The 144,179-nt window shown below is 43.2% G+C and overlaps 5 protein-coding genes across 8 annotated transcripts; 2 read left to right on the forward strand and 3 right to left on the reverse strand.

Annotated features, from left to right (window-relative positions):
• Positions 1–1,725: 1,725 nt before the first annotated feature.
• On the forward strand, positions 1,726–13,699 carry LOC139394938 (protein cornichon homolog 4). Its single transcript, XM_071142835.1, has 5 exons — positions 1,726–1,827; positions 2,333–2,401; positions 8,677–8,789; positions 12,319–12,459; positions 12,652–13,699. The coding sequence occupies exons 1-5, from the start codon at positions 1,759–1,761 to the stop codon at positions 12,677–12,679; spliced, it is 420 nt and encodes a 139-aa protein (XP_070998936.1). The 5' UTR covers positions 1,726–1,758; the 3' UTR covers positions 12,680–13,699.
• A 154-nt stretch (positions 13,700–13,853) lies between these two features.
• On the reverse strand, positions 13,854–28,015 carry LOC139394902 (WD repeat-containing protein 26-like). 3 transcript variants are annotated; one of them, XM_071142833.1, is made up of 14 exons: positions 27,346–28,015; positions 25,121–25,220; positions 24,868–24,924; positions 23,834–23,970; positions 23,370–23,467; positions 22,278–22,434; positions 21,738–21,876; positions 21,435–21,575; positions 21,064–21,183; positions 20,806–20,951; positions 20,625–20,703; positions 20,401–20,530; positions 19,892–20,086; positions 13,854–17,385 (listed from the first exon to the last, which is right to left on the reverse strand). In XM_071142833.1, the coding sequence occupies exons 1-14, from the start codon at positions 27,636–27,638 to the stop codon at positions 17,363–17,365; spliced, it is 1,815 nt and encodes a 604-aa protein (XP_070998934.1). In that variant the 5' UTR covers positions 27,639–28,015; the 3' UTR covers positions 13,854–17,362. The 3 variants fall into 3 exon arrangements, with proteins under 3 accessions (XP_070998934.1, XP_070998933.1, XP_070998935.1); XM_071142832.1 differs by having other exon boundaries at positions 17,065–17,375; positions 27,346–27,981; XM_071142834.1 differs by having other exon boundaries at positions 17,065–17,375; positions 27,748–27,877.
• A 730-nt stretch (positions 28,016–28,745) lies between these two features.
• LOC139394954 (adenylate cyclase type 3-like) lies at positions 28,746–59,389 on the reverse strand. The gene is made up of 20 exons (XM_071142836.1): positions 57,132–59,389; positions 55,781–55,930; positions 45,689–45,831; positions 45,427–45,538; positions 45,075–45,202; positions 44,468–44,626; positions 43,940–44,105; positions 43,436–43,555; positions 42,789–42,931; positions 42,319–42,480; positions 42,148–42,235; positions 39,004–39,120; positions 38,426–38,694; positions 38,105–38,186; positions 37,788–37,946; positions 33,230–33,376; positions 32,923–33,036; positions 32,493–32,619; positions 32,257–32,381; positions 28,746–31,797 (listed from the first exon to the last, which is right to left on the reverse strand). The coding sequence occupies exons 1-20, from the start codon at positions 57,804–57,806 to the stop codon at positions 31,615–31,617; spliced, it is 3,369 nt and encodes a 1,122-aa protein (XP_070998937.1). The 5' UTR covers positions 57,807–59,389; the 3' UTR covers positions 28,746–31,614.
• Positions 59,390–62,021: 2,632 nt separating this feature from the next.
• LOC139394970 (guanine nucleotide-exchange factor SEC12-like) lies at positions 62,022–71,778 on the forward strand. Of its 2 annotated transcripts, none has more exons than XM_071142837.1 (10): positions 62,022–62,248; positions 63,255–63,431; positions 63,647–63,836; positions 64,199–64,452; positions 64,556–64,636; positions 64,774–64,901; positions 66,230–66,403; positions 69,945–70,017; positions 70,109–70,268; positions 70,371–71,778. In XM_071142837.1, exons 2-10 carry the CDS (start codon positions 63,297–63,299, stop codon positions 70,463–70,465), a joined length of 1,290 nt encoding a protein of 429 aa, XP_070998938.1. In that variant the 5' UTR covers positions 62,022–62,248; positions 63,255–63,296; the 3' UTR covers positions 70,466–71,778. The 2 variants fall into 2 exon arrangements, with proteins under 2 accessions (XP_070998938.1, XP_070998939.1); XM_071142838.1 differs by having other exon boundaries at positions 62,089–62,248; positions 64,202–64,452.
• A 24,292-nt stretch (positions 71,779–96,070) lies between these two features.
• LOC139394996 (lysophospholipase-like protein 1) lies at positions 96,071–105,584 on the reverse strand. The gene is made up of 5 exons (XM_071142840.1): positions 105,275–105,584; positions 104,609–104,708; positions 102,228–102,397; positions 100,146–100,261; positions 96,071–99,848 (listed from the first exon to the last, which is right to left on the reverse strand). Exons 1-5 carry the CDS (start codon positions 105,366–105,368, stop codon positions 99,597–99,599), a joined length of 732 nt encoding a protein of 243 aa, XP_070998941.1. The 5' UTR covers positions 105,369–105,584; the 3' UTR covers positions 96,071–99,596.
• Positions 105,585–144,179: the final 38,595 nt, after the last annotated feature.

Genomic DNA, 144,179 nt, shown 5'->3' on the forward strand with positions numbered 1-144,179 from the left:
CTTCATGATTGTGTCCCACTTGTTGTTGATTCTTCACAAAAAAATACAGTTTTATATCTTTATGTTTGAAGCCTGAAATGTGGCAAAAGGTCGCAAAGTTCAAGGGGGCCGAATACTTTCGCAAGGCACTGTATATACCTTTATAGAGTTTAATTCAGCCGATGGTAACTCTTTAACCTCTTCTATGGTGCCCCAAATCCTAATGAGTTAATTGTTACATGATTAATTGAATCGGGTAACAATTAAACATAGTTAGTGGATTAAATAAATAACAGTCATCAGATTACTGAAGGAAAAGTCACGACAATGTCCTGCATGTCCACAGTATGCCAATCATTCATTTTTTTTCTTCTCTTTTTATGATTACAGTAAGTGCCATGAAAAGCCAGAAAACTCAGTAGGTTGATATGTTGCGGGCCCTCTGGAAAGTACTCAAATATGCCCCTGACCGCGGTGGTGTAGGATGTAAACTATGTATATGAGCAACTTGCTCTTTTTTAAAGACATATCTAAGCTATAACTGCCACAAAATTAGTCAACTACCACCATGGAAATACCTATAGGCAGCTGAGTCCACAAAGTTTCTTCAAGAATGTCCTTTTCTAGTTTTCTTTTAAAATACAAAACTGATACAAATGTAATGTGCTGATTCTCTTCACTACAGATCGGACTCATCACACGACTCTTCAAGAGAGCCACTACGCTCCAGATCGCCTTCTGTGCTCAGAGGACCTTGATGAGGCTCTAACCCATCAAACCATGCTTATTAATCATTAATCAAATAATACAATTGGCCTTTATATACTCTGTGTCCCAGTCTTTCTATGCATGTAATGTCTGTGGGTGAATTATGAAACAATTACTGTATGCCGATGTGCGAAAAATTGTGATTTAGATTTGTTTTTGCCATTGCTTGATCTGTTTAAAATGTAAGAATATGTTGCAGATTAACTTTAATTGCTGACAATGGAAACAAATAGAAATGTAATGAACAATGTTTTCAATATCCAACTTTATCCTCAGCAATACATTTTACAGTACACTCTTTAAAAAAAAGGTGTTATCTAGAACCTTAAAGGGTTTTTTGGCTGTCCCCATAGGAGAACCCTTTAAAGAACCCTTTTTGATTCCAGGTAGAAACCTTTCCACAGAGGGTTCTACGTGGACAGCTGAAGAACCCTTTTGGAACCTTTTTTTCTAAGAGTGTAGGTAACAAGCTGTAGTCAGGTGGTCGTTACCAGGTTATGATGAGATCTTAACTGTGACCAGTTGGCTGCATAACATAGGAGATAATATAGAGGTCACAATTATGACCAACTGCTCGTATGGTGGTCAGAAAAATACGTCATATTCTGGTCAGTAAAACTATTGTAATGACCTGGCTGGATTGCGTTTACGAATTCCCAGTTTATTAACCAAACTCAACACAGGTTACTATTTGGCCGTAGGCCACGCCAGATAAATAAAGGAAACCAGTATCAAACAACGGTGACCCATCTCTTGTTAAGACCAGACGTAAATGAGAATAGCATATGGTCTTAAACTTGCGGTGCTAGTTGAACTACATGTAGTTCACTGCAGGCTATGCTTTGTACTGTGGGCTATTTTTATTTGTATTATACTGTAGGTCTGTCTCATGGGCGGTAGTTTGTACTATCTACTACAGTACGAGAGGTGGCAGCATAGGTAAAAGCTAACTAACAATTTGCACCTATTTTCAAAATAACCGGAAATAGCAGTGAATGCGGAAGACGAAAGATGGAGGCGGCTGTGTTCATTCTATCGCTGGTCGACTGCTGTGCTTTAATTTTTCTGGCTGTGTACTTCGTATCCTTTGCTTGAACGTTAGCTAATACGTTGTGTACTGGATCACTATTGGTATGCTTTGTTATGATCAATACGTTTTTAGCGCTCGTGCTTTGTGGGCACCTGTCTGTGGCAGACGGTGCTAGTTAACGTTGGCATCAATCCGGATCAATCCAATCCGTGCTGCTCTGTCTTGATAAACTGACGTTGGCGAACTAGCCAGCCAGGGCCAGTGAGCCAACGTCCTGTTCGTCCTTTGCACTTTAAAATGCCGTTCTTCTGGCTGTCAACAGCAGTGTTGACATATTTTAGATGCGGTATCTGCAGCTTGTTTTTTTTCCCTAGCAAAAGTTCAGTGGTTACTGTACGCTTAGACTGTTAGTCCTTGTTTCTCACACATTCCCACGCATTCAATGGCTTCCTCGCTCGAGTTAGCTGACATTCAGAATATAGAGAAACTGTTACTGTATAGCTAGCCTGATGCATCTCTGCCTAGACAGTTTACATACCTTAACTTCATGAATAGATAATTACCCTCTCCGATCTAGAGTGTGACTACATCAATGCACGAGCCTGCTGTTCGAAGTTAAACAGAGTAAGCACAGTTGGCATGGGTCATCTTTCAAGTATATATATATATATTTTTGCATGCACACACAGCTAGCTGGCTCTCGAGAACCCAGGGGGCATAGCCTTCCTTTGGGGCTCTCGGTTAAAGGTGTAGACCACCGCTGGCTCACTGTAAAATGATATAATCCCGACACTGTTTTAACGGTTAGAAACATTCAATCTCGTTTGCGATAAGGCTTTGGAAACCTCTGGGATTTAGCTTTCACATTAGCGATAAATAATATTTCAAATACCAAAAGATACACTTGTGAATCGTAAATCGAGCATCACCGGGCCACATTTTGGTGTGCCGGCGTTTCCCAATGTTCTTGAATTTGGGATTTCGTTTTAGGTCATTGCTGGCAGAGCACCCAGCTAATAAAGAGAGATATCCCACCTTGTTACCCACTCCACAAATCCGGGAGGCAGCCTGTGGTCAAAACGAATGCAATCATTATTTTTGACCACAGAACGGGTTAACCGGGAGAGCTAAATCGAACTCCCTTCATTGGAACATTAGATTCCGTCTGGAGTATTTAAAAAATAAAATAATTACACAGCAGGGTGTAACTTTGCCAAACTGTGTACTGTAAGTGTATCTTTTGTGTTTTTTCATCGCTGATATGAAAGTTAAAGCTGCAATATGTAACTTTTTGGCCACTGGTTATAGACCTGTCATTCTCATTGAAAGCAAGTCTAAGAAAGGGTAGATCTGTTGTGTGTGCGCATCCTATGCTTCCGTTCCATTTAGTTGTCGCGTCTTTACTTTAGGTTTTGTACACCATCTTCATTCAAACAGATGAAAATACAATATTTTTGGTTATGGAAAATATATTTCACAGCAGTTTAGACGCTACAATGATTCTCTACACTATACTGGCTTGTTTTGTGAAAAACTGAAATTACGCTAACGTTGAATTTTAGCAACCAGGAAATGGCGGAGCATTTTTATTAAGTTCCAAACATTTCCAAAATCCTATTGCAAGCGAAGTGTATTTACGTTTAGACAGACCATTTGGGTAGGGTCAGGACATTTCCAACTGCAAAAAGGGATGTGGAGTGCCATAGAGCCCCACAGTGGTGTCATAATACCCATAAAACCTGGATAACAGGAAAGTGGTTTCAATCGTTTTCAACCATTAATTTTTCCCGTAGGGGATTTTTAGAAACACTTCAAATAAGGGCTGGGTTTCGTGTAGGCTTACCCTGTCGCCATGTTTTGATAACCATGTAAATCTATCTCGGACAAGGTGACTTATATATTATGCTTTATTTACTATGATTTGAAAATGCTAATTAAGATCAAAGTAGACATGCAAAACGACAAATCCCTGCAAGCTCCTGCAGAACATCGCAAGCTGACACCTTTGCTAACAGGTATTGTGTCAATTTAAAACTTGCATAAGGCAGTTCACATAATTGTCCATTTAAATACATTTAGCCAATTTACTCATTACTATATTTACCTAACATTAGATAGTTAATCCAGAGATTCCTACCTTTGCCTTGATTCGGCAGTCCCGTCCAGATTATCATTGCATTTGTAGTTCTTTATGATAGCCACATTAGCAGCTAATTAGCATTTCATTTTTGGTGGGTAAATACAGGTAAATATATTGATGAAAGTCACTTTATCCTAGAGAGATTTACACAGTTATCAAAAAGTCACGCGAGGGTAAGCCTACATGAGCCCCTTATGCATGAGGCATGCATGAGAGCATCAGCTGTTCCGGACGACTGTGATCACGTTCTCCGTAACCGCTGTGAGTAAGATCTTTAAACAGGTTAACAATCACAAGGCCGCGGGGCCACACGGATTACCGGGACGTGTGCTCCGGGCTGACCAACTGGCAGGTGTCTTCACTGACATTTTCAACATGTCCCTGATTGAGTCTGTAATACCAACATGTTTCAAGCAGACCACCATAGTTCCTGTGCCCAAGAACACTTAAGGAAACCCACCTAAATGACTACAGACCCGTAGCACTCACGTCCGTAGCCATGAAGTGCTTCGAAAGGCTGGTAATGGCTCACATCAACACCATTATCCCAGAAACCCTAGACCCACTCAATTTGCATACCACCCAAACAGATCCACAGATGATGCACTCTATTGCACTCTACACTGCCCTTTCCCACCTAGACAAAAGGAACACCTACGTGAGAGTGCTATTCATTGACTACAGCTCAGCATTCAACACCATAGTACCCTCAAAGCTCATCACTAAGCTAAGGACCCTGTCACTTTAACCATACCTACATGTGCATACTAGCTCAATTAGCCTGACTAACCGGTGCCTGTATATAGCCTTGCCACTGTTATTTTTCAATGTCTTTTTACTGTTGTTTTAAAAAAAATTCTTTACTTATCTATTGTTCACCTAATACCTATTTTTTACTTAAAATTTGCCCTGTTGGCTAGTAAGCATTTCACTGTAAGGTCTACTACACTTGTTGTATTTGGCGCAAGTGACAAAAAAACATTGCTTTGATTATTTTAAGTGTTTCTGAAATCCCCTATGGGGAAAAAGCAATGGTGGAAAATGTATTGGAACCATTTCCCTGTTCGACCGCTTGATTCCATGGGTATTATGACTCATACTGATGTACTCTATAGGACTCATGATAAGCTGTGTGCAGAGCAGACATGAGACAGAACCTCATATTTTGTTAATGTTGGTATAGGTTTAAGGGAGTGAAATATTAAAAATAGAAAATCGGACCTCTCTGAAATGAAAATGGCTGGCCCTCCATACAGTAAAATATATTTGACCTAAACCCTCCCTGAACGCTTAAAAAAATCAGCCCTCCCCTATACCCAAAATACAAATTAACATACACAGTGGATAGCAACTTTGACTCTCCTGAACTGCCACTGTAGTCCTACACAGCACAGCCATTGGTTAGACAGCAAACAAAAACATTTTTGATTAGCAAAAGCAGAGCAGGCTGGGGCTCAGGGTTGGATTATCCATTGCAGTGTGTAATGCAGCCTAGTTTCATTTACACCATCCCAGCAGCTATCTTAGAAATATAACTTTACTATGTGCCTCTCAAGCATGCACTTCATAGCCGATAGGCTATGGATCGTTTGATTGAGACCACGCTAAATAGCCTATATGCTATGGCTCATTTGATTGAGACCACACTAAATAGCCTATAGGCACATTTGATATTGAGTGCCCAGCAGAGAATCAGAGATGAGGGGCGGTATCGGACACACATTGATATATAGCCTAATAAGCAACTACTACTAAATCTCAGAGAAATATTGACATTTCAATCTACACTGCTCAAAAAAATAAAGGGAACACTAAAATAACACATCCTAGATCTGAATGAATGAAATATTCTTATTAAATACTTTTTTCTTTACATAGTTGAATGTGCTGACAACAAAATCACACAAATTATCAATGGAAATCAAATTTATCAACCCATGGAGGTCTGGATTTGGAGTCACACTCAAAATTAAAGTGGAAAACCACACTACAGGCTGATCCAACTTTGATGTAATGTCCTTAAAACAAGTCAAAATGAGGCTCAGTAGTGTGTGTGGCCTCCACGTGCCTGTATGACCTCCCTACAACGCCTGGGCATGCTCCTGATGAGGTGGCGGATGGTCTCCTTAGGGATCTCCTCCCAGACCTGGACTAAAGCATCCGCCAACTCCTGGACAGTCTGTGGTGCAACGTGGCGTTGGTGGATGGAGCAAGACATGATGTCCCAGATGTGCTCAATTGGATTCAGGTCTGGGGAACAGGCGGGCCAGTCCATAGCATCAATGCCTTCCTCTTGCAGGAACTGCTGACACACTCCAGCCACATGAGGTCTAGCATTGTCTTGCATTAGGAGGAACCCAGGGCCAACCGCACCAGCATATGGTCTCACAAGGGGTCTGAGGATCTCATTTCGGTACCTAATGGCAGTCAGGCTACCTCTGGCGAGCACATGGAGGGCCGTGCGGCCCCGCAAAGAAATGCCACCCCACACCATGACTGACCCACCGCCAAACCGGTCATGCTGGAGGATGTTGCAGGCAGCACAACGTTCTCCACGGCGTCTCCAGACTCTGTCACGTCTGTCACATGTGCTCAGTGTGAACCTGCTTTCATCTGTGAAGAGCACAGGGCGCCAGTGGCGAATTTGCCAATCTTGGTGTTCTCTGGCAAATGCCAAACATCCTGCACGGTGTTGGGGTGTAAGCACAACCCCCACCTGTGGACGTTCCACCCTCATGGAGTCTGTTTCTGACCGTTTGAGCAGACAAATGCACATTTGTGGCCTGCTGGAGGTCCTTTTGCAGGGCTTTGGCAGTGCTCCTCCTGCTCCTCCTTGCACAAAGGCGGAGGTAGCGGTCCTGCTGCTGGGTTGTTGCCCTCCTACAGCCTCCTCCACATCTCCTGATGTACTGGCCTGTCTCCTGGTAGCGCCTCCATGCTCTGGACACTACACTGACAGACACAGCAAACCTTCTTGCCACATCTCGCATTGATGTGCCATCCTGGATGAGCTGCACAACCTGAGCCACTTGTGTGTGTTGTAGACTCCGTCTCATGCTACCACTAGGGTGAAAGCACCGCCAGTATTCAAAAGTGACCAAAACATCAGCCAGGAAGCATAGGAACTGAGAAGTGGTCTGTGGTCACCACCTGCGGAACCACTCCTTTATTGGGGGTGTCTTGCTAATTGCCTATAATTTCCACCTGTTGTCTATTCCATTTGCACAACAGCATGTGAAATGTATTGTCAATCAGTGTTGCTTCCTAAGTGGACAGTTTGATTTCACAGAAGTGTGATTGACTTGGAGTTACATTGTGTTGTTTAAGTGTTCCCTTTATTTTTTTGAGCAGTGTATTACAAATTACATAACCCTCCCCTGGACTAGATTAAGAAAATACTAACCCCTCCCCTTGACTAAAATTGATAAAGCATGACCCTCCCCCATTTTCCTTCAGGTAACCATTCTCTAAATGTTAATCCATCCCTAAATCCATTTGAAAGAAATCACTTTTTTGTCAGGATCCCTTTTTGATTTAGATCCCTTTTTGATTTGCCCATGGGAAAAGTGGTCAGAAAGTGACTTTTTGGACCTGATTGCCAAAAGGTTCAGGAGATAAAGATGCTAACAGTTTACCAATTTTGCGTACCCCACCATACCATGAGACATCCATGTCTTCTTCACTGGAAAAGATAGTTGGAGTTTAATATAATTTAAAAGCTTAAAAACAGTTTTGTCAAACTATTTTATTTCTTGGAGAGAAAAAAATTGGAATATATTGAAATATATCCTATTTCACATCATCTAAGGTTTCTGTGTTGTGCCTGCCATCGGTTGAGACACAACATGCTCTTGAATACAGGTTGGGTGTCATTTCAATCATAGAAATATAATTCATAGAATGGAACTATCCCTTCAGGCCATTGCAATTTAGCTGGTACACTATTGCAATTTAAATTGACATTTTAACTTCTAATTACTACCACAAAGATGACCGCCCATCGTCGACTGTCAACGTAAATAGTTATGCCAATTCTATTATCTATATTTCTATGGTTTCCTATGGACGATTGACAGTATAATTTGAAACAACAGGTTTCCAGTCAACGTTCGCTGATGTGTGGCCCTCCAACCATCTTTGTGGTACCATTTGAAATTTGACGTTTCAATTTTATTCCCATATTTGTACATCAGCCAGAACATGACACCCGCCCTTTATTCAGGAGCAGGTTGTGTCTTAACCGATGACACAACACAAAAATCCTGTCAAATAGGGTCTAAGCTACAGCATATGCGAATAGCGTTTTTAGATAATTGACAAAGGTAAAAAATAAATGATATTACAAAAATAAATCTACAAATTATCAAACAATTTGACAACCCTGTTTGTAAGCTTTTAAATGATATAAATCTCACCCGTTTATCTTTTCCAGTGATGACGACGTGGTATGGAGGGGGGTATGCAAAATGGGTTAACTTTGAGCACCTTTATTTCGTGAATGTTTTGGAATTCAGGTCCAAAAAGTCACTTTCTGAGCATTTCTACAATGGTTAAATAGGCCTATGTATGGAAGGTTTCATTCAAATCAAAAGGGGTGCAGTCAAAAAGTTACTGAATTCAAATGGATTTACCCTACATGTAGTTAGTAACTTTGAACTTCCTGACTTATAATTCTGTGGCACGTTGTCTCCAGTTGTCTTTTTATCTATTGTGTCCCGTATGCTTGTGCTCATATACTTTTCATAATGTGTATCTGCAGTGGGTTGTACCAGAGCTGGTAGGCCAGGCCCTGGCAACAGTGCTGATGCTCGTCTCGCTGCACTGGTTTGTCTTCCTACTCAACCTGCCTGTGGCCGCCTGGAACATGTACAGGTAAATACGCCGTACCTGCTGTTTGAGATGACAACTGAATGTTAGTTTTTTTCGATTGCTAAACGACAGTGGGCACAACTGGAGTCACATGTGCAAAACTCTAACTACAGTCTGCACTACCAACAGTCACCTGAGCTAAACAGTTCACATCACCTGCAAAACTCATTCCAAGCAACACAACTCTTAACACTGTACTCGATACCATCTACTGTATCTTGCCTATGCTGCTCTGTACCATCACTCATTCATATATCCTTATGTACATATTCTTTATCCCCTTACACTGTGTACAAGACAGTAGTTTTGGAATTGTTAGTTAGATTACTTGTTATTACTGCATTGTCGGAAATAGAAGCACACGCATTTCGCTACACTCGCATTAACATCTGCTAACCATGTGTATGTGACAAATAAAATTTGATTTGATTTGATGGCTCAAAACACGCTCAGTGCAGCCAAACACTATGCACAACCCTCACTGAGATAACACACACTGTCACTCAGAACACACTGAGAGTAAAAACACTAGCATCAAACACCAATACAGAAAATACAAACTTTTCATCTTTACAGTTTGAACAATTTCAGTGACTTCATACAAAGTAATATTTTCTTCAAAGAAAAGAGTGACATTCTTTCACGTGATTTATTAAACTTTTTAGAACATAACAATTCTTTAAGGTAAATTAAAATTAAATTAGCAGTTTGCTTCAATAGTCTGTAGTAATTTACGGAATTACAGTAATGAGAAAAAAAAGGTAGAAACTAAAATTACATACTGTAATTCGAACAAATAATTGAGGGGCTAATCCTGCCTCTCTCTAGCATCAGGCCACAGGTTTTCTTCAACATCCCATCTAATGTTTTCTCTTGCCATGCACCTGGGGAAAAACCTTCTGGAGTGCCTTATCCATCCCTGGCAGTCCTATGGAATCGTGTCCTCACATCCGGCACGCATGGCTTCCAAAAGAGACATTTGGTCATGTGGGTGGTGACCAAACACTTTCCACCTCCAGGCAGAGATAAACTCCTCTATTGGGTTGAGGAAGGGTGAATATGCAGGCAGGTACAAAACCATAAATCTGTGATGTGCTGCAAACCAATCTGTGACAGCTGCAGAGTGGTGAAAAGCAACGTTATCGCCAACTATGACAAAAACTTGGAGGTTTCTTACTGGCTCCCCCTGTTCTGCTGGCACTAGCTGAGCATAGAGCTGTTCTAGGAAAGCTATAAGCCTTTCTGTGTTGTATGGGCCAATGAGTGGTGTGTTGAGAAGCAAACCATCATTGGCCATTGCAGCACACATGGTGATATTTCCCCCCCTTTGGCCTGGAACCTCCACAGTGGCCCTTTGACCTATAACATTCCTTCCTCTGCGCCGTGTTTTGGCAAGGTTAAATCCAGCTTCATCGATAAATACAAATGAACGTGGTCTTTCCAGTGCTTCCACCTCCATTACTCTCTGAAAAACAGTAAGTGCACAGTTTTACTGTAGAAATGCTAGTGTTTTTTTATACTGTAAATATTTTGTATAGCTGTGTACGTAACCTCAGACGTCTTACCTGGACATATTGGTATCTTTGCTCTTTTACCCGTTCACTGTTTCTCTCGAACGGTACAGTGTATAACTGTTTCATTGTAACTTGGTGTTTCTTTAGGACTCGAGCAATAGTTGTTGTGCTGACAGAATTAACATTTTCAAATATATCATTATCAGCCAGCACTCTATCTTGAATCTCCCGCAGTTTTATTGCATTGTTGACAACAACCATGTCAACAATAGCATTTTCCTGCGCATCTGAAAATATTTTTCCTCTTCCCCCTGTTGGGGGCAGCCTTTGGGTCCTGTTGTAAAAATATATTTTACAGTCTGTGTAAATATTCTATAATTGCAATACAAAATAGATTCCTGTAATGTTTTCATTTACTGTAAGGATGTAACTCTCACCTGTTTGCATGATGGATAATTCGCATTACAGATGCCACTGTGGATTTTTGCAGATTGGGTTGCACCCTCAACCCTGCCTCTCTCAATGAGAGACCATGGTTCACGACATGGTCTATAAGTGTAGCCCTTATTTCATCTGAAATAACAGCTCTTTGTCTTCTTTGTCTTCCTCCACGCATCCGCCCTCTCCCTGCCACCCTTCTCCCTCCACGAATCCATGTTCCTTGTTCCATTTCCAAAATGAGTCTTTCTGAGCTCTACCTATATATACTGTAATATATGTGTGTGTTCACTAACAAGTCTAAAACAAGGCACCTGCTTACTTAGCCTTTCAGCTGAAATTGCAATCAGCAGTGTTTGAAAGGCACAAGGCTGAAATCTATTCCGTTTTGAATGTGTGGTTCACAGTTTTGACAGCAGTGTGTTAGCATTTGAACAAAGGGCTGTAAATCCACAGTGTTGTGCAGGTTGTGGTTAAAGTCATGGGATAAGTGTGTAGAGTTTTGAAAGCAATGAAAAACGAACTAGAGTTTGGTCCACATGAACTGCTGCTGTGCAGACTGTAGTTAGAGTTTTGCACATGTGACTCCAGTTGTGTCCACTGTCGTTTAGCAATCGAAAAAAACTGTAATGATCAACGGCAACTTATTTTCTTATGTGAACAGTAAAGCCACTTTTGTGTATGAGGAGTGAGGGGGTCCACGCAGAGATGTCATCAGTGGCTTTGTGTAAACCTTACGATACACTTTATTTTTTAATTTACATTGAAATTAATTTTGTGACGTCAGCATACAAACACAACACAAATTACATGCAGTACTGAAAACTGGAAAGTTAGTATACAAATCACACATTTCCATGTTCACATATTCTACTGTCTGACCGTGTATTGGGCATGCGTCTGTCCTATGTCCCACTGTTTACCAGGCTGATGGCTAATGGAAGGAAACTTGCCTTCCTCCTATTCTTACTGAACAGTGAGACCCTTAATCGCCTTCTGGAGGGCAGCAGCTCAAATCATTGGGCAAGATTGTGTGTGGGTTCCTCTATGATGCTCTTGGCCTTGTCCCTTGCCTGTTTATCATAGTGGCTCGGAAGCCCCCTGCATTGCAGCCCGCAGAGCTTGGACCCCAGGTTCAGTCCGCCTGAGAACACCCTTATTAGCCACTGACTGCCCACCGTACCAGGCCAGGAAACAGAAAGCCAGCACACTCTCTATATGGCAGGTGTATGATGTTCTGAGTGTTGGCATTAACAGAGGGTGTGCTGTCCATGATGGTTCCCAGGTACCTACAACTCCACATTCTCTATCTCTTCACCAATCCGGACTAGGTGGCTCACTGTGTCTGCCTTCCCCCAGAAATCAGTGATGTTATTGAACTTCCCCCAGGAAGTGACGTTATTGAACTTGACATCCTGCTCAGCAGGAAGTCCAGCACCCACAAGTAATACTATAACTACCCTAGCCCATGTAAGCCCTTTTCAAACTCCCCAACTCTTAGAGATATATGCCAACCCCAAGCAGTTGTTCTTTTGTCTCAAGTGTTGTTAGTTTTCCTCTACCTATTGTTTATCCGACAGGGTTTGGAAGGTGCCCATGGGAAACATGGGGGTGTTTGACCCCACTGAGATCCACAACCGGGGACAACTAAAGTCTCACATGAAAGAGTCCATGATCAAACTCGGCTTCCACCTGCTCTGCTTCTTCATCTACCTGTACAGGTAAGAGACTGGCCCTTCCTGTCTGGTATTCTATATGCTAGCCGCTGTCATATGTTACAGTACTAACGTAGCTAATCTTACTGCTTCTTCATTTATTGCTTAGTACAGGATAACTTTGATGTTTAGCCTGAGCTTAAGTTTAGTTTTATAGTCACTTCAGCACTTGTCACACACTTCCTTTCTCCTCCACAGCATGATCCTGGCACTGATCAACGATTGAGATCCCCATGGCTGTTTTAATCCAATTGGCCAAATCACAAACTAATCAGTATGTGGTGTTCAATATGTCCTGGTCCTCAGTCCTCTGCTCAGCTGGAGTCACATGACCTTACCCCCCCCCCCCCCCCCTCCCTTCTGTGTTCTCATAACTGCCCTGGAATAGTGTGCGCGCTCGCTTGTGCACGTGGGTATGTGTGTGTTCTTTCGTTCAGCCTGTGTCCAACAATGCTGTCCATGCACTGCTTCTCTGGGCAGATGGAAAACATGACAATCGTACAGGTGCCTACGATTTAGCATTTACAGCCAAGAGCCAATCACAACAGCTAGAACATCCTCTTGCAGCTTGGCGAATGCCATATTTGATTGTCCATTTTTTTTGTTTGTTTCTCTTGTCAACATGCTGGAAAATCCTTGAATTGAATATCCTTTGCAGAATACTAACCTGCGTTTTGGCGATCTATTTCTATTATATTTTCTTGCAGTCTCTCTTAACATCAATAAGTTATAGATCTGACATCCCCTGACTGCTGAAAGGTGCACATTTGATTGGTATTATAAAACAAAAAGTGTTCTCAGGGGAATACATGCAGCTGGATTGGAAAATGGTTTTATCACTCTGACTGTGTATCAATGGGCAATATAACCTTGGGCTCGATTCAATCCATAGCGCTGAAGCGCAATTTCATTTAAGGCCATTTCCAATTGAGCTGACATGCAGCATTTATCACGAATGCGGGAACATTGCCTTTTAAATTTGTATCGCGCTTCAGATTGAATCAAAGCCCTCGTCTGTATGATAGTTGTATTACATGTCACTATGTATGACAGAAGCACATTTATTACACATCACTATGTATGTCAATGTGAACACTTTATTTGTACAGTTTCCAGCCAAATGTACTCCATGGGGAAGGGCGCGTGTTTCCGATTGTTTAGCTCAAACTAAAATGACTGTCAAGTTTCATTTTTGCTTTTGAAAATAATTTGTGGGGTTTCTTAAATAAATAAACTTGAAAGAGAACACTTGGGTGTCTTTTTCTTGTGAGATTGTATCAACCCGTATTGAGGTAGGGCTAATGCAAAGTGAAACCTGGGGAGATTTACGCATGTTCTGAGAATATAATAATTTCTGTGGCTGTGTTTCGTAAGCTGCTAATCATTAACGTCACTCACGGTCTTAAAACCCTGAATGCTTTATTGAAAATATACATACATATCTTCTACACGACATTACATAACAGTACAATCACTTTTTGTAATAACACATTTAAATGCAAAATGGATTCTTCCGAACCTGGCCGCTAACAAACAAACCTAATGATGGCTTCTCACCTCGCCAAGCGTTTACAGCAAGGAGTGGGAAATAAGCCCCAAAATAAGGTAAGTCTCAAAAGAACAAAAACTTGCATAAGCTGAACCTAGAACACCACATCTGTGATTGTTTTACTGTTTGATCTGTACTGAGGCGTGTGTCTACATATTATTTTATATCTATCGGTTTTCTGTAACAGAACAAGCTGGTGGTGGCTGTAATGACCTGTGGGCAGGGGAGATCTGTGTCGCGGAAAAATGCTGAGCCTATATGCTGTTCTTGCACTATCTCATTATACATGCCATAACATATACAGATATAAAGCGCATACTATATCAGAAAAGCTTATTTTGCTTGACTGTCCAAAAGGAACAATTTGTACATGTTCATAATTATCTGATACGCTTGTGTACAAATGCATTACACATACATGATTAATTGTGGTCAAATAAATTAATTTATGGAAAATGAAATGGTTGAAGAGGCCAATGATAGTACAGGGAATATGAGATGAAGTGATACAGAAAACGATAGTAACAAAATTCACAAAGAAAAAAAATTGTCAGCCTGTAATGAACACATAACAAATCAGGACAATGAAAAACAAACCAAGGAGCAAATAAATGCTAATTTCACCACAGCTAGAGAAAAAAGTGGATACGCCAAAATCGTAAGCGCTAAAGACGAGGGATAGGAGAGAAGGGAACAAGTGAGAGGCAAGGAGAGAAGAGGGAAATGGAGGTAAAATGAAAACAGCACAATGGTGGACACATAAATGAGATCAAAGTCAAGGAAAACCCAGTCAACCCCATTGCTGATACAACCCAGTTCAAACAGCAAGTTTAAGCAAGTCCTTCCCCCACTACCTAACCTCTCCACAACTATAACCTCCTAAACGTTCCCATTAGAAAGTTAGCCTCAGCACGTGCTTCACTAGGTCTAGCAAGGAGACTGAAGAGTAAGAGTATAGCCACCATATAATCAAATGCTATTTAGCTGTGAACCACAGGTGGTCAAAATGGTTTCTTCTGGCAGCAGTGAGGCCTAAGCAACATGCACATCAATCTCACCATCCCACCAATTCGGGGAAACAAAGCTACATCCAATTTAAAATGATATTTTACTGTGTTAAAAAAACACTAAACAAACGTAATCATCATAACCATACAAGCACCTCCAAGATTCACTTAGATTTGTGGATTTTATATCCATCCGATTCAGTTAAAATGCCTGTAAGTCCTATCATTTAAAAATTGCTAAAAGTTTGAGGTAAAAAAAAAAAAAACGTAAATATTTCCAGCGTGTGAAAACCACAATCTCATATACGTTGAGACGTTTATTAGAGGCAGCAATGAATAAACCAATAAAAAAATGACTTTCCTATTGGAAGAACAACATAGATATACAGTGCTGTGAAAAGCATTTGCCCCCTTTTGGATTTTTGCATATTTTTGATAGTGAATGTTATCAAATCTTCAACCAAAACCTAATATTAGATGAAGGGAACCCGAGTTTACAAGAAAACTCTATTAACAAAGTATTCCCCTGTGTTAAAAAGCAATTGCCCCCTTACACTCCATAACTGGTTGTGCCACCTTTAGCTGCAATGACTGCACCCAAATGCTTCCTGTAGTTGTTGATCAGTCTCACATCGCTGTGGAGGAATTTTCACCCACTCTTGTACGCAGAACATTTTGGGGGGTTTCAAGCATGAACTGCTCGTGTCATCTCAATTGGGATTAAGTCTGGACTTTGACTAATCCATTCCAAAACGTCAAATTTGTTACTTTTTAACCATTTTCATGTAGACTTGATTGTGTGTTTCGGATCATTGCCTTGCTGCATGACCCAGCTGCTCTTCAGCTTCAGCTCACAGACCAATGGCTGATATTCACCAGTAGAATTATCTGATAGAGCAGAATTCATGGTTCCTTCTATTAAGGGAAGTCGTCTAGATCCTGAGGCAGCAAAGCATCCCCAACCCATCACACTACCACCACCATGCTTGACCGTTGGTATGAGTTTCTTACTGTGGAATGCAGTGTTTGGTTTCGCAGGACATAATGGGACCCTTCTCATCCAAAAAGTTGACTCAAGTTTGCCAACAAAGTACCTTGATTATCCTCAAGACTCTAGGAAGAATGTTATATGGACAGACTTTTCAAAAGTATAACTTTTATGAAGACATGGGTCCAATAACACCTGACGAAAACCAAACACTGCATTCCACAATAAAAACCTTAAGCATGATGGTGGTAGTGTGATGGTTTGGGGATGCTTTGCTGCCTCAGGACCTGTGTGACTTGCCTTAATAGAACAAACCGTGAATTCCGCTCTGTATCAGAATTCTACAGGAGAATGTCAGGCTATCCCTCCGTGAGCTGAAGCGGAAACCCAGCTGGGCCATGCAGCAAGACATGATCCAAAACACACAATCAAGCCTACATGAAAATGGCTAAAAAGCAACAAATTTGAAGTTTTGGAATGGCCTAGTCAAAGTCCAGACCTTATCCCAATTGAGATGTTGTGGCAGGATTTGAAACTAAGCATTTCATGCTTGAAAACCCACAAATGTCACTGAGTTAAAGCAGTTCTGCATGGAAGAGTGGGCCAAAATTACTCCACAGTGACATGAGACTAATTAACAACGACAGGAAACGTTTGGTTCGAGTCATTCTAGGTCAAGGTGGCACAACCAGCTACTGAGTGTAAGTGGGCAATTACTTTTTCAAACAGGGGTGTTGCACAACTTTGTTTATGAAAATAAATATGTAACGGTTGTGTTATTTATTCACTCATGTTCCCTTGATCTAATATTCAGTTTTGGTTGAAGATCTGATAGCATTCAGTATCAAAAATAAGCAAAAGGAGACCATTAGAAAGGGAGCAAATAGTTTCACAGCACTATATATACCCTTATCACTCTCCACCACTACAGCCCGCTCTATATATATCAACGTACTAATCATGACAATAAATTATATTATCAATAATAAATAATAAACTCTCAACGAGGCAGGTGAAAGGTGGCAGTCCTGGGGTTAGCTCCGAGACAAAAGAGGATGGGGCCTGGCTGAACACAGGAGGTGCAGACATCAGACACTGTGAGCCACACAGGTAAGAGGTGGGAGACAGGTAAGAGGAGGTGGGATGTCACAGTCAAGGTGGCTGCTGGGTAATCGGTTAATTTCTGTGATTTGTCTGACAGCTCCGTGTGTGTGTGGCGTTATCACCTGCCGCCGGAGCACAGCCCCAGGGCCAAACCTCCAGAAAGCAGCTGTCAAAATGCAATAGTTTCTCTGCTTCATTTGTTAGAGTCTAGTGTTGTTCTCCTGGATTTGAGAAGTAGTGTCTTCTGCTCCAAGGTCACCATCAGCTGTCCATGCTACAACATTCTTTCATGGAGAGAGAGAAACAGAAGAGCATTTTCATTTATTGTTTATTTTTTAAACATGTATTTATGCCCATCCCCTTCTTCGGACTACAAAAATAAACTTTGTTTTTACAGTTTTTTTTTATTTTGTTGTTACATGCAGTCTACACACATTTTACAAACATATATATTTTTTTACAGTAGTTACATGGCAAGAATAAAATAATTTGATATGTTTTATATACATTACATCTACAGTGCCTTGCGAAAGTATTCGGCCCCCTTGAACTTTGCGACCTTTTGCCACATTTCAGGCTTCAAACATAAAGATATAAAACTGTATTTTTTTGTGAAGAATCAACAACAACAACAACACAATCATGAAGTGGAACGACATTTATTGGATATTTCAAACTTTTTTAACAAATCAAAAACTGAAAAATTGGGCGTGCAAAATTATTCAGCAAACTCTCTCCAGAAGTCCAGTGAGGATCTCTGAATGATCCAATGTTGACCTAAATGACTAATGATGATAAATACAATCCACCTGTGTGTAATCAAGTCTCCGTATAAATGCACCTGCACTGTGATAGTCTCAGAGGTCCGTCAAAAGCGCAGAGAGCATCATGAAGAACAAGGAACACACCAGGCAGGTCCGAGATACTGTTGTGAAGAAGTTTAAAGCCGGATTTGGATAAAAAAAGATTTCCCAAGCTTTAAACATCCCAAGGAGCACTGTGCAAGCGATAATATTGAAATGGAAGGAGTATCAGACCACTGCAAATCTACCAAGACCTGGCCGTCCCTCTAAACTTTCAGCTCATACAAGGAGAAGACTGATCAGAGATGCAGCCAAGAGGCCCATGATCACTCTGGATGAACTGCAGAGATCTACAGCTGAGGTGGGAGACTCTGTCCATAGGACAACAATCAGTCGTATATTGCACAAATCTGGCCTTTATGGAAGAGTGGCGAGAAGAAAGCCATTTCTTAAAGATATCCATAAAAAGTGTCGTTTAAAGTTTGCCACAAGCCACCTGGGAGACACACCAAACATGTGAAAGAAGGTGCTCTGGTCAGATGAAACCAAAATTGAACTTTTTGGCAACAATGCAAAACGTTATGTTTGGCGTAAAAGCAACACAGCTCATCACCCTGAACACACCATCCCCACTGTCAAACATGGTGGTGGCAGCATCATGGTTTGGGCCTGCTTTTCTTCAGCAGGGACAGGGAAGATGGTTAAAATTGATGGGAAGATGGATGGAGCCAAATACAGGACCATTCTGGAAGAAAACCTGATGGAGTCTGCAAAAGACCTGAGACTGGGACGGAGATTTGTCTTCCAACAAGACAATGATCCAAAACATAAAGCAAAATCTACAATGGAATGGTTCAAAAATAAACATATCCAGGTGTTAGAATGGCCAAGTCAAAGTCCAGACCTGAATCCAATCGAGAATCTGTGGAAAGAACTGAAAACTGCTGTTCACAAATGCTCTCCATCCAACCTCACTGAGCTCGAGCTGTTTTGCAAGGAGGAATTGGAAAAAATTTCAGTCTCTCGATGTGCAAAACTGATAGAGACATACCCCAAGCGACTTACAGCTGTAATCGCAGCAAAAGGTGGCGCTACAAAGTATTAACTTAAGGGGGCTGAATAATTTTGCACGCCCAATTTTTCAGTTTTTGATTTGTTAAAAAAGTTTGAAATATCCAATAAATGTCGTTCCACTTCATGATTGTGTCCCACTTGTTGTTGATTCTTCACAAAAAAATACAGTTTTATATCTTTATGTTTGAAGCCTGAAATGTGGCAAAAGGTCGCAAAGTTCAAGGGGGCCGAATACTTTCGCAAGGCACTGTATATAGAATAGTACTTATACCTTGCGTTGTCAGTCATAACTATTATAGAACATGAGCTTTTAAAACCACACCTCAGCTACTCTCAGTCCATCCCACCTATCGCCGTAAACCGCCCTCATGATTTCTGTGCTGCTCACATAAAATCTGAACCCGTCTAATCCTATAGGATCTACATATTGTAAGTTAAACATAAATATATTTTTTACATTGTTGATTGATTGACTATTGGCTTTCTAAATCTCCCAACAATGCAATACGTAGAGTTCATTATAGCAGAGCATTTGCATATATATTACTTTTTCTTCTTGGTCCACCCCCACACAATAGACTTAAAAACCTACAAATGGTCTTTTACACCACATTTTGTCTCATAATTACAGTGTAGAGGCTATGGTAATAATAGACACTGAACCTAAAAACATAGGGTGGTTAGAGTGTTGGACTGGTAATCGAAAGGTTGCAAGTTCAAATCCCCGAGGTACAAATCTGTCGTTCTGCCCCTGAACAGGCAGTTAACCCACTGTTCCTAGGCCGTCATTGAAAATAAGAATTTGTTCTTAACTGACTTGCCTAGTTAAATAAAGGTAAAATAAAAATGGCAGATATAAAGAGGGCTCTAGACCACTAGTTAAAGTATGATGACCAGTCAAATAAATCTGTACCGTTTAGCCCCTCAGCGTCCTGGACATCAAGGAAAGGGGCGGGCCCCCAGATTCGAACGGTGCCGTCGTCTGAGGCGCTGGCCAGGAGACCGGGCACTACAGGATTCCAGCTAACACAGTTCACTGTACGTGTATGACCTGTCAACTCTGCGATGGGCAGCTCACTGCGCCTGTGCCAGATGTACACTTTGTGATCTGTAGATGGACACACAGCATAAACCAGACCATGCGAGTGTTACATATTCTCCTCTACCTTTTCCTGGGCCATGTTCATTAGGCAACAAATGGAAGAAAACAGGCTGAAACAGGGAGGGACTACCTGGCCTTCCAAAAAAAAAAAACGTTCATTTTCCTTTGCAAACGTTTTCCGTTGCATGAGCTAATAAACTGCCCTGACGTGTGAGTGAGTTAGTGTTGTTATACTGACAGGTTTATAAATAGTACTGAAAGTAATGTCAAAGCATAATTTGGACTCAGATGAGATCGACTAGAAGGGGACGTGGCCTTACCCTCACTCCCACTGGCGATGAAGTCTTCGTTGTGTCCTCCAAAGCAGGAGTGGATGGTGTAGAAGCCCTGTGTCACGCCCTGATACTTCCTCACCAGCACCCGGTCATGTAGGTCCCACAGGTGCACACCCTACAAGACAGACAGTATATTGACCGGTGCACTCTCTGACAGCTCGACATAATCCGAACCCCCCCCCCCCCCCAAGAAAAGCCAAACCACTCACCTGAGTGGCCACATTCAGCAGAGCTAACCTCCCGTTCTTTGAAACTGTGAAAGACATGATTGGATGGTCCTCCTGGACTCTGTGGAATGGCAGCACAAACAGACAAATTAAAATGACAGAACTTGCATAAGCACAGGATGGGCCAGGTGATTCGATATGACAACGGAATGGACTAACTTACATGTTTCTGTCCGTAAGGTCCTCAAAGTTGTAACCACGGATACGCTGGTGTGTGTCTGATGCCAGGACGGTCCGAGTGTCACCCAGGCACCACAGGCACTGAACTCTTACTCCTTCCCACGAGTCCAGCAGGTTACCATCCAGATCCTGGGGATAAGGTTATATCAACCTCAATGCACTGATTAGTCCAACACACACAATAGCTCAATCTGCCCTTATGCTGGGACAGACAGGTCATATCCTGATGGAAGACACTCACACACTGGTAGAACTGGCCCCTCTGGCCTCCGGTGACGAAGCGCTTGCCGTCTGGATTCCAGGCCACACTGGTCAGACTGTCCTCGTGTGATTGGCTCATCTTTGTCCGCAACTCACCCGTCTGGCCAATGACAAGAGACATGGGTGAGTGAGCAGGGAGGACTTTAAAAAAAAACTACCTTTAACCTTTTTTTTAATGCCTAGTAATAACATGACAATAACAACTACCATTTCCATCCTGGTGAGAGTAAGATGTGGGTAAATTAGAGATGACTTCCACAACACAATCATTGAGGAATAGGACTTTGTAGAGGACTTTTGATCTTTCCAACAACAAGCATTCTGGATAAAAAAAAGTCAATCCAACGTTACCTGTACGTTCCACAGCCACAGCTCTGAGCAGTCATCGGGGCCACAGGCAATCAAGTAAGTGTCATCAGGGCTCCAGGCCAGGTATGAGACACCGTAGGCGTGGCCCTCAAGAGTCTTCATCAGTTTCAACTGGTGACTCTCCTGTCAATCAGCAGCACAGTTATCACCTCAGCTAATCATTTCCCCCAAAGTTCACATCTTCCCGCCTCCGCCACCCCTTTGAAACCCCCCTCTCTTATTTACTAAAACCTGATACACTTATCAGCATGATCATGGTTCGTCTGTAATGAGAAAGGCTCCTACTGTGTTGACATGCCACACGATGACTGTGGTGTCTTTGGATCCCGTGGCGAGTTTGGTGCCGTCATTGGAGAACTTGCAGAACCACACTTCATTGCAGTGTTCGGTTAGGATCTGCTGGGTGTAACAAGGGAACTGTTTCCTGTAGATAACAACACTCAGACGTCATGGAGAGAGGACATATAGGAGATAATAAGGTTTTTGTTAATTCCAGGAATAGACCTTATCACCCTGAACGTTCTACCCTGCTAGCGTGGGTAGCTAATAAACATTTTTTAATCCAGGGCAGATAGTGGCAATGCGCTAAGGTTTTTGCATCGGTTTAAATGAAGCACTTCACTTCCATTAGGAAATGTGAACGTCAGAAAACTAACGTTAGTTAATGGCGTGTGAATCCATACAATCGTCACATAAAATCTTGTGACATAACAACCACAATAGAAGCAAGACAAACTATTACTGGGAAGTAAGACCATGACAACTACAGCTGAGGACCAAGGCAAGGCAATTTTGACGGCCAGAGTATAGAATGAAGCGCCTTACCGGCTGCAGGTGTGGTCCAGGAGGAGGGACACAGAGTCCAGGCCACTGTCCAGCTTGGTGTTGTGGTAGAGGCAGCGCTCTCTCTGCAGCTCCACAGCCTGCCTCAGCAGGGTCTGCAGCCGGCGCGGAGGCAGCATCACAGAGGGAGGCAGGTACGCTGCAGGACAGGAGACGGGAGGGAATGAGGCACAGTGTGATAAGATTGGAATGAGGGGAACAAAGAGAGAGGGAGAGAGATAAATTGTTTAAAAGAGATTCTATCCTTAAAATGTCACTCGGAAAAGAAGAGGAACAAAATATCTGTGTTTAAAGACCAGCAATTCTGTGTCAAAGCTGGAGTTTTAGGTTCCACATGAACCTATGAAAACTCACGGACGCTTAATAAAGCTGAAACCAAGTTTATTCACCCATTGGGCCGATACAGCTGCATAAGACAAAAGACAGATTCACACAAGCACTGATATTTAACCTTTTCTCCTAGGCTGAGTCTCCTCCTACACACCTGACCAGCCAATGCATCTCTGTTGCTAGACAGAACCGTAGTGATATCTGTTCTTCCTCACTTCATTCGACCTGACCTCTATCCCAAAGTGCTCACTCACTCACGGGTGTCATTTCGACTCATACCAGACTGTCTTTTCTCCTCCCATAGGATCCCTGATGGCTAACAATAACATATCCGGACAGAATGTATACGTTATACATTTCCCTCTCTCCCTCAGTGACATAATAAGTATATTTCATATTCTCAGAACCCAACAAGAGGAATTCATTTGATAATAAAGGTGTACTCATCTTAAACAAAACTGGGGGGTAGGCTGAATGTGAGGATGTGGTATGTGTGTGTGTGTGAGATGTGTATGTGTGGGTGTGTATATGTGGGTGTGTATGTGTATGCGTGGGTGTGTGTGTGAGAGACGTGTGTGGGTGGGATGTGTGTGTGAGATGTGTATGTGTGGGTGTGTGAGATGTGTATGTGTGGGATGTGTGTGTGAGATGTGTATGTGTGGGATGTGTGTGTGAGATGTGTATGTGTGGGATGTGTGTGTGAGATGTGTATGTGTGGGTGTGTGCGTGTAAGATGGCACTCACTCTGTAACTTGTCCAGGAGTTTAGTGCGGGAGGCAGTGCCTTTACCCTCCCACTCTGCCTTTGCTCTCAGGTCCTCTGCATGGCTGCACATCAGGTACCTTGGAAATAGATGTCATCAGCATTAGGCTGCCCTGCAGGACTCACCCCCAGCACCGCGAAGACAGACAGGGAATCCCATTATTCAGTCAAAATCAGCTAAAATTCAAAGGGGAGTGAAAAATGTGTCTATAATCAAATCCCATACCATCGACCATACTGAACGAGGATTGGCTGTACTCCAACACAAACACTCCTCACTGATGGAATAGTTAGTTGTCACACATTGCAATGGACATGGATCAACGCCGTTTTAAAAGGAACTACAAGTGACAGCGGTTTCAATTTTAAAAGGGGCTTAGCTCTGTGATCTAGGCTATTCCTTTAGGGTGGGGTAGGGCATTAGGACTGTGATCAGAGGTAGCTACCCGCTCAGGATGTGGATACGCTCTGTGTTGTACTTGAGGGGAGTGAGCTCAGCTCTCAGGACCTGCAGCGCCTCCAGGACCTTGGCATCCTCCAGATACTCCAGGTACTTCTGCTGCAGGAGCAGGAACTTCATCCGCTATAGAGGAAAAAATAAGACGGGCAGGGGAGGAAAGGATTATGTACAAATATGAGTGCATTATGAGTTAAGCACATACATCTTAAAACATATCAAAACGGTTGTCTGTGAGGAAAATGTAGCCTACACATCCTACTCTTTTACTCTTGTCCGCATTCAACTGTAGCTAGTGCTGAGTGATTAACCGAAATGTTGGTCATTTTTTGCTTTTTAAACAACTAATTGAAAGATGTCAGTTCAGGTTTTTTCTGTGAGCGCAATGCGCAGTTTCTCTAGAGATAAATCAGATCAAGCCCAACTGCGCAATGTAGTAGGGAGTTTCCAACAGGCCAATATTCTACATAGTTTTGTGCAGAACACATGGTAATTACCTACAATGACAAACAAGAGAGAGAACGTGCAATCAAGAGGGATAGAGAGCAGTTGCTTCGTGAGGTATCGATACCTGAAAATACATCATCTAAGATTGGTAGTTGGTATTCAGCAGTCATAAAAGTATGCCTTATTTACTGCAAAGAACCACTAAAATAGTGATTTTGTCAGACAGCATAAGCATCAGCTCTACAGAGATGACGTTGAATTAAATTATTGCCATCAAATAGGCCTAAAACAAATGTAACATACAGAAAAACTGAAATATTTTATTAAATGTGAATAGATTATGGTTAATAAGTGATAAGCAGTAATGGGCAGTCCTTACCATCATGGGACTTTTTAAAATTATTTTTTATTATTCTCTGTGTTGTTACAGCATTCAACCCACATAATGCATAGTGCATTTAATGTTAAAAACAATAATTGAAAACAGTGATTATTTTATTTTATATATAATCGAACCGAAACCGACCTCAAAACACACCAATCACTCAGCACTAACTGTAACACTGTTGGGCTTACCACAATAGCACTTGGAGAATGCATCAATGCTTTCAGCTCACTCAGGTCACTTTCAGCCTATATTCAAACCCAAAAAATAGACACTGGTTATTTTCTGTTTTCTAACTACTGTACATTTCAACTTAATAAGCGAAATTGTTGTTTAAAACGTTTGAGGAATGAAAAAAATAAGTCAACATGCAGAATAGATGTTTTGTGTACCTCTAAAGTTAGATGACTTAAAAAATAAAAACATCTCAAATGGTTTCATCACCTTGTCCCACTCTCCTTCCACCACATGGTTGCAGAACTTCGTGGCCGAGGAATGCTCCAGTCTGCAGCCAGACTCCTGCATCAACAGGTCCACTGTCTGACTGTAGATGAGAGGGAAAGGGGAAGCATGTGCAAAGGAAAAATACAAAGTATTTTCAAATGTCAAATAGCATTTTTTTATGTAGAGGAATTCAACAATAAAGAAATAATGAATTTGAATCATGTCTACTAACTTATTACTTGGTCAAGTACAATGCCTGATAGGGTGATCATTGTATCTTCATCAATGACTTGCCAAAGTCCTAAACAATTAGACTTGTGCTGTATCAAATATGTAGACATATCTTTAAAGTTGGAGGCAAATATGATGACCGTTCAATTTTCAAAACTCTTCATGAAAACAGATTGATTTCACGTGATCTTGTGGCTTGACTGACATGCAAATACTATCAAGAAACCAAACATTCTCAATGTATTCTGGACAAGATTTTCCAGTTTCCATGGTCTTAACAACTCGCAAGAGTAATGTTATTGTAAGCATATTTTTAAATACACTTAAAAAAATGTATATATATATATATATATATATTAGATGTCGACCGATTAACTGGAATGAGTGATTAATTAGGGCCGATTTCAAGTTTTCATAACAATCAGTAATCTGCATTTTTGGACGCCGATTATGGCTGATTATATTGCAATCCACGAGGAGACTGCGTGGCAGGCTGACCACCTGTTACACGAGTGCAGGCAGCAAGGAGCCATGGTAAGGTGCTAGCTAGCATTAAACTTATCTGATAAAAAACAATCAATCTTAACATAATCACTAGTTGACTACACATGGTTGATGATATTACCAGTTTAACTAGCTTGTCCTGCATTGCATATAATCAATGCGGTGCCTGAAATTGTGTCACTTCTCTTGCGTTCAGTGTAAGCAGAGTCGGTATATGCAGCAGTTGGGTCGCCTGGCTCGTTGCGAACTGTGTGAAGACCATTTCTTCCCAACAAAGACCATAATTAATTTGCCAGAACTTTACATAATTATGACCTAACATTGAAGGTTGTGCAATGTAACAGCAATATTTAGACTTAGGGTTGCCACCCGTTCGATAAAATACAGAACCGTTCCATTTTTCACTGAAAGAATAAACATTTTGTTTTCGAAATGATAGTCTCCGGATTTGACCATATTAATGACCTAAGGCTCGTATTTCTGTGTGTTTATTATATTAGAATTAAGTCTATGATTTGATATTTGATAGAGCAGTCTGACTGGGCAGTGGTAGGCAGCAGCAGGCTCATAAGCATTCATTCAAACAGCACTTTCCTGCATTTGCCAGCAGCTCTTCGCAATGCTTGAATCACAGCACTGTTTATGACTTCAAGCCTATCAACTCCCGAGATTAGGCTGGCAATACTATAGCGTCTATAAGAACATCCAATAGTCAAAGTTTTATGAAATACAAATGGTATAGAGAGAAATAGTCCTATAATAACTACAACCTAAATCATCTTAACTGGGAATATTGAATACTCATGTTAAAAGAAACCAGCAGCTTTCATATGTTCTCATGTTCTGAGCAAGGAACTTAGACGCTAGCTTTTTACATGGCACATATTGCACTTTTACTTTCTTCTCCAACACTGTTTTTGCATAATTTAAACCAACTTTAACATGTTTCATTTTTTATTGGAGACTAAATTGATTTTATTTGTGTATTATATTAAGTTAAAATAAGTGTTCATTGCTCATTCAGTATTGTTGTAATTGTCATTATTACATACATACATACACACACATATATATATATATATACATAAATCGTCCGATTAATCGGTATTGGCTTTTTTTGGTCCTATATACTGTATATATATATAAAAAGTCTGCATATGGCTGATGAGGGAGGTGTTAGGCTACGTAACGAGAAAACTCCCATGTTCTTGTCATTTCATGAAGTCCCATTTCTGGACCCCAAAGTAACAGTTAACGGTAGACAGCGTCCTACCAAGACCAGTTAAACTGTGCAATAGTGGGCCATCTTTCTCCCTTCATCAATTTTCTAAAGGACCCGTGCTGTATTCAATGTGACCTCTACAAAACTCTGTTTATCTCACCGAACTAGTCGCTGTCAACATGACGACTTGCTTTATTCGCGCTTATTATGAAGGACACGATTTAGCATCAGCTGACAGCTAGCTAGGAAGTTAGCGAACGTTACTTACTTAAGTCCTAAATCGTGTAAATGTTGCCCTATAAGTCTAATGACATCTTCCTCTGACTGAGAGAGACGCTTCTTCTTTTTCACGGAGTTTGCATCCGAAGACACGGCGTTGTTGGATGCTGCTGGGGCTGGGATACCGACGTTGTTACTGACAGAGTTCCCATTGTTTGTTGTGGATAGTCCATTAACGTTAGTGTGAGCTCCCCCGGCGGAGGAAGGCTCTCCGTTTTGCGCACTGTTGTTTAGGCAGGACAGCTCCGAATCTTGACCCTGTCCTGCCCCGTTGGCCTGCATGTTATTAATGTAGATGTGGGCTACACTGTGCGGATTTAATCGAATGACAGGAGCAACGGGTGAATTGGGAAAAGTTAAAATCCCCACAACTGTAGACAGGGCCGCTGACCCAATTGCAGCCCCAAGCTCCCCTGCTCCCTCCACCACCGAAGCTCGGTATTTCTTCCGCGGTGGCGGCGACACTCCGCCGGTTTCCGAGTCGGAGGAAGCGGAGGCCAGAGTTAATTCGCCAAGGGCGTTGGTGACAGAATGCTGGCAAAGGTGTCAGAGACGAGACAATAACTCGTTTTTATCGCGGAGCTTCTCTTGTTATTGTTGCTCTCCACTCAGCTGCAGATTCATTATGGATATTGAGACGCAATGACGTCACCGGAAATTCCGACACTACCTTCCGGGTAGTCCATTTTTGACCCACTTGAAGTTCATACTGAACTTTGTTTGCTTCACAAGTTAATATACCTTTTTATATTTTGATTCATTTTCTATTGGGAAAATGACAACTTGTTTACGATAAAAGGGTGAATCTGCAGTTCTAACAATAACAGTGACCGTCCTGCTGTAACCAAATGCAACCACTCTCAAATTCATAGACAAGAGCTATGGATGCATGACGTCAAAATTATAGAATTAACTAAATTGAGGCTATACAGCATTTGTTTCAAATTACATTGTTTAGAGTTTATATTTTCAGTTTGTGTGGGGTACGACAATTGACCTAAGGTCAATGGGTATGTATATATTTTTTTTAACCTATATTATATATCATTCATTTAAAAGTCTAAAACTGGAAGTTGCAATTGCAGGTTTCCCCTTTGTTTTTTTTCAAGCTACATCAAAAAGGGGGATCTCTTCTCAACAAGCAAAATTGGTTGAAACGTCTTTTCAACATATTGTGTTCATTAGGTTCTGCAACTTCTGCATGAAATGGATTGGATGTCACACTCTCAACATATACAACAACTTTATGCTATCCAGAGAGGAGACAACATACCTACTCAAAACACACTAAATAAAGAAAGTATTAGGGACCATGGTTTAATTTCGTTTTTTTTATCAATACACTTGAAAATGACAAATCATTTAAACGAAATACATTAATAACTTATCTTTCAACTCAAACACAGATAGTTTACAGACCATTCAAAGTGCCATTTTATTCCCAAGCCTGAGGTTCTTTAAAATACAAATCGAGAAACAGCAAAGACCTGCATTTTGGCCACATGTACAGGGAACAAAGCCATTCCTTCAACATTGGCACTTTTACATTGGTTTTAAAAAAAAGAAATCTGTCCCTGACAACTGCAATAAATTAAATTAATAAACAGTAAACTGTATGTACAACTTAGACTCATTAGTCCTTTATCCCTTCACTGTAAATAGAATCTCAGCATTAATTAAACTTAGTTATAAAAATATTAAAAGGGCCAGGAATGTTTTCATTTGTGTAAGGGGCAAGCGAGGACAGAGGGTTGTAGAAGAATAAACTATTGCACTTCCATCCAATTTCAGAGAAAAGACACTGACGGGGACACAATACGAGCAAAAGAAACTCAGCCGCACCTGCAATACTGTCCACATATCCACCTTACATACACACAAACAAACAAACATACAGTGCTGTGGAAAAGGAATTTGCCCCCTCAATTCTCTACTTTAAAAAAAAAAAAAAATGCTGAATATTATCAGATCTTCAACCAAAATCTAATATTAGATAAAGGGGACCTGAGTGAACAAATAACACAACAATTACATACCTATTTAATTGATTTCAGAAACATAGTTATGCAACACCCAATGCTCATGTGAAAAAAGTAATTTCCCCTTACACTCAATAACTGTTTGTGGCACCTTTAGCTGCAATGACTCCAATCAAACGCTTTAGTTGTTGCTCAGTCTCTCACGTTGCTGTGGAGGAATTTTGGCCCACTCTTCTATGCAGAGCTGCTTTAACTCAGCGACATTTGTGGGTTTTCAAGCATGAACTGCTCATTTCAAGTCCTGCCACAACATCTCAATTGGGATTAGGTCTGGACTTTGTCTAGGCCATTCCAAAACTTCAAATTTGTTGCTTTTTAGCCATTGATTGTGTGTTTTGGATTATTGTCTTGCTGCATGACCCAGCTGCGCTTCAGCTCACAGAAAGCCTGACATTCTCCTGTAGAATTCACTGATACAGCAAGCATTTTGCTACACCCACAATAACATCTGCTAAATATGTGTATGTGACCAATAACCTTTTATTTGATACAGATCATAATATATGGTTCCTTCTATTAAGGCAAGTCATCCAGGTCCTGAGGCAGCAAAGCATCCCCAAACCATCAGACTACCACCACCATGCTTGACTATTGGTACAAGGTTCTTACCGTGGAATGCAGTGTTTGGTTTTTCGTCAGGCATAATGGGACCCATGTCTTCCAAAAAGTTATACACTTGACTCATCTGTTCATAGAACATTCTTCCAAAGAGCCTTGATGATCTTCCAGGTGTTTTTTGGCAAACGTAAGTCTACTTTAATCCAAAAGTCAAGTCTACTTTAAAATGACTAAAAAGCAACAAAATTGAAGTTTTGGAATGGCCTAGTCAAAGTCCAGACCTAATCCCAATTGAGATGTTGTGGCAGGACATGAAAGGAGCAGTTCATGCTTGAAAACCCACAAATGTCGCTGAGTTAAAGAAGTTCTGCATGCAAGAGTGGGCCAAAATTCTTCCACAGCGACGTGAGAGACTGATCCACAACTAGAGGAAGCATTTGGTTGCAGACATTGCAGCTAAAGGTGGCACAACCAGTTATTGAGTGTAAGGGGGCAATACCTTTTTCACACAGGGGAATTGGGTGTTGCATAACGTTGTTAATACATAAATAAAATATATCTATTTTTTGTAAACTCATGTTCCCTTTATCTAATATTAGGTTTTAGTTGAAGATCTGCTAATTCAGTATCAAAAACATGTAAAAACAGAGAAAATCCTAAAGGGGGCAAATACTTTTTTCAGGGCACTGCATTTCTACCCACCGGAATACCCATGACCACAGGTGTCAGCTACTCACAAAGACCTGGTGACCACAAACTCTAAAATACCATGAATCACTCTTGCTTGTCAACGTGCATGCGCACACCTGCAATGCCTCCAAAAAAACACAAAAACATTCAACCTGTCGCCAATTTCACACCTGAGGACTCACACCTGGGTTCTGTGCCCACTGTCAGCATAGACTCAGATGCCGTAAAGAAGTGATGTATGCCAATGTAAACAAAGGGGGGGGGGGGGGGGGGGGGGGGGGGGGAGAACATAGAAGGCATGTGTTCCAAATTCATAGCTAACAGAAAAAGGGCATGTCATGTTACTTGATTCCGGATCAGAAAAAAGTGAGAAAGAATACTTTCACTGCAGGCTTATTCAGCGCACACACACACACACACACACACCTCTACCATCTTATCTCAGGTCATCGCCATCTCCAAGCAGTTTGGAGATACTGTAACAAACACAATGAAATCCATTATTTTCCAAATATAAAGTATTTTGTAAAAGGGGGAAAGTATTCAAAATGAGGCATTTAGTCCAACAGCCATGATGCATCTGGCTTGAGCGCGTCGTAAGGATGGCATTGCAGTGAGTACATGAATGTGTGTTTGTCAGACTGTGTTTCTGAATAAGAGTGTTTGTCTAAGACTGTGTGTAACTATGTGTGACTATACAGTAGTGTGATATGTGTTCATAAGTCTGTAGTGAGAATAGCTGAGCACTATTTTCAAAAGCTTTGTAGTTTGCAAAAAAAGTATTTGAACAGGCAGGGTGGGGGAGGGGGAGGCGGGACAAATCTTCTTTCTTTGCAAGATGTCCATATCCTCTGACATACTTTGCAATTCTGAAAGAGTGTTGGTATAAGCATGAATTCAGATCTCACTTATACATTACAATGTATATTTCTGATTATGCGTGTGTGTTTCTGTGAGCATTGACACGCAGGTCAGGAGTTGTCCACCACTTGGTGTGGCAGGGTGACTGAGGAGCCGTTGATGAAGGAGCCCTGTTTTTCTCTACCCTTCAGAAAGTAGGTAAGCAGCTCTCCTTTCCCCTTCACAAAGATAGGTCCCCTCCTCACAAAACGGAATCCGTACTCCTTCAAGATGTGGTAGCAATCTTCCACCACCTGGGGGCAGTAGAATCACATCAAATTGTAGGTGATGAATCCATCCAACATGTGTTTTCTACCCAGATTTGGTAATCCACTTAAAACTATTCCCTGATGTCAAACCCCAAGATCTAAATAGTAATCAAACAAAGTAGGATTATTCTTGTGTTATTATAGCCATCTGGGAAACAACAATTCCAGGCCGACTACATTGCAGTCAACCAATGATTGCATGCCACATCATCGACTGCGCAGTCAGGTATCAGATTGCTGTATGTGGTTTCGAGATCTTGCAGGCGACTGCAATGTATCAATCATTGTAGGCTATCAAGTGCTCCTGCTCAGTCCTCACCAGAAATCAGGTACATCAACGACCTTACGGGCCAATGCGCTACAGCTATAACTGATTGTTTGGTTGTCACCTCAATAGTTATCCCATCCTGCATCTCGTCGCACCCTGTTATGGAGAGGCCTTACCTGGATGTTACCCATGACCCCTGTGGACTCCATGCGACTGGCCACATTCACAGTGTTTCCCCAGATGTCATAGTGAGGCTTCCGGGCACCAATCACTCCTGCCAGAACCCCCCCTTTATTCAAACCTGAGGAGAGGAGGAAGTATGGGATACATGATATGCATGCTGTACAAAACTAGGACACACTCTCCATTCTTCTTTCACTTTAAAATATATGGCTGAAAAGTTAGCACTGACCTATGCGTAGCATAAAGTTGTTGAAGGACTGGTAGTTGATGTTCATGAGCGAGACCTTCATGGCCAGAGCAAAGTCAGCCAGATCTGCCAAATGCTGCCAGCGCTCTCTGTCAGTCAGCTCCTCTTTCTGCACAACAGAGCCCTCTACCATAACCATCTTCATCATCAAGTTTCAAGTGAATTAATTTGATCATCACCACCACTACGATCATCATCACCCATAAAATTAACATATCCTCTGTAAAAGATCAGTCCCAAAGCTCTTGATCACATTTCTGACCTGCTACCACAAACAGTATAAGATGCCCAAGACTGAGTTCATCTGGAATTCTGCTGTTTAGATATAGGAGTTCACATGATTATGTCATACACGGCTAGATTAAGCCTCTGACCCAGACCCAGTGGCTGATGACCATGGTAATGAGCTAACCTTCAGACAGGCGTAGCCGTTGCTGACGTCGGGAGTGACTCCTGACGCTGCCATGTAGGTGCTGCCAATGGTTTTGATTTTGGTGATGCAGCGGAACTGAGACTCGTCCAGGAGCTGTCAGAGGTTAAAGGTCACGGGTTGAAAGGTCAAGTCTCAAAGTATTAGGCAGCATCTTTAATTCCTATACATGCCTCAGGAATAGGGAGCAATAACATACAGTACTTCCATTGTCATAGCAAGCTAGTTTCAACATTTGCATGACTGTTACAAGTCACAAGTGGAAATGATGCATTCATGAGCTTCTTACGCTGTCAAAATCGGAGATGATTTCGTTGAGGAACCTGAGGCACTCAATCCCCCCATTGTTGATGCTCTCCTCTGTGTAGAAGTCCGAGAAGTTGGGGATGGAGGCGAACATCACCCCAATCTCATCATATGACTGGCTGTACAGCTCCTGGAAGGGGTATATATATATATATTTCAGATTAACAGATGTACAGACATAGATAAGTCAAGAGCATAACTCCAGGTGTAAACTTTGCAACAGCTGAACAAACCTTACCACTGTGATAACATGGTAACATCACCGCACACAGTGACCATGGCTGATACCTCTTTCTCAACTATACATGTATTGGTCCCACTTCACATTGACTGCCTTAAAACATATGTATTTACTAGGGCTGGCACAATTACCATATAAACGATGGTTATGGATGAAGACCGTCATGACAATTAAAGAACTGTCATATCCGTAAAAAAAGAAATATATATATATACAGTGCCTTGCGAAAGTATTCGGCCCCCTTGAACTTTGCGACCTTTTGCCACATTTCAGGCTTCAAACATAAAGATATAAAACTGTATTTTTTTTGTGACGAATCAACAACAAGTGGGACACAATCATGAAGTGGAACGACATTTATTGGATATTTCAAACTTTTTTAACAAATCAAAAACTGAAAAATTGGGCGTGCAAAATTATTCAGCCCCCTTAAGTTAATACTTTGTAGCGCCACCTTTTGCTGCGATTACAGCTGTAAGTCGCTTGGGGTATGTCTCTATCAGTTTTGCACATCGAGAGACTGACATTTTTTTCCCATTCCTCCTTGCGAAACAGCTCGAACTCAGTGAGTTTGGATGGAGAGCATTTGTGAACAGCAGTTTTCAGTTCTTTCCACAGATTCTCGATTGGATTCAGGTCTGGACTTTGACTTGGCCATTCTAACACCTGGATATGTTTATTTTTGAACCATTCCATTGTAGATTTTGCTTTATGTTTTGGATCATTGTCTTGTTGGAAGACAAATCTCCGTCCCAGTCTCAGGTCTTTTGCAGACTCCATCAGGTTTTCTTCCAGAATGGTCCTGTATTTGGCTCCACCCATCTTCCCATCAATTTTAACCATCTTCCCTGTCCCTGCTGAAGAAAAGCAGGCCCAAACCATGATGCTGCCACCACCATGTTTGACAGTGGGGATGGTGTGTTCAGCTGTGTTGCTTTTACGCCAAACATAACGTTTTGCATTGTTGCCAAAAAGTTCAATTTTGGTTTCATCTGACCAGAGCACCTTCTTCCACATGTTTGGTGTGTCTCCCAGGTGGCTTGTGGCAAACTTTAAACAACACTTTTTATGGATATCTTTAAGAAATGGCTTTCTTCTTGCCACTCTTCCATAAAGGCCAGATTTGTGCAATATACGACTGATTGTTGTCCTATGGACAGAGTCTCCCACCTCAGCTGTAGATCTCTGCAGTTCATCCAGAGTGATCATGGGCCTCTTGGCTGCATCTCTGATCAGTCTTCTCCTTGTATGAGCTGAAAGTTTAGAGGGACGGCCAGGTCTTGGTAGATTTGCAGTGGTCTGATACTCCTTCCATTTCAATATTATCGCTTGCACAGTGCTCCTTGGGATGTTTAAAGCTTGGGAAATCTTTTTGTATCCAAATCCGGCTTTAAACTTCTTCACAACAGTATCTCGGACCTGCCTGGTGTGTTCCTTGTTCTTCATGATGCTCTCTGCGCTTTTAACAGACCCCTGAGACTATCACAGTGCAGGTGCATTTATACGGAGACTTGATTACACACAGGTGGATTGTATTTATCATCATTAGTCATTTAGGTCAACATTGGATCATTCAGAGATCCTCACTGAACTTCTGGAGAGAGTTTGCTGCACTGAAAGTAAAGGGGCTGAATAATTTTGCACGCCCAATTTTTCAGTTTTTGATTTGTTAAAAAAGTTTGAAATATCCAATAAATGTCGTTCCACTTCATGATTGTGTCCCACTTGTTGTTGATTCTTCACAAAAATATACAGTTTTATATCTTTATGTTTGAAGCCTGAAATGTGGCAAAAGGTCGCAAAGTTCAAGGGGGCCGAATACTTTCGCAAGGCACTGTATATATATACATATATACATACATACATACATACATATATATATACATATATACATACATACATACACACATATATATACACATATATATATATATACATATATATACACACTACCATTCAAAGTTTGGGTCACTTAGAAATGTCCTTGTTTTTGAAAGAAAAGCAATCTTTTTGTCCACTAAAATAACATCAAATTGATCAGAAATCAGTGTAGACATTATTAATGTTGTAAATGACTATTGTAGCTGGAAACGGCATTTTTTTCTATCATCTACATAGGCGTACAGAGGCCCATTATCAGCAACCATCACTCCTGTGTTCCAATGGCATGTTGTGTTAGCTAATCCAAGTTTATAATTTTAAAAGGTTAATTTATCATTAGAAAACCCTTTTGCAATTATGTTAGCACAGCTGCAAACTGTTGTCCTGATTAAAGAAGCAATAAAACTGGCCTTCGTTAGAGTAGTTGAGTATCTGAAGCATCAGCATTTGTGGGTTTGATTACAGGCTCAAAATGGCCAGAAACAAATAACTTTATTCTGAAACTCATCAGTCTATTCTTGTTCTGAGAAATTAAGGCTATTCCATGCGAGAAATTGCAAAAAAACTGAAGATCTCGTACAACGCTGTGTACTACTTCCTTCACAGAACAGCATAAACGGCCTCTAACCGAAAGAGTGGGAGGCCCCGGTGCAAAACTGAGCAAGAGGACAAGTACATCAGTGTCTAGTTTGAGAAACAGACGCCTCACAAGTCCTCAACTGGCAGCTTCATTAAATAGTGCCCGCAAAACACCAGTCTCAGCGTCAACAGTGAAGAGGCGACTCCGGGATGCTGGCCTTCTAGGCAAAGTTGCAAAAAAAAAGCCATATCTCAGACTTGCCAATAAAAAAGAAAAGATTAAGATGGGCAGAAGAACACATACACTGGACAGAGGAACTCTAGAAGGCCAGCATCCTGGAGTCACCTCTTTACTGTTGACGTTGAGACTGGTGTTTTGCGGGTACTATTTAATGAAGCTGCCAGTTGAGGACTTCTGAGGCATTGGTTTCTCAAACTAGCCAAAATAAATGTAACAGACACATCTCAACATCAACTGTTCAGAGGAGACTGTGTGAATCAGGCCTCCATGGTCCAATTGCTGCAAAGAAACTATTACTAAAAGACAACAATAATAAAAAGAGATTTGCTTGGGCCAAGAAACACGAGAAATTGACATTTAGACCGGTGCAAATCTGTCCTTTGGTCTGAGGACTTCAAATTAGATTTTTGACTCCAGCCGCCGTGTCTTTGTGAGATGCCGAGTAGGTGAACGGATGATCTGCTCATGTGTGGTTCCCACCTTGAGGCATGGAAGAGGAGGTGTGGGGGTGCTTTTCTGGTGACACTGTCAGTGATTTATTTAGAATTCAAGGCACACTTAACCAGCATGGCTACCCCAGAATTCTGCAGCGGTACGTCATCCCATCTGGGTTGCGCTTAGTGGTACTATCACTTGTTTTTCAACAGGACAATGACCCAACACACCTCCAGGCTGTGTAAGGGCTATTTGATGAGCCTGGAGGTGTGTTGAGTCATTGTCCTGTTGAAAAACAAGTGATAGAAGCATTGGAGTCAACTTGGGCCAGCATCTGTGGAACACTTTCGACACCTTGTAGAATCCAGGCTGTTCTGAGGCAAAAAGGGGGTGCAACTCAATATTAGGAAGGGGTTCCTAATGTTTTGTACACTCAGTGTAGACTCGTGTTTTGTACATGTATTCTAATTGTTTTGCTATTAGAACGGGTAGAACAGTGAACATGTCTATTTGGCTGACTAATAACTTTCATCCAAAATTCCGTTAAAAAGCCCTCGTATTTACATTGTAGCTACATGGTAGCTACGGTCAGGGCTATAAAGTGTGACAATTTTGGTCGCATATACTCCTAAATGCATTTAAAGGTTACCATATTAGTTTCAAGGGCACAACATGTGCTTCAGAAGTAGCTAGCATACTTCAAGGCCCAACATACAGTAGGCTATATTTCAATCGATTAAAAAATATATTTTCAGTGCCACCAATGAAAATTTTCAATTTTGAGCCCTGGGTTTTTCAAAATGTTTGCATATTCTTTATACTGAATGTTATCAGATCTTCAACCAAAACCTAATATTAGATTAAGGAAACCTGAGTTTACAAATAACAAAACAAATTGGATACGTCCCCAAACCATCACACTACCACCACCATGCTTGACCGTTGGTATGAGGTTCTTACTGTAGAATGCAGTGCTTGGTTTTTGCCAGACATAATAAGACCCATGTCGTCCAAAAAGTTGACTAAAGTTTGCCGAAACATACCTGGAAGATCATCAAGACTCTTGGAAGAATGTTCTATGGACAGATGACTGAAAAGTATAACTTTTTGGATGACATGAAGGGGGAACCAGGTACTGTATGTACAGTAGTGAAGTTGTCTCACCTCATCCCTTTTCTTGGAGCCCAGGAAGTGGCGTGCTACGTGCTCTGGCAGCATGTTAGTGACCAGCGCCTCGTTCCAGCGCCTCATCTCATACACCTTCTCCTTCTGCTCATGGACCTCAATCTTCCACAAGAACAGAGTACGTGCTAGCTTCTCCACCTAAAGTCAGGGACATGGTGGCAGGAGACAGGAAAGAGGTTCAAATAGAGATGGAGAGGTCAACAAGAAAGGAGGAGAAGCAGAACATGTGGAGAATAGAGAAGGTGGTGACGACTTGGAAGGTATATAACTAGTCGACTTCTGCCGTGGTAGCTTACATGTCGAGAAAAGTAGTAGAAGCTGATCATCATGATGAAGATCATGATAGTCATGGCATATTTGGAGGGAACCAGGTAAGACCTAAAAAACAGAGCACAGAGATCATCAGAAATCACAAGCATGCTCACATTGTTTACAGAACAACAATAATCACACTAAACATGACACTCAAGAGTTGCAGTCAATTTCATTTAAATTCAGTCAACTGAAATTCCAATTCCAGTTTTACTAATTGAAACGAAATGATGACCGCACATCCATAAACTGATGACCACCCCCCACACCTGTTCTACAGCCTATAACACCACAACCACATCCACCTGTAGTCCTGGAAGCGGGCCATATCGTAGCGGTCAAATATGTCCCTCCAGCTGTAGATGTTGACGATGCCCGTCGCTATGGTGATGAGGAGCATGAGTGTGACCTTGACCATGTGGCTGACCTGTACCAGCATGGTGGTCGCCATGAGTGCCAGCACGGCGATGTAGCTGTAGTACTTAGGGTTGTCCAGACAGCCCTCTGCCCCGGATTGGACAACAGAGGAAGGAGGAGCCATTGTGGCGTTTCCAGAGGGACGGGGACAGCTCAGCTACACGGCGTGGATAGAGAGGGGATAGAGGCCAAATGTCAAAGCAAGATCGATTTCTAGTGCTTCCTCCAAGCTTACATGGACCCCTTGGTTTCACTCCCATCTTGTTGCTTTATTATGAATGTAAAACATTTAACTGCAACGCGTGCTGTTGCATATGGACGGTATGCGTGCAAGTCAATACCAAAAATAGAACCTTAAGTCAAACCCAGCTTTATGAGAAGGCTTGTGTGTTGGCATGCTACTGCATCATTCCAACACCAGAAAGCCAGTGTTGTGATTTCTTCTACTGGACTAGCGATTTCTCACCATGTCCACAATGTCGGCCATGGTGAGGATGAAGATTGCTGCCATGGCCCATGTGTTCCGTGCCCAGCGGGTGTGGTCGATCCATGTGGAGAAAGACACCAGCCTCTTAGGGAAAACCTAGGTGGGAAAATAACATGTTGGCCATCAACAGTAATATCATTAACCAGTCACGTGAACTTACCAGTAATATCTATCCATCTATCATCGTTGTATTGATGTGGTTCTGAGTAATGTTTTACAACACTCTTACACCCTTGGTATGTGTGGGGCAATGGTGGAACATTAAAAACGTTTTAAACTATGATTGATGGTGACGGTCGTCTTTGCTCGCTATAACCAACAAAGTAATGCAATTGTAATCGTCATCGTAATCATGTTCAGTTTTCAAACGCATCGTCAGACGGAAACCATAGTAGCGGTCAGGGTATTTCTCCTAGTGAGTTTGTACAGATGAAGGATATTCATTTGCACCAGTTTGCTACAGCAGGAAAATAATCCTGCAGCAACAGGAAGTGTGAATTATGTGGATTATGATTACTGGACATTTTTGTAGGGGCTGATACATTTCTCATAAGGGAAATTCAAGTCTGAAATGTCAAAGTGGTAAACTCCAGAAGCCTTTCTAAACCTCAAACACACTACAAGTTGTACATTTCCTGCATGGCAGGAAAGTTGTCCTGCAACAGTAGGCCGTCATTGTAAATAAGAATTTGTTCTTAACTGACTAGTTAAATAAATAAAAAACTTGAGTGTTCAAATTAAGATCCTACGTCTGTACTATAGTGACTCATGTTAGTGGCAGAACAGTATACGACTACCCAGTGCTGTATCTGTCAACGGTCATTTCAGATGAGCTGGGACAAACTGAGGACGAGACATATTGGTTTTCCTCATTGAACCGTCAATCATGCCATTAGGAGTCATGCATCAGTCCAACCAGAGGGCTTCTCTATGAACATCTCTATATGATGAGGAGGGATTGATTTTCCATAGATAAAGAATAGTCACTGGATTGGAACTACCGTCACGCGAGGGGACTCAGATCTCCAATGGTTAAATCTGATCTCATTGGGTACAGTACATACTCTACGGCAGCTGAACAATAATCTGGCCCATACAGCCTCAAGTAAAAGCATTTCTTATGTAGCACTAAAAGCTCTTGCTTATACGCTCTGGGGTAAAGTGTGTGAGTGTGTGTGGTTTCTGGTGTTTGTGTGGTTGACATTGTACTGGGACAGGCTCAGACATGTTGACATGGACATGCATTTCACCCTTGATATAATAGTTGTTAATCTGTTTGTTTATGTGTGTACGGTGCATTTGGGAAGTATTCAGACCCCTTCCCTTTTTACACATTGTTACCTTACAGCCTTATTCTAAAATTGATAAAATTATATTTTTTTCCTCATCAATCTACTCCAAACCCTCTCCTAGGCCAGACGATGCTGGGCCAATTGTGAGTCGCCCTATGGGACTCTCGATCATGGCCGGTTGTGATACAGCCCGGGATCGAACACCTCTAGCATTGAGATGCAGTGCTTTAGACCGCTGCGTCACTCAGGAGCTAATTTACATAAATATTCAGACCTTTTGCTATGAGATACAAAATTGAGCTCAGGTGCATCCTGTTTCCATTGATCATCCTTGATATGTTTCTACAACTTGATTGAATTCCACCTGTGGTAAATTCAATTGATTGGACATGATTTTGAAAGGCAAACACCTGTCTATATAAGGTCGACAGTGCATGTTGGAACAAAAAGCAAGCCATGAGGTTTGCAGGATACAGGAAACAGGATTGTATCGAGGCACAGATCTGGGGAAGGGTACCAAAAAATAACTACAGCATTGAAGGTCCCCAAGAACACAGTGGCCTCCATCATTCTTAAATGGAAGAAATTTGGAACCACCATGACTCTTTCTTGAGCTGACCTCCCGGCCAAACTGAGCAATCGGGGGAGAAGGGCCTTGGTCAGGGAGATGACCAAGAACCCGATTGTCACTCTGACAGAGCTCCAGAGTTCTTCCAGAAGAACAATTATCTCTGCAGCACTCCACCAATCAGTAAAAAGGCACGACAGCCCGCTTGTAGTTTCCTAAAAGGTAACTAAAAGACTCAGATCATGAGAAACAAGATTCTCTGGTCTGATGAAACCAAAATTGAACTCTTTGGCCTTAATGCCAAGCGTCACATCTGGAGGAAACCTGGCACCATCCCTACGGTGAAGCATGGTGGTGGCAGCATCATGCTGTGGGGATGTTTTTCAATGGCAGGGACTGGGAGACTAGTCAGGATCGAGGGAAAGATAGAGAGAGATCCTTGATGAAAACCTGCTCCAGAGTGTTCACAACATTAGACTGGGGGTAAAAGTTCCCCTCCCAACAGGACAAGGACCCTAAGCACACAGCCAAGACAATGCAGGAGTGGCTTCGGGACAAGTCTCTGAACCTGTTTTTGCTTTGTCATTATGGGGTGTCGTGTGTATTTAATATATTTTAGAATAAGGCTGTAACGTAACAAAATGTGGAAAAAGCCTGAATACTTTCCGAATGCACTGTATGCGTGTGTGTGTGACTGTGTGTCTGCATTGCACACGGTGCACAGATAGAGTGCACCGTGCACCAGGTTCAAAACCCTTGTGGGCAGTGTGGGGATGGGGGAGGAGTGTTGCTGTTAGGGTGATAGGAGCAGTCAATAGTGGTAGCTACATAACTGTCTGTAGAAGTCAATAAATTTGACTTTCCATGACCTGGCTCATGAGGTTAGATCAAAAGTGCTGATGTGTGACAAAAGAACGAATGTATGGGTTGCTGATTATACACATTCTTTACCACATTCAGCTTACGTAACATTGGGAGTGTCTGTACACATCAAATGCACAGCATCATGAGATGCTTAGCACATTTAAAAAGTGATTTAACTACGGTATGCTGATCCACTATCACAACTACGTTATTTTCTTACTCAAGAGTATACCACAACAAATATCTTCATATCTACAGATTTCTTATGTTGTGGCAAATGTTCTATGATAAATTCGGATTTGGCTGTGGGTTAACTGTTGCTCGCTCTGAAAGGCTAGCTGCTCTCTGGTTGGATGTCGAGCAAAGTGTGATAGTGGAGCTGGGGGAAGGGGCACTCACTCGAGGGAAGATGGCCGCCAGAGAGCAGACAGTTAGGACGAGCAGCAGGACCTCTCCCACAGCTAGGGTCACGTAGTTTGCTATCATCCTGTCAACCGCAAGAACACACAGAACATAAGGAATGGAAGAGAGAGAGAGAGAGAGAGAGAACGAGAGATTAGGTGAACTCACAGAGGGTCTATGAGGACCTCCATGGCTGCAGTGAACAGGAGCACTACACAGGAGCAGCTGAAGGCAGCTCCGCTCTGCTTCTCCTTTTCTACGGAGTACCGGGTCTCCAACTCAGGGTCCACAAAGCGCAGGGACAGACGGTTGGTGCGTTTCCCCTTCAGACTGACCGGGTAGAGAGGGAGGGTTCACACAGTCTGTCTGCTCACATAACAGAGGATTCATATCTGGCTGCACAAGGCTCACTCACACACCCTCTGCTATCCTCACTCACACACATTCATAGATATACAAAGGCTGGCAAAATTAAGGGAATTTTAAATAAATGCCTGTTTGGGGGATTCCCGAAATCAGGGGGGAATAAGCATGAAATCCAGAATCCTCCAACCAGGATTTCAGGAAAACCAGGGAATTTATTTAAAGTTCCTGGAATTTTGCAACCCCACACACACCCTCCCTCTCGGTCTGCTCACGCTTGTACGGTCTCTCTCTCCAGCAGTGCCTCATTGAGCAGTTTGTTGAGCTCCTGTTCGTTCTCTTGGGCATCAATCACCCTCTCGGCCAGGTCCCGCAGTCTTAGCCTCCGCCGAGGGTTGGGGAACGAAGGGTTCACCACCTGGGGTCACAAGAAGGTGGCATTCCTGGTCTGTCATTACACCACTCACTGGATGCACCCCGATTCTCCACACTTCTTCTAAAAAGTGCACGTGCACACTCCCTCTCATGGATTGAACAATGGTCGAAGCTCTCTCCAGCCAATACTTACACCAATTCAATGCTTTTAGATCCATGATGGGGAGTGTGCAAGTGCACACTTAATGAGAAGGGTGGAGAATCTGGGTGGAGCCACTCTTCATTCTGGTTTGAAGTAGAGAAGGTAGCACACTTTGGAGCAACTCCTGTCTTGGAGACAGCCAAAGCATTTGGAGGTTTTTGTACTAGCCCAGCGCTATAACACCCCTGAATAAACAAATCGAGGTCTAAATATAAGACAATGATTAGTTAATCATTTGAATAGGTGTACTAATCCTGGAACAAAAGGCCTGCGCACACACTGCACTTGTAGCACATTGAGTTGCAATCCTGTGTGTTAGGGGTTACCGTAAAGGTCATACGTTACCCGTGTGTCCAGCTCCTCTGGGTCGTCTGGTGTGGTGCAGGCTGTGTGGACACTCCCATTACACTCAGTGGTGTTGATCAACAATGGAGAGTTCCCATTGGACGACATCACAGACAACTTCTGATAGGAAACGAAGAGACAGGAAGGAGGAGAGAGAGAGGGAGAGAAGAGAGAGAATGTGAGGTGTGTTACAGTGACTGTGGTGTGTTGACAGGAGGAATCTGGAGAAAAACATATATTGACATTTTGTTACGCTTTCTTTTACAGCCTGTTGTAAACTGTTACTTACCTGGTATTTTCATGGTATTAACTAGGAAACTACGCTTGGTAATTACCTCAAAGAATTCAACAAAATTGGAGACTGGTATCAAAGTTAAAGACAAAAGTTATTTCTTAGTAAGTACTACCTGGTTGTAAAATAAAGTTTTACCAAGGTTTTATCTCAGTAGGACGAACCTGTAAGAATAAAGGTTGAATAAAACTAGGTGCTGAGGCAATACTCACCACCCCGTTGATGCCGTTCTTTCCCAGGGGGCCCTTGGGCACCACCACCAGGTAGGAGTCGATGCCCCTCTCCTTCAGGTATTCACAGCGGTCGCCCCCGTTCCCCGGCTCCATATCAAACTCCCCGTGCAGACACTCCATGGTGGCCTGGGAGATGTGCACACGCCTGCCGCAAAGGTCAGGGGTTATAGGCTAGAGGTCAGAGAGCCTGGTCTATCAATGGCAGAACGGGTGGGGGCTGACCCTATGCCCTCCCTATTGCAAACTTTGAATAATTCCTGCTGTCACCCACTTAATTGATATTCAGTACATCAACATTTCCTTACCGACTTCATAATTCATGACTTATTGCTAGCAATAGGTATAGAGTGTTTGTATTGGGCACAAACACATTTGACAAATATGAGTGCATGAGGCAGGTCAATCTTGCCTGCGCATCATCTAAAGTTATAGTAAATATCTGTAAATAGAGTTAGGGAAATGTAATAACAGATAATAATAGAGGGGTTTAAACCAGTTCCTTCTTACCCTGGTATTCCTCCCGCCTCCATCTTATTGGCCACGGTGACGTCAGTGGACCAGACGTCATACTGCCACCGCTTCTGTCCCAGGACGCCCCCCAGGACAGTGCCAGTGTGTACCCCCACACGCATGTCCACATCTGTCCCGGTCTTCTCACGAACATACCTACAGGACAACACAGTCACCGTGACACAGAGCCAAGAAGAACCACCCTAGCCAGTCTTTCCCCTACCATTCGTTTTGCCTCCAGCACATCACATTATTCCTACTCTATGTGCAAATCTCAAATGACACCCTATTCACCACAAGTACAGAATGACCTCTGAGATGTGAACACGTCGGAAACGGAGGTAATTCGGAAAACTGAAAGGTTTGGACTTAAAAGCTCATCAAACCTTGGTATAAAATATTAAATTCCGTATTATTTTCTCACCATTTATCCAGATACTGAAGATGTCAGACCTGTTTTTTAGCACCTGAAAGTAATAGGTTCTACAGTAGTATACTATCTTTGACCCTAAGTGAGTGAATAGGATTCCCTTTGACATGCAGCCCTATATCACAAACCACTCTACAGTTTCTACAGTCCACATTGCCATTGGGTGGTACTCACGAAATGGCCTCCACCATGGCCAGGCCCATCATGATGGAGCAGGCAGCGTGGTCCTCTCTGTAGTCTGGCAGGCCACAGATGCAGTAGTAACAGTCGCCCAGGATCTTTATTCTCAACTGGTGGTATTTCTACACAGAAACACACACACACAGTGAGGTAGTTAGTGGAGGGGCTGGAACATTCAAAGTGATTTCATCTATATGTGAAATGATGTGACTACTCATGTAAATTTACTTTAATCTATAAATAAATCTGTTTAAAAGATTAGTATAAATACATGCCAACCAATATACTTTTTGTTGTTGTCAGTAAGTCATATATTTGTCTGTGGGTGTGTGTGTGTGTGACTCACGGCAGCTAGCTTGTCAAAGCGGGCAAACAGTTCATTGAGGAGCTTGACCAGCTCATGGGCACTGCATGATGATGACAGCTGAGTGAATCCCACAATGTCTGCAAACAAAATACTGCAGGAGAAAGGGGATACATGCGGTCATCACGTCATCCTATTAGATATCCTGCCTCTTTATTATAGAACACAGTGTACTCTATAAGTTATGCTCTCCTAGCCATAGGTCTATAGATTGCACATAGAGAGTCTGGCCACTGTGTCGTACCTGACGTTTTCGTGGCGATACATGTACATGGTGTTGAACTGCTGCATCTCCTTCTGTCCAGTCTGACTGGCTTCTTTCTTCTTCATGTCCTGCAACATCTCGTCTGCTATATGCTTGGGCAGGATGGACAGCAAGAGACGCTCCTGTGGAGGACAGGGAGAGTGGTGGTGTTTCAGTGGATATGAGGAGACTCCAAAGAGCCTCAATAGACGCGTGCACGGCTTACAATAAAGGCACTTACATGTTGTGTGATTGGCAGCAGAATCAATCAATGCTCAATCAGAATCAATAAAAAAAAGATTCAGTGACCTAATTAAACCACCTTCTGTAGCAAAGGAAGCTGTCCGTTGCCATCCCAAAGCATTCACTTCCAATTATATCTACTTTGATCAACCTTCAACCAATAGATCTTGGAAAAATAAATACCATAACGAAATAAACATGGATGACTGACTGCATTTGGAGACAGGATTGTCTCGAAGCACAGGTCTGGGGAAGAGTACCAAAACATTTCTGCAGCATTGACTGTCCCCAAGAACACAGTGACCTCCATCATTCTTAAATGGAAGAAGTTTGGAACCACCAAGACCTCCTTGAGCTGGCCCCCCAGCCAAACTGAACAATCAGGGGAGAAGAGCCTTGGTCAGAGAGGTAACCAAGAACCCGATTGTCACTCTGACAGAGCTCCTCTGTGGTGATGTGAGAACCTTCCAGAAGGACAACCATCTCTGCAGCACTCCACCAATCAGGCCTTTATGGTAGAGTGGCCAGACAGAAGCCACTCCTCAGTAAAAGGCACATGACAGCCCACTTGGGAGTTTGCCAAAAGGCAGCTAAAAGACTCTCAGACCATGAGAAACAAGATTATCTGGTCTGATAAAACCAAAATTGAACTATTTGGTGCTGCCACCAATCGTCACGTCTGGAGGAAACCTGGCACCATCCCTACGGTGAAGCATGGTGGTGGCAGCATCATGCTGTGGGGGTGTTTAAAAGCGCCAGGGACTGGGAGACAAGTTAGGATCAAGAGAAAGATGAACGGAGCAAAGTACAGCGAGATCCTTGATGAAAAGCTGCTCCAGAGCAGTCAGGACCTCAGACTGGGGCGAAGGTTCACTTCCAACAGGACAACGACCCTAAGCACACAGCCAAGACAATGCAGGAGTGGCTTAAGGACAAGTCTCTGAATGTCCTTGAGTGGCCCTGCCAGAGCCCGATCTTGAACCCGATCGAACATCTCTGGAGAGACTAGGGATGTGGCGGTCCCGAAATTTCATCAGCAGCTGATTGTCAAGCAAATAACTGTCAGTTTCAGGGTAATTGACCGCTAATTAACAAACACATTTAGCATCTCCTGGCTTACACATATAGCATGCAAACCACTGATGTAGACCTTTGGAACATCTACATTTTAAAAAGTTTAATAAATCCATGTAATATAGCCTAAACCATCACAATAAATCCATGATCTATTTTAGACAGAAGCATAATATAAAGAAAATGTAGTCAATTTCAGAAGAACAGAATAGCATACCCTGAGTTATCCTTATGTTAGGTCATGATTTGGCTATGCTGTGGGCTGTACACTAGTTCATTTAGCAGACAAGATTTGCTTAGAAGTCCATGGCTGGAATAATACATTATAGCCTTCCTCTTGCATTTCAAAGATGGTACAAAAGAAATACAAAAAAAGTCATGTTTTTTTTCTTTGTATTATCTTTTACCAGATATAATGTTTTATATTCTCCCAGTGTTCCCTTTCAAATGGTATGAAGAATATGCATATCCTTGCTTTAGGTCCTGAGCTACAGGCAGTGAGATTTGAGTATGTCATTTTAGGTGATTTTTTTTTTTTAAAGGGGCGGATCCTTAAGAGGTTATTAACAAAGAAATAGGTATTCCTATATGTTTCATTTTTAGTTATTATTGTAACTGTAGTTGTTCTACAAACGTCGGACTATATGTTTTGATTGTTAATACATTGTAAGGCTGCATGATGCGACTCTAAAAATGATTTGAAAAAGGTTGCTTGAAAGGCATGAGCCCTGCTTTGTTTTTTGCGCAGGCTGTACACTCATTCACAATTTGACAAGCACTTGATAATGCCCAGAATTTCACGGCGCCATCCACTTTGTGTGGCTGTAATGCACCCTAAAAAAATCCATGCCTTTTGCGGACAGTCGCCATTGTGCGCTTCTCCTTGAGTGCAGCGCGCTCTATCACATGATCGGTCTTTCTCACAGGCTACAAGTGAAGACAGACACGTCGGGGATACAACTGCACACATCCTTATCCAATTTCGAGGTGCCTATTGAAGATATTGTAAGAACTGTCCACATTTACTTTTAGTTAGCCAACAAGATGAGTAGACACAACGAACAGCAAAAGCACTAGCCTATGTCAATCTACTATCCCCCATAGTACAAAAGTCGAAGCAATGAGACTGATGCCACCGATCAGAACGTTTAGCTTAAAATGCTGATAAACTATTAGAATATTTCTTCACATTATAAGTGCAGCAATGCGCACATGGTAGTAGGCTACAAGTGTGAACGTTCCATTAGCGGAAAACACCATTATCAAAAGTGACCACAAATGCAATTATGCATGTAATGCTTTTATTATAAGATGCATTTTTATGGTGAATATTATCTTTCCCAAATTTGAAACTCACATGCTGCTTATGTATGCCAGTTAGGCTCTACACCCCTTGTAAAGCAGATTAATGTGCTTCATTTTAAGAAGTTATTTGGCCACTTTAGTTGCGATGCAAAAATTATTAAAACATATAAACCCATGGGTTAGGCTACATGAGGTGTGCGACTATGATTTCAAAAGGTCGCAAAAAAAAGGCTTTGTTTCTTATGTTTCTCATCAGACTATTCTTGATTTAATCTTGTCTTTACATGTACTAAATAATATATATGTGTGAATTTTGTTTTGATTTAGAATGGACCATTATCATGCACCCGTTTCAAAACAGGGGCAGCAGTAAAAATTATATGTAATCTATGCACTTAAATAGCGAATGGAGGATGCTTTACCCTGTTGTTTATTTTCATGCCAGCCAGGTAGGCTATATTCCTGTTGTAAATATAAGCAATGTGTGTAATATTAAGAAAGTTGAGACATAAATAAATATAGTAGGCCCAGCCTATAGAAAGCTGATGAGATACTCCTCTTTTTAGTAGAGGCCATCACTCTGTTTTAGATAGTGAAGGATGCAGTATACAGTACATACAGTTGAAGTCAGAAGTTTACATACACTTGGTTGGAGTCATTAAAACTTGTTTTTCAACCACTCCACAATTTTTTTTGTTAAGAAACTATAGTTTTGGCAAGTCGGTTAGGACATCTACTGTGTGCATGACACAAGTAATTCTTACAACAATTGTTCACAGACAGGTTATTTCACTTATAATTCACTGTATCACAATCCCAGTGGATCAAAAGTGGATGTCATTCACTAAGTTGACTGTGCCTTAAACAGCTTGGAAAATTCCAGAAAATTATGCAATGGCGTTAGAAGCTTCTGATAGGCTAATTGATATCATTGAGTCAATTGGAGGTGTACCTGTGGATGTATTTCAAGGCCTACCTTCAAACTCAGTGCCTTTTTTCTTGACATGATGGGAAAATCTAAAAAAATCAGCCAAGACCTCAGAAAAACCATTGTAGACCTCCACAAGTCTGGTTCATCATTGGGAGCAATTTCCAAACACCTGAAGGTACCACATTCATGTGTACAAACAATAGTACACAAGTATAAACACCATGGGACCACACAGCCGTCATACCGCTCAGGAAGGAGTTCTGTCTCCTAGAGATGAACGTACTTTGGTGCAAAAAGTGCAAATCAATCCCAGAACAACAGCAAAGGACCTTGTGAAGATGCTGGAAGAAACAGGTACAAAAGTATCTATATCCACAGTAAAACGAGTCCTATATCAACATAACCTGAAAGGCTGCTCAGCAATAAAGAAGCCACTAATCCAAAACCGCCATAATGTCACACCCTGACCATAGTAAGCTGTTCATTCTCTGTGTTGGTTGGGGCGTGATAGTGACTTGGGTGGGTCATCTAGGTGAATTGTATTTCTATAGTGGCCTGATATGGTTCCCAATCAGAGGCAGCTGTTTATCATTGTCTCTGATTGGGGATCATATTTAGGTAGCTATTTCCCCATTGTTATTCGTGGGATCTTGTCTATGGATAGTTGCATGTCAACACTATTATTTAGCTTCACGTTTCGTTTGGTATTTTTGTTCGGTGTTCATTTAATAAAGGAAAATGTACACCCACCACTCTGCACCTTGGTCCATTCCTTTCAACGAACGTGACACATAAAAAAGCCAGACTACGGTTTGCAACTGCACATTGATACAAAGATCGTACTATTTGGGAAAATGTAATCTGGTCTGATGAAACAAAAATAGAACTGTTTGGCCATAATGACCATTGTTATGTTTGGAGGAAATAGGGCTTGCAAGCCGAAGAACACCATCCCAACCGTGAAGCGCGGGGGTGGCAGCGTCATGTTGTGGGGGTGCTTTGCTGCAGGGGGGACTGATGCACTTCACAAAATAGATGGCATCATGAGGCATGAAAATTATGCGGATATATTGAAGCAACATCACAAGACATCAGTCGGGAAGTTAAGGCTTGGTCGCAAATGTGTCTTCCAAGTGGACAATGACCCCAAGCATACTTCCAAAGTTGTGGCAAAATGGCTTAAGGACAACAAAGTCAAGGAATTGGAGTGGCCATCACAAAGCCTTGACCTCAATCCTATAGAAAATTTGTGGGCAGAACTGAAAAAGCGTGTGCGAGCAAGGAGGCCTACAAACCTGAATCAGTTACACAGGCTCTGTCAGGAGGAATGGTCCAAAATTCACCCAACTTATTTTGGGAAGCTTGTGGAAGGCTACCTGAAACATTTGACCCAAGTTAAACAATTTAAAGGCAATGCTACCAAATACTAATTGAGTGTATGTAAACTTGCGAAACAGATGTACTATCTCGATTAAGAAAGCTAAATCAAGCTACCTTTTAAGCTCTATATCCGACAGCTGGTGATCCTTCAAAATTTTGAAAAACAATAAATTCACTGAAGCGTACAAATTCCTCTTCCCTTCCTAAGCAACTTCTATCTGACTCTTGCATCATAACTGTGAAGAATGGGATAAGTGATGCTTTTAATCATAATTTTATCTTGGCAGGCCTTTTATTTGCAAGAAATGGTGGTTTAATTGACCTTGGTATGTCAATCATCTGCTCTTCCTGTCAGCCTCTAGCTGACTTGATGGTTAATCAATCAACTTCTCGTGAATCTTTGTTTTTATTTCAACAATTTACTATATGTGATGTGCCTTGCTTAAGACTGGTAAAAAAAATCTGCTGGGGCCGATATGCTTGATCCATTGTTGCTGCAGCTCTCTGCCCCCCTGATTACTGAATCATTAACCCATATGTTTTACCTGATGATTATATCTGGTACTATCCCCAAGGTTTGGAAGGCGGCCCATGTACTCCCCCCTTCACAAACGTGCGGACCCTTGTGATCTAAATCATTCAAAATCACCCTATTTCTAAACTTTCTTGCCTAGCTAAAAATATTAGAATCCTTGATTCATTCTCAGCTAAGATTTTTCTTGTCTTTGAAATGTATTCTAAATGTACATTAGCTGGGGTTCTAGACCAGGTCATAGCACTATCTCTGCTGCACCCTTAAGTTATAAATGATGTGGTTAACTGTATGGATAAAAGGCAACATTGTGCTGCCCTCTTCATTGACCTGTCAAAGGCTTTCAATACTTTTGATCACTCATGGCTAATTCAGAGGCTTTCCTCAATTGACCTAGACCAGATTGCATGTAACTGGTTTAAAAATTACTTGACAGATCAATCTCAATGTGTATATCTACTGATGGTGTCAAATCAGGTTTCCTGGATATTACGAAAGCTGTCCTACAGGGGTCGATTCTGGCCCTGTGCTTTTAACATTAACAATATCGACTCCTTAAAAAAACCTGCACTTATATGCAGATGATACTGGTGTTCATGCTATTGCCCCCACGGTTGACCAGGCTCTGTCTGAACTACAGTCTGCCTTCATTATATTACAGAAAGACTTTATTGACCTGGAATTAGTATTGCATTCAGGTAAAAGCAAGTATATGTTGTTCTCCAGAGCACAACAAAATAACTCTGATTTTAGCATGTCATTTGGATGGTGTCCATATTGATTGGGTCCCTGCTTACAAATATCTGGATAGATTTAAAGCTGCCTTTTAAAAAAGCATATTGATGACTTAAGAAGCTGAGAATAAAAATGGGCTCCTTCTATGGAAATGGGTCCTGCCTCTCGCTAAATAGTGGAACACAGATTATTCAGTCGACGTTCCGATCGGTCCTAGACTACGGCGACATCATCTATGTGAAGTCAGCTGCCATTTCAATAAAGCTGTTAGATGCAGTTTATCATAGCGCACTGCGCTTTATTACAGGCTAAAATATTTGTACTCATCAATGCATTCATTTGATTTATTAGGATCTCCATTAGCGACAGCTAGTCTTCTTGGGGTCCGACAGACAGTTGGTTGGACCTCTGAAGTCACGTATTAAATCAAAACAAATTTGATTTGTCACATACACAAGGTTAGCAGATGTTAATGCGAGTGTAGTGAAATGCTTGTGCTTCTAGTTCCGACAATGCAGTAATAACCAACGAGTAATCTAACAATTTCACCTCAACTACCTTACAAGTGCAAAGGGATGAAGAATATGTACATAAAAATATATGAATGAGTGATGGTACAGAACAGCATAGGCAAGATGCAGTAGATGGTATCGAGTACAGTATATACAGTGCCTTGCGGAAGTATTCGGCCCCCTTGAACTTTGCGACCTTTTGCCACATTTCAGGCTTCAAACATAAAGATATAAAACTGTATTTTTTTGTGAAGAATCAACAACAAGTGGGACACAATCATGAAGTCGAACGACATTTATTGGATATTTCAAACTTTTTTAACAAATCAAAAACGGAAAAATTGGGCGTGCAAAATTATTCAGCCCCTTTACTTCCAGTGCAGCAAACTCTCTCCAGAAGTTCAGTGAGGATCTCTGAATGATCCAATGTTGACCTAAATTACTAATGATGATAAATACAATCCACCTGTGTGTAATCAAGTCTCCGTATAAATGCACCTGCACTGTGATAGTCTCAGAGGTCCGTTAAAAGCGCAGAGAGCATCATGAAGAACAAGGAACACACCAGGCAGGTCCGAGATACTGTTGTGAAGAAGTTTAAAGCCGGATTTGGATACAAAAAGATTTCCCAAGCTTTAAACATCCCAAGGAGCACTGTGCAAGCGATAATATTGAAATGGAAGGAGTATCAGACCTGGCCGTCCCTCTAAACTTTCAGCTCATACAAGGAGAAGACTGAGGTGGGAGACTCTGTCCATAGGACAACAATCAGTCGTATATTGCACAAATCTGGCCTTTATGGAAGAGTGGCAAGAAGAAAGCCATTTCTTAAAGATATCCATAAAAAGTGTCGTTTAAAGTTTGCCACAAGCCACCTGGGAGACACACCAAACATGTGGAAGAAGGTGCTCTGGTCAGATGAAACCAAAATTGAACTTTATGTTTGGCGTAAAAGCAACACAGCTCATCACCCTGAACACACAATCCCCACTGTCAAACATGGTGGTGGCAGCATCATAGTTTGGGCCTGCTTTTCTTCAGCAGGGACAGGGAAGATGGTTAAAATTGATGGGAAGATGGATGGAGCAAAATACAGGACCATTCTGGAAGAAAACCTGATGGAGTCTGCAAAAGACCTGAGACTGGGACGGAGATTTGTCTTCCAACAAGACAATGATCCAAAACAGAAAGCAAAATCTACAATGGAATGGTTCAAAAATAAACATATCCAGGTGTTAGAATGGCCAAGTCAAAGTCCAGACCTGAATCCAATCGAGAATCTGTGGAAAGAACTGAAAACTGCTGTTCACAAATGCTCTCCATCCAACCTCACTGAGTTCGAGCTGTTTTGCAAGGAGGAATGGGAAAAAATGTCAGTCTCTCGATGTGCAAAACTGATAGAGACATACCCCAAGTGACTTACAGCTGTAATCGCAGCAAAAGGTGGCGCTACAAAGTATTAACTTAAGGGGGCTTAATAAGTTTGCACGCCCAAATTTTCAGTTTTTGATTTGTTAAAAAAGTTTGAAATATCCAATAAATGTCGTTCCACTTCATGATTGTGTCCCACTTGTTGTTGATTCTTCACAAAAAAATTCAGTTTTATATCTTTATGTTTGAAGCCTGAAATGTGGCAAAAGGTCGCAAAGTTCAAGGGGGACGAATACTTTCGCAAGGCACTGTACATATGAGATGAGTAATATAGGGTATGTAAACATATAAAAGTGGCATTGTTTAAAGTGGCTAGTGATACTAGCTGCGCCTTCTTCACCACGCTGTCTGTGTGGGTGGACCAATTCAGTTTGCCCGTGATGTGTACGCCAAGGAACTTAACTTACTACCCTCTCCACTACTGTCCCGTCGATTGAGGTTGGTTGATACGTTGCTATGTATTTATTTAGAAAGCCCTTTTTAAAAAAAAGTCTCATGTACCTAACTTCTTTACTAGACATGCGAGTTACCACACCCGGTCTCAGGGATGACTAGCTCAGGAAATTCCTTTGGCTGCTACCGAGTTAGGTAAATCAGCTTTTAGTTTCCTTGCACTTTATCTGTGGAATAATCTTCAAAATGTTCTTAGATTTGATATTTGGGTGCCTCTAGGGAATTCAGAAAGCTGATTGAGTGCTGATTGACTGATGAATGTGTTGTTTTTTTTTACCATGTTTTTCTTTCTGCTTGCATTTTGATGCGTGTATTTTCTGTCATTTAAGGCTCATCTGTAAAAGAGATCTTGATCGCAGTATGACTCGCTGATAAAATAATAAACGTCCAACATACAAACATGATATATAATCACATATTACACAGTACATAGACTTGGTACAATGGTCAGCCAAAATACAGGCCTATAACTTTTCTCCCTGTTAAAAGCACTGTACCTGTACACAAATCTGATTGGCCTAAAACTATCACTCATCATCATAAGTCCATCTGAACAGATTCCACCCTTGATGATCCAAGACTAGAAACATAAAACATTGGAAAACACAAACGCATCAGGCAAACAAAAGCCTTGAGTTCACACACACACACACACAACACACGGAGGGAGGAAAACAAATAATGTGGCAGGGTTTTTCTACGTTCTTATCAAAACCTGACCGAGAGAGACAAAAAAAATGGGCAAGAGAGTCAGCAGAATGATTACTGCGGACATCGTCTCAGGAGGCAGGTCGCCATGGTAACCTGCAGCGACCGGATGCTCCTTGATTGGCTGGCGGTCCTTGTCTCCCAGCAGCCCATGCTTCTCCATTAGTATTCTGGGAGTTTCTCCTCTCGTGGTCTTATCAGCCCTTCACACACACGCACACACACACACACACCTTTGCCCCCTCCTTCCTATCCTCCCTCCTTCCTTCCTTTCCTCCATAATCACCCCTTTCCTCTCAGCTCTCTATAGCAGTGACCCTCTGGTCCATAAATAGTAGCAATCAAGAATGCCCAATGGCCACAGCTGTGAGACAGGGGGAGGGAGGGGAAATGACTGCTGACACAGCGCTAACTCAAACAGACAAAGTGTACACACACACACACACACACACACACACACACACTCACACACATTTAACTAGCTTAGTGTAGTGTAACAGTAGATCAAATTGAACTGTAGATACTAAGAATTGTGTTTAAATCCAATTTGGCTTCAAACATAAAGACAACTGGTCTGAATCAGAATCACATACATTCAAACCATGGCACTACTCTGGCACTGCCACACACTCCTTATTGCCCCCCCCCCCACCCCCATTCTCTAACCTACCACTCAAACCTACTAACCTCTCACTTTTCTCTCTCTGAATATTTTGTATATGCCCCTCTGTCCTCCCGCCATGTGTTTTTGCCAACACTTCCTCCCTGTCTCAGTCTGTCAGTCTCACCTGTTGCTGGCTCTGTTCCTCCAGATTGAGTTTGACCTCCAGGGACTGCCGTGCTTCCAGGAAGGCCTTGCGGTGTTTCCGGTCTGCCATGTAGTAAGACATGACGCCCACAGTGATCGCACACACATAGATCACTGTGTTGGCCAGCAGCTGGAGAACGCAACAGAGTCATTAGACACACACACACACACACACACACACACTTACACACAACACATGCACTATAAAATAAAATAAACACACAAACAGGCACGCACAGTAAGCCTTTAACTGTTAGTCTACACCTGTTGTTTACGAAGCATGTGACAAATACAAATTTGATTTGACATACGGACGCATGCACACACACTCTGAACCCTGTGGGGAGGACCCTTGTGTAGACTTATCACGACCTAGGCTAGTGGTATCTTACGGACTTTCTGCATTCATGAATGTGGCAGACAGGCAAAAAGAAACCAGCACTCTAAACTATTACCAAACTCGTAGAGGTGCAGTGAGGTGGCTGCTGATGAGTTACATTTCAAACAAAGTTTGGATACTGCACTGTTTTGTCATTGAATAACATTTTGATTCGCTGAGACTGAAGCTCCGATAGGGGGGTTGGCCTTTTATTGGGCTGCCTGCCTCTCATTGGATTATGTGAGATTATGATTAAAGAAGACGTGAGCATACTGAGAACCAAAAACTGTGGACCTTTTGAGAACAGTATCGACAAATGACGAAACCACAGAGGCTTTTTTTTTGCCATTGATAATTCTACCTCAGACTCTTTTAATTTTTAGGAGACACTCAAACCTCAGTCTATTCTCAGCCTCTGCTCTGTCACCGAAACATTTGATACATTGAGCCTGTTTGTAGACTCACCAGTAATGCCTATTCATTGTAGATGCTGTAAGACAATTACGGGGCATAACATGACATAAATAGTACATAGACTGGAGGCTAATCTTCTGCATGTCATTTGATGTGATCAGGAAAGCTAGCATGACTTACCTGCACTGTCATTTGAACTATATCAGCCTCTTATTAAATCTACTGTATATAGCCTAGTAATTGCTCATCGTTCCTTGTGTTGCAAGTATGGCATGTTGCACTGTTCCTAGATATTTTATTTTATGAGCTACTTCACAAGATCTGTTCACCTCTCTCTACCTGCCACCCTACTATCTACCCCCCCCCCCTACCTGCCTGTCTCCAATTCCATCCAACTCGCGTCCACCCACCCCAGGTGTTTCCTGAACCACTCTCACCCGTCTCACTCTCCACCTGCAACTTCAATCCCCATCACCCCTCACCCACTGCAACTCATCCCCCACCCAAGGTGTGTCATCAGTCCCATCCCCACTCTCACCTGTCTCCCGAGGGCAGCCCCCTGGATATCCTCCTGCTGCTGCTGTGCAATGGTGACCCCCAGCACCAGGGTGTGGACCCCGCACGACACGGATGTGATCAGCACAATGGGCGTGAGCCGCAAGGGCAGTGTCAGGAAGAAGGAGAAGCTAAAGAAGGCCTGCCAGCCCACTGTGTCACTGGCCTGGTGGAAGCGGGCATAGTTCAGGCCCAGGTAGCAGAAGATCTGGGCCGCTATGAGCACCCACAGGGCGTAGGGCACCACACGTCGTGAGATGCGGTCGGGTAGCAGGCCGTAGCAGCACAACACATAGAGTAGGATGTCTGATGCCAGGCCCACTGATGCCACCACCACAGAGGCCAGCTTTTCACCCGTGTAGACCACAGCGCACATGACAATGATGTAGCTGTCAAACAGGGCAGCAAACACAACCAGAACCAGTAGGGTTTCGTGTCGCTGCCGGCGGAAATAGGTCTGATAGAGGTTCTCCAGAGACTCGGGTGCAAAGGTGAGACGCATGAAGCGTGGTAGGCAGAGGCAGCACCCTTGGCTGCGAACCGTTACCTCGTGCGTGCGCCCTACGGCCTGGCCCGGGTCCGATGGTAGGGTCACAGAGCAGTCCGCCGAATACTCTGCTGAGTACTCCGGCTCTGAGAAGGCCCGGTTGCGAGGCATCGTGAATGCTGACTAAGTTTCGTATTCTTCCTGTGACCTCGTCGTAAAAAAAAGTGGGAATCTGTTTGTAGCTCTGCAGGTGTAAAATTCCTCAAGGTACTGTTGTAAGGTTCAAACGCAGGCCTACATCGTGCTCTCTCATCGGGTTCCCTTTTATTCTCCTGTGTGTAAACTGAACCTTTTGCCCTGAGGTGTCACAAATGTCCTTTAAATCACACGTAGTGTCTTGATTGTCAGGCCCTGCACTTTGGAATAGCTTGCCTTACATATTCGTTAGGTACACGTCTCTGATAGTGTCAGTTGATTCTATCAGTTGATTCACCAATCCAATGTCCTCCAAATGTAGACTTAAGACAAAAGGAGATTTGAAGGGTCTCCTGGACCATGTTAATTTTCCTTAAGTGAGCCCATGGAAAACTCACTAAGAATAAAGTGAGGGCGATAATGTAGCTTTGTTTCTTTTCAAATGCAAAACTTTGTTTACATCGACACCCTTCTCTTTTATATTCATTGTATCAAGGTCATCACCATTGTTCACATGGGGTTTCCATGGTGAAAACTCAAAAGAAGTGAAGAATATGGGATGCCGTTTGATCATGAATTGTGGTCCCCCCACCTGAGATGTCACCCGACTAGCAATCCACGTTGGGAAAAAAATGGATTTTTAAGAAAGTTACTGGGAAATATGGACAGCCTGTGCAAGTTGTGCAAAAGAGGCCTAGGTTCGTTTTTTCTTTGCAGTTGACAGACTGATACTGAGAGCAATGTCTGTCGTTCCCTACCAATATTTATCTTGAGAAAACTGCGCCTCTGTCCTCAGTTGAGAATATCCCCGGAGAACTATGCGTGACTTCTGATTTTACAGCGCACACAGGAAATAGGCTACATGTTGCGCTCTATCAAAGAGAGAAAAAAGATAGAACTTGTAAAATGGAAGTCCAAAATGACACCATCGTGGCTATCCATTTAAAATACTTAACAGTCTTTTTGCCCTATTATTAAGCAACGCGGTTTTCCAGCCTAAAGTACAGGGACATCATATTTCTTGCCCTCATTACACATATTGATGAGTTTGTTGTCTGTGATTTCAGGGTTAAATCGTTTGGATATATTTCTATTTTGAAAAGGTGCTAGAGGACCGCTATTGTCATACCCATATAAATGATCGAATGACTGAAAACAATAAGCGTCATTATTTACCCATTCTGTATCCATTTAACATGTGTCGATGGCCAAAGATGAACGTGATCTTTCAATGTAGGTTTTCATTCTCCAGTGACTCGACGTTTGGCATCTCCTGTCTATCTATCCTTTTTAAGATGCCGCCTGTGAACAGAGATTTTGTACCAGATGATGTAAAAACCATCCGCATATTGTTGCATCCGTTTACCGAGCCATGGGGGGGAAAAAAATACACTTTCGATCTCCTATAGGTGGTGCTCGCTCTTGTAAGGATTAGATGTCACTTGTAATCAAAACAGTGCATGTTGGGTGTTTGTCATAAGAATAACCTGAACATGTCCCTCTCGACGAGTACTAGACTACAATGGACTCTCGCCTTCTGCAGAAAACACGGAACAGCTCTGCTTTTTCGCCCTCGATCTTCACTTTCTACCCCCGATAAGCCCGTCCCCCTCTTTAGATCACCCACTCCCCTTGCTTCCCATGTACAAAGTCAGAAATAGGGACAGACAATTCCAAATAGGATAACTACATGTAAATAGCCTATGGTTATTCATTATGACTGGTCGAGCATGCTCTAATATGACACTTGATTTAATTTTATTGATTAATTGCCACTAAAGTTCGCATAGTGTTTTTCTGCCTCCTGGCCATACCACCACAACGTCTGAGCACACTAATTGACTCTGACCATTGTCACATCAAATTATCTACTTCTATAGTTTAAAAAATTTAAAGAACGAAAAAAAAAAGGTTGGAAGCCTGGGCCTACCCCTAGATCCAACAAGCACCATGAAATAAATATGCATGTCACTTGAACCAGTCTTTGAGAGGGAACAATTTATAGCTACTTATCGACAGCTGTTCCCCCATCGGCTTGAACAATCCAAACAAGAGCAGCAGCCCACTACACAACATCAGTTTATTTTAGACACACACAACGCCCACCCTGTTTCAAACCAAAGGTTGCTTACACAATTTAGCTAATCTTACAGCGGGTGAAGCGAAACGCGAAACGCTCCTAACGATGCAGTAAAATGCCAAACGATGTGTGTGTGGAGCAGGAACTGAGTCTAGTCCAGGGCTGTTCTCCAGGGCTGTTCATGCACAATATGGCATCGTTCTTGTATTATTCTTTTTGGATGATGAGATGTGTTCAGGTTGTTGTGTCTGGTCATTTGTTTGTGTCCCAGAAACGCTACTGGCTGTGCAGAACCTGCCCGAGACCGGCTTCTTTCGTTGACACCGCCATTAGACCTGTATTGATTATTCCACTGAAACCCTGTATTGAACGTGTGATCAATACCCAGACCATTGACCTTTTTTACTGGAAAAAAACTAATCAACAACATCTCCCTGCCTCTCAGGCCCAAATTGAACAATCATACCTGTATTCATCCCTCTGTAGCTTGGGGTGTGTGATACCCAATATCACAGGGCCCACTGTCCTCTCCCTTGTTACTATGCCCCCCCCCATAAACACCCCCTTGATTTTCCTTTGCCTCATTTTTAAAAAAGTACATGATGTATCAATTTGGATTTTGTCAAGGAAGCAGAGGTTATAGGCCACGAGAACACGTGTAAACATATTTTTGAAGCTGTGCTAATCATGGAGAATTAACCCACCGCTACCTATATGTGCCTAGAGTGATGCAGCCAATTGAGAATAGATGAGGCTTGTAGGTAAACCTCTCTGTAAAAGTGATTCATTAATTGCTGGATTCCAAGACTGATGTTGCTTTGGAGAGACAGACTTCCCCAGAGAACAGCCAACAATAATTATTAAACGAGTGCTCTTTAGCGCCAGCAAAGGCTGAGGTAGGACAGATGGCGATGGTGTGCAAAATTAGACACAGGTTATGGGAGGCAACGGATTAGGGCACATCCTTTAACAGTTGACAGATGATTATGTAATGTCATGATTTTATTCAGAGGCATAACAATTGATTGCTTTGCTAAAGCCGATTTTACAAGTCCGGTTTTCAGAATAATCTCTTCCATGTAACAAATGGGCAAGGGAAGGGAGTGACAAATGAAGCCTGTTTATTGTGTTTAACCATGTCTCTCATCATGTTTTCTCTAGATTCATAAATAAACATTGTCCTATGACAATATCACAATCATTCTCTCAGTATCACTGTGAATGCATGATTGTTTTAGAGAGAGACCATATTTTTCATCATCCCTCTCATGTGATTAAGCCGATACACTGTAACTCTTTGAATGACCCTGTTGGGCAGAATCAGAATAGGACATCAGATGTGCATATTGTTTCCCATGGCATTGGCCACAGAGGACAAAGAAGAAACCCATTATTTGCACAAGGAAAGTGTTATTATCAATACATTGTTTGGCCAATATAGGCCTGTGCAAATATTTTCTGCTGTCCATGATCTGCAGAAGGTTTTAGATCTATGTAGAATAGAATACATCTATGTAAAACATGTGTTGCAAATATTTGGCTCTTGTTTTGCAATGCTATTAAAATGTTTATTGTATTTAGCAAAAACAACAACAATACACTTCAATCAATACAGTGTCACAGAACAATGAGACAGACGTTTCACCAGATATATCAATCTGAAGCATCCGGTTAGGATTTCCACTCACCACCAAATATGGTTATTAGAGGAAGCCCAGTGGCTAACAGTGGGAGAAGATGGAAGTGAGATGGATTTTGGCCAATGTTCTGCAAATTTTCTCATCGATTAAGCATTTAATCTTAACACGGTTTTCTGTTCCCCAAACTAGAATCTGTTACGAACAGAGTGGATCAAGTTTTGTAGACTTCACCCTATGCCAAAGTTAAAAAATAAATGTATAAAAATGCGCTGTTTAGTAGAGTAATGGCGAATTTAGTTATTGAGCAGGCGCACTTCACAGAGTAGTCGTTCTCTAACGGTAATATGCAAATAATACTAGAACGCACCAATAGGATCTCGCTAGGTCGTGCTTAGCTCTGCCCACCATGATTACTTTTCTTTATTTGGAAACGACAAGGTGTGGTCTATCTAGCGAGATAGTTCTAAAAATAAAATAAAAAATTGACAGCGTACGTACAGGGGCGTCTTTAATGACGTGATCGCTCAGGTTGCACGCTGCTGACGTGTTTGTAGGGAAGTAGCAAGCTGGCTACCTAGCTAGCAACTTGAGCGTTAAATTCATTAGACGTGTGCAGCCAGTGACAGCTCATCATGGGAATAATAGCCAACGAATTGAAATAATTGGCGTCAGGAGAGTAATCGGAGTAGAGTACACAGGTGGAGTTTGCAAGACCTCAAATATATTGGCATCCACTACACCATTCATGCTCGAGTAGCTAATGGTTGGAGGGCATGCTAAAAGCTTAGATGGCGAGTTAGCTAGCTAGATAAACGGTATTGTACAGATGTATTGTGCAGTGACTATTGCTGAGATTTCAAGATTATGTAGCTAGCTAACAAGACTTTCGCGATGGGATGTTTAGCGAACTAACATTAAAAGAACAAAAACCTGTTCCAGTTAGTTAGTAAACGATGTAGCAAGCGCGTTAGGCTTGCCAGGCAGAAGATACCATCCCTACCGTTACTCTTGTTTACACCTGAGATCATATGTCATGATATTATTCTTATTATTTTATTACCTCATTGCAGGAATGGGATATGCCACTGTACTCCAAATGTTACCTTTATCCACACTGCTCCATCGAGAAGAATGAAATACTGCCAGTTTCCAGAAAACGTCACTTTTCATCTTCAGCTAGCCGAAAAGAGCAGTTTCCCAGGAAAACTAGCAGTATTTCAATCTTCTCAATGGTGCAGTATGGATAAAGGTACAATCTGGAGTACAGTGGCGTATCCCATCCCTGCATTGAGGTATGTTTTCCGACCCATATCTCCCCCCGGCTCCATAGTGTCTTAATGTAACCGTTATTGTGTTCCGCCCTCAGTGCGGCTCATTGTAAACACGTGTAATGGTAGGGTTAGTATCTTCTAAAACAGGGAAAATATGTGTACTGTCATAATACACAATTGTCCACCACCATTTTCGGACAATTTAGGATGTTGCGAACCGCGTTCAGCCAAGGGTGTGCAACATCCTAAGTTGTCTGAAATTTGTATTTAACTTCTGGCTTCCCATGGACTGTTTTGTACAACCAAATACAATTGAAAGCAACGCTAGTGTATGTAAGTACGCCAGCATTGCTAAAAGCAAGGATCTAGCTACTATTGTGTAATTATGTTTTTTTTATTTGTATTTTGAGTTCTCATGCATCTGTTTCTACAGACAAGGAATTTGCCGTGAAGTGGATTGATTCCTTCAAGGGCCATGGGCAAATGGAGGATGCCAGACCTGTATAGGGCCCCCTTCCCCCTCTACACAATCAAAGTCGACCCCAAAACAGGATGGGTGATCACTGCAGGAGGGGGAGGTGCTTCCAAAACGGGCATAAAGAATGCAGTGGTAAGCTACTGAATGTTTAGGTGATCATGTAATGGTTCTGCTCTATGGGCACAATCTCTCAATTTCTAGTCTTTTCACACCTTTTTACATTGCATGTATTCTGTAAGTGTGAAAATGCAGAAACATTGTAGATGTGGGATTCAGCATTTATTTTGATCTAATTAAATCTGAGGAATGTTGTACCGTATTTGCTAAGTTGGGACTGTCTTTTTCAGCACTTCCTGGGTTTGGAGTTGGTAGGTGACCAGCACTGTGCCACCCTGGTGCACTCTCATGACACAGACACGCGTGCCACCATGAACCTGGCAATAGGCGGGGATGTGATCGCCGCAGGGCAGGACGGCAGATGCAGCCTCATGCGCTTCAGACAACGTCAGACCAGGGGCAAGGCCGCAGCCAAGGACGGTAAGGAAGGAACACCCCCAAAAACCTGCCATTCACTTTTATAAACCTCTTTATATACAAAGTTCAAATTATCTTTGCAGATACATTTACTGTAACGTCAATCAAATCTTACATTTCGTCTATTACATCTGTGTTTCTCAATCCTGGTCCTGGTGACCCAAAGGTCTGCACATTATTATTTTTGCCCTAGCCCTAACACACTTAATTAATCTAATCAACTCATCATCAAGCCTTTGATTATTTAAATCACGTCTGTTTGTGGTAGGGGGGGGGATTAAAATGTGCACCCCTTTGGGTCCCAAAGAGAATGATTGGGCAACACTGCCTAACATGAACACATCACTACGCCCCTTATTTTCCAGCAGGGGGTGGCAGTGAGCAGGGCGCAGCTAGAAGACGAGCTGGGAAAGGGGGTAAGGGGAGTGAGGGAGCTGCTGCTGCTAGGGGCAATGTGTCCGAGATGAAGGATAACACCACCCAGATCTCTGTTGACACGTTTGGGGAGGTGCAGTCGGACCTCAACCCCCAGGACCCCCTCCAGAAGTGTGTGAGGTTCAGTCCCGATCTCAGCCTCCTACTGACTGGCGGAACAGACGGACACATCAGAGTGTGGGAAGTGAGTTTAAGTTATGCCAAAATGGCTGCCATGTTGAGACTTCTCCCCAATTGTTAATGTGCAGGTTTTGAGCTTGACTGTAATGCCTAAGCTCTTTCACCAGTACCCCTCCTTAAAAGAGAAGTTGGACTTCAAAGCCCATGAGGGGGAAATTGAAGACTTGGACATCAGTCCGAATAACAAGGTACTAACCAGCTAATAAGTATATGATCTCAATGTCTGTCTGTTGGAATCACAGTAATAAAGAGGTTATAAACATCATGTGCAAGCTAAACTGGTAAGGGTTTTCTGACCTGTGTGTTATTTTGTGTTTCCGTGTAGCACCTTGTGACGGTGGGCCGGGACTTTGCCTGCAGTATATGGAGTGGCAACCAGCTGGCCATGAGCCTCTGTTGGCATGAGAAGATGCCTCAGATAGCAGCAAAGTCATACCGCTATATGGCTTGCAGGCAAGCACATACCCCTTTCTCCTACGAATATTCACATCACTGACATATGGCTCTGGTCCCACTAGCATACCACATAAACTCAGCCAAAAAATAAACGTCCTCTCACTGTCAACTGCATTTATTTTCAGCAAACATAACAAGGTGTAAATATTTGTATGACAGAAATTGAATAATGTGTCCCTGAACAAAGGGGGGTCAAAATCAAAAGTAACAGTCAATATCTGGTGTGGCCACCAGCTGCATTAAGTACTGCAGTGCATCTCCTCATGGACTGCACCATGGCAGAACATTGACATTCCTGTCTTGCAGGAAATCACACACAGAACGATCAGTATGGCTGGTGGCTTTGTCATGCTGGAGGGTCATGCCAGGATGAGCCTGCAGGAAGTGTACCACATGAGGGAGGAGGATGTCTTCCCCTGTGCGCTGCGGTTGCCTGCAATGACAACAAGCTCAGTCTGATGATGCTGTGACACACCGCCCCACACCATGACGGACCCTCCACCTCCAAATCGATCCCACTCCAGAGTACAGGCCTTGGTGTGGCGCTAATTCCTTCGACGATAAATGCGAAACCGACCATCACCCCTGGTGAGACAAACTGTGACTCGTCAGTGAAGAGCACTTTTTGCCAGTCCTGTCTGGTCCAGCGACGTTGTTGCTGGTGATGTCTGGTGAGGACCTGCCTTACAACAGGCCTACAAGCCCTCAGTCCAGCCCCTCTCAGCCTATTGCGGACAGTTTGAGCACTGATGGAGGGATTGTGCGTTCCTGGTGTAACTAGGGCAGTTGTTGTTGCCATCCTGTATCTGTCCCGCAGGTGTGATGTTTGGATATTCCGATCCTGTGCAGGTGTTGTTACACGTGGCCACTGCGAGGATGATCAGCTGTCCGTTCTGTTTCCCTGTAGCGCTGTCTTAGGCGTCTCACAGTAGGGATATTGCAATTTATTGCCCTGGCCACATCTGAGGTCCTCACTCCTCCTTGCCTAAGGCACGTTCATGCAGATGAGCAGGGACCCTGGACATCTTTCTTTTGGTGTTTTTCAGAGTCAGTAGAAAGGCCTCTCTAGTGTCCTAAGTTTTCATAACTGTGACCTTAATTGCCTACTGTCTGTAAGCTGTTAGTTTCTTAACGACCGTTCCACAGGTGCATGTTCATTAATTGTTTATGGTTCATTGAACAAGCATGGGAAACAGTGTTTAAACCCTTTACAATGAAGATCTGTGAAGTTATTTGGATTTTTACTAATTATTTTTGAAAGACAGGGTCCTGAAAATGGGACGTTTCTTTTTTTGCTGAGTTAGTTTTTTTGCTCTCCCGTGTAGGTTTGGAAAAGTCGAGGACCAGAAAGACACCCTGAGGCTCTACACCGTCCAGATCCCCCACAAACGAGACAGAAAACCTCCACAATGCTACCTCTCTAAATGGGACGGCCAGAACTTCCTACCCATGCTGACGAACCCCTGCGGCACTGAGGTCATCTCCACCCTGGCTGTCAGGTGAGGAAGGATGGAGAGGATACCTAAGATTCAATGAATCTTTCCTTGATTATCTGCATCCTATTTCCTTGCCCCCTTCTGAACCGTATTGGAGAATGTCCCTCCCCTCAGACCTTCTTTTCCAATGCATTTTAAAAAGGCAAGGAGGAAAATCATAAAGGATGCGAAGAATTGAGCAAAGATGAATTGAGAAAGAGCCTTATTTGTTAATCTCTGATAAGGTCGCTTAACTACTCATTGTAGGTATTTCTCTGACGTTACTGTATCATAAATGTAGGGCTGGGCGATATGGCCAAAATATAATTTCACAATATTTTTCACATTTATGTTATTTTATGTTTTTGAATATTAACATTTCTAAATTTGTTTTATGAGTTGTGCATGATCATAGGGTGGCTACACATACAGTTATTTTCAAAGGGGCTTTCTCTAGTCTGTGCAGTCAAACAAACCAAAAGTTGATCTATTTTTACATAATTTCCACAATGCCATGTGCACAATATGCGCAAAAAAACCCAAGGCCTTGTGTTTTTATCTGAATATTGCAATTGTGATTTGACTTGCGATTTAGATCAAAACACTCGGGTGAACTGTTATAATCATGGAAATAGGATGATTATTCTAATTCTGCACTCACTGGAGAGTTTATTAGGTACATCATCCCGTTCAAGAAAATTGGATTGGTCCTACAGACAGTGAGTTATGCGGCCGTGGCTTGCAATATAAAGCAGGCAGACCGGCATCGAGGCTTCCAGTTACTGTTCGATTGAACGTTAGAATGGGCAAAACGAGAGACCTACAGTTGAAGTCGGAAGTTTACGTACACTTAGGTTGGAGTCATTAAAACATTTTTTTTTCTACCACTCCACACATTTCTTGTTAACAAACTATAGTTTTGGCAAGTCGGTTAGGACATATACTTTAATGACACAAGTCATTTTTCCAACAATTGTTTACAGACAGATTAATTCACTTATAATTCACTGTATCACAATTCCGGTGAGTCAGACGTTTACATACACTAAGTTGACTGCTTTTAATCCATTTTTTTAAGACCTCCCACAAGTCTGGTTCATCCTTTGGAGCAATTTCCAAATGCCTGAAGGTACCACGTGTACTATTTTTTTGTACAGATGAACAAGTATAAACACCATGGGACCACGCAGCCGTCATACTGCTCAGGAAGGAGACGTGTTCTGTCTCCTAGAGATTAACGTACTTTTGTGCGAAAAGTGCAAATCAATCCCAGAACAACAGCAAAGGACCTTGTGAAGATGCTGGAGGAAACGGGTACAAAAGGATCTATATCCACAGTAAAATGAGTCCTATATCAACATAACCTGAAAGGCCGCTCAGCAAGGAAGCCACTGCTCCAAAACCGCCATAAAAAAGCCAGACTACGGTTTGCAACTGCACATGGGGACAAAAATCGTACTTTTTGGAGAAATGTCCTCTGGTCTGATGAAACAAAAATAGAACTGTTTGGCCATAAGGACCATCATAATGTTTGGAGGAACTAGGGGGAGGCTTGCAAGCCAAAGAACACCATCCCAACCATGAAGCACGGGGGTGGCAGCATCATGTTGTGGAGGTGCTTTGCTGCAGGAGTGGCTGGTGCACTTCACAAAATAGATGGTTTCATGAGGAATGAAAATTATGTGGATATGTTGAAGCAACATTTCAAGACATAAGTCAGGAAGTTGAGGCTTGGTAGCAAATGGGTTTTCCAAATGGACAATGACCCAAAGCATACTTCCAAAGTTGTTGCAAAATGGCTTAAGGACAATAAAGTCAAGGTATTGGAGTGGCCATCACAAAGCCTTGACCTCAAACCTATAGAAAATATGTGGGCATATTGTCAGGAGGAATGGGCCAAAATTCACCCACCTTATTGTGAGAAGCTTGTGGAAGGCTACCTGAAACGTTTGACCCAAGTTAATCAATTTAAAGGCAATGATACCAAATACTAATTGAATGTATGTAAACTTCTGGCCCACTGGGAATGTGATGAAAGAAATAAAAGCTGAAATAAATAATTATCTGTACTATTATTCTGACTTTTTACATTCTAAAAATAAAGTGGTGATCCTAACTGACCTAAAACTGGGAACTTTACTAGGATTAAATGTCAGGAATTGTGAAAAACTGTGTTTAAATGTATTTGGCTAAGGTTTATGTAAACTTCCGACTTCAACTGTAAGTTACTTTTGTAGCTTGGTTTATCGTCGGTGCCAGGTACGCCGGATCCAGTGTCTCAAACGTCCGCCCTCCTGGGCTTTTCACGCACGATATTGTCTAGGGTTTTACCGAGAATGGATGTTGGTTGCACCAGTCAGCAACAGTCCTGTGAAACAGCTCGTTGATGAGAAAGGTCGAAGGAAAATGGCAAGAATCTCGCACTCTTAACAAATAACGGCGCAGTACAACAGTGGTGTGCAATGGCAACTCGGAACGCACAACTCGTCAAACCTTCTCATGGATGGGCTATTGCACCAGACGACCACACCGGGTTCCACTCCTATCAGCTAAAAACAAGAAGAAGCGGCCACGCGATCGCCAACATGGGACAGAGGAGTGGAAAAACATTGCCTGGTCTAACGAATGTTGTTGCGTCATGCTGATGGCCGAGTCTGGATTTGATGTATGGACTCGTCCTGCCTGGTGTCAACGGTACAGGCGTCGGTGGTGGTGTACTGGTGTGGGGATTTTTTGTTGTCAAACATTAGGTCCCTTGATAACAACATGCTGATTTTGGCCTACACCATCACTGGTGTCAGGCTATATTTGCTCTAACTCAGTACATTTATTAGCTATCCAGCTAATTAGTGATTACCATTAGCGGCGAACACAATTTTTCTCCCCCCACATCTTTCTAAGAAAATAAACTGGCTGTTTGCAGACATTAAGATGCACAAACGAATAGTGTATTTCTAGAATGCTTATATTAACAGGCAATGTGGAAAGCAGTGTCACTGTCATCAACATATTGTTGCATCTGCTGCATTGACCATGCAGACTGAAGAGAGAATGGGGGCGGCAGGTAGCCTAGTGGTTAGAGCGTTGGACTAGTAACCAAAAGGTTGCAAGATCGAATCCCCGAGTTGACAGGGTAAACATATGTTGTTCTTCCCCTGAAGGCAGTGTTCCTAGGCCGTCATTGAAAATAAGAATTTATTTTTAACTGACTTGCCTAGTTAAATAAAGGTTAAAAAAATAAACAAAATAAACTGTCGGCAAATGATCTCGTGGTCTAACATCAACTGAGCTCCTTCAGTGACGGGGCAGAGCTTGGGGAGAGAGACGACTCAAGTAGCGGAGTAAACTATAAAAACGAGGTGGTGTATCACATTTAATGAACCAAACATTGAAATACCGTTACAGAAGGATAAGTAAAAACTCAAACTGGTCTGTGCATCAATACTGATATATATTAAAATAGGGTATACCACCTAGCCCTGAATAAATGTGTTTGTATTAGATATTTGTTCTTCCCTGTTAACCGGAGTCAGTGGCTCCTTTTTGTTCTCGCTGTGTTCCACAGTGACTCTGGAACCTTTCTTGGCCTTGGGACAGTGACGGGATCAGTAGCAATCTATATCGCCTTTTCACTACAGGTAGACACACACACACACACACACACACACACACACAATTAGCTGCCTTAGCATATCCCTGTGTAACTCCCTATTTATCTTGTCTCTGTAGAAGTTGTACTATGTGCAGGAGTCCCACGGCATTGTGGTGACCGATCTGGCCTTCCTGCCCGACACTCCCAAAGGCCAGAGCCTCAAAGGGAACAACGAGGCAGCCATGTTGAGTGTGGCTGTGGACTGCCGCTGTCAGATGCACACTGTGCGCAACCGAAGTAAGTGGTTTGAATTGGTAGCATTGATTTTAGCATTGTGAGTAGTATTGTCTTTTCCCTCACCCTCCTTCGTTCTCCCTCTCTGCATCTCCACCATCCCAGGATCCTTCCCTATCTGGCTGGTGCTGTTCTTCTGTGGCCTCATGGTGGTGGGAGCTGTCCTGCTCCTGCAGCACCTCTTCCCAGGATTCATTTAGACATTGACAGGGAGTTAAGGAGAAGGAAAGAATCTGACTGCCCTACAACCACTACTAGCCCTACAATCTTCAACAACAACCTCAGAGGAACCCACCCTGACACCACTCAATCCTGGAACACGCATCGATCTCCTACCTATAGCCATCGTACCACACTTAACCAAACCGTGGAACATTTTAACCACACTTGCCCAACCCTGGACTACATTTACTATAGCCATTTACTCCCTCTTAACCCAGCAAGATTCCCTGCATCAATTACTATACCCGTAACCAATATTTGTATCCCCCATCCTTCCCTGTCACCCCTTGTCCTGATTCAGGACTACCCCCCCCCCCAGTGAACCATCTGTGCTCCTTCCACCCCCAATTCTTGGAGACACAAGATTTCTTTTTTTCTTGATCTGTATCAATCTTCTTTTTGCTTTTATACCATGGTGGGGAGTTAAGGGCTCAACTTCAGATCTATATCATCATGAATGTGCAAGGGGTTGGGCCTTTGTTATCGTAGCTATTTAAGAAATAATTTAAAATTATAAATATACTTAAATCATTGCTCTTCTGTCAGTTTCCATCTGTCCTGTGCATACATAAACACACATACCAGTTTCCAATGAGGCCTGTGTTTCCTGCTTTGTCCACTAGTTGGCATCATTGACCAAATGTCTATCTAATGTTGTTCATCCCAGACTGGGAAGCAGGCCAGGCAACAGGGCATCATGACCTTCAGGAAAAACTAAATCAATTAGGTTGGTGGACTCCCCTTTAGCTCCATTTCCAATGTTGAAAGACCTGCCAATTTGAGTTCTGCTCTGAAGGCACCTGTATAGGATCTCTAATCGTCTCCTTTCAGGCCTATTTCGACATTAAACCAGATTGACAGATGGAAGGGTGGTCTTTTTTTCTGCTCCACACAGCTCCGTAGATGTGTTTGTGTACAACCATTCAGTCTGGGCCCAGGGCATGCTCTGATTCGTCAGAGCTGGACCGACTGATTCATGTTAATGGTCTAGTCACTCACGTGACATTTTAACACAAGTTAGCTAAGATAGAAGAACGAGATAATGATCCTAAATAAAAGATGAGGCAGGCTATGATCCAGTGTATGTGATGGTTTTCTGTGTCTTGCGGAGTATAAATACTGTATATCAGCATTGTATGGTCTTTTATAGCATGGAATTCAAGATTCTTGCACGTTCTCGACCAAAGCACCATGGAGAGTGCTTGGTTTGTTTCAAATGGCCGACTAACACTATCATCAAGCTGTATAGTTCATCTGTGTTTGTTTCAACCAATTAAACACTTTATTGGAATCTCTTTTGTCGAGGCTTAATGGCCTTCAACTAAAGAGCTTTAATGACTTTCTCTTCCGCTTTCTTCACACTCTTTAAAATAATGCCACCAGCCCGTTTGGGTACCTGACTATGTAACAGCTTGGTTCTGGCCCCTAGTCTCACCACCATTCCTCTACATGCCTGGCCTAAGCACTTGCGTTGTTGCAGAGATGGAAAGGTTGCTGTGATACACTGGGACGTGCTCATTAAGCACCGACTGGAACACAACGGACTAAAACACGGAGGGTCTACATGGACTTATCCAATAAGAAAGTTGAATTTTAGTTTCCCATTGCAAAACCTTTAAAAAAAAATTATTACCCTTCTTGAACACGAGCCCCGGGGCATAATAGTAGGGTACAAGGTTGAAAACATTGGATATACAAATTAGAGGTATAGAATGGACATTATCTACTGTGAACTTTGCAATCTGGGACATTTGAAATGTTTGGTCCCACCAGTTCACATCATAACCTTTTATAGGTGCTTTGCCAGTGACAACAAAGACTTCTTGAGGGAACAAGAAACCTTGAGAGGCATGCATTGCTGGCATGTTGGCCGCAATATTGTTTGGCTTTGGCATACACGGCACACTGGATGGGGTTTTAGCCTTAAACCAGCCAGCAGTTGGACTACAATTTGTTTGATCAGAATTGACTTGCCAATTTTCCTCCCTCAACATCAAGGCCTCTGATGGGTAGAATGTCAAGGAGTGTGGGCTCTCTACCTCTTCAATTTCTGTTACAGCAGCAGTGTGTCATTTGTACACTCTATCTTATTAAAAACAAACAGGCAGAATATACCCTTTATTAAAGGTCGAATGCAGCCGGTTTTATTTCAATATCAAATCATTTCTGGGTAACAATTAAGTACCTTACAGGGATTGTTTTCAATTAAAATGATCAAAAATAAACAAAAATGGCTTTTTAGCAAAGAGACATTTCTCAAGCAAGAATTTTGTTAGGACTGTCTGGGAGTGGTCTGATTGGGGAAGGGAAAACTGAAAACGAGCTGTTCTTGGCAGAAAGGTTTGGAACTCTTTCTTATTGTTCTATTAACCAGGCAGGCCAAAACTCCATCCCACCAAAACAGTCAGAAATTCTAGGCAATCTTTTCAAACAGCTCTTACAGGTAGCCTAGTGGTTAGAGCATTGGGCCAGTATCAAAAGGTTGCTAGATCAAATCCCTGAGCTGTCAAGGTAAAAATCTGTCGTTCTGCCACTGAACAAGGCAGTTGACCCACTGTTCCTAGGCTGCCATTCTAAATAAGCATTTGTTCATAACTGACTTGTCTAGTTAAATAAAGGTTCAATAAAAAGGGTATTATCATAATTTTCACAATATTATAGTATATACAGTATAAAACACAGGAAAATCACATTTTTGATTGCACTGGGCATTTAAAGAGATTCTCTGGTACTTTTGTATACTTTTTAGCCAGTAGTTCTGAAAGTAGTCCCCGAAAAATGTGTACTATGTTGCCTATGTGCAGATATGTGCACCACCTCATTGCTCTCTCTCTAATGTACACTGAGTCGTTGGGCCCTTCCTGCAACCTCATTTGATAATGCTGGGCAGGCCTCCTGCTAGCTGTCACTCAAATGCAAGGGGCTGAAGCTCATTGGCTAGAGCACGAATTGCTAGGGGGTTGTCCCATATGGGGGAAATGTAGGGAAAATGACACAGGACAACTTCAAGAAAACAGTTTTGTGGCTAATAGAGGTAAGACAGTCATTCTGCAAGTTGATTATGAATGTGTAACAAGGTTGGTTACGTTTCCACTTGACACTGCATAAATATGTATTGGATGTTTATTTATTTGATTTTTTATTTCACCTTTATTTAACCAGGTAAGCTAGTTGAGAACAAGTTCTCATTCACAACTGCGACCTGGCCAAGATAAAGCAAAGCCGTGCGACACAAACAACAAAGAGTTACACATGGAATAAACAAGCGTACAGTCAATTACACAATAGAAAAAAATACGTCTATATACAGTATTCATTTTGGTTGGTTGAATTTACATATCAATGAGGTGTTATGCCATTGGTCATGCTTGCAGATAGGGGGAGATCGCAAATTTAAATTCTTCCCACTCTGATATTGACATTCAAGTGGTAGGTCACGTTCTGAAATACTGTATTCTATTTTCATATTTATATGTGTACGAGTTCACAATGCACATGTCCTGATGTGTATATACAGTATATATGTGTATGGTACCTGTTAGATATTGGGGGCATCCTATGATCTGCTTTTGTATGTTATTGCTGTAAGAGCGAGTTAGCTAGCATGCTCTATTTGTAATGGTCACGTTAGCTACCTGCTATTTCAGTTATTTCCATTCTTACAGACAAATCACAAATCTACAGCCATCAACATACTGTTGTCCTGCACATCTAATGTGCTTCCTTGTGTCTATTGTCAGAAAAAACACAAATCAAATGGCATCGCTGGCTGGACAGTCACAAAGTATGATCACATCTGTTACACTACTGGTGCCGAGACCAGTCATCTTGTCTTCGCTGGACAGCTGCTACACATGTATGAACTACACCCAATCAAGTCAAATTTGATTTGTTGCATACATATATTCAGCAGATATTATTGCGTGTGTAGCGAAATGCTTGTGTTCCTACCTCCTGCAGCTTCAGCAGTATGAACTAGACATTGACACATCCAGCCCAAAGAGGGAGGTTTAAAGATTACTTCCTTAGTCGCTAAAGTACCGGAACATGTCTTTAAGGCTTTCACTGAAAACAAACGTGTGCATGTGTGCACTCACTCACAGTGTGTTTGGCCAACAGGTGGCACTGTGTGTCTGGCAAATTATTGCTGTATAGTGGTGGAAGTCTCCATGTTGTTGATCTAACCTACATTCTGATTCAGTTGAAGCAGCACAACCTTCCCACACATCCGAGCCAGTTATCACAGATAGGGGGGAAAGTCTCAGACCTCTCAGACTCAGAGGTCTATGGTTTCTCCAGTAAAGTCCAAGGCCACTTCACAATGGCAGTATGTGTTTCATTGTGAAGCTCTCTAAATGCTGTCCAGCCAGCCATCCCTGGTTTATTTGTCTATATGAGAGAGCGAAGGGGCAAGTATCATCATCATCATCATCATCATTGTGCTGAAAATGCTGAGCTCCATCAGTGAGACAAAATTACGCCCTAAAAGGTCAGCAGCCATGTTTGCGCAAACCATTCGCCCCTCCGAAACGTCATTCTTCTCACCAAATTGTGAAGCCGATTCAGACATTTCCCCAAATACACCCCCGCCCTCCAGCCAGCCTCCTCCACCCCCGCCCTCCAGCCAGCCTCCTCCACCCCACGGCCCACCCCTACATCAGCACAAGGCAGGAAACCCAACTCCCACCTCTCACCTACATCGCAGCCCAGCCCAGCAGGAAATGAATTCCCCAGACAGGCCCGTGTCTCAAACTCCATGAAGAGGAACAAACACCATCTCTTTCTCTTTTTTTCACCTCCTGTCCTCCCGACAACGCACATACCCCGTGGGTATGCCCCATGCCAGACCAGTAAAATGGTTTCAATTTGTCTGAGGAGTTGACTGGTGGCATGGGGCAAAATGGCTAGACAGCGAGGGGGAAGTTTGTCTTTCTCTATAGTGGTGACTAAGCCAGTGACCATGATTATCTGTCCCATCGTGGTGATTGTTTTGGCGTACCTTGATAATACAGTAATACAGTAATAATGCAGACCAGGGTCATGTGTCTCAGCGGGTGGGTTTTGTTGGCTGGCCTGGTCAGCCTGGTTTGCACAGAGCATTGGGGACTCCTGTTCAAATGAGACTACTAAAACAATATGAATGGATATGTGAGTTCATGGATCAAACCTTGTGGGACAACAGGGACTCAGGGGTAGGACGTAGCATAGTAAATGCGGAACACTCCAATTAGTATGATATGTTATGATTCGTATGGTATGTATTCATTTGTGGATGTCCATTAGCATTTGTTCAATATATTACAAATTGCAATTCATACAATATTTTACAAATTTGCAAAATATATGATATGTTACGAATTCCAATGTGATGTGGCTAATGCTAACATTAGCTAGGTGGCTAACATTAGCTAGGCTAGGGGTTAGGGTTTAAGGTTAGGGTTAAGGTTAGGAGTTAGGTAAAAGGATTAGGGGAAGGATTAGCTAACATGCTAAGTAGTTGCAAAGTAGCTAAAAAGTAGAAAGTAGTTGCAAAGTTGCTAACTAACTAAAATGCTAAAGTGGTACGTGATGAGATTTGAACGTTTGCATCCACCCTGACCAACCATCCTACTTTTGTTTTTGCCTTATGTAACCTTCTGTCTTATGTAACCATACTAAATGTAACATATCATACTAATTACTACTAATTTGAGTGTCCCGCCTTTACCTTTACTTTGTTACGTCTAGTCTATGAGACCAGGCTGTGTGGGACCACTGGTTCAGATACTGTCATGTCGAATTACAGGGAAACATTGATCTTCTTTGCATTTCTCTTCGCTTCTCGTGTAAAAAAACACTTCAAACTCACCCAGTTGGATGCAGTTATGGTATCAGAGAGCGGCGGCTTTAAATGGATTTCAAAGGTGTGAGATAGAAATCATAAAACATGCATGTTTCCACTATAAAGGCAGGCCTCTCCCGTTGCTGCTTCAGGTGTGTTGAAGATCAAGCATTTCAAATTAGGGAGGGGAAAAAAAACACATTCTCCCAGATGAAAAGGTTTCCCGGGGTCTAAAGCACATAAAATACAGTCTTAAATGTAGTACAGTTAAGCAATAATGTGAAACAGACAAGCAGGGCAAACATTATACCTGCCTTTGCCTCTATCAGCATGGCAAACAACTGAGATATAAAAGAGACCCCCCCGCCCACACACACACACACACACACACACACAAAACCCCATACAGTGCCTTCAGAAAGTATTCCTTCCCCATTGACTTATTTCTAATTTTGTTGTGTTACAGCCTGAATTAAAAAATGTATGAAATACGGTTTTTGGTGGCTTACGTTAGCCACTTAGGTCATGTTAGCCATAACAAATTGGAATTCGTAACAATAATGTTTTGAAAATTAGTAAATTTGTAAATTATTGTACAAATGGATGAAAACCCAACGTATAATGTCGGCGCCCGTCGGGCTCGGGTCAGGTAGCAGAGCTCTAGTTTGAACCCAGAAGTCGCCCCCTCCTGGTAGCCTCTGCAGCCCAGAAGCCTCACCTTTCATAGCCACATCACAGCAGCATACCGCACAGCAGTGGAGAGGCCAGGCCAGCTGCCTTTGACTTAAACCTCCTGTCTACTCATCTCCATCTCTCAGCCCTATCTTGGATGGGAGAGGAGGAATTCCTCATTATCGTATGGTCCTCTCTATAGATATAAAACGTTTTATATGAATGATATACGACCACTCAAGATCTTTTCATCCATTATTGGGAACCGACAAAGAGCGAGGAACCACTTTGAACAAAATGTGTAACATACCTTTTGTACAGCACCATACATGGTACAAGAAATAGGCTGTGTCTGCATGCATGTGTGTGTAGGCTATTTCATGTTTGACTTTGATTCTGTGTGTTTGTAAGAGTGAGTGTAATTGTGTGGCATAGAACTGGAACAGTGTAGTGTGCTTATGTCTCTTCCTGTGTGTCTTTGCAGTGTGGTGAGTGAATATGTCTTTGAGTGTACTGTATGTGTGGCTGTGTATTTGAGGTGAGTACAGCATATGGGTGATGGAGTGTGCTATGTGCTTTGGGATTGAGTGACTGTGTGTGTATGGGAGAGTGCTGTCGTCTAGCAGTGTGATTGTATGAGGTGGAGTGGTAGCCAGAGCGGCACCAGGTACAGTGCTTTATCAGAGATGGAACACATTAGAGAGTATTATTGCTTCAGCATGTTTCGGTCCACACATTACTTCACTCCCACTCACTCCTATCACAACCAGTTTGAATTGGAAGGGTTAGGGGTTAGCTTTAAATTCCACACATAAAATGTACATTCATTTTGATTTGCGCTCAACCCTGTCTCTTTGTGAGTGTGTGTGTGTGTGTGTGTGTGAGTGTGTGTGTGTGTGTTCATGTGGCTACAACCCCATGACATGGCAACATAAGACGAAACAGAAGAATACTGCTTGAAATTGTTGGTGGTCGAATGTATAGTAAAACATGATCCGCCCTGAGTTAAATGTTGTGGTGGGCAGACCCCAAGGAGTCTAGAGAAGAAAGAAAAAGAGTGTTTGTTTTTGATGAGAAGCTGTTGGGATGGGCTGGAAAGAAAACAGCAAAAATGTGTGTCAGGGACTTTAATTGTAGGGCCCCTTATTCTGGAATGATTCACCCCCATGTCTGGGAGGCAGAAAGTGAGTCAGTTTTTAAAATGTGGACTAGAACCTCATCTCTACCTCCCTCCCATACCGTCCCGTGGCCATGCTCTGTTTATTCTCATCTGGCCATTGTTTAAACACTGCTGACCCGTCTCACCAACTTAGGGTGGTATGCTTGCCAGGCAGTCTTGCTGGCACAGATTAAACAAACACACACACACACATATATATACATATAGCCACAAACGCACAGACAGACATAGGCTGTGGACTTGATAGCGGGGTGTGCCTCTGTAGACGCCAAGTCCTACCCAAAAAACCTGTCTTTCTAAACATTGGTGTTCTAATGGTATCTGCCAATGCCATTTCAAAACGTCTCCTCCTCGCAGGAGAGGTCAAATATAATCAGATTACATGGGATGGAATGACACCCGATGAGACTAAAGCCCATGTGTCTTAGTCGAGTCTAGCGTCTAAGCTCTTACCCTAGCAGCAAACCCAGGCCAGTGGTGACCTAGCCACAATGAGCCAGGCAGTGAGTAAGCCAGGATTTCCAGCGAGAAAACCCTGTATCCCATCCCACACACTCACACCACAAGTGTCTGTGCCGGGGCCCCTCTGCACTGACGTCAGCCATGGAGTCAGCCGGCCCACGGCTGGAGTGGAAATCTGTCGCACACAGCTAAAAGTGGCCCTGTCTGTGGATGTGTGTGTAAATAAGCCAGAGCCCAAATAGAAGGCCACATAAACAAGAGGGGAAAAACAACAACAGACAAGAAATGAAGGATGTAAAAGTATATGTTTTTCCTTTTCATGAGCAAAATCTCCCAGGATAAACAAAACAAATCTCTTTAACTCTTTAAAAAAAGCATAACCCTGCAATGCCTCACACAATCATGTCCTATACATATAAAATAGTAGGCTAAATATTTAAATGTTAATTGGCACACACACACACACACACAATAGATACAGTATGTTGAATTTGCTGGCAGAACACAGTTGAAGCTCTGACTCTCCTGGCTCGTGCCCACCGGACAGTAGACAGTAGACACAGAGCAGAACTGGACCCTGGCAGCCAAGATGTATGGAAAGCCACAGACATGTTATTGAGGCTGTGACGCAAAAGCCCTGCATGTCAACCAAACTATATATAACCAGCAGTAGGATGCTTGTTTGTGTGTCACACATCATTGTTTTTAATCATACTGTGCTTTGTGCCATGTGCGTAGAGTCTGGCCTACAAGAAAGCCTTGGTGGCGAACCTTAACTACAGTTCTGCCCACCCATTTAGCCACAGTCTGTCTGGGCCATAGATGGGTTAGCTGACAATGTCACGAAAACAATGCACACACTTCAATGGGGCAGAAATATGTGTGTTTATTTACGTTTTCAATTAACATTGGAGACTAAATATTGTTTACATGTTGTGAACAATGTAAGCCAACTCCATCTGTTTTGCCCCATAGTTGCGCACGTGTCGGTTTAGTTGCTAAACAACCAACCCATCTATTGGTATGGGCACTTTGTCCCAACCTGCTATATACCATTCTGGTGAGAACAGGGTGCCACGGGAGAGTGGGGGCGTTTTCAGGACGTAATTTCCCTTCGACTTCTATTTCGGTAAACCAGACGGAATAATTTTGACTCTTTTTCTTTTTGTCACCGTGGTGGCTATAGTGCCCGAGTGAAGGACGGGGCATTAAATAACACAGATGATGGGAATCTGGGTGCACACGCCCTGGCCCTGCTGCTGCTGACATTTTGGGTCTAATATAAGGAGTTCTGAACTCAAACATGGAAAAGACAACATGGTCGCATTAAGAGAAGGGCTTTGGTTTCTGACAAAAGGGCAATGAAACAAAGAAAATGACAGGGTGAGTGGAACAACTATGTCCCTCTGTCTGACTCCCTCCTTCCCTTTCCCCCTGTCTGGCTGTGGGTGACTTGAACAGTATTGGCCCGTTAGAGCAGCATGGGGCTTGCCTGCTGAGGCGAGAGTGGGAAAACCGATGCTGCGGCAGGACAGGGGTAACACGATCATAATGTTCCATAGACAAGTCTGAAGTCGTCTAAAACGACTCACATCTTCACTTGTCAACATTTAGAAATGATATATTACTGCGTCATGGGTTATTTCTGGTATCTCTCACAGACCCACAGTCTGGCCTGGTAAACTCACATCAGATGACAGAGATATGGGTCAACTTGCTCAGCCAGTCCTTGGAGCTAAAGCCATGTGTGGCGCGTCACAGACACCCGTTGTGGGGCTTGTGGTGGGGGGCTCCCTGCTGGTGATGGCACCACTTTCTCTTACCGCCCGCTCTTTAAGACGCAAGCATCACAATGAAATTATACGTCTAGCCCAGGGCAAACATTGTGTGATTCACCGTGATGCGGTTTGAACCCCAGTAGTAGCGCATGGTTTGTGTGTGGTGGTGGTGGTGCTATGAGTGAGGTAGCATGTACGTTTATGTGCGTGTGCGTTTGCCGCAGGGCTGATGTGTTAAGATCCGCGATTGAGCTTTGGTTTGCCGTGATGAGACATCCTCCTCTCACAGGCGGGCCTCTGTCTCTCGCAGCACTGGATAGTTAGCAGAGTGAACACGAGCAGGGGCCATTTTGACTCCTGTGAGGTGAAATAAATCAGAGGGTCTCTCCAGCTGTTCCCCGATCAGACCAGTCCAGATGGAGACAGGCTGAGGCAGCAGTGCTGGGGGGCAGTGGGGCTCTCACATATGGGCAGTCAGGCTCATTACTAGGAGGTTAGCTACCGGTCTGCAGACTACCTGCGATGGTGATGATCACACGTGGCTATCGGCTAGCTAGAGGTCCATTTCTCCATGCTGGGATGAGAGGGACCAGTGGATATGAAAGAGTACAGCCCCACTCTCCCTGGATAGTGTGCCTACAGAGGTAGTGGGGGTGGTGATCCCAAATATATCTGGTCTGAGTCCCAAACATTTCCCCTTCAACCCTGCTATGAATGAGACAACCACCACACCACTAACGGCAGTCCGGCGCTTCACAGTCTCAGCATCAGAGAGGAACGTAGGTAGCTGACTAGCAATTTTCACCTGGACTATACCTGATGGATGCATCTGACTGGCGACTGCAAACATACTCACTAACACAACACACAAACACACACATACTCATACACAGCCATTTTATTTGCATGAGGTGGTCACACCCATTCTACACCGCATTAAAGAAGATGTTGGTAATCATCTTTAACACATGAAATACATTAAATATATTTATTTGGGGGGGGGGGGGGGGGGTGAACTGCCCAGGTTTAGACTATTCCTCTATAAATAAAATAAAACTATAAAAAAAAGGATCTTCTGGTAAAACAATCAGTGGTCTCGTAAACAACACGCCCCTAAACGCCCCTGCGAATATGGCACTAAATGTCACAGTGCGCTGAATCTGGCAAGTGACAGCCATCTGAAAACCCCCTGGCAAATACAGGAACATTCTGTCTGAAGCACAACGCTGCGTGTCAATGACTGGACAGTCTCAAACTTCAGGAGTGCATTCTAGAAATGTCTACTGCTATTGGCATCACCTGCTGTTACACCACACGATTGGTCAGGAAACATAAGTGACATACACTTATGTGATGCCAAGGTCCTCAAGTCTTTTTTTTTCAAGTCTCAAGCCAAACAGACTGGTTGTTTCATTAATTGAAATTGTGGAGCCTTGCATAATATTAAATTTATTTTTTTATTTTTTTTAAATAAGAGTCGACTGAAGCACCAATCTAATTAACATAATACAAAAATCCCCATAAAAAGTCTGTTTAAATTAAAGATATGTTTTTTTGCATTGGTCTCAATCCAGAGACATCGCATTCCGCATTTGCGGAGGAAAGTGAGAGAGCTCCAGCACTGTTTGTCAGACCAGGAGACATCCTGAAAATCGGGATGTATCACCCGAACGGTTTGGCCTACAACTAATATATGTGTATGTGTATAATATACATGTGTCCTAAAATTCCAAATTAAATAGCGAAATGATCCATGGTATCACCATGTTAAAACAATTCCATTTGTTAGCTTAGTAGAACCCCATCCAACGACTTATACTTTTAGGGTTAATTTCTGGATACGTCTACAAGTCACGCTGTGTTCAAGTTCCATGTGCCTGTAGTCACGTTTTAAATAACATGACATTACTGTACAGTACTGTAACGACTGCAAAATGTTTCAAGATGAAAGGGCAAGGTGTTTGTTTGCACATTACATTAACCTAAGTATTTCCTGGGAAAACAGCATGATGAAAAGAAACGACGAAATGAAAATAGAAATGTACAAGTGTGCTCCTGAGTGGGCTAGCTTGAAAAGTGTACGATGCCACATCCCAGTATAAGACACGGGATGTACTTGAACTGCAAATCGGTGTGTGCTCCACTGGCAGCGGTGTGATTGGACTGGTTTGGTAGAGTAGTGTGGAGCAGAGCGGAGAGGATGGGGAGGGCCATCTATGGGCTCTATGTGAACAGAGCAGGCACTGTCTCGTGGCAGTAAGAAAGTTGGAATAATATATACGTTGGACGAGGGCCCACTATTAAAAATGGAGCCTACTCGAGGCAGTTGTATAAACTTCAGAGGACTTTCAGTGTCTCTCTTTCTGATGTCAAAGGTCTTTTGAAACACTTAAATCGAATCACTGTAATGGACAACAAGGGAGGAAATTAAATTAGATTTCCTCCTCCTATTGGGTTCCGAGGTTTCACTTTCAAACAAGGTGCACCCATTTTGCACGAGAACTTGAGGTATTTCATTATTTGATCACGCTTTGAAATGTTAATAGGGCAAAATTTGAATGTGATCCCTCTTCAAAATAAGCAGCAGCAGGGAGGGGCGTATTGTGATTGGAGGGTTTAGTGTTTATCCTGCATTTTGGCCTCACTCTCTACTTCAGGAAGGTTTTCTCTGGCAGGGATGACCCAAAAAGGCTCAAATAAAGCAGTGGACGTCAAATTTTCTTTGGTGAGTTTCTATCACCCCGGGTACTCCAGCTGCCCAGCCCCCTAAACAGCGAAAGAAAACATGGCGGCCCCCGCAGGGCCCTGAGTCAACACTGGCGGACGCCTGCAGCTGCTTTTCTAATCACAGGAAAGCCTATAAGCGGCAGCATAGTGCGGACACAGACCAGCAGACTACATACTCCACTCGATCTCTAGTCTCTCTGTCATACACTCTCGGGGACACACACAGACGGACACACATACACACAAAAACCTGGATGACTAATGCCTGCATTATGAGTTTGACTCTGAGTTTCATCATCATCGTAAGACCAGAGTCTGATCTGTTGCAAGGTATTCACATCTTCATTTTTCTATTTAATAACATTTTTCAAATTGATTTTTTATTTCACCTTTATTTAACCAGGTGGGCCAGTTGAGAACACGTTCTCATTTACAACTGTGACCTGGCCAAGATAAAGCAAAGCAGTTTGACAAAAACAACAACACAGCAACACACAACAACACATGGGATAAACAAACATAGTCAATAACACAATAGAAAAATGTATATACAGTGTGTGCAAATGTAGTAAGATTAGGGAGGTAAGGAAATATATAGGCCATAGTGGCAAAATAATTACAATTTAGCATTAACACTGGAGTGATAGATGTGCAGATGATGATGTGCAAGTAGGGACACTGGGATGCAAAAGAGCAAAAATAAATAACAATATGGGGATGAGATAGTTGTATGGGCTATTTACAGATGGGCTGTGTACAGATGGGCTGTGATCAGTAAGCTGTTCTGACAGCTGATGCTTAAAGTTAGTGAGGGTAGGTCTCCAGCTTCGGGGATTTTTACAATTCGTTCCAGTCATTGGCAGCAGAGAACTGGAAGGAAATGCAGCCAAAGGGGGTGTTGGCTTTGGGATGACCAGTGAAATGTACCTGCTAGAGTGCGTGCTACGGGTGGGTGTTGCTATGGTGACCAGTGAGCTAATACGGGTCTTTACCTAGCAAAGACTTACAGATGACCTGGAGCCAGTGGGTTTGGCAACGAATATGAAGCGAGGGCCAGCCAATTAGAGCATACAAGTTGCAGTGGTTGGTAGTATATGGGGCTTTGGTGACAAAACGGATGGCACTATGATAGACTACATCCAATTTACTGAGTAGAGTGTTGGAGGCTATTTTGTAAATGACATCGCCGAAGTCAAGGATTGGTAGTATAGTCAGTGTTACGAGGGTATGTTTAGCTGCATGAGCGAAGGAGGCTTTGTTGCGAAATAGGAAACCGATTCTAGATTTAAGTTTGGATTGGAGATTCTTAATGTGAGTCTGGAAGGAGAGTTTACAGTCTAACCAAACACCTAGGTATTTATAGTTGTCCACATATTCTAAGTCAGAATCGTCCAGAGTAGTGATGCTAGTCGGGCGGGCAGGTGCGGGCAGCGGTCGGTTGAAGAGCATGCATTTAGTTTTACTAGCATTTAAGAGCAGTTGGAGGCCACGGAAGGAGTGTTGTATGGCATTTAAGCTCATTTGAAGGTATTTTAACATAGTGTCCAAAGGAAGGCCAAAAGTATACAGAATGGTGTTGTCTGCGTAGAGGTGGATCAGAGAATCACCCGCAGCGAAGGCCAAAAACTTTGATATATACAGAGAAAAGAGTCGTCCCGAGAATTTAACCCTGTGGCACCCCCATAGACTGCCAGAGGTGGGGACAACAGGCCCTCCGATTTGACACACTGAACTCTATCTGAGAAGTAGTTGGTGAACCAGGCGAGGCAGTCATTTGATCAACCAAGGCTGTTGAGTCTGCCGATAAGAATGCGGTGATCGACTTAGTCGAAAGCCTTGGTCAGGTCGATTGAAGACGGCTGCACAGTACTGTCATTTATCGATGGCGGTTATGATATCGTTTAGGACCTTGAGCGTGGCTGAGGTGCACCCATGGCCAGCTCGGAAACCAGATTGCATAGCGGACAAGGTACAGTGGGATTCTAAATTGTCGGTGATCTGTTTGTTAACTTGGCTTTCGAAGACTTTAGAGACTTTTCTCCTCCTTTGAAGAGGGGGATGACCGCGGCAATTTTCCAATCATTAGGGATCTCAGACGATACGAAAGAGAGGTTGAACAGGCTAATAATAGGGGTTGCAACAATTGCGGCAGATAATTTAGAAAGAGAGGGTCCAGATTGTCTCGCCCAGCTGATTTGTAGAGGTCCAGATTTTGCAGCTCCTTCAAAACATCAGCTATCTGGATTCGGGTGAAGGAGAAGGGGGGGGGGGGGGGGGGGGGGGGGGCTTGCAGAGCTGTTGGCCGGGGTAGGGGTAGCCAGGTGGAAAGCATGGCCAGCTGTAGAAAAATGCATATTGAAATTCTTGATTATCGTAGATGTTTCGGTGGTGACAGTGTTTCCTAGCCTCAGTGTAGTGGGCAGCTGGGAGGTGGTGCTCTTATTCTCCATGGACTTTACAGTGTCCCAAAACTTTTTGGAATTTGTGCTACAGTATGCAAATTTCTGTTTGAAAAAGCTAGCCTTTGCTTTCCTAACTGACTGTGTATATATTGGTTCCTAACTTCCCTGAAAAGATGCATATCGCGGGGATATTCGATGCGGATGCAGTACGTCACAGGATGTTTTTGTGCTGGTCAAGGTCAGTTAAGTCTGGGGTGAACCAAGGGCTATATCTGTTCTTAGTTAAAACATTTTGGAATGGGTTATTTAAGATGGTGAGGAAAGCACTTTTAAAAGAATGACCAGGCATCTTCTACTGACGGAATGAGGTCAATATCCTACCTGGGCCAGGTCGATTAGAAAGTCCTGCTCGCTGAAGTGTTTTAGGGAGCGTTTGACAGTGATGAGGGGTGGTTGTTTGACCGCGTACCCATTACGGACGTAGGCAATGAGGCAGTGATCGCTGAGATCCTGGTTGAAGACAGCAGAGGTGTATTTAGAGGGCAAGTTGGTCAGGATGATATCTATGAGGGTGCCCGTGTTTACAGATTTGGGGTTGTACCTGGTAGGTTCCTTGATCATTTGTGTGAGATTGAGGGCATCTATCTTAGATTGTAGGACGGCCAGGGTGTTAAGCATATCCCAGTTTAGGTCACCTAATAGTACGAACTCAGCCACGCTCAAGGTTCTAAGCCAAGTTAACGGGGGGCAATCAATTCACATATGGTGTCCAGGGCACCATAAGTCAATGTTGCCAAACAGTAATGTTAGCTTGTTTATGTGGCTAGAGCTTTATGCATAATGTATTGAGTTGGTTTTTAAGGGCTTGTTAATGTTGTGTTAATGGTCATACACCCCCTTCTTTAGCAACATGAACAGACAAATTTAATTAAAACAATTCTTGTTTTAAAACAAGCCTCTTAATGATCTCTTGTTGGAAAAGTGCCCCAGAGATAGAGGGGCAGGGGGGTAGGGGTGTAATGTTTAGGGTGCGTACCCATGGAGAAGTGCCCGGATGGAGACTCCATGCCAGTGGTTGTGTACTGCCTCTGGGGTAAAGGAGGTATAATGTTTTCATGTCCTCTCACTAAACTCTGCCAATGATGCCTTTTGGAAGGCATTAAAAAAAAGAACAAAATGGAAATAAGTAAACACTGGATACTTTGAACTTCAGGGTGGTCTGCCAGTCACACAAGCTATTATCTAAGCTATCATCACTGACTACACGGCATTCTGTTGCCATCTGATTATGAACAATTTCTCGGGCATCCTACTGCTTCACTTCGTCAGCAGGTTATAAGAGTTAGAGGTTGAATGGAGCAAAATGAAAGGAGAGGGAGAGAGTGTGTGTGCGTGAGGAGAGATGGGCGGAGAGAGAACAGTGAAATTGAGTGTGTTGTCCACAAAACTGACGAAGCATCTTCTCTATATGCAAAGGCACGTGATAAGATACACTGAGTGTACAAAACATTAAGAACACCTGCACTTTCCCTGACATAGACTGACCAGGTGAATCCAGGTGAAACCTATGATCCCTTATTGATGTCACTTGTTAAATCCATCTCAATCAGTGTAGATCAAGGGGAGAAGACAGGTTAATTAATGATTTTTAAGCCTTGAGACAATTGAGACATGGATTGTGTGTGTGTGCCATTCAGAGGGTGAATGGGCAAGACAAAACATTTAAGTGCCTTTGAATGGAGTATGGTATTAGGTACCAGGCGCACCGGTTTATGTCAAGAACTGTAACGCGGAGGGGCGCTAGAGAGTGTGCTATGGAATAGACGTGTTTTGTAGAGATCTGCTCACTTTTGAAACAAAATCATATTTATTTTAATCTCTCACCACATATAACTTCAAATATTGTCTGGCAATGTGACAAAAGGAAAAGGCATCAAAAAAGGGGTTGCTAAACAAGATAATTTGGATGAGACAGAAAACAAACCAATGTCAACATCGACCCACGAGGAGTTAGCTGAAGATACTAGCTCCCCACAGAACCTACTCCAAGTGACCTACTGGCCGCTATAGACTCACTAAGCAAAGAGGTGGACACAGGTTGGCCGATATCTCAAAGAGTATTGGGTCTTTGTCTAAAACTGTGAAGGCAACCAAGGGTGCATGAGGTCGAGCAGACGATCACGGGGCCAGGCTACAGGACAAAAATTACAACAAAACACTGAAAGCCCGACTGGAAATGGTCGAATTGCATTCAAGACTCCCGAACATCCAAATATTTGGGATCCAGGAGGACACTGAGAAAGGGAAACCCACGGAATCTGTATCGGAGCTGATACCGATCTTTCTGGGGAGTGAACACTTCAAAACGGCCCATCCTGATCGATGATGCACACAGATCACAGGTGCGCCACCAAGGTCATTCATCGCACGGCTGCACTATCCCCAGACCAGGGATCTCATCCTCAAGCTGGCTAGTCAAAAGTTCCCCCTTAACTACAACGAGGCAGGGTGTCTTTCTACCCAGATCTTACTTTGGAGGTGAGGAACCAACGGAAAGAGTATGATGAGTTGCGCAAGAAATGCAGGGCGGCAAAACACCCGATTTGGATTCTTCTTCCCAGCTCGATTTAAGGTGACAAGTCGAGGACTGGCTGAGGATACAGAACTGCTGTGTCTGCCGGCTAAGTGGCAAATACGGTACGCACCTCCCCTCTAACACCAACCCTCGGGGTAGACCTCCCGGGATACCACAGTATCATGATCATAAAGTTGAAGTAGTGCTATTTGCTCTTGATGTAGAGAAGGCAGATTGAGTGGAAGTATATGTCGTAGGTTCTGAAGCATTTCGGGTTTGTAAAGGAATCTATTAATTGGATAATAATTATTTATGCACTCCCAGTGGCATCCGTGGTAACCAATCAGGAGATGTCGCAGTCATTCCGCCTGTTCAAAGGCTGTCAACAGGGGTGCCCTTATTCTCCATGGACTTTACAGTGTCCCAGAACGTTTTTTAGTTAGTACCACAGGATGCAAATTTCTGTTTGAAAAAGCTAGCCTTAGCTTTCCTAACTGCCTGTGTATATTTCTGCCTGTGTATATTTGTTCCTAACTTCCCTGAAAAGTTACATATCACGGGGGCTATTTGATGCTAATGCAGAACGCCACAGGATGTTTTTGTGCTGGTCAAGGGCAGACAGGTTTGGAGTGAACCAATGACTATATCTATTCCTAGTTCTACATTTTTTGAATGGGGCATGCTTATTTAAGATGGTGAGGAAGGCACTTTTAAAGAATAACCAGGCATTATCTACTGACGTGATGAGGTCAATGTCATTCCAGGATACCCCGGTCAGGTCGATTAGAAAGGCCTGCTCGCAGAAGTGTTTTAGGGAGCGTTTAACAGTGATGAGGGGTGGTTGTTTGGTCGCAGACCCTTTACGGATGCAGGCAATGAGGCAGTGATCGATGAGATCTTGATTGAAAACAGCAGAGGTGTATTTGGAGGGTGAGTTAGTTAGGATGACATCTACATCACATATGGTATCGAGGGCACAGCTGGGGGCAGAGAGAGGTCTATTGCAAGCGGCAACAGTGAGAGACTTGATTCTGGAAAGGTACATTTTTTGAAGTAGAAGCTCAAATTGTTTGGGTACAGACTTGGATAGTACTACAGAACTCTGCAGGCTATCTTTGCAGTAGATTGCAACACCGCCCCCTTTGGCAGTTCTATCTTGGCGGAAAATTGTATAGTTAGCGATGGAGATTTCAGGGATTTTGGTGGTTTTCCTAAGGCAGGATTCAGACACGGCTAAGACATCCGGGTTGGCAGAGTGTGCTAAAGCAGTGAGTAAAACAAACTTAGGGAGTAGGCTTCTAATGTTAACATGCATGAAATCAATGCTTTTACCTTTAAAGAAGTCAAAAAAAATGAGAGCACCTGGGGAGTGGGGCTAGGCACTGCAGGACGTCTAGCATGTTCGGAACAGAGTAAAAGGAGCAGGTTTCTGGGGTCGATAGCATAGATTCAAGGCATAGTGTACAGACAAAGGTAAGATAGGATGTGAGTACATTGGAGGTAAACCTAGGCATTGAGTAATGATGAGAGATATAGTCGCTTGAGACATCTAAACAAGGTGATGTCATCGCATATGTAGGAGGTGGAACAACATGGTAGGTTAAGGCATATTGAGCAGGCCTGGAGGCTCTACAGTGAAATAAGACAGTAATAACTAACCAGGACAGTAATGGACGAGGCATATTGATATTAGAGAGAGGCATGTGTAGCCAAGTGAACATATGGGTCCAGTGAGTGGTTGGGCTGACTCGGGACACGGCGATTCAGACAGTTAGCAGGCCGATGCTAACAAGCTAACAGTTAGTAGGCCGGGGCTGGCAATCTAGCAGTTAGCAGACTGGGTTAGCAAGCAAGCAGTTAGCAGGGGCTAGCAGTTAGCAGACCAGGGCAGGCAAGCCAGCAGTTAGCAAACCGGGGCAGGCAAGCTAGCAGTTAGCAGACCGGGGCAGGCAAGCTAGCAGTTAGCAGACCGGGGCTAGCAATTTATGGGGGTAAGTCTGTTTTTGCTTCTTCGTGCGGTGACGTCGATAGACCAGTCGTGGAGTTAGTAGGGTTCCAGGTAGCTCTATGTAGCTAGCAGACCTAGCAGGTTAGCAGAATGGGCCTTCAGCGGGCGTCGCGCCTGAGGGGCCTGTTGGAGTCCTCGGGCAGATTATGTCGGTATTCCAGTCGTAGAGGATCGGCGGGGTTCTGTACCCCGTACCGGCAGTAGAAGGGTTCCGGATATTGTAGCCCAGGAGTGGGCTTCGGTGGTAGCACCTGAGCCCTGGCCGGGCTTGCTTCAGGCTAATTGGTTCTTGCTCCGGGATGGAAATGCTAGCCAGGAGTGGTCACCCGGGTTTGCGGTTAGCTAGTTGCGAAGATCCAGATGAAAATATTTAGAGTTTGCGGTAGGAATCCGGGGATATGGAGAGAAATAGGTCCGTTATGCTCTGGTTTGAGTCACGTTGTTCTAACTGGCGAGAGCTTTCCAAGCTAAAGGTTAGCTGATGACCGCTAGCAATGGTTTGCTAACTGATAGCTGGTAGGTAGTTAGCTGGCTTCAGTTGAGGGATTCCAGATCCGAAGTAAATAGATATACTTTAGAAAAAAGCAGATCCACGCCACATTGGGTGAGGCGGGTTGCAGGAGAGTATTTAGAAGTTGAGGCTTAGGAAAATATTTTTAAAAGATATGCGGAGAAAAATAAGTAAAAATATATTTACACAAGGGACAGGACAAAGTCGTCTGACTGCTACGCCATCTTAGATAGCCTTATCCTTGTCAAACCCCATTCAACAGGGTCGGTCTCTAGACTTTATGATGTGCTACCTGCCCACATAGAGGAATCTACAGACACTATTTAAAGGACTTGGGAGCAGGAACTTGGTTCAGAAATCTCAGATGAAGACTGGGAAGAAACTCTCATGAATATAAACCACAGTTCAGTGAATGCCAGACACAACCTTGTTCAGTTTAAGGTGATACACAGGTTACATTACTCAAAGGTTAAAACAGCATAAAATATTCCCAGACACCTCACTACTGTGTGAGAGGTGCAAGCAGGATGAGGAGACTTTGACACACTTATTTTGGACATGTCTTAAGTTACATGCTTACTGGGCTCTCATTTTTGATAACATATCTAAAGCCTTAGTGTTGTAGCCCCAGGCCAATTGATCGTTGTTTGGTACAGTTGATGGGAATAACCAGGAAGGGAAGGCTGTTTCTCTTTGTACTCTATTAGCTAAAAGGCTCATATTGCAATTTTGGAAATTGTAGACTGTACCTACCTTTGAAATCAATCAATCAAATGTATTTATAAAGCCCTTCTTACATCAGCTGATGTCACAAAGTACAGAAACCCAGTTTAAAACCCCAAACAGCAAGCAACGCAGGTGTAGAAGCACGGTGGCTAGGAAAAACTCCCTAGAAAGGCCAGAACCTAGGAAGAAACCTAGAGAGGAACCAGGCTACGAGGGGTGGCCAGTCCTCTTATGGCTGTGTCGGGTGGAGATTATAACAGAACATGGCCAAGATGTTCAAATGTTCATAGATGACCATCAGGGTCAAAAAATAATAATCACAGTGGTTGTAGAGGGTGCAACAGGTCAGCACCTCAGGGGTAAATGTCAGTTGGCTTTTCATAGCCAATCATTTCTACCCCTTCTGCTGTCTCTAGAGAGTTGAAACAGCAGGTCTGGGACAGGTAGCAGGTCCGGTGAACAGGTCAGGTTCCATAGCCATGGGCAGAACAGTTGAAACTGGAGCAGCAGCACGACCAGGTGGACTGGGGACAGCAAGGAGTCATCAGGCCAGGTAGTCCTGAGGCATGGTCCTAGGGCTCAGGTCCTCTGAGAGAGAGAAAAATAAATAAAGAGAGAATTAGAGAGAGCATGCTTAAATTCACACAGGACACCAGATAAGACAGGATAAATACTCCAGATATAACAGACTGACACTAGCCCTGACACAAACTATTGCAGCATAAATACTGAAGACTGAGACAGGAGGGGTCGGGAGACACTGTGGCCCCATCTGACGATACCCCCGGACAGGGCCAAACAGGCAGGATATAATCCCACCCACTTTGCACAGCCCACCACACCATAAGAGGGATGTCTTCAACAACCAACTTACCATCCTGAGACAAGGCAGAGTATGGCCCACGAAGATCTCCCCCACGGCACAACCCAAGGGGGGGAGCCAACCCGAACAGGAAGATCAATGTCAGTGACTAAACCCACTGAAGTGACTCACCCCTCCAAGGGACATCATGGAAGAGCACCAGTAAGTCAGTGACTAACCCCCTGTAATAGGGTTTGAGGCAGAGAATCCCAGTGGAGAGAGGGGAACCAGCCAGGCAGAGACAGCAAGTAAGGTTCGTTGCTCCAGTGCCTTTCCGTTCACCTTCACACTCCTGGGCCAGACTCAATCATAGGACCTACTGAAGAGATGAGTCTTCAATAAAGACTTAAAGGTCGAGACCGAGTCTGCTTCTCTCACATGGATAGGCAGACCATTCCATAAAAATGGAGGTCTATAGGAGAACGCCCTGACTCCAGCTGTTAGAAATTCTAGGGACAGTAAGGAGGCCTGCGTCTTGTGACCATAGCGTACGTGTAGGTATGTATGGCAGGACCAAATCAGAAAGATAGGTAGGAGCAAGCCCATGTAATGCTTTGTAGGTTAGCAGTAAAACCTTGAAATCAGCCCTTGCCTTAACAGGAAGCTAGTGAAGAGGCTAGCACTGGAGTAATATGATCATATTTTTTGTTTCTACTCAAGATTCTAGCAGCTGTATTCAGCACTAACTTAAGTTTATTTAGTGCTTTATCCGGGTAGCTGAAAAGTAGAGCATTGCTGTAGTCTAACCTAGAAGTGACAAAAGAATGGATTAATTTTTCTGCATCATTTTAGGACAGAAAGTTTAATATTTTTGCAATGTTACGTAGATGGAAGAAAGCTGTCCATTGAAACAGTTTTGATATGTTTGTCAAAAGAGAGATCAGTGTCCAGAGTAACGCAGAGGTCCTTCACAGTTTAATTTGAGACGACTGTACAACCATCAAGATTGTCAGATTCAACAGAAGACCTCTGTTTCTTGGGACCTAGAACTAGCATCTCTGTTTTGTCCGAGTTTAAAAGTAGAACATTTGCCGCCATCCACTTCCATGTCTGAAACACAGGCTTCCAGGGAGGGCAATTTTGGGGCTTCACCATGTTTCATTGAAATGTACAGCTGTGTGTTGTCCGCATAGCAGAGAAAGTTAAGATTATGTTTCCAAATGACATCCCCCAAGAGGTAAAATATATAGTGAAAACAATAGTGGTCTTAAAACGGAGCCCTGAGGAACACCAACATTTACAGTTGATTTGTCAGAAGACAAACCATCCACAGAGACAAACTGATATCTTTCCAACAGATAAGATCTAAACCAGGCCAGAACTTGTCCGTGTAGACCAATTTGGGTTTCCAAAAGAACGTGGTTATTGATGGTATCAAAAGCAGCACTAAGGTCTAGGAGCACGAGGACAGATGCAGAGCCTCGGTCTGACACCTTTAAAAGGTAATTTACCACCTTCACAAGTGCAATCTCAGTGTTATGATGGGGTCTAAAATCATACTGAAGCGTATCGTATACATTGTTTGTCTTCAGGAAGGCAGTGAGTTGCTGCGCAACAGCCTTTTCTAAAATTTTTGAGAGGAATGGGAGATTCGATATAGGCCGATAGGTTTTTATAATTTCTGAGTCAAGGTTTGGCTTTTTCAAGAGAGGCTTTATTACTGCCACTTTTAGTGAGTTTGGTACACATCTGGTGGATAGAGAGCCAAATATTATGTTCATCATAGGAGGGCCAAGCACAGGAAGCAGCTCTTTCAGATAGGGTCCAGTATGCAAGGTTTAGAGGCCATGATTATTTTCATCAATGTGTGACAACATATAGTATTAAAAAACTTCAGTGTCTCCCTTGATCCTAGGTCCTGGCAGAGTTGTGCAGACTCAGGACAACTGAGCTTTGGAGGAATACGCAGATTTAAAGAGGAGTCCGTAATTTGCTTTCTAATGATCATGATCTTTTCGTCAAAGAAGTTCATGAATTTTTCTCTGCTTAAATGAAAGCTATCCTCTCCTGGGGAATGCTGCTTTTTGGTTAGCTTTGCATCAGTATCAAAAAAACATTTTGGATTGTTCTTATTTTCCTCAATTAAGTTGAAAAAATAGGATGATCGGATTTAGGATATGTAATGCTAATGGAAAAAGATTCGATACAATACCTCCAATAGAAGTCCAATGTTTTACAAAATATGGCAGCCGATACGGGATAAATGGTCTATTCCCCCATAACTGGGTTGTTGACCTGCTGCTACTCTGTGCTGTACTCCACTCAATATTTACTTCTGGTTTAACTACACTGCTTGGAATGACTATACGCTGTCTTCTTATCATATGTACCACCTAATAGGATTTTTATTTTGCATATGCGAGTTAAGTTTTGTTTTGTCCTCTAAATTTGCCATCCCACTCAACACTACAGTGAAAGTCAATGTTTGTATCTCGTTCTCTTTTTGGAAAATAAACATTATATAAAAAATAAAAAAAGACCTGCAAAGCTACAGAGCTTTTCACACTCAATAGTTTCCCCTGTTTATCAATAATGTTCCACCACCCAAAGGAGAGCTGGTGTCAATATGGGCCAGCATCCCTGGGGTACGCTTTTGACACCTTGTAGAGTCCATGACCCCAACTGAATATTAGAAAGGTGTTCCTAATTGGTATACTCAGTGTAAATCACCTGCACTTATCTTACCTTAACCTTCTTCAGAGTGGGGAGATCACCATCACAAATTGGCCCTGGCTACAGCCCGTGACATCTGTCCAGAGCCCAGCTCCAGCCTCTTGTAAAAGCCAGGTACAGTTCTTCTGGTGGGACTACAGCTCTGCTCTGTCTATTGGGTCCTCAGATCAAAGAGAGGAGAGCTAAAGCTGCAAACATTTTTTTACATAGGACCTGCCTCCCTTCCCCATGGCCGTGTTCTGACCGTGGTCTCGTGGCACAGAGGATGTATTCAACGCACAGAAAGAGGAAAGGTCAAAAGGTTAAAAGGGAGAGGTCAGGGCAGGACATCAGGTAGCCAGCGTGTGTGTAGTTAAAGACATAAAGGCTAATAAAAAAACAACTCTGTTTTGAAACTTAAAAACCTCAATGGGACTTGCTCTGAGATAAAGAGCGCCCATAAAGCAGGGGTTGGAACCAAAAAAAATAAAATAACAAGGAACAGAAATGGAACCGGGAACGAAAGTGATTCATTCTGTTCCGGAACAGAACAGTTATTTTAAAAGCATGGGAACCGGTTATTATTTTACGTTCCAGGAATTTTCTTCTAGCCACACAAAAAAATGCAACAAAGCCCAAATGCAAAGCCCTCACTCTGTCACTCAGAAACCAGTGTCTATTCCAGTGTCTGCCAGCAAGCTGAAAATCTTTACGTGTGTGTGCTTTTAGACTACCTGCCCCTTTTCCCTCCAAAGCATAGGCTACTGTACTGACGTTACAAACATGATTCAGAAGATAGGGAGAGAGATTCTTTATTAGCTAGAGAAGAATGGATTAACTTTTTCAATGGTAGTTAAGGATACTATAGGCCTAGTTATCACGTTTCAAGTTGGATTTATTAACTACAAAAAGGCAAGACGTGTTTTCTATTCTGGTGCCGCTCTGCACACACAAGCTTGTTAGCTAGCTAGATCAAGGGACATTCAAAGTTCCTCCATAGAAGCTGCCCCCTCCTAGGTACAGTATAATTCTGTGGACCTAATTCAGATAGTGCATGTCAGCCCAGCGCTTCAAGCCTCCTCAACCCTCTGCAAAATGTCAGTCGCATCTTGCGCCATAGGCTACACATGTCAGTCCATCATGCATGTAAACAACTAGCTTGCCTGCTCTACCCACACTGATTGGTTAAGTAATTGAATGAGCTAAATGTTTTTAAAAAATGGTTTATTTCACAGGTTAAAAAAAGGAACAGAAAGGAACCAGCATTTTTCTGGGGTTCAAACCGGTTCAGAACTTATTTTTGCTGGTCGGAACAGTTTTTCTATAAAGTAACATTAAATCAAGTTAGACCCTATTCTTCAATTCAGACTATTTATAAATCCTAATCTACAATAAATGGGCTATTGGAATAAAATGAGAATACAATCAGATTTTGGCACTCTTGCTCACACATTTCCTAATTAATTTGGCTGGCACACTGTACAAAACAAATGTTAGAAGAATATATTAGACACTACAACAATAATCTAATCCCTAGACCACAAATAATTTAATACTGGATTGGAATCCATAGTATCTAATTACAAATCATCGACGGATGGTCAAGCGTTGCGATAGACCAATTGAGTGGTGACCTCTAATTGGGAGGGGGGGGGGGGGGGGGTGACCAGATGAGTGATCTGGAATCTTTCAACATCTCGGCTCCCTCAGCCGGGAATTCCTTCTGCTGTAGCCTGGCCACTCTGGAGCAGATCCACATGGAAAGTAGTGCACAGTGGAAACTGGCAGCCAAAAAAGCCCCGACTTCGCAGTCCGCAACTCTTCCAGATTAGCATTCCTTCCCCCTGACACATGCACCGTGAAGCAGATTATCATCTGAGCCGACAGGGGACGCACTTTAGAGGAGGAGGGAGGGGAGGAGAGGAAGGGGGAATACCTCAGGAAAAGAGAGAACAAGAAAGCAAAGAGAAGGGAAGGTGGAGAACAGAAGGGTGAAGTTAGAAATGCCAGTGAGGTAGGCTAAGGGTTAAGGGGCCAGTTACAAGTTAGGGTGGCTATGTAATTGCGATCTGCTAGTATTGTAGGAGCCTTAGAAACAGTGACGGGAGTTGTAGTGGCATATCATACGCCAATTAGTGGTGAAAAGTAAGGTATTGGATAAGGAGTGATGAGAGGACTTAAAGTCTACAGTGGAAAAGGGTTGTCAAGGTGAAGGCTGTATCCTCCTCGTTCCTAAATGCAGCGTTTTTAGGTGTCGACAAACACTTGTTTCTTCACCAAAATTTCACCAAGAGGAGTAGACCGTTCATGGCCTCCTTCATTACCTACATCTTTTCCCGCCATTAAATCACAAAACGCATGGATGGCAATAGGCTACATCCCAGGCCTCTCACTGGCCAGGGGAAGAGGTAGAAAAAGAGAGAATGTGTGGGGGCATGGAGGGAGGGAGCGAGTAAGGAGCGATGGCTAAGGAGGCATACAAGAGAAGGGGAGTGTGCCAGTCGGTGTAGGGGAGGAGAACTGCTGGCCGCTCAACAGTAGCATTCTTTCACACATAGCTGGAAGTAATCAGCGATCAGGGCCAGAGAAAAATTCAGAGCTCAGTCTGTTTGCTTTGGCCGCACCTCCCACCCTCCTCTCTTCTTTCTCTCCCTTCCCCTCGACATGGCCTGAGGCCCTGAGCGCACCCCCATCTTCCACCTCCCCATTCTCTTCTCCCTTTCTCAGCCCCCCATCCCAGCCCCACCAAACCACTAAGAATGATCTCAACATTGTTGCCTAATCCGAGTTCACCTGATACTCACGTTTCCATCCTCTCCAGTTGAAGGAGAGAGAAAGAAAAACCCAGATAGAAAAGGGGGAGAGAGCATGATTGACAAATAAACTTTGCACATGATTTGTTGGGTGATTAGAAAGTGGAGAGTATAGTGGGAGCACAGAGACTTTAATCAGTGTTGAGTTCAACACACGTTGATGAAACAGATGCTGGAGGTGAACGCTTCCTAAATGGTGGATGGTGTTGAGGCCAATTTCTAACTGAATTTGAATAGCCTTACTGCTACTGTAAAAACAGCTAGATGCCAAAGCATTTTGGACATACAGTTTATATGTTGGAATGAAAGCATGCACGGCTGTGACGTAATAAACATGCATTTTCCTTTGCAGTGAGATACATTTTGGTTTGGTGTTCTTGTGTGTAGGGGGACCATGTTACATTCTCTAGCTGGTTCAACTGAGCAGCTATCATTTTTCATACCTTATTCATGTCTTTTATTTGATAGTAGTTGCAGTCTTGTGTCATCGCTGCAACTCCTGTACGGACTCGGGAGAGGCTTCTCGACACAACGCACATCCAACCCGGAAGCCAGCCGCACCAATGTGTCGGAGGAAACACCGTACACCTGGCGACCTGCTTCGGCCCACCACAGGAGTCGCTAGTGCACGATGAGACAAGGATATCCCTTCTGGCCAAGCCCTAACTAACCCAGACGACACTGGGCCAATTGTGCGTCGCCCCATGGACCTCCCGGTCACGGCCAGCTGCGACAGAGCCTGGGCTAGAACCCAGAGTCTCTGGTGGCACAGCTAGCACTGCGATGCAGTGCCTTGGATCACTGCGCCACCCAGGAGGCCCCCACCTTATTCATGTCTAAGTTGCTGATTTGTTATAGCCTATATCATGTAAACCACAAATATATAATAAACTCATTAAAATAATGTTAATTTTAAAGGTTTGTGGATACAATTTCAAAAATCATAATTCAAAGTATTTTCCAAAGGGTGACTGCTGATGTTGACAGATGTTTAATTTATAGCCAGGACTACACAAGAAACGTGAATCATTTCCATAACTCATTATGTTTGGCACCTAAGTGTTACTACTGCTCACTCATGATCTTCCTGTGTTCTGACCCTGGCCTGCAGCCCTACACTAGTGAAGGCAGCCCAGCATCCGGACTACCTTAAGCACAACGCCGAGAGAGAGGCTGCAGGTAGGAAGAAGGGAAGAATAGCTAACTGCTTCTTCCCAATAACTATCAATGAGGCGATGTGTGCTACGGAGCAGAACTACTGAGCAAACAGAACAGACCTCCGCTCCCTCCATCCCCACACATGTTCAACACATTCCCCAGCGCAAAACGATAATGGTGTATAAAAAAAAACAGAGCGAGCAAGATTGACTAAACAATTCCTGTTCTCTCTACAGCAACGGTACTAAATTGACTCTAGTGTTAGTTAAACGATAGGGGTGGAGGCAGAGCATGCTCCCATATCCTATCAGAGTTAGACAGACGAGGCTGAAGCATTAAGAGTGGAGACTGTACAAGTGCAGAGGGAGTGGTTATAAGCACACTCAACTATCACATGTTCTCTTTTGAAGGGAACCACACAGCTGTTGAGGACACTAAGCAAGCACAACTGACAGTGTCCAAGCAAAAAAACAAACATTTGACACATATTTTAAAAAGCGGTATTGTGTCCAACAGAGGTTGTGAGGAGGTGTTCCACAGCCCACTCAGCATGTTAATATCCTTTTCACACTATAGTACCGACCTGACCGTGCTGGCTCGCTTTTCCAGCATTGTTCCAGAAACTATGGGCAATGCTTTACCAGGCCAGCGCAGTACCGTTTGGTTTGGCTCATTTTAAAGTAGCTCAATAGGGTGAACGTGTTATTAACATGTTAATAGCGTGTTGTTAATGTGTCTGTTTAGTGGTGTGGGGCTGACTGGTCACTGCCCACTGGCATCTAGACTGTCCGGGCGCAGCTTGGTGAGGATCCAGGAGCGCAGTAGCTCAATCTCTGGCCGGGAGAGCTGGTGCTGGAGGCCTGGGAACGAGTGGAAGGTGGTTGTCATCCCAGCCTTCTTCAGCAGGGCCGTAGTTTCTTCTCCCCACTTATGGAACACCAACTCGTCTCCTGTCCCATGGCCCTGGAATAGCTCAGGGAGGGGGCTCCCCGCCCTTGCCCGCTCCTCCACAGCCTAGCAGGGGGAGAAGAGTCAGTCAGACACTTCTAGACTGCTTACTAGCACACTCTATAGGCCCAATATCTCTGTCAGAACCAAGTGCAGCCAACTCCTGATAAATGCAAGATCTTGGGAATGACATGGAGCATCTTTGAATTGGGAAACTGTATATCATTACACCAATATTTCTCTACCACTATCTGTCATTCGAAGGACAGTTGAGTAGGTAGTTGTAGTTTTCTGGCGCTCTAATTAAGATTTAGAATATTGTCTGGACAGTTTAGTAGACATACCAGTGACAGCCTGCCTTACCTGATATACTACAGAGTCTTTGTTGAGAAAGCTGGACAGAGCAAAGACTCCTGCTACTTCAGGGTGATAACGGCACGCCAGGTGGAGGGCCATAGCTCCGCCCATAGAGAAACCCCCTTTGGCCGAGGAACAAGACAAAACAGAACATGTCATTGTACTGGGTTCCATTAGGTGTCTTTGTACAGGTATTCACTGAAAATGTGTATCGAATATTGTATCCAAAGTGCTTTTCTCAGGGAAAAAAAATAAAATAAATAAAAAACATTTTTTCCAACTGTGCATACTGGCAATAATATAAGATAGGAACATAATAATAAATATATTCATTTATTATTATGTATGAGTAACAGTAGTTTAAGCCATCCTGGCAGTTTAAGCGGTCCGAAGTGGAAAATACTCTGCCTTCGACTGAGAAAATAAAAAAACATTAAAAATGAAACAGACTCCATAGGTCCACATCATCAGCTTTTTCGCTCCTCAGGAGTCGGCATCCGTTCACGAGCCCATCCTTAATCTCACACATCTGGGTACATCTGGGCACACGGTGTACATCTGGGAAAGTGTGAAAGTACCCATCATCCTGTCCGAGGGGGAAGGGAAGAATGGAGATATGGGGGGAGTTCACACGCTTTGCCCAACGAATAAAACATTTGTCCATGAGATTCTCTGTTTCTTTCTTTACTTCACCGGCTATACTGTTATCTAGAACCTAAAACAGTTCTGTCCCCATAGGATTACCCTTTGTAGAAGCCTTTTTGGTACTATGTAGAGCCCTTTTGGGTTCTACCTGGAACCAAAAAGGGTTCTCCTATGGGGACAGCTGAAGAACCCTTTTTTCTAAGAGTATATACTTTGAGACTGTCTTTCTGGTATACTCTCAGTCTTTCTGGTATACTCTCAGTCTTTCTGGTATACTCTGTCTCTCATTCCAATCCACGATAACAAACCTCAATCATACATTCACATTCTAATGTCTCCTTCTTTCGTATACCCCTCCGCTGTGCTGTTTGGTACAGTGCTGCTGTGTGTTTTCAGTGTGTGTGTGTGAGCCTATATGTGTGAAATCATGACTGTGGCGATAGCTTCTCTTTTCTGAGATTTCCCAACGGATCCGTGCTTTTTTAAAGAGTGAAAAACATGAACACACAAGCCTGCGGCGGCGGCTTGTACTTGAAAAAGTTTTTTCCATGGAAAGTTCTGCCGCTTGTCAGTCCGTCAAGCCTGCATGTGGACTCCGGGTACAGACCACTCCCGTTTCTCCAGTATGCCGACTGATTCCAATGAGTATTTATAGTTAATGACAAAATGTTATGATTTAGGAAGATAATATTTCTCCCAGGAACATGTGTTTTTTGAATCACTTTCTCGAGTGGAGTTCAGGGGCTTTTCTGGCGTTCCACACTGGGCCTTTCACACAAACGCTTGGCTCTTTTTTCCCCCTTCTACTCACAACTATTTCCGTATATTTATATATTTCAGGGCTTGTAGGTTAACCCTTTTCCCAATGTTCCCATCGGTTTCCCCTTTCATGGATGCTATCATTTGTTCTCTTACAGAGACATAAAACTTGCGATGGCCCCCCCACATATTTCCTGTGGGAACTCTTACCTAGGTTCTAAAATAGTGTTTATGGCGCTTGATCCGAGCGGTTTTATGTCATTGTCATTTACACGCGAACCTGATAACCAAACTATTTGGGAAAAAGGATTTGTTGAACCCGAGAATCCCTCCAGAAATACTTTACGGTTCATAATTGGCAGCGAATAAAAGGGTAAAGAAACCTGATAACTTGCATTCTTCATTTTATATCATGACAGAGGGAGTTGAGAACACCAAGGCCAAGAGAGAGAGAGAGAGTGATGTGTGTAGAGAGAGAAAGAGCAAGATCAAGCAAATGGGCAAGTGGATGGGTGCATAATACACATTCAGGAGGGAGTCATGGAGTTAGGAAGTCATGAGGAAGGTAACGAGTGAAGGAGAGACCATACAGCCAAATCTGACATACGGTCAGAAAGAGACAGGGAAATAAAACAAACAGCTCTAGTAGCAGCAGAATTAGCGTGTATGTGTGTGAGACAGTACCTATGATCATCCTGTGTTTTGGTACTCCTGCCCTGATCTCCTCCTGTATAACCGCTCCCAAGGAGTTGGCCATGGCGTCTATAGACTCCAAGTGCTCCAGGCAGTCGTGTGAGATCTTGTAGCGGTCAAACCACACATTGGACAGAGCCCCCCGCATGGGTGTGTATGGCCTGAGGGGTCAACAGAAGACAGAACAATATTCAAAGTTTAGCTATGGAATGAGGAAAGGTTTGGGTAGTGAGGGTCACATGGGAGGAGGAGAAGAAGATTTACCCCTTTCCACAATATCGTGCTGACCCGAATCGCACTGGCTTGGAAATTATCTATTCACATGGTCCATTCATCTTGGTGCGGTAGTATGAAAAGGGTATTAGGCTATTTAGCCTATTTAAAATGCTATTCAGGGTCCATATTCATAAAGCATTGGAGTAGGAATGCTCACATAGGATATACACTGCTCAAAAAAGTAAAGGGAACACTTAAACAACACAATGTAACTCCAAGTCAATCACACTTCTGTGAAATCAAACTGTCCACTTAGGAAGCAACACTGATTGACAATAAATTTCACATTGTTGTGCAAATGGAATAGACAACAGGTGGAAATTATAGGCATTTAGCAAGACACCCCCCAATAAAGGAGTGGTTCTGCAGGTGGGGACCACAGACCACTTCTCAGTTCCTATGCATCCTGGCTGATGTTTTGGTCACTTTTGAATGCAGGGGGTGCTTTCACTCTAGTGGTAGCATGAGACGGAGTCTACAACCCACACAAGTGGCTCAGGTAGTGCAGCTCATCCAGGATGGCACATAAATGCGAGATGTGGCAAGAAGGTTTGCTGTGTCTGTCAGCGTAGTGTCCAGAGCATGGAGGCGCTACCAGGAGACAGGCCAGTACATCAGGAGACGTGGAGGAGGCCGTAGGAGGGCAACAACCCAGCAGCAGGACCGCTACCTCCGCCTTTGTGCAAGGAGGAGCAGGAGGATCACTGCCAGAGCCCTGCAAAATGACCTCCAGCAGGCCACAAATGTGCATGTGTCTGCTCAAACGGTCAGAAACAGACTCCATGAGGGTGGTATGAGGGCCCAACGTCCACAGGTGGGGGTTGTGCTTACAGCCCAACACCGTGCAGGACGTTTGGCATTTGCCAGAGAACACCAAGATTGGCAAATTCGCCACTGGCGCCCTGTGCTCTTCACAGATGAAAGCAGGTTCACACTGAGCACGTGACAGACGTGACAGTCTGGAGACGCCGTGGAGAACATTCTGCTGCCTGCAACATCCTCCAGCATGACCGGTTTGGCGGTGGGTCAGTCATGGTGTGGGGTGGCATTTCTTTGGGGGGCCGCACAGCCCTCCATGTGCTCGCCAGAGGTAGCCTGACTGCCATTAGGTACCGAGATGAGATCCTCAGACCCCTTGTGAGACCATATGCTGGTGTGGCCCTGGGTTCCTCCTAATGCAAGACAATGCTAGACCTCATGTGGCTGGAGTGTGTCAGCAGTTCCTGCAAGAGGAAGGCATTGATGCTATGGACTGGCCCGCCCGTTCCCCAGACCTAAATCCAATTGAGCACATCTGGGACATCATGTCTCGCTCCATTGCACCACAGACTGTCCAGGAGTTGGCGGATGCTTTAGTCCAGATCTGGGAGGAGATCCCTCAGGAGACCATCCGCCACCTCATCAGGAGCATGCCCAGGCGTTGTAGGGAGGTCATACAGGCACGTGGAGGCCACACACACTACTGAGCCTCATTTTGACTTGTTTTAAGGACAATACATCAAAGTTGGATCAGCCTGTAGTGTGGTTTTCCACTTTAATTTTGACCTCCATGGGTTGATACATTTGATTTCCATTGATAATTTGTGTGATTTTGTTGTCAGCACATTCAATTATGTAAAGAAAAAATTATTTAATAAGAATATTTCATTCATTCAGATCTAGGATGTGTTATTTTAGTGTTCCCTTAATTTTTTTGAGCAGTGTATAATCATTATTATCTTAAAGGCAAAACTGATCCTAGATCAAAACTCCAACTCTGAGATGCTTTATGAATAGATGCCCAGATGTTCCACCTGTCTGGGTTAGTTCAGTTATCTCAAAGACAACAGTTGAAGGGCTTTGTCTGTGTGTTGAGGGGTTTCAGCAGCTTGACTGCAGTACTGCATTTAGCGGCAGGTAGCCTAGTGGTTAGAGCGTTGGACTAGTATCCGAAAGGTTGCCAGATCGAATCCCCAAGCTGACAAGTAAAAAATCTGACTTTCTGCCCCTGAATGAGGCAGTTGACCCACTGTTCCTAGGCCGTTATTGAAAATAAGAATTTGTTCTTAACTGACTTGCCTCTTTAAATAAAGGTAAAATAAAACAAATAAAAATACCTGGCTGGAGCTGTGGGATATACCACTCTGATGTGGGGGAAAGCCAGGTCTGGTACCGAAACATCTTTGACCCATGCTCGCACTCCCCGTCCAGTGTCTCCTGCATGGCAGAAGTGAACAGTTAGCCAATATAACTGACTCACCAGTCACGAGGCAGAACCTTGGTTTCACCAACATCCCGTTCACATGCTACTGACTGGTGAATATTTGATACATTTTTATTTTATTTAACATTTATTTTATCTGGGAGATATCAGATAAATACATATAGCATTCTGTTTTTTTCTCTTGTGATCAAGCCCAAATATTAAGTATCCTTAGACTAACATTTCCCAATGCTGACCACTCAATTGAATGTATCGATCTACGTAGCTTCTGTTTAGCTACATTATTCATTTGCCACAGTAGGCCATATCATAACGCAGTTACAGTTGCGTGGAAGCCACATTGTATAGTTGTTATACATTTCAAAAGACAGCCAGTCCTGTCTGTCCATCACTGTACACAAGCTTTCAGTATCTAAATCGAAGGTACTCTGGCAATGCTACAGGCTAGGCTACAGGTCGCTAACCTACCAAAACTCCTAGTTATTATGAGGCTAGTTCAGCGTAGTTACCGTTGAAGAAATGTCACTAAAACATCGGGAGCAGTGTAAAACGTAACCACCTGAGCCGTGTAAGAAGATGACCGACGCGGAGTGTTTCCCGGTTGGAGATGCAACACACCTGCCTAGAATTTTGCTGCTCGGTACGGCAGCCATGACTTCTGTGTCTTGCGAGACTACAGAGCAGACGGACAGGCCTCTGTGATTGGATAGATGCAGTTTACAGATGACCAAAACCTAAACTCCCGATAGGTTGTTTCCGAATGGACATTTTTCTCAATCCGGAAGACTCAAAGATTAGGGAATTTACGATGCATATGCGCATGCTCCAAGGCAGCTATGAACGCTACGTTTGGTAAATTATTACAATACATTTTCACTTCCCCTTTGTAGGATGAGTATGTCAGAATTCATGGGCAAGGACCAATTTCCCCCTGATGCTATTTAGAGCCACTAAAGTATGAGTTTTAGTAGCCCCACAAAAACTGATGTCAGTGTGCTCTATCATGTGTGCAGTGATTTAATGGAATGTCTGGATCTACAAATACGTTTAAACACATTCTAAGGTCTTATCTTTTATAAACATAGGCCTGTTTTACTCAGATTCCGGTCAATTTCACTTGCCTTGGACCTCACAAACTGTATCCCAACCCTGACCCTCAATAATGTTGCAGAGAGGGATCAGCTTGAAAGTGGGTGGCTATCTTGCTGTGCCAAATACCAAAACTATAAACCCACTCAGGGGTCATTACCTCCATTTTGTGTAATATAACAGACTATAAATAATTCATGAACCTTTCACTAACATGTTTTACATGGGAAGCTCCCCTCTTTAGAACAGGCTTGTTGATGTGAAACTTGATATTAGGCCTACACGTCTGGGTCATGGTGTCTGTGCCATGTAACGTTGTTGTCCTTTTATTCCTTATTTGACATTGCACAATGGTTGTATGACAAAGGAATGCACGGGTCTCTTTGGAGGTTGATGTGGAATATGGTGTGAAACATTTACTCAATCATTAACAAACTTTTAAAAAAAAATATATATTTTTTTTTAATCAGTGAGCACCATAAATTTGTGCTTTAATTGTTTTCATGATTATTTATTGGTATAAGTAGCTTCACTACATAGACAGAGGTGAAATAAATATTCAATACATCTAATGTGGGTTTTGTGTGAGTTTTTCAAAATAACAAAATGTATTTTACGTTTAATTGAAGCCCATTGTGTGGCCTTGTTATGGATGGCTCATGTTTTGGATGGCACGCTGGAATGAATTCCCTCTGAGTGATTCATGCTGCTGACTGATAGTATCATGCTGACTGATAAGTGATGCTGACTGATAAGTGACAAGTATCTCACCTCACACTTTATCATCAGTGTTGTACTCATGTCCCTGTGCCTACCTTGCCCAGCTCTATCCTCACCTGCTTGTTATTGCCTATGATAGCATCTGGGTGTGCATGTGTTGGTGTTAAAGTGAGCTACCTTGCTTCCGTGAGATACCCGTTGCAGCAGTGTCATACCAAATGTATGAGTTTTTGCAGGTTTAAACCAGACAGTGAAAAAATATGTTCTAAAGATAACTTTAGCACTCGCTCATTCAAATTCTAACTCAGGTTAACCCATGCACCCTATAAGTGGCTCAAGTCATGTGGCTCATAGTAATAACTAATAGCAATAGCACATACAAGTCCAAAAGAGATTGAACAATCTGTTAAAACTCTCAGTATTTGTATGTGTGTGACAGTGTGAGAGTGAGTGAGTGAGTGAGTGAGTGAATGAGAGAGAGAGAGAGAGAGGAAAATAAAGATTTAGAGTGGGGTCAGATTGTAAGTAAAGCATTGCAGTGGGTTTGGTGCTCTCTCAGGCTTTCAGAGGTTGGTTGTTATAAACAGTAAACAGTAGAGGCTCTGGTGGCCCACCGACAGTAGCTGTGGAAGACGTAAATCAAACTGTGATTTTTTTCAGTAGTGCTGTTATAGACTGAGTCAGAACTAAACATGCCACACACACACACACACACACACACATTTCTCAGGGAAAGAAATAGCTGATCTGTCTTCATTTAGGGACCCAAATCCCCCAGAGCTTTACACCAGATGCTGTCCTCTCCTAACTATATATATATTTTTTTCAAAGTGAAATAAAAATGGGAGACGTTAAGCCGTAGAGGACAATCCTTGCTTCTGTTAATTCCTGCTTCTGGTTTTATCATATTGGAAAGTTTGACTGGGGAGTTAGCACTTTGATCGCAGCAATTTTTCACCCTGTTGTTTTTCTTTTGCCTTTCATTTTTCACTTTTTTCTCTCTAAATGTGAGCTTACTGGTGAGCCCGTTGGGGGCTGCCGTGGAAAGGTAGCTTCTTCACATCGATCAGTGCTGATAAAATAATCACCACACTCAGATTGAGGGGAGCGATGAGTTAAACAACTCATCACTCTCCCTACTCAGAGGTCTTTCTGTGATTCAGGTCCATGACAGGGTTTTTATTTATAGAGGGAACTTAGTTAGCAAAAGGAAAAATGCCAGCAATGGAAACTTGTTCTCCCCTTTCCAGTTAGGCAGGCTAAAGGGGATTGGTTTGATCTTACATAGTACACTCATAACTCAAAGGGACTCAACACAGCAGTCACATATGAATCATACTTCAGTCCACTTTGACTCACACTCACACATGATAGGAATGACATCATTGGACTCCCAGCTCTGGGAATATACATATCTACAGTATGGCCTTGTGTCATCTAGATATCAGTGTTTTATTACTGTAGTACTGCCAAGGCTTCTGAACTGTGTGCAGTAACAATTTATTTATGCCTACTATGTGATCTGTGACGTGGATGCACTACAGGTGTTAGTGTCCTCTTGGCAGGGGCTCCAGGTCTCTGTATGATCAGGACCTGTCCTCACACCCTGTATAGTGCCGTTGCCGCTGACTCTACTGACCTGCGTGTCCTGCCTCAACCCACAATACAGTGTGCTGCCTTGGCTGCTCTCTCACCGCGTTTTATGGCCTCACTTCAAAGGTCCCTGCTGCAGCCCTGCCAGAGAGCGCCACATAACTCAGCCAACATAAAAGTATGGCCGACCATAAATTTTTACGGAGAAAAAAACCTAAGTAAACACAATGGGCTCCTAACAAGCAAACTAACGGAGAAACAATGCCACCGCCTCTACCCATGTTCATTTGGAACCAGCCAAGTCAGCAGTTGATGGTTTCGCTTTTAATATCTGTAAATGTATTGTCATTATGTACCCAATCCATAATTCCTCCTACCTACAGCGGTGCAGAGGTATTGGGTTTTCAGGAATGTGCGCGGGAGGCCAAGGAATTTTTTGGCGATGTGATTTTATTTTCAGGGTTCACTTTGATGTGGATGGATGTATTCTCCATTCTCTCCCTTAACGAGAAAATCAGAAGCATACATGCCAGCACAAAGGTCAACTGGGAAAAGTGTACTTTTATGGAGAAGTTTTGGTTTACACAACCATTTTGATGTGATAGTTGTATCTAAGTTTAAGAGCAGAGTTTGGAAGGAATAATCTTTATGCTCTCCTTACCTTTTTATCAGAGCTATGAATATCCACTCTCTCTATCCTCTCTCAGATACCACTGCATCCATAGCTGCACCTCATCAACCCCATTGGCCCTGCCATATTACTGTAGCCTCCCTTCTCTAACATTGTTCCCTCTATGAAAGTCTGCTGTCAGTGCAGGAAAAACTTGGGGTATAGAATTTGCCTCTAAATGTTTGCTTCATTAGCTAATAGTGGTTGAGGTCAGACGTGGGCTAGGGAAAGCTGATCCTAGACCAGCGCTCAGGGCCAGGGGCAACGTCTCCCCAGAGTATTGGGGAAGCACCTGCTCTCCCCGGGCTTATGATTTAACCATAACACAGAGCTTCTGTAGCTCTGACTTCAGAGAGGTTTCTATTACACAGGAAAAGAGGGAAGCAGTGTTTTCTGAGCTGTGAGCGGTCACAGTTTGCGCTCATGCCAACTTCCAACTGTATTTTTGGAAAATAAAGGGTGAAGTGAGAGAATCACCACAGCATTTTGCACGGCACAGGCTCCTCTCTGGGTTGATTTTGGATGGGGGAGGCCCTCTGGAATGGATCTTCCCTCTTTGTTTTGAAGGACCTGTCATGGAGAATGAGTGGGAAGCAAAAATGTTGAGGGGCATGAAATAGAGAGAGAAATTCAGAGAGAAAGTGATGCAACACACAGTTCTGTATAATGACTCATTTGAACCCCCCAACAAATTAGAATGACCCTTGTAATATTTTGGTTGTGTCTGAGACCATATTGAATTTATATTATATTCAAACAGATAAGCCCTGACCGAGTCATTGGAATCACTATCGTTTATCTGACTGGCTGAATAGGGAGAGATACAGGAGGAAATGTGAAATCCGACTCCTGATCTAATCTCCCCCTTTCCCCTCTACCCCACCCCAAAACATTCTGTTCCCACGTCATTCAATTCTGATGTCCCATCCCAGGGGCTCTAAGTGCCACATCCCGGCCCTTCCTCTCACCTTGCTTTGAAATCAGACACGGGAAGAAAATATGAAGTTATTTGTTATTCTCCCCCCCCCCCAAATAATTGATCAAAATAAATGTCATGGTGGTGTTATGCAAATGTGCCACATCCCCTGCTTAACAGGGTAGCCTTACTTTTTGTGCCTCTGTCTTGAGATGCTCAACCCTGGCTAAACTCAATGCACAAGCTACTGTTCGACTGTTTATGTCTCTTTAAAAAGTCATAGTCTATCTAAAGCCCTGTTGGCACCATGGTCCATGCACCCTTGAGACACTGACCGTGTGTGTCTTTGAAGTAGCGCCATGGTAGAGTACTTGAAACCTCAGGTAAAATGGCCATGAGCCTCAGCTTTGACTATCGCTTTCATTCCGTGTCAGCTCACCTGCAACTGGCAAAATGACACTGTAGGGCTATTGCTAACCAATGTCCACTCTAGCATCCCCACCCAGCTTCTATTCCTGTCGCCACCGAGCAGCAGATGATGCTGGGAATCTGCCAGACGGAATATAAAAAGGGCCAGAAGATGATGGTGCCCCCTCCAACAGGAGTGACTTGATTTCAGAGAGAGCGAGCGAGAGCGAGCGAGAGAGAGAGAGAGAGAGAGAGGTGGTATGGGGGCCAAGGGGCAATGGGGATCATCAACTTGGAGTCTTGAGTTACGGGTTCACATGCAACACTGAATGGGTTTCACTGACAGGTGACAGGGATTTCCCCAGAGACAGAGGCAGAATTCCAAACACTTGGGCCTGAAGAACACAAGAAGTGGCCGTGATGGAGAGAGAATAGTTGGGCGACCAGGTTTTAAGGTGAAGGGTCATAAATCTCACTTATCAACACAACAGTGACATATGAGGTCCTTAGAGACAGCCCCCCCCCCCCCCCCCCCCCCCGCACACTCTAAACCCCCTGATCTGATTTTAGCTGTGCAGTCTGGGACTGGTTTTGGCACGTTCTCTGGCAGTGGAAAGTTCAATGGTGAAGGGTCAGAGGTCTTGATAGTGATAGGGTGGATAGTAGTGAGTAGAGTTGCAATCGAGTTGCAATATTGAGATGAAAACGGGAGGAAACCTCACGGTGCAATATGAACGTTCTCTTTTTAGATGCAGTCAGAAATCCAAGTTTTATTATGTTTGTTTATAAAGAAATGCCAAGAAATAATGTTATGTTCAACATACAGTTGAAGTTGGAAGTTTACATAGAACTCAGCCAAATACATTTAAACTCAGTTTTTCACAATTCCTGACATTTAATCCTAGTAAACATTCCCTGTTTTAGGTCAGATAGGATCACCACTTTATTTCAAGAATGTGAAATGTCAGAATAATAGTAGAGAGTATTATTTATTTTAGCTTTTATTTCTTTCATCACATTCCCAGTGGGTCAGAAGTTTATATACACTCAATTAGTATTTGGTAGCATTGCCTTTAAATTGTTTAACTTGGGTCACACGTGTCGGGTAGCCTCCCACAAGCTTCCCACAATAAGTTGGGGGAATTTTGGCCCATTCCTCCTGACAGAGCTGGTGTAACTGAGTCAGGTTTGTAGGCCTCCTTGCTCAAACAAGCTTTTTCAGTTCTGCCCACAAATTTTCTATGGGATTGAGGTCAGGGTTTTGTGATGGCCACTCCAATACCTTGACTTTGTTGTCCTTAAGCCATTTTGCCACAACTTTGGAAGTATGCTTGAGGCCATTTGGAAGACCCATTTGCGACCAAGCTTTAACTTCCTGACTGATGTCTTGAGATGTTGCTTCAATATATCCACATAATTTTCATGCCTCATGATGCCATCTATTTTGAGAAGTTCACCAGTCCCTCCTGCAGCAAAGCACCCCCACAACATAATGCTGCCACCCCCGTGCTTCACGATTGCGATGGTGTTCTTCGGCTTGTAAGCATCCACCTTTTTCCTCAGAACATAACGATGGCCATTATGGTCAAACAGTTCTATTTTTGTTTCATCAGACCAGAGGACATTTCTCCCAAAAGTACGATTTTTGTCCCCATGTGCAGTTGCAAACCGTAGTCTGGCTTTTTTATGGTGGTTTTGCAGCAGTGGCTTCTTCCTTCCTGGGCGGCCTTTCAGGTTATGTTGATATGGGACTCGTTTTACTGTGGATATAGATACTTTTGTACCGGTTTCCTCCAGCATCTTCACAAGGTCCTTTGCTGTTGTTCTGGGATTGATTTGCACTTTTCGCACAAAAGTACGTTCATCTCTAGGAGACAGAACGTGTCTCCTTCCTGAGCGGTATGACAGCTGCATGGTCCCATGGTGTTTATACTTGCGTACTATTGTTTGTACTGATGAACGTGGTGCCTTCAGACGTTTGGAAATTGCTCCCAAGGATGAACTAGACTTGTGGAGGTATACAGGTTTTTTATTCTGAGGTCTTGGCTGATTTCTTTATATTTTCACATGACGTCAATCAAAGAGGCACTGAGTTTGAAGATAGGCCTTGAAATACATCCACAGGTACACCTCCAATTGACTCAAATGATGTCAATTAGCCTATCAGAAGCTTCTAAAGCCATGACATAATTTTCTGGAATTTTCCAAGCTGTTTTATGGCACAGTCAACTTAGTGTATGTAAACGTCTGACCCCCTGGAATTGTGATACAGTGAATTTTTTGTGAAATAATCTGTCAGTAAACAATTGTTGGAAAAATTACTTGTGTCTTGCACAAAGTAGATGTCCTAACCGACTTGCCAAAACTATAGTTTGTTAACAAGAAATTTGTGGAGTGGTTGAAAAACGAGTTTTAATGACTCCAACCTAAGTGTATGTAAACTTCCGACTTCAACCGTATCTTTTCATGTATGTGTATCCCCCAGTGATGTAAGGACTAGGTTTAATAATGATTTGCAACATTTGCGAGTAACAGAGCTGCCGAATATTATAAACACAATTAAAGTTGTGTTTGCTACTATAGCAACTACCCGTGCCATAGCAACCTGGAAGAATCCCACAAATGCAATTTGGGTGTGTTTCAGAGAGGAGAATTTCAGAAGTTCATGGTAAACATGTGCTATGTAACAGTTTCTGTGTGTGTGTGTGGGGGTGGGTGTTTGTGTGTGTACACGTTTTTACTATACTTGTGAGTGCCAGAAGTCCTCACAAGAATATTAAACCAACTTGTAAAAGGCTATTTTAGGCTTAGGGGTTAGGTTTAAAGTTAGAAGTAGGATTAGGGGTTAGTGGTTAGGTGTTGGGTTAGAAGTTAGGGTTAGGGGTGAAGGTTAGGGTAAGGTTTCAGGTTAGGATTACGGTTGGGTTAGGGATTAGGGAAAGTAGGATTTTTAATGGGAATCAATTGTTGGTCCCCAAAAAGTGAAGGTTACAGCGGGTAATGTTACAGGTTGAGGTGATAATAACGGTAAAGGTTGGAATGTTATTGCTGAGAATGTCACATGAGTCAGGAGCTTGGGGGAGGAAATGTGATGGCTGTAAATGTAGCAAAACAGGGGACAACAGCAGTTACAGGTGAGAATCAACTAGTCATCCATTGTTTGGTAGATATACAAGTTGTCTCGTCAAACATATTCTAGTTGTTTAGCAAAATACATTATAGTTGTATAGTCAAAAAGGTTTTAGTTGGATAGTCAAAGATGTCATTGTTGTATAGTCAAATACAGGTAACTGCCAAAATAATGGAAACACCAATATAAAGTGACTTAATAGGGTGTTGGGCCACCACGAGCCAGAACAGCAGCTTCAATGCATCTTGGCATAGATTCTACAAGTGTCTGGAACCTTGTTGGAGGAATGTGAGACCATTCTTCCACAAGAAATTCCATAATTTGGTGTTTTGTTGATGGTGATGGAAAACGCTATCTCAGGAGCAGCTCCAGAATCTTCCAGAAGTGTAAATTTGACTTTAGATCTAGTATGTGAGACGGCCATGGCATATGGTTTACATTGTTTTCATTCTCTACAAACCATTGTTTAGTAAAATATGTTATAGTTGTATAATTATAGATGTTATACAGTTTCACACACGCACGCACACACACACCCTTTCACATTTACATGGGACAGTGACAAATGGTGACTCTCGAATACTGTCACATGACCAGGAAGCCGGACGTTTGAGTGGCGATACAGTGCTTCTGTGTTTTGTACATTTTACACTTATGAGTGTTTAGTGCTGTTCCATACCGTGTTGGCTGGATTTTGTCTTTTCCCGGAGCTAACGTTAGCAGGCTACTTGGCTAGCTCGGTTACCTAGCCCTCACCGGAAAAGCTTATTTCGTGTTGCGGTTGGCTCTTGTAGCCGGGACTGCTGTTTCTGACCCAAGTATAATGATGTTGGATTCCTCTGATTTGGAGTAGCCATGAAATGAGACCTGTGAAATGTTCACCGGAGTAAAAGAGTGTCCTGACTTTTTACACTTGTAAATAGCGTAAGCAACTTGTTGCCTCAAAATACCAGATCATTGAACTACTAGAGGAGAACAGGATCCTAAAAGAATGTCTTGCTTTGGCTAAGGAGACGCTAAGATTGCATGCTGTTTTTGATGCGACAATTGTAAATGACCGAGGAGATAACCCATGGTACTCTACGAGATTGGGCTCCTCTGCAGAAGCCACTGAAGATCCTACCTTGGACCACGTTCCCATAATAACACATTGTTTTCTGGATCTGGTCCTGGGTTACAGAGCCGGCCAGCCCCTGGATCAGCCCCCATAGCACGTCCTACAGGCTCGCAGTGACCCACTCGTCATCCTCCAGTGGTGGTTGCTATATGGAGCTCCATAGTTAGGGATGTGGTGGTCATGAAAGCAAGGACCTTCTGCTTCCCTGGAGCCCCTGTTACCACCAGGTCCCTGGAGCGATGGAGATGCACCCGAATGCTCACAGTCGTCATTCATGTTGATACAAACGTCATCCATCCTCCTAAATTGGAGCAATTAAAAGATGACTTCAGAGGGCTCATAGGCAGGCTAAAGAAGACAGGCAAGCGGGTTCTCATTTCCGGTCCTCTACCAACAATATAATGCTTTAGTTATCTCCTCTAGCTACACTACTGGCTTAAATCCTACTGTTCCTCAATGAATTTGGAGTACATTGAATATGTTTACCACTTTTGGGAGAGGCGCCAGTTTTACAAGAGGGATGGCTTGCATCCAAATATGAAAGGGGCAAAAGTTGTCTGGTGTATGCTATTGCCCCCACAGCTAACCAGGCTCTGTCAGAGTTTCAATCTGCCTCTATTTCCCTGCAGAAAGCCTTTGTTGAACTGAAATGAGTACTTAATGCAGGTAAAACCAAGTATGTAATTTTCCAAATCACTTAAAATGCATCTGATAATTTTTGCATATGTACTTTTGATGGTCTAGAATAGATTGTTTTTTGTCAATCTTTCAAAAACCATGTTGATCAGTTAGTTAATTAAGAAATTAAGAAATAAAATAGGCTTCTTCCATAGGAACAGGTCCTGTCTTTCGTTAAATAGCAGCAAAAAAATATATTTGGTGAGCATTCAATCCGGTTATTAACTATGGCAATATTTCAGCCACACCCGTTGTTGGCAGGTGTCGAGCACACAGCCATGCAATCTCCATAGACAAACATTGGCAGTAGAAGGGCCTTATTGAAGAGCTCAGTGAATTTCAATGTGGCACTGTCATAGGATGCCACCTTTCCAACAAGTCAATTCGCCACATTTCTGCCCTACTAGAGCTGCCCCGGTCTACTGTAAGTGCTGTTATTGTGACATGGAAACGTCACAATAACACTTCAGCCGCGAATTAATAGACCACACAAGCTCACTGAATGGGACTGCCAGGTGCTGAAGCACGTAATGCACAAATATAGTCTGTTCTCAGTTGCAACACTCACTCCCGAGTTCCAAACTGCCTCTGGAAGCAACGTCTGCATAATAACTGTTTGTCGGGAGCTTCATAAAATGGGCTTCCATGGCAGAGCAGCCGCACACAAGCCTAAGATCACCATGCGCAATGCCAAGCATCGGCTGGAGTGGTGTAAAGCTCGCCACCATTGGACCCTGGAACAATGGAAATGCGTTCTCTGGAGTGTTGAATCATGCTTCAACATCTGGCAATCTGAAGGAAAAGTCTCAGTTTGGCGGATGCCAGGAGAACCTTCCCAAATGTATAGTGCCAACTGTAAAGTTTGGTGGAATAGGAATAATGGTCTGGGACTGTTTTTCATTGTTCGGGCTAGGCCCCTAAGTTCCATTGAAGGGAAATCTTAACGCTACAGCATACAATGACATTCTAGACAATCTTGCGCTTCCAACTTTGTGGAAACAATTTGGGGAAGGCCCTTTCCTGGTTCAGCATTATAATGCCCACGTGCACAAAGTGAGGTCTATAAAGAAATGGTTGGTCAAGATCGGTGTGGAAGAAAAAAGAAATAAACAAACACGTTTGGTGTTCGCCAAAAGGCATGTGAGAGACTCCCATAACATATGGAAGAAGGTACTCTGGTCAGATGAGACTAAAATTTAGTTTTTTGTCCATCAAGGAAAACGTTATATCTGGCGCAAACCCAATACCTTTCACCCCGAGAACACCACCATTTTCATCGGAAGGGACTGGAAAACTGGTCAGAATTGAAGGAATGATGGATGGTGCTAAATACAGGGAAATTCTTGAGGGAAACCTGTTTCAGTCTTCCAGAGATTTGAGACTGGGACGGAGGTTCACCTTCCAGCAGGACAATGACCCTAAGCATACTGCTAAAGCAACACTCGAGTGGTTTAAGGGAGAACATTTAAATGTCTTGGAATGGCTTAGTTATCCAATTGAGAATCGGTGGTATGACTTAAAGACTGATGTACACCAGCGGAACACATCCAACTTGAAGGAGCTGGAGCAGTTTTGCCTTGAAGAGTTGGCAAAAATTACAGTGGCTAGATGTGCCAAGCTTATAGAGACATACCCCAAGAGACAGCTGTAGTTGCTGCAAAAGGTGGCTCTACAAAGTATTGACTTTGGGGGGGTGAATAGTTATGCACGCTCAGGGTCAGTTTTTTTGTCATATTTCTTGTTTGTTTCACAATAAAAAATATTTTGCATCTTCAAAGTGGTATGTTGTGTAAATCAAACGATACAAACCCCGAAAAAATATATATTTTAATTCCAGGTTGTAAGGCAACAAAATACGAAAATGCCAAGGGGGATGAATACTTTCGCAAGCCTATATAGTGGAAAGCCTTCTCAGAAGAGTGGAGGCTGTTATAGCAGCAAAGGGGGGACCAACTCCAAATTAATGCCCATGATTTTGAAATGAGATGAGACCGTAGTCTCAGCTTGACTCCCTGCTTAAATAAAGTTTAAATAAATACTAAAATAGTCAAATATGTTAGTTGTATAGCCAAAGATGTTATAGTTGAATAGTAAAAAATCTTGTAGTACAGAAAGACCCCACAACTACAGTCGTGGAAAAAAGTTTTGAGAATGACAAATATTAATTTTCACAAAGTTTGCTGCTTCAGTGTCTTTAGATATTTTTTGTCAGACGTTACTATGGAATACTGAAGAATAATTACAAGCATTTCATAAGTGTCAAAGGCTTTAATTGACAATACATGAAGTTGATGCAAGGAGTCAATATTTGCAGTGTTGACCCTTCTTTTTCAAAACCTCTGCAATCCGCCCTGGCATGCTGTCAATTAACTTCTGGGCCACATGACTGACTGATGGCAGCCCATTCTTGCATAATCAATGCTTGGAGTTTGTCCGAATTTGTGGGTTCTTGTTTGTCCACCCGCCTCTTGAGGATTGACCACAAGATCTCAATGGGATTAAGGTCTGGGGAGTTTCCTGGCCATGGACCCAAAATATCGATGTTTTGTTCCGAGCCACTTAGTTATCACTTTTGCCTTACGGAAAGGTGCTCCATCATGTTGGAAAAAGCATTGTTTGTCACCAAACTGTTCTTGGATGGTTGGGAGAAGTTGCTTACGGAGGATGTGTTGGTACCATTCATTATTCATAGTTGTGTTCTTCGGCAAAATTGTAAGTGAGCCCACTCCCTTGGCTGAGAAGCAACCCCACACATAAATGGTCTCAGGATGCTTTACGTTTGGCATGACACAGGACTGATGGTAGCGCTCACCTTGTCTTCTCCAGACAAACTTTTTTACGGATGCCCCAAACAATCAGAAAGGGGATTCATCAGAGAAAATTACTTTACCCAGTCCTCAGCAGTCCAATCCCTGTACCTTTTGCAGAATATCAGTCTGTCCCTGATGTTTTTCCTGGAGAGAAGTGGCTTCTTTGCTGCCTTTCTTGACACCAGGCCATCCTCCAGAAGTCTTCGCATCACTGTGCGTGCAGATATACTCACACCTGCCTGATGCCATTCCTGAGCAAGCTCTGTACTGGTGGTGCCCCGATCCCGCAGCTGAATCAACTTTAGGAGAAGGTCCTGGCGCTTGCTGGACTTTCTTGGGTGCCCTGAAGCCTTCTTCACAACAATTGAACCGCTCTCCTTGAAGTTCTTGATGATCCGATAAATGGTTGTTTGTGCAAAGCAATGATGACGGCACGTCTTTCCTTGCTAGTAACCATGGTTGACAGAGGAAGAACAATGATTCCAAGCACTACCCTCCTTTTGAAGCTTCCAGTCTGTTATTCGAACTCAATCAGCATGACAGAGTGATCTCCAGCCTTGTCCTCGTCAACACCCACACCTGTGTTAACGAGAGAATCACTGACATGATGTCAGCTGGTCCTTTTGTGGCAGGGCTGAAATGCAGTGGAAATGTTTTTTGGGGATTCAGTTCATTTGCATGGCAAAGAGAGACTTTGCAATTCATCTGATCACTCTTCATAACATTCTGGAGTATATGCAAATTGCCATCTTACAAACTGAGGCAGCAGACTTTGTGAAAATTAATATTTGTGTAATTCTCAAAACTTTTGGCCATGACTGTATTGTACTGTCTATTGCAGGAACTGGAAACCTGATACAGATATTGACTAAATCACTGGGGTTTACATGGTTGGAAATCTCATAGATATTTTAATGATTTATGGTGCTACTCTCTGGCTGACAAACAACACCATGCTTTTGCTTCTTCTTATATGATATAAACATGATTTGGCCCAGTAAGACAAACATTATGCTAGTAATTTATAATCCTGTGTGAACAAGGCCCTGCCTTGGACTTCAGCTCGGTTATTTTCCATCTTTTCAGGAATCGTACAAAGTGTAAAAGATATTCCGGCCGTGTGGAAAATGTGTGCGCTATAAGTGAAGGAACAGACATGGGTCCCATTCCAGAGGTGTATAACATGATCCTCAGAGGTGGGCCAAGGGGGTCTGGAGTGGGGGCGGTTCAATGGGGTCCCCACACAATGTCGACAATATGATGCATATACAGTACAGTACCATACATACATACATACATACCATACATACAGTTGTAGCCTATGTGATGGTCTGCTATTGGACTGATTTCTTGAGTTGTGTCACTATGTCCTACAGTCTCACAGTGTTCCCTGTATTTGAATGTGTTTGTGTTAGGGAAAGGCAAAGTGTGTGTTGCTCTGTACACCCTGTAACCCCGCACATTGACTCAGTACCGGTACCCCCTGTATATAGCCTCATTATTGTTATTTTATAGTGTTACTTTACTTTAGTTTATTTAGAAGATATTTCCTAAACTCTATTTTCTTAAAACTACATTGTTGGTTAAGGGCTTGTAAGTAAGAATTTCACGGTAATACCTGTTGTATTCTGTGCATGTGAGAAATAAAACCTGATTTGATATATGCCATTTAGCAGACGCTTTTGTCCAAATTCACTTACAGTCATGTGTGCATACTGTATATTTAACATATGGCTGCTCCCGGAAATCGAACCCATTATCCTGGTGTTGCTCTACCAATTGAGCTACAGAGGTCCACTGTGCATGTGTCTCTCTGTACAGTGCAGTAAGGGAGTAGGAGAGCAGGTGAGATTACATTCAGTTCATTACATTACATCCATATGTGTGTGTGGGAACTAAGTGACCTTGTGGTTTCTAAGGATAAACTCCATATCGTTGTCTCTCACCTGCACTACCCAGGTGCTCTGAGTCTTTATTGCTGTAAGATGACCCTAAGTCAGAGTCCTGTGATGAGTTATCCCTCAGATCTCTTGTGGGAACAGGAATAAAGGGAATAAAGGTGGCTTGGGAGTCCCAGGTGGGAAACCAATGGCACAAACCTCTGACACAAACAGCAGAACAGCCAATTTCCTCATACACCTGTTATGAGTGTACTCAATACTTAAAAAAAAAAAAAGAATTAGTTTGGTATAATGTGCATTTGTGTGTGCATGCGTGTGAGCACTTGTGTGCCCAACCGCTACGTGAATTTGAACAAGAGGAATCTTGTGTAGAAGCCTGCCTTTTCACAGTCATGTTATGCCATAATATGGCTACTATGCTTTACCGCGGTAGCCGAAATGCACGGAGGATACATTTTTTTATGAGACGTGTGTGTAGAACTGTATCCACTCTACTAGAGCAGATTCCATTTCCATGTTATACACTGAGTGTACAACACAATAGGAGTACTTTCCTAATATTGAGTTGGGGCGTGTACTCTACAAGGTCCAAAGTGTTCCACAGGGATGCTGGCCCATGTTGACTCTAATGCTTCCCACAGTTGTGTCAAGTTGTCTGGATGTCCTTTGGATGGTGGACCATTCTTGATACACACAGGTAACTGATGAGCGTGTAAAAACCCAGCAGGGTTGCAGTTCTTTACACATTCAAAATGGGCACCTAGTAGCATACCCTGCATCACCCTTTGAATGGCACACACACAATCCATGCCTCAATTGTCTCAAGGCTTAAAAATCCTTCATTAACCTGTCTCCACCCATTCATCTACACTGATTGAAATTAATTTAACAATACATTTGAACTGGATTCATCTAGTCAGTCTATGTCATGGAAAGAGCAGGTGTGCCTAAAGTTTTGTATGTTCAATGTTCTAGGTTCCAGTTCCAGCTTCTATGTTCTACACTCTTTCTAAAAATTATTCCGAAAGGGTCCTTTGGCTGTCCACATGGGATAATCCTTTGAAGAACCCTTTTGGGTTCCAGGTAGAACCCTATGTGGAAAGGGTTCTACAGTTCCAGGTTCCAGATACACCAGCCATGACACAGCTGCCATCGTACGCAACTGCCATGGTCTTATTATTGAGAGAATTGTTGTTTGATTACAGTATGATGTCAGACAACACGGGGCACTGATGTCTAGTTATTTCTACATCCTGCTTGGTTAAATATACACAACCGTTCAAAAGTTTGGCGTCACTTAGAAATGTTCTTGTTTTTGAAAGAAAAGCAAATTTTTTGTCCATTAAAATAACATAAAATGTATCAGAAATACAGTATAGACATTGTTAATGTTGTAAATGACTATTGTAGCTGGAAATGGCAGATTTTTAATGGGTGTACAGAGGCCTATTATCAGCAACCATCACTCCTGTGTTCCAATGGCATGCTCTGTTAGCTAATCCAAGTTTATCATTTTAAAGGGCTAATTGATCATTAGAAAACCCTTTTGCAATTATGTTAGCACAGCTGCAAACAGTTGCCCTGATTAAAGAAGCAATAAAACAAGCCTTCTTTAGACTAGTTGAGTATCTGGAGCATCAGCATTTGTGGGTTCGATTACAGTCTCAAAATGTCCAGAAACAAATAACTTTCTTCTGAAACTCGTCAGTCTATTCTTGCTCTGAGAAATGAAGGCTATTCCATGTGAGAAACTGAAGATCTCGTACAACGCTGTGTACTACTCCCTTCACAAAACAGCGCAAACTGGCTCTAACCAGAATAGAAAGAGGAGTGGGAGGCCCCGATGCACTACTGAAGAGTCTTGTTTGAGAAACAGACGCCTCACAAGTCCTCAACTGGCAGCTTCATTAAAAAGTACCTGCAAAACACCAGTCTCAACGTCAACAGTGAAGAGGCGACTCGTGGATGCTGGCCTTCTAGGCAGAGTTGCTAAGAAAAAAACATATTTCAGACAGGCAAAAAAAAAGAAAAGATGGCTGGGTTTTCCTTTGTAGTCTGTAATAGTTGTAAGCCCTGCCACATCCGACGAGCGTCAGAGCCAGTGTAGTAGGATTCAATCTTAGTCCGGTATTGAATGCTTTGCCTGTTTTATGGTTAGTCTGAGGGCATAGCGGGATTTCTATAAGCGTCTTGATTAGTGTCCCATTCCTTGAAAGCGGCAGCTCTACCCTTTAGCTCGGTACGGATGTTGCCTGTAATCCAAGAATCAGGAGGATAGCATTATAGTCAACAAAATGCATTGTGAGCAATGATGTATCTTGTGGAAATACAGCAGTTTAGTCAAAGATTCTTATTGGTCTTGCACAAAACCCCATATGTAAATACTCAGTATCTTCTTTTCATGACTCTTCGGACAAGCTCATAGATACCATTTGGAATAATAGATTCACAATGTATATAAATAATTGAATCCTTATATCTGGAAAAGAAGAGAAGAAGAAGATTTTAAGAACATTGCCATAAGATTGGGCTCTTGAGTGGCGCAGCAGTCTAAGGCACTGCATCTCAGTGCTAAAGACGTCACTACAGACCCTGGTTCGATACATTTATCCTTCAAGGCAGTATTTTGTCTTTCTGCAAGTGCAGTGAAGGTCCATTGTAAATTCCTGGTCCTGGTGTCAAATTCTCTCCCTCTCTGTGTGACTTTTTGTTTTGATTAATGTCCTGAATGGACAGATAATGTACTGTGCCTCAAGTCTGAAAGGCTCTGGAATAAAGACAAACTTAATAAAAAAAATAAAAAAATTAAAAGATGGGCAAAAGAACACAGACACCGGACAGAGGAAGATTGGAGAAAAGTGTTATGGACAGACAAATCTAAGTTTGAGGTGTTCGGATCACAAAGAAGAACATTTGTGAGATGCAGAAAAAATGAAAAGTTTCTGGAGGAGGCAATGTGATGGTCTGGGGGTGCTTTAGTGGTGGTAAAGTGAGAGATTTGTACAGGGTAAAAGGGATCTTGAAGGTCAAAGGCTATCACTCCATTTTGCAACGCCATGCCATACCCTGTGAACGCCGCTTAATTTGAGCCAGTTTCCTCCTACAACAGGACAATAACCCAAAACACAGCTCCAAACTATGCAAGAACTATTTAGGGAAGAAGCAGTCAGCTGGTATTCTGTCTATAATGGAGTGGCCGGCACAGTCACCGGATCTCAACCCTATTGAGCTGTTGTGGGAGCAGCTTGACGGTATGTACCATACGGTGCCAATCAATCTAATTTGTGGGAGGTGCTTCAGGAAGCACGGGGTGAAATCTTTTCAGATCATCTCAACAAATTGACTAGAATGCCAAAGGTCTGCAAGGCTGTAATTGCTGCAAATTGAGGATTCTTTGACGAAAGCAAAGTTTAAAGGACACAATTATTATTTCAATGAAATATAATTATTTATAACCTTGTGAATGTCTTGACTATATTTCCTATTCATTTTGCAACTCATTTCATGTATGTTTTCATGGAAAACAAGGACATTTCTAAGTGATCCCAAACTTTTGAATGGTAGTGTATATATATTAAATAAGCTCACTCTGCCTTCACTTGTGGCATCACTCTCTATGTGCTCCCAGTAGGACACAGAGGGCTTTAACCCCCTTCAACCTTACTGTCCACAGGCTCTCTTATATGACCCCCAAAATCTGGAAAGGGCAACATACACTGTATCTCTGACTCAATGTGACCTTTCACCCATGGCATATTCCATGGCCTGAAATCTTTCCCAATTGCCTATTATTACTGTATGCCAGGATTGCAGAAATAATTAGCTATTCTGGTCAGCAATTCGCAGGGATGTTGGATTGTTTGTTATGAGGTTGTGAAAAGGCTCCCCTAAGTATATTGTGGAAACACAGAACATTATAATTTCCAATGCTGCTTAAAGGGCGAGAGTACCTGTTATGGTGAGTGAATGAGGACCCAAAAGCGAACTAACTTAAACAGAGCTTCTTTAATAACCAAACATAGGTAGGCTCAGATAGACCGGCAGATTCCGACAGGACAGGACAAGGTTACAGCAAACATGACGATAGTCTGGCTCAGGCATGAAACACAACAAACAAGAATCCGACAAAGACAGGAACAGAAACAGAGAGAGATATAGGGACCTAATCAGAGGGAAAAAGGGAACAGGTGGGAAACGGGGTGAATGGGTAGTTAGAGGAGACAAGGAACAGCTGGGGGAAAGCGGGGGAGAAAAGGTAACCTAACAACGACCAGCAGAGGGAGACAGGGTGAAGGGAAAGGACAGAGACAAGACACAACATGACAGTACATGACAGTACCCCCCCACTCACCGAGCGCCTCCTGGCGCACTCGAGGAGGAAACCTGGCGGCAACGGAGGAAATCCTCGATCAGCGCACGGTCCAGCACGTCCCGAGAGGGAACCCAACTCCTCTCCTCAGGACCGTACCCCTCCCAATCTACGAGGTACTGGTGACCACGGCCCCGAGGACGCATGTCCAAAATTCTACGGACCCTGTAGATGGGTGCGCCCTCGACAAGGATGGGGGGGGGGGGGGGGGAGGACGAGCGGGGGCGCGAAGGACGGGCTTGATGCAGGAGACATGGAAGACCGGGTGGACGCGACGAAGGTATCGCGGAAGAAGAAGTCGAACTGCGACAGGATTAATGACCCGAGAAATACGGAACGGACCAATGAACCGCGGGGTCAACTTGCGAGAAGCCGTCTTAAGGGGAAGGTTCTGAGTGGAGAGCCAAACTCTCTGACCGCGACAATATCTAGGACTCTTAGTTCTACGCTTATTAGCAGCCCTCACAGTCTGCGTCCTATAACGGCAAAGTGCAGACCTGACCCTCTTCCAGGTGCGCTCGCAACGTTGGACAAAAGCCTGAGCGGAGGGGACGCTGGACTCGGCGAACTGAGATGAGAACAGCGGAGGCTGGTACCCGAGGCTACTCTGAAAAGGAGATAGCCCGGTCGCAGACGAAGGAAGCGAGTTGTGGGCGTATTCTGCCCAGGGGAGCTGTTCTGACCAAGACGCAGGGTTACGAAAAGAAAGACTGCGTAAGATGCGACCAATAGTCTGATTGGCCCGTTCTGCTTGACCGTTAGACTGGGGGTGAAAGCCGGAAGAGAGACTGACGGAAGCCCCAATCAAACGGCAAAACTCCCTCCAAAATTGAGACGTGAATTGCGGACCTCTGTCCGAAACGACGTCTGACGGAAGGCCATGAATTCTGAAAACATTCTCGATGATGATTTGTGCCGTCTCTTTAGCAGAAGGAAGCTTAGCAAGGGGAATGAAATGAGCCGCCTTAGAGAACCTATCGACAACCGTAAGAATAACAGTCTTCCCCGCTGACGAAGGCAGTCCGGTGACAAAATCTAAGGCGATGTGAGACCACGGTCGAGAGGGAATAGGAAGCGGCCTGAGACGGCCGGCAGGAGGAGAGTTACCGGACTTAGTCTGCGCGCAGACCGAACAAGCAGCCACGAAACGACGCGTGTCATGCTCCCGGGTGGGCCACCAAAAACGCTGGCGAATGGAAGCAAGCGTACCCCGAACGCCAGGGTGGCCGGCTAACTTGGCAGAGTGAGCCCACTGAAGAACGGCCAGACGAGTAGGAACGGGAACGAAAAGAAGGTTCCTAGGACAAGCGCGCGGCGACGGAGTGTGAGTGAGCGCTTGTTTTACCCGCCTCTCAATTCCCCAGACAGTCAACCCGACAACACGCCCCTCAGGGAGAATCCCCTCGGGGTCAGTGGAGGCTACTGAAGAACTGAAGAGACGAGACAAAGCATCAGGCTTGGTGTTCTTAGAGCCCGGACGATAAGAAATCACGAACTCGAAACGAGCGAAAAACAGCGCCCAACGCGCCTGACGCGCATTAAGTCGTTTGGCAGAACGGATGTACTCAAGGTTCCTATGGTCAGTCCAAACGACAAAAGGAACGGTCGCCCCCTCCAACCACTGTCGCCATTCGCCTAGGGCTAACCGGATGGCGAGCAGTTCGCGGTTACCCACATCATAGTTACGTTCCGACGGCGACAGGCGATGAGAAAAATACGCGCATGGGTGGACCTTGTCGTCAGAGAGGGAGCGCTGAGAAAGGATGGCTCCCACGCCCACCTCTGACGCGTCAACCTCGACAACGAACTGTCTAGAGACGTCAGGTGTAACAAGGATAGGAGCGGATGTAAAACGATTCTTGAGGAGATCAAAAGCTCCCTGGGCGGAAACGGACCACTTAAAGCACGTCTTGACAGAAGTAAGGGCTGTGAGAGGAGCTGCCACCTGACCGAAATTACGGATGAAACGACGATAGAAGTTCGCGAAGCCGAGAAAGCGCTGCAGCTCGACGCGTGACTTAGGGACGGGCCAATCAATGACAGCTTGGACCTTAGCGGGATCCATCTTAATGCCTTCAGCGGAAATAACAGAACCGAGAAATGTGACGGAGGAGGCATGAAAAGTGCACTTCTCAGCCTTCACAAAAAGACAATTCTCTAAAAGGCGCTGGAGGACACGTCGAACGTGCTGAACATGAATCTGGAGTGACGGTGAAAAAATCAGGATATCGTCAAGGTAAACGAAAACAAAGATGTTCAGCATGTCTCTCAGGACATCATTGACTAATGCCTGAAAGACAGCTGGAGCGTTAGCGAGGCCGAAGGGAAGAACCCGGTATTCAAAGTGCCCTAACGGAGTGTTAAACGCCGTCTTCCACTCGTCCCCCTCCCTGATGCGCACGAGATGGTAAGCGTTACGAAGGTCCAACTTAGTGAAAAACCTGGCTCCCTGCAGGATCTCGAAGGCTGAAGACATAAGAGGAAGCGGATAACGATTCTTCACTGTTATGTCATTCAGCCCTCGATAATCTATGCAGGGGCGCAGAGACCCGTCCTTCTTCTTGACAAAAAAAAACCCCGCTCCGGCGGGAGAGGAGGAGGGGACTATGGTACCGGCGTCAAGAGCTACAGACAAATAATCTTCGAGAGCCTTACGTTCGGGAGCCGACAGAGAGTATAGTCTACCCCGGGGGGGGGTGGTTCCCGGAAGGAGATCAATACTACAATCATACGACCGGTGTGGAGGAAGGGAGGTGGCCCTGGACCGACTGAACACCGTGCGCAGATCGTGATATTCCTCCGGCACCCCTGTCAAATCACCAGGCTCCTCCTGTGAAGAAGAGACAGAGGAAACAGGAGGGATAGCAGACATTAAACATTTCACATGACAAGAGACGTTCCAGGAGAGGATAGAATTACTAGACCAATTAATGGAAGGATTATGACAAACTAGCCAGGGATGGCCCAAAACAACAGGTGTAAAAGGTGAACGAAAAATTAAAAAAGAAATGGTTTCACTATGATTACCAGAAACAGTGAGGGTTAAAGGTAGCGTCTCACGCTGAATCCTGGGGAGAGGACTACCATCCAGGGCGAACAAGGCCGTGGGCTCCTTTAACTGTCTGAGAGGAATGTCATGTTCCCGAGCCCAGGTCTCGTCCATAAAACAGCCCTCCGCCCCAGAGTCTATTAAGGCACTGCAGGAAGCTGACGAACCGGTCCAGCGTAGATGGACCGACAAGGTAGTGCAGGATCTTGAAGGAGAGACAGGAGTAGTAGCGCTCACCAGTAGCCCTCCGCTTACTGACGAGCTCTGGCCTTTTACTGGACATGAAGTGACAAAATGACCAGCGGAACCGCAATAGAGACAGAGGCGGTTGGTGATTCTCCGTTCCCTCTCCTTAGTCGAGATGCGGATACCTCCCAGCTGCATGGGCTCAGCACCCGAGCCGGCAGAGGAAGATGGTAGTGATGCGGAGAGGGAGGCGACGGAGAGCGCGAGCTCCTTTCCACGAGCTCGGTGACGAAGATCAACCCGTCGCTCAATGCGAATAGCGAGTTCAATCAAGGAATCCACGCTGGAAGGAACCTCCCGGGAGAGAATCTCATCCTTTACCTCTGCGCGGAAACCCTCCAGAAGACGAGCGAGCAAGGCCGGCTCGTTCCAGCCACTGGAGACAGCAAGAGTGCGAAACTCAATAGAGTAGTCTGTTATGGATCGATTGCCTTGACATAGGGAAGACAGGGCCCTGGAAGCCTCCTCCCCAAAAACAGATCGATCAAAAACCCGTATCATCTCCTCCTTAAAGTCTTGATACTGGTTAGTACACTCAGCCCTTGCCTCCCAGATTGCCGTGCCCCACTCACGAGCCCGTCCAATAAGGAGAGATATGACGTAGGCGACACGAGCAGTGCTCCTGGAGTAAGTGTTGGGCTGGAGAGAAAACACAATATCACACTGGGTGAGGAACGAGCGGCATTCAGTGGGCTCCCCAGAGTAACACGGCGGGTTATTGATTCTGGGCTCCGGAGATTCGAAAGCCCTGGAAGTGGCCGGTGGATCGAGGCGGAGATGGTGAACCTGTTCTGTGAGGTTGGAGACTTGGGTGGCCAGGGTCTCAACGGCATGTCGAGCAGCAGACACTTCCTGCTCGTGTCTGCCTAGCATCGCTCCCTGGATCCCGACGGCTGAGTGGAGAGGATCCGAAGTCGCTGGGTCCATTCTTGGTCGGATTCTTCTGTTATGGTGAGTGAATGAGGACCCAAAAGCGAACTAACTTAAACAGAGCTTCTTTAATAACCAAACATAGGTAGGCTCAGATAGACCGGCAGATTCCGACAGGACAGGACAAGGTTACAGCAAACATGACGATAGTCTGGCTCAGGCATGAAACACAACAAACAAGAATCCGACAAAGACAGGAACAGAAACAGAGAGAGATATAGGGACCTAATCAGAGGGAAAAAGGGAACAGGTGGGAAACGGGGTGAATGGGTAGTTAGAGGAGACAAGGAACAGCTGGGGGAAAGCGGGGGAGAAAAGGTAACCTAACAACGACCAGCAGAGGGAGACAGGGTGAAGGGAAAGGACAGAGACAAGACACAACATGACAGTACATGACAGTACCTCCCCTGGTACAGTTTCCACAAAGGACAAACACACATTTTACAAACACAGCTAGGGGCTCAGCTAATTTAGCAAAGTGGGTTAGCAAGGCTGCAAGACAAGTCATATGCCAATGTACTTTATTACGGAGAAGAAGTGGGTTACCCCAGCTATAAAATGTTGCATGTCACCCATGGCTCTGTTTATTTGTCCTAGCCTTTAAACAGTAGAGAAGGGCCCCTGGTGGGAGCCACGCTCAGGTAAGCGGGACCCACTTAATCTTGTTTTTCTCCCTCCAGGGAGTACAGAGAACAATGCTCTATTATCCCCTGTCATTAAAGACATAGAAGAAGCTCACAGAGATGGGAACCTGGGTTATTATGACAGCTATGGTGGCTCTGGCATGCTAATAATAAAATGCTGGTTGATGCAACAGGGGAGAGAGAGAGACAGATCATGAAACAAGAGCTATGGGTTTGGCCCCCTTGTTCTTTTGCCTCTGCTGCACGTACTGGCACATTATCTGTAATCAGGCCTTCCATCTGGGAGCTCATTGTGAAAGTTCCCTGGCACCACTCTGCTCAAAAGACCCTCTGTGCCCGATAACTCCCTCCCCTTGCCCACACCACAGCCATTTACTGTACTCTACATCAGTGGCGGTCAGTGCCGTTAAAGATGAGGGAGGACGATCATTTTTTTAATGAGCATGGCCTTATTTCTATTACAGCATATTGGATGACAGTCATTCATATTCCATTCACCTAGAAGAGTTCCATAGCCAGTCAGATAACATAGCATCCCTCTCTATTTGAGCTGGGTGTTTAAGTTGGCTAAACTAGCTAGTTGCATTCGCTAGCTAGGCAATTGAAAGTGAAAAAAGTTAGCACTCTCTCTCTCCCATCTGAAGAAATTCAATTGTTCAAAAGTGTTCAATTATTGTCTTTCTCTCTCTTTGAGTCAACTACTCACCAGATGTCATGCACTGCAGTGCTAGCTAGTTGTAGCGTATGCTTCCAGTACTATATCAATTATCTGATCCTTTGATTGGGTGGACATTTCAGTTCATGCTGCAAGGTGTGTGAGAACCACGAGCCTCCTAGGTTTAGTATTGAAGTGAATGTACCCAGAGGAGGATGGAAACTAGCGGTCCTCCAGCTACACCATGGTGCTACCCTACAGATTGCTGTTGAGACTACTGTAGACTTTCATTGCCAACCGTGTGTTTTAATTAATTATTTGGTGATGTGAATATATTTAGTATAGTTTTATCTAAAAAGGATACGTTTTTATGTTTCACTATTTAAAAAATTCTGAAATTCAATGAATAGGATGGCCCTCCCCTTCCTCCACTGAGGAGCCTCCACTGCTTTACATCTCACACATACATACATACATACATACATACATGCATACATACTGTACACACATTTTCTGTACACACACACAAAAGACAAATACCTATAACATTGACTTCCTGGTCTGGGTTTCAGTAGGCGAGAGAGAAAACGGTACCACAGTCCTAAAACAACAAACAAACCCTTTGGCTGAAGCGAGAGGGGGAAATGTTTACCTCGAGACCAACAGATTTAGGAACTATGACCCTTGTTGTGCTTGACATGAATACATGGAAGAAAATTATGTTATGACATATTGACTACCATGATTGAGTGTGTGATGTTTTCTGGTGGTATGTTATACTGATGAAGTGTTGATGTTCTTGTTTGCTGATATTTTGGTGGTCTTGCTGAAGTCATAACAGTGAATAGCTAAATGTCTGAATCAAGCGTCATTGTGAGTAGCTGGTCTAACTCTACTTGAACAACTCTTCTACCTGTGAAAAGATATATCTATTTTTCTTATAAATCAAAGTAATTTCGTAAATTTCAACATCTGTTTTAATGTGATATAATGGGTGTTGAGAAAGAGTTAACGATGGGACATTAAAAAGTAATTAGTTATGCACAGTAAGTGCAAGCTGGTGTAATCAATGTCTTGTTAAACAACCTGGAAAATTCATGAAAAGCAACATTTAAGTTCTGTAATCGGAGGGTGTGTGGACACACTGATGTCACTGTCTCTTAGCCTACTGACTTTCTTTCTGCTCGTTGGGAAACCGATAGGGTCCCTAAATCACAAACCTCTACTACCCTGTCAAAACCGCCTCAGAGCCACTACCAACAATAATAAACATGTTATTTTCAAATCAACTTAATTAGCGGTTATTAAAAAAGTTCCTTTCACACTAATGATTGGTTTAATGATTTATGGCTAACCGGAATGAGCTCTGCCAAGCAGGCAGGCTGTTGGGATGCTCTAATGATTTCTTCTCCTCGTTTGTTCTCTCTTTTTTCCTGGAGCAATTGCCTCAGCCTCAGGTCTGATCTATGCTGAGAGGAATGAAAAGAAAACACTGAGCGGATGTGTGTGTGTGTGTGCGTGTGAAGGGGGAATGGGTCGGGTCACAATTAGGGCTGTTGCCACACCGGCAGTCATGAGTCATGACCACAGTAAAATTCCACGTGACCATTGAGTCACTGTAATCTCCTTTTATGCCCTCTGGAAGTATCCAACTCGCTAACGATCATCAAGTCGCTAATGGCCTGGTACTCGGGGCACTGTTGTCCCTCTAACCACTCAATGCAAATACAATAGAAAATCACATCAAACACATCAAAACAGTATGTGCTTTTAAAACTCACCTCACTATGATTGATCAATTTGAAGAAAGAAGTTCAACAACGGGTTGAAACTGAGTGGAAAACATGGTCGTTGTGGATGTTGTTTCAAAGCCTAACACAACAAAATGGACAGAGCTTTCTAAGGTGATGATTAATTCAAAACATAGGGCTACATATACATTTCAATTATTCTAAACATTTTTTTACCCCCTTTTTCTCCCCAATTTTGTGATATTCAATTAACAGTTACAAACTTGTCCCATCGCTGCAACTCCTTACGGACTCGGGAGAGGTGAAGGTCGAGAGCCATGAGTCCTCCAAAACACGACCCCGCCAAGCCGCACTGCTTCTTGACACACTGCTCGCTTAACCCGGAAGCCAGCCGCACCAATGTGTCGGAGGCACCCGGCCCGCCACAAGGAGTCGCTAGAGCGCAATGGGACAAGGACATCCCTGCTGGCCAAACCCTCCCCTAATCCGAACAATGTTGGGCCAATTGTGTGCCGCCTCATGGGTCTCCCATGAGGACGGGGCCTCCCCGATGGCGCAGTGGTCCAATGTGCTGCATCGCAGTGCTAGCTGTGCCACCAGAGACTCTGGGTTCGAGCCCAGGCTCCGTCGCAGCCGGCCGCGACCAGGAGGTCCATGGGGCGACGCACAATTGGCACAGCATTGTCCGGGTTAGGCCGGTAGGGATATCCTTGTCTCATCGAACACTAGCAACTCCTGTGGCGGGCAAGGTGAAGTGCACACTGACCAGGTCACTAGGTGTTTCCTCCGACACATTGGTGCAGCTGGCTTCCAGGTTGGAGGCGCGCTGTGTTAAGAAGCAGTGCGGCTTGGTTGGGTTGTGTTTCGGGGGACGCGTGGCTCTCGACCTTCGTCTCTCCCGAGCCCGTATGGGAGTTGTAGCGATGAGACAAGACAGTAATTACTAAGAATTGGGGAGAAAAAAGGGGGTAAAAAAACGATGAGGAGATGGGAAATGCAGGACTTGCAGCACGTCAAGCGTCTAAAAGCTCCTGGCTACGCAGACATTCGTTCACGCGTGAGCAGTTTGGACAAAATGATTGAATAATAATAACATGTATGTGTACATTTATTTTGTAATGCGGCCAGTGTGGTCAGCATGTAGTAGTGTGTATGTCAATGTATTATAATACAGTGCCTTGAGAAAGTATTCGGCCCCCTTGAACTTTGCGACCTTTTGCCACATTTCAGGCTTCAAACATAAAGATATAAAACTGTATTTTTTTGTGAAGAATCAACAACAAGTGGGACACAATCATGAAGTGGAACGACATTTATTGGATATTTCAAACTTTTTTAACAAATCAAAAACTGAAAAATTGGCCGTGCAAAATTATTCAGCCCCCTTAAGTTAATACTTTGTAGCGCCACCTTTTGCTGCGATTACAGCTGTAAGTCGCTTGGGGTATGTCTCTATCAGTTTTGCACATCGAGAGACTGACATTTTTTCCCATTCCTCCTTGCAAAACAGCTCGAGCTCAGTGAGGTTGGATGGAGAGCATTTGTGAACAGCAGTTTTCAGTTCTTTCCACAGATTCTCGATTGGATTCAGGTCTGGACTTTGACTCATTGACTCATTCTAACACCTGGATATGTTTATTTTTGAACCATTCCATTGTAGATTTTGCTTTATGTTTTGGATCATTGTCTTGTTGGAAGACAAATCTCCGTCCCTGTCTCAGGTCTTTTGCAGACTCCATCAGGTTTTCTTCCAGAATGGTCCTGTATTTGGCTCCATCCATCTTCCCATCAATTTTAACCATCTTCCCTGTCCCTGCTGAAGAAAAGCAGGCCCAAACCATGATGCTGCCACCACCATGTTTGACAGTGGGGATGGTGTGTTCAGTGTGTTCAGCTGTGTTGCTTTTACGCCAAACATAACGTTTTGCATTGTTGCCAAAAAGTTCAATTTTGGTTTCATCTGACCAGAGCACCTTCTTCCACATGTTTGGTGTGTCTCCCATGTGGCTTGTGGCAAACTTTAAACGACACTTTTTATGGATTTCTTTAAGAAATGGCTTTCTTCTTGCCACTCTTCCATAAAGGCCAGATTTGTGCAATATACGACTGATTGTTGTCCTATGGACAGAGTCTCCCACCTCAGCTGTAGATCTCTGCAGTTCATCCAGAGTGATCATGGGCCTCTTGGCTGCATCTCTGATCAGTCTTCTCCTTGTATGAGCTGAAAGTTTAGAGGGACGGCCAGGTCTTGGTAGATTTGCAGTGGTCTGATACTCCTTCCATTTCAATATTATCGCTTGCACAGTGCTCCTTGGGATGTTTAAAGCTTGGGAAATCTTTTTGTATCCAAATCCGGCTTTAAACTTCTTCACAACAGTATCTCGGACCTGCCTGGTGTGTTCCTTGTTCTTCATGATGCTCTCTGCGCTTTTAACGGACCTCTGAGACTATCACAGTGCAGGTGCATTTATACGGAGACTTGATTACACACAGGTGGATTGTATTTATCATCATTAGTCATTTAGGTCAACATTGGATAATTCAGAGATCCTCACTGAACTTCTGGAGAGAGTTTGCTGCACTAAAAGTAAAGGGGCTGAATAATTTTGCACGGCCAATTTTTCAGTTTTTGATTTGTTAAAAAAGTTTGAAATATCCAATAAATGTCGTTCCACTTCATGATTGTGTCCCACTTGTTGTTGATTCTTCACAAAAAAATACAGTTTTATATCTTTATGTTTGAAGCCTGAAATGTGGCAAAAGGTCGCAAAGTTCAAGGGGGCCGAATACTTTCGCAAGGCACTGTATGTGTGTAGTTTTGGGTTTGTGTATGTCTATAGCATGTGTGTATGCTGAGTGTAAAAAACATTAAGAACACCTGCTCTTTCCATGACACACTGACCAGGTGAATCCCGGTGAAAGCTTAATCCCTTGAGTTTGAGTTTATTTTATTTTTACAGGGACAGTGCACATTAATCAACGTTTCAGTAAAAGTGCCGGTTTTAGCCAGCCGGCTAATTTTCAACAGCAGTCCCTGGGCAGGTTATTAAAAACAATTACAATATAGACAATCATTGAGCAGTGGGCACACGCAGAGCAACATAGGGCAAGCAAGACATAGCATACAGACAGAGCAACATAGGGCAAGCAAGACATAGCATACAGACAGAGCAACATAGGGCAAGCAAGACATAGCATACAGAAAGAGCAACATAGGGCAAGCAAGACATAGCATACAGACAGAGCAACAAAGAACAAAAAGCAGCAAGACAAAATTCATAAAAGCAACAAAGTGTTTCCACACCTCACAAGCTACAGACAACAGACAACATGGAAAGCGACAATACACAGCTAGGGATTATGTTCACAAATCTGATTGACCTTTAGCCATGTATTGATACATTTTGTTAAAGTGTGATAGATGGTGCAGTTATGTGTCTGATGACAGTGTATTCCAGACATGGGAAGCTCTCACAGAGAAAGCGGATTTACTAAAGGTGCTTATCCTTAAGGGAACTATACAGTCACCTCTTATGTGGATCTGCTGCCATATGTTTGGGTTTTCTGTTTAACAAAAATACTGAGTGAAGGGGGAGCCAGGCTATTTAGGATCTTGAATACAAGACATGCATCGGTGTATTGCACAAGATTTTCCCAACTCAGGAGCTCATGCTTTCTGAGGATGTAACAGTGATGATGGCTATTGGGCTTCCTATCAAGCACTTTGAGAGCCTGTTTGTAGACAGACTGAATAGGTTTTAATGTTGTACAGCAAGCTTGGGCCCAACTAGTCAAGCAGTATGTTAAGTGGGGGAGTATCATAGATTTGAAGTACAGTTTTGCTAACTCTGTAGTCAAACAATTTCGTATAAATCGGAAATTAACTAGGTTGAATTTGGTTATCTGAATGACCTTTTTCACATGCTTTTTAAAAGAGCGGTTGGAATCAAGTATGATGCCAAGGTACGTAAAATCAGATACCACCTGGAGCTTCTCCCCTGACATATAGACATCTGGCTCAGTTGCATCTGTTGCCCTCTTTGTGAAGAACATGCAAACAGTTTTTTTCACATTGAGATGCAAACACGAGTCACTGAGCCACTTTGTAACCTGGACCATTACAGTAGTGAGTTCTTGTGCAGCTTGTTGTTTGCTCTTTGCATGCACATACAGTGCCTTGCGAAAGTATTCGGCCCCCTTGAACTTTGCGACCTTTTGCCACATTTCAGGCTTCAAACATAAAGATATAAAACTGTATTTGTTTTGTGAAGAATCAACAACAAGTGGGACACAATCATGAAGTGGAACGACATTTATTGGATATTTCAAACTTTTTTAACAAATCAAAAACTGAAAAATTGGGCGTGCAAAATTATTCAGCCCCTTTACTTTCAGTGCAGCAAACTCTCTCCAGAAGTTCAGTGAGGATCTCTGAATGATCCAATGTTGACCTAAATTACTAATGATGATAAATACAATCCACCTGTGTGTAATCAAGTCTCCGTATAAATGCACCTGCCCTGTGATAGTTTCAGAGGTCCGTTAAAAGCGCAGAGAGCATCATGAAGAACAAGGAACACACCAGGCAGGTCCGAGATACTGTTGTGAAGAAGTTTAAAGCCGGATTTGGATACAAAAAGATTTCCCAAGCTTTAAACATCCCAAGGAGCACTGTGCAAGCGATAATATTGAAATGGAAGGAGTATCAGACCACTGCAAATCTACCAAGACCTGGCCGTCCCTCTAAACTTTCAGCTCATACAAGGAGAAGACTGATCAGAGATGCAGCCAAGAGGCCCATGATCACTCTGGATGAACTGCAGAGATCTACAGCTGAGGTGGGAGACTCTGTCCATAGGACAACAATCAGTCGTATATTGCACAAATCTGGCCTTTATGGAAGAGTGGCAAGAAGAAAGCCATTTCTTAAAGATATCCATAAAAAGTGTTGTTTAAAGTTTGCCACAAGCCACATGGGAGACACACCAAACATGTGGAAGAAGGTGCTCTGGTCAGATGAAACCAAAATTGAACTTTTTGGCAACAATGCAAAAAGTTATGTTTGGCGTAAAAGCAACACAGCTCATCACACTGAACACACCATCCCCACTGTCAAACATGGTGGTGTCAGCATCATGGTTTGGGCCTGCTTTTCTTCAGCAGGGACAGGGAAGATGGTTAAAATTGATGGGAAGATGGATGGAGCCAAATACAGGACCATTCTGGAAGAAAACCTGATGGAGTCTGCAAAAGACCTGAGACTGGGACGGAGATTTGTCTTCCAACAAGACAATGATCCAAAACATAAAGCAAAATCTACAATGGAATGGTTCAAAAATAAACATATCCAGGTGTTAGAATGAGTCAATGAGTCAAAGTCCAGACCTGAATCCAATCGAGAATCTGTGGAAAGAACTGAAAACTGCTGTTCACAAATGCTCTCCATCCAACCTCACTGAGCTCGAGCTGTTTTGCAAGGAGGAATGGGAAAAAATGTCAGTCTCTCGATGTGCAAAACTGATAGAGACATACCCCAAGCGACTTACAGCTGTAATCGCAGCAAAAGGTGGCGCTACAAAGTATTAACTTAAGGGGGCTGAATAATTTTGCACGCCCAATTTTTCAGTTTTTGATTTGTTAAAAAAGTTTGAAATATCCAATAAATGTCGTTCCACTTCATGATTGTGTCCCACTTGTTGTTGATTCTTCACAAAAAAAATACAGTTTTATATCTTTATGTTTGAAGCCTGAAATGTGGCAAAAGGTCGCAAAGTTCAAGGGGGCCGAATACTTTCGCAAGGCACTGTATATCACTGTATCATGTGCATACATTTGATGTCACTTGTTAAATCAACTTCAATCAGTGTAGATCAAGTGGATGAGACAGGTTAAATAAGGAGTTTTAAGCCTTAAGACAATTGAGATATGGATTGTGTATGTGTGCCATTTAGAGGGTGAATAAGCAAGACAAAAGATTTAAACGGGGTATGGTAGTAGGTGCCAGGCGCACCGGTTTGTGTCAAGAAGTGCAGCACTGCTGGCTTTTTCACTCTCAACAGTTTCCTATGTATATCAAGAATGGTCCACCACCCAAAGGACATCCAGCCAACTTGACACAACTCTGGGAAGCATTTGTATTTGTATTTATTATGGATTCCAATTAGCTGCTGCCAAAGCAGCAGCTACTCTTCCTGGGGTCCAGCGAAATTAAGGCAGTTTATACAATTTTAAAACATTACAATACATTCACAGATTTCACAACACACTGTGTGCCCTCAGGCCCCTACTCCACCACTACCACATATCTACATTACTAAATCCATGTGTATGTATAGTGCGAATGTTATCGTATGTGTGTGTATGTATGTGTCTGTGCCAGTGTTTGTGTTGCTTCACAGTCCCCGCTGTTCCATAAGGTGTGTTTTTTTTATCTGTTTTTTAAATATAATTTTACTGCTTGCATCATTACTTGATGTGGAATAGAGTTCCATGTGGTCATGGCTCTATGTAGTACTGTGTTCCTCCCATAGTCTGTTCTGGACTTGGGGACTGTGAAGAGACCTCTTGTGGCATGTCTTGTGGGGTATGCATGGGTGTCCAAGCTGTGTGCCAGTAGTTTAGGCAGACAGCTCGGTGCATTCAACATGTCATAAATAAAAGTAGCGATGAAGTCAATCTCTCCTCCACTTTGAGCCAGGAGAGATTGACATGCATATTATTAGTATTAGCTCTCTGTGTACATCCAAGGGCAAGCCGTGCTGCACTGTTCTGAGCCAATTGCAATTTTCCTAAGTCCTTTTTTGTGGCACCTGACCACACGACTGAACAGTAGTCAAGGTGCGACAAAACTAGGGCCTGTATGACCTGCCTTGTTGATAGTGCTGTCAAGAAGGCAGTGCATCGCTTTATTATGGACAGACTTCTCCCCATCTTAGCTATTACTGAATCAACATTGGAGTCAACATGGGCCAACATCCCTGTGGAACTTTTTTGACGCATTGTAGAGTCCATGCCTCAACGAATTGAAGCTGTTCTGAGGGTAAAGGGGGAGTGTGGGGGGTTTGCGTGTGTTCGTTTATAAATGCGTTGCCCTGTGCCTGGTGAGTGAATGTGTTTGTGTTTACGAGTGGTTTTTATGTAGCTGTGTGTGTACATTGGGGACAGGGGTATCTACTCTCTGTAGGTCTAACACACAGAAACAGACCTGTGCTGTGTATGGACTCCCAGGCTACAGCCCCCATTCACTGGGGGGCATAGGAGACCCTGGACTCTGGTCCCCCTCTCCCTTCTCTCCCATGAAAGGCTCTGTACACATCTGATGACTGACTGTGTGTGTTGTGCTGCGTTGAGGAACAAGGTTGCACTGTGCTTTGGCCTGCTGTGTGATGTAATATCTGTGTATATGTTTGGAAGATATAAAGGGCTTGATTGGAGCGCACACAGGGGGCACCGTGTATGAAATGAATGGAGGCTAAAAATGAGGGACGTGCCCCCTTGGCTGCCGTTGATGATCATGATGAGGGCAACCCTTGTCTGTGCACGTATGAGTCAACGGCGGTTTTCTGTCAAGTGCACGAGACTCTGTCAAGCAACCTGACAACTGCCTCAGAGCGAAATGGCACATCATACCCACCACAGTCAGCACAGTGCCAAACATGTTATTGCTCTGCTCTTTGTCTGTGCTCTACTATGCCAGAGGATAGTCTGCTTGCCAGCGATGATATGATAGCCCATTCGTTTTTGTTTCGTGGTCTACATTCTGATTTTGGTAGGCAGACATGGTGTTGGCCATGTTTATGTTTATCATAAAGTTGAGTGTAAATGTTGTTGTCACTTGAAAGGTAATGTTGCCATCATGAGGTCTTTATTTCTATCCTGACAGTGTTTAGGAGATAAAAGATAAGTATTGGAGTAGTTAATGAGTCATGGAGATGGGTGGGTGACGTGTGTGTGTGTGTGTGTGAGAGAGCTTCCACAGTTTGTTTAGGGGCTCCTGTGTGTCGCAGCGGTCTAAGGCACTGCATCTCAGTGCTAGAAGCGTCACTACAGACCCTGGTTCGATTCCAGGCTGTATCACAACCGGCCGTAATTGGGAGTCCTATAGGGCAGTGCACAATTGGCCCAGCATCGTCTAGGGTTTGGCCGGGGTAGGCCGTCATTGTAAATAAGAATTTGTTCTTAACTGACGTGCTTGGTGAAATAATCTCTTTTTTTTTTTTTAAGAGCTTAGCTGGATGGAAAACAGGTGTAAGTACAGTCTCATGTGATCTGTCTCCAGAATCAGATAAGTCTCAGGATCACGTCCCAGCTTGAGGCTGCACATATACAGTATTCTTTCACATTTAAATGGCCCACCCAGTGAAATCAAAAGCCCATCTTTTAAAACATGTGTGTCCTGTTGCAAACCCACAAATCATTACAGACTCATTTTAAATTATTATTTTCAACCTAGAGGATTCCAGAGGAATGGCATCAGAGGTGTCCTGTTATAATAATAGGCACCTAGCAATTTTATGAAGTTGGCTTTAACTAGCCCAGACAGATTCCCAATCTCTCAACCTCATAACTAGGTACCAACAAGCCATTTCAGGTTATCAATCAAGTTAGAGTAGCTAGCTTGTCTATCTATACTCTTAGAGAAAAGGGTTCCAAAAGAGTTATTCGGGTGCCCCCATAGGAGAAACCTTTTTGGGTCCACGTAGAACCATTTTCGGTTCCAAAAAGGGTGGTACCTGAAACCAAGAAGGGTTCTTCAAATGGTTCTCCTATGGGGACAGGCAAAGAACCCTTTTAGGTTCTAGAAAGAAAAAAAGATCCTAAGAGTTCATCTTAGCTGGCATGCCTGCTGGCAAGGTTGGTAGAGTTTTTAGAAAAGCAAGCAATAACTACATTTAGCCTACAGAATAAGACTCACATTCCTTTCAATCCTTTACCCAGAGATCCATGTGCAGAAAAATATTGCAGAAAAATATAGATTTTTTTTAACATGGAATTAAGTATAATGATAATGGCTCTAGATTTCAGGTGAAAAATGCAAAATTCTCCAACTTAATTACAGAGGGGGGCCCCCCTTCGGACCACCCACCATCCATCCTTGCGTACTTTGTGCCCCCTCATATTTTGGGGATGCATGACACCCCTGTGTGGCATGTATGAGTATGGTAGACTTGCCGTCCCCTCCCCTGCTCACTCCTTCTCACTCCCTTCTCTCCCCTTCCATGCACTGTCACCTCCACGCCGTTTGGCACCCTCTCATGCGTCTCATCGCATCACGCCTATGGTCACAAATAAAAACTGTCGGCTTCCAAAGCTACCCTATTCTGTTCTCCCCTGAGGGGAACCTAATCCTTTTCTGTGTAATGAAGGGTTTTACACTAATCTGCTGTGAAAAGGGCTGAGTCGACAATCATACAGACAACGAAGGGGGCCTCAGGCTCCTATCTGTCCACTAAGCTCACACTAAGAGAGCTGCTCAAAAGCTGCTCACTAAGAAAGGACCAAAGAGGCAGAGAGAGAACAGGGAGAGAAAGAGACCCAGCTGTGACTGCTCCGAGGCGTTGGATCAGATGGTACACGCCCAGGTGTAAGGAAGGTGTAAACAGGTGACAGGCAGTTAATCGAGGGCACACCTAACTCAGGAGAGGTGCAACACCTGTATGGAAATACAGAAGTTGTACAGGGAGGCGCCTTACAGACAGACAGACAGCCGTGGCGGTCCACAGCAAAGGAGTTACCACCCATTTGAAAAGCCATGCTGGCACTTTGGTAATCCCCTACTTATAAATAGGCAAATTAAAATGGCCACCCCAACTCAGTCTGTGGTTGATACATGCAATAGTGCAGAAAAATGGCTGCTGTGCATCTCCTACACGTGGGTTGATGAGGATCCTTCTAGCCACCAATAAAATCCTTATAAACATATAACGTGGTGGCTCATTTCGATGTGGTACAGCATAAGGAGATGAATGGACGCAATCAACTGAATGTGGGAAATGTCTCTACAATCCAGCCTGGAAGTTTTCTTTTCATTATTGGTGGGAAATGTAGGCCGAATATGGCAGGAAATGGAAAGTGCCGAAGTGTGGAAGACAGGCCACGGTCAACAGATTGCAGAGGAAGTGCAGCACACTTATCGTGGATGGACGCATTTCAAACGCTCTGGGATAGTTACTTGACTGAGTTAACAAACTTGGAAACTATGGCCGTTGTGGGCAGGCTTTTCATGTTTGGTTAGATTTCATGATCTTCTCGACATATTAAATGCATCACAGTTAAAACGAAAAGAAAGAATAAGGAAGAGAGAGAAAAGAGTAGTCAGTTTTTCCATTCTGTCATTATATTGACCTCAGCTCTAGTGAACTAGGGGCACGTAAAGTAGAGAGAGAAGTAGTACAGTCTGGCAGTGGAGGATTACAGTAAAGATGTCTGCTGGCTTTAGCCAGCACAGAGCGATGTTGCTGTTCACCAGTGTCCTCTGGTTCATTTGACCACTGGCTCTTCAGCCTACTGACACCGCTGTGCGTTTGCAAAGGATGATGGGAGACCAAGCAAGGCAGGAATTCAAACTCAACTTTGCTCTAAATGTACATTTAGATACCTGGAACTGACAGCATTTAACTTCTTTTCAGATATGAAACAAACAGACTATCATAATATCAGTAAAAAATATAAAATTCCCAGTTTATGCTTCAAAACCAACTTTATAAGAATGTCAATACAATCAAACTACCAACGACAATGATCACAAGTCAGTCATAATGTGGCTAATAGGCCTCCTACCGCACATGTATCAAACACAAAATAAACAAGTCAACAGTTGAGTCTTCCACTTTCTGAAAGTACAGCCTGATGCGCTCACATTGGTGAATTCAACTTCAATTGCGCTGCTTTCATGTGTCCCGTTTTCAGCGCGCAGTGGAGGGAAAGTCTACAGACACATGCCATAGTCCTAGCTAGGCTAAGAAAATGTCGTGGTCTGGCATCCGTTTTTAACGCTTGACAAGGAAAGAAAACCTGCAACAAAACACTATGCAAAGGAGAAACATGAACCTATTACAGCAACATTTGAGCAGTAGCCTAGGCTGGCTACTCAACTACAATGTATATTGTAGTTGAAAATAAATAAATAAATATATTTTTTACATGTTTAGATGTTACAACAACCTAATAGCTACGTTTTTGTTATTTGGAGTTTTTAAATACTTTTTGATTCGGGCTGCATCATATTATGCACATGTGCAAGGATAGCAGCAAAGGCTGAACAATTATGATTGATCTCTTCTTTTGTTTTAATACGTTAAAATGCTATATACAGCATAATTGGACATTATAAATTGTCATATTTGTTCAAATAAAACAATGGGCCGCGAATTCGTTTTTTTTGTTTTTTTGAGTTTGACGTCCCTGAGCTAGAGTATCTGTTTATGTAGCTAGTTATTTATTTAGCAAGCTAAAAACAAGGAGCCAACGATACTGCATTTATAACTAACCCCTTCTTTCTGTGACAGAGCCTATCGTTAGCAAGCTAGCTAGCTAGCTGCTGGGAGGATGTCATGTGATTGGAGGAGTGGGTGAGTGACAGGCTTACCCTCGTATCGTTTTTTGGTGGCTACAGCTCAAGATTCAGGTGTCATATGGTTAGCTAGCAACAAATGTGAATTGCTTTGCTAGCTAGCAAAATGTGGGTTGGGGCAACCATACATTGGCAGGCAAGCTGCAGAAGGACGAGAAGGCTACTATTCCCCATCGTTTATCAGTACAATTCTGACTGCCAACTAGCTGAAAAGGTTTGAGAGGGTTTATATAATGTTCCCTCGTTAGATTTGAGCTCATCTCTCTCTGGCTAGCATTAGTTGTTGTTGTTGATATGCATAACTGAGGGAGAGAGAGCCTACCTTTCAATGGTCGTTTGATCAATAGGACTGTGAAGTTTCCAAATGTAAGAGGACTCCCTTGGCATTTACATATTTGCAGAAATCAATTCAGGTGTATTTTGTGGCTTTTTGGCGAACGCGTTCTAATGATCTAAAGTCACACTATTGCTACTGCCTACACAGTTTAGTTCAAAGTGAATGATGGCAGGTCTGTGTAGCAAATGGCTTATTTGCATATAGGTCTACTGTAGCTCTGATTGGCTATAGCGCACTGGTCTGAATAGACTCCGGTCTGGGACAAGACAGATGTTTTTTTTTAGGTTTTATTTTACTGCAGTGTCTTGATTGTACAAACGCAAGGCGGCTTTCCCACTCAATATTTCTATATCATTTTCACAAATGCCTTACTACACGTCATTCCCAAACATTCTATGAATTTATGAAAATGTGAAAATGACCATATCAAGTGCTCACTTTTCAGAAAATGTAAAAAATAAAATAAATAAAAAGTCATATTCTTCCTGGGGGTGTATATAAACACATTTGTATAAGATTTGATGTTGTTCAAATGCTGTCGGTTCCACTTTATAATGTATCTCTGTGTTCGAGACTACAGTAGTTATTTTGTAGTTATTTTGTATCACATAGCCATCTCTCTCCTGAAGGAATCACTGTCATTTTCACATTTATCTGGTTTCATGGGAACAATGTGACAGCGACCATCCCTACTCTCGTCACTTAGCTATACTAATAGCATTCTTATCAACACCACACTTTGGAAACTCGGCCTAGCCCCGCTCCTGGAGTCACTCTCTCTCTCTTTCTCTCTTCCCCCCCTCTCTTCGGGCACACGAAGGTGAAAGACCTACACACCCTCCTTTTTCTGACCTCCGTTTCCCCTCCATCTCCTGTCCC

Source organism: Oncorhynchus clarkii, chromosome 3 (assembly GCF_045791955.1).
Source record: "Oncorhynchus clarkii lewisi isolate Uvic-CL-2024 chromosome 3, UVic_Ocla_1.0, whole genome shotgun sequence".
NCBI classification, from domain to species: Eukaryota; Metazoa; Chordata; class Actinopteri; order Salmoniformes; family Salmonidae; genus Oncorhynchus; species Oncorhynchus clarkii.

Coding starts and splice junctions, on each gene's coding strand:
- LOC139394938 (XM_071142835.1), top strand. CDS start 1,759: ATGGAGGCGGCTGTGTTCATTCTATCGCTGGTCGACTGCTGTGCTTTA. Junction 1,828..2,332: donor TTTTTCTGGCTGTGTACTTC/GTATCCTTTGCT, acceptor CTTCATGAATAG/ATAATTACCCTCTCCGATCT. Junction 12,460..12,651: donor TTCTTCATCTACCTGTACAG/GTAAGAGACTGG, acceptor TCTCCTCCACAG/CATGATCCTGGCACTGATCA.
- LOC139394902 (XM_071142832.1), bottom strand. CDS start 27,638: ATGCAGGCCAACGGGGCAGGACAGGGTCAAGATTCGGAGCTGTCCTGC. Junction 21,576..21,737: donor TCGTGTGGCATGTCAACACA/GTAGGAGCCTTT, acceptor GCTGATTGACAG/GAGAGTCACCAGTTGAAACT. Junction 20,704..20,805: donor GACCTTACGGACAGAAACAT/GTAAGTTAGTCC, acceptor GCCATTCCACAG/AGTCCAGGAGGACCATCCAA.
- LOC139394954 (XM_071142836.1), bottom strand. CDS start 57,806: ATGCCTCGCAACCGGGCCTTCTCAGAGCCGGAGTACTCAGCAGAGTAT. Junction 44,627..45,074: donor GCCATGGTGGAGGCCATTTC/GTGAGTACCACC, acceptor GTTGTCCTGTAG/GTATGTTCGTGAGAAGACCG. Junction 39,121..42,147: donor TGGCGGCCATCTTCCCTCGA/GTGAGTGCCCCT, acceptor TTTCCCACCTAG/GTTTTCCCTAAGAGGCTGGT.
- LOC139394970 (XM_071142837.1), top strand. CDS start 63,297: ATGGGCAAATGGAGGATGCCAGACCTGTATAGGGCCCCCTTCCCCCTC. Junction 64,453..64,555: donor GACACATCAGAGTGTGGGAA/GTGAGTTTAAGT, acceptor CTCTTTCACCAG/TACCCCTCCTTAAAAGAGAA. Junction 64,902..66,229: donor TACCGCTATATGGCTTGCAG/GCAAGCACATAC, acceptor TCTCCCGTGTAG/GTTTGGAAAAGTCGAGGACC.
- LOC139394996 (XM_071142840.1), bottom strand. CDS start 105,368: ATGGCTGCCGTACCGAGCAGCAAAATTCTAGGCAGGTGTGTTGCATCT. Junction 102,398..104,608: donor TATCCCACAGCTCCAGCCAG/GTATTTTTATTT, acceptor TTGACCCCTCAG/GCCATACACACCCATGCGGG. Junction 100,262..102,227: donor AAAACACAGGATGATCATAG/GTACTGTCTCAC, acceptor CCTCGGCCAAAG/GGGGTTTCTCTATGGGCGGA.